Here is a 144,179-nt window from a genome sequence, read left to right as displayed (position 1 = left end):
TTGAATATGCCTATTAAAAATGCTTATTAAAATAAATTTGTCAAGAAACTGAGTTTAGAATGGACCAGAGGCCAGGTAGCCAAGCTGCAGGTGAGACTCTGAAGTTAAGAAGACTGTTAATGCAGGAAGCGATTGTACGATTGTGTAAGTCAGCTTTTTGCAAGCAAGGGCCTGACCCAGACTACAGAGAAACACAGTCTTGATACAAACTAAGTGGGAGGCAGTATTATTATCTCTTAAATCACAGGCTCTGCCTGTCAGTCTGCATTTCCGTTATCTAGACTGTTGCAGCTGAATTTACAGTATTAGCTTTTCTCCAAGCAAAATACAGCCCTTGAGTACAGACAACCACAAAGTGATCAAATTAAAATCAGAGCTACTGCAACCATGCCACAATTGACTTGGTATGAGAGACCATTTCCAATGACGACTCTGTTCTCTATCAAAATGACAGAGATGCTTTTCTGCTTTCATGTTTGAGAAATGCCAGGAAAGAAATCATTCAGTAAACATGACGTAGGAGGTGTTGTACAAAGCTGTACAAATGTCCCCTAGTATTATCAGCTTTCCAAAATTAAAGAACCCCAAGACACACTGTGACCCACTTTGAAAAACCAAAGCGAAGAAGCCCCACCTTCCAACTAGGCTATGTCAAGTACAACAGCTGTAAAACAGACTGACTGGAGGAGATGATTAGAAAAGTAATAGAATACATTTGAATATAATAAAAAGAAGGTAATTTAATAAATACAAATAATATAATACAAAAGATAAGATAAAGTGGAAATCAGCATGCCAATATCACACAGGGCTTTATTGAGCTTGTTTTCTTGCTAGTAGCTGTGTGATCTCAGGATCACATCATCTCATCCAGGTGCTACAGTAGCTCAGACAGCCTTCTCTTCCCATTCCTAAATGGATAATCCCTTTATTATCTCCCCAACATTGTCTCAAAGATGAAAACAATTTCAGCATACAGCCTTTTATCTTTTTCAGACGTACCTTCTTGAATGCTAGGAAGGGGGCCACTTCATTCACCACTGAAGTGTTTCCTGTCTTATATCCACATTTTAGGTTTGTGTTACCTGCAAACTCTGGTACACAGATGACATCTGGTACCTCCAGCAACCTTCTTTACTGTATCTCTTGCAGTAAATGCCCAGCCATCTACATTGGGGAAACAGGAAGGAGACTCTGAGACCGCTTCAGAGAACATGTTAGGGCTGTGAAGATGAAAGATTTCTCCAAGACATAGTTTCTCAATTCATCTCAGACGGCCATGTTCGCACTGATCTCTCCATCTCTGTTCTCAAACTAGGGTTTCTTAACTCCTCTAGCAGAAAGACATTAGAATCTAAAATTATCCTGAAACTTGGTTCACACCTTCCTCCTTCTCTCAACGACAGACTTGTTTTCTTTTAATTCTCTCTGTTCATTTGTAGGTTTCGTTTCCCACCTCCCCTCACCTCTTTCGACCCCGCACCACTCGATTGGCCACTCTGCCTCTCCCCTGCTCCCGCCTCCTCCTCTCTCCTGGCTTGTGTTTTCCCAGGCTACATTATCTTTGCTGACTGTCCTATCTTTCTTACACCAAAGAAGACTCCGCAGCGGAAACTTTGTGTTTTCTTTCTTCTCTTTTCGGCATGGAATAAACCTTTACTCGTTCCTTTGCAGCCTACACTTGCTAACACAGCTGCCCACCTGAACTACTCTGGTACACTCTGTACTTGCCTCAGTTGCAAATTGTTTTAATCTCTTCCTCTTGTATGTCTTAAAATTTCCTTTGCAGCATCAACAGCATGGACTCATCTTCCAATTTTGACTCTGTTTGAGAATTTGACTCGTTTCCTAACTGTACCCCAATCCACATGGTTAATATAATTTAGGAAATGGATGCCCTGTGGTTTTCAATCACAGAAATCACCCAATTTGAGCATTTACCCCCTATGTATACTGTTTCCTGTTTACAAGCTAATCCAAAAACATAAATTCCTAGAGTGCGTTTTTAGTCATAGTGCGTTTTTAGTCAGAAGTAAATAGAAGTTGAAATGCTAGTGCGGTAACTATCAGTTTCACAAGCAGCACCCAAATTTAAACATTTACAAAGATTGTGCAATTTTGGAAAATAAACATTTTATATTTTTATAGTCTCACTGCTATTTCCCTACATAGCTCGTTGAAACTTACATCCCTTGGTTTTTTTCTTCGTGGACGAATCCTGCTTACATACAATCCCATACTACATTGTACATAACTGGACTGTTTTTCCTCTTCAAAATAAAAGAACTATAGTACTATAGTTCTTCAACTGCAAGCAAAGTAGATTTTTTTAACTCGTATAATGTCACATTAAAATGTGTAATACAGGTAACCGCCCTCCCCCCATGAAGAATGGTTTAACCCAGCGGGTTGAGGTGTTGCGATTGGCTGATTCATGAATCGCCTAACGGTCGCGTCAGGAAACTGACTTCGGGCGCGGATTCGAGGTCTACGCTTAAGGATGGTGAAAATTTGCACTTGTTTCCTGGATTGAAGAAGGGTGAAGAAGCAGAAGAAAGTCGAGCTGGATTTGTGATTTTGATGAGGCTGACCAGAAGAAGGAGTGTTTTGTTGGGTGGCATGAACCGGGGAAAAAGAAACAAGAGGAAGAATGATCCTTGTATAAAGCTACAACTCTGGAAGTGTCAGGTAAGAAATGAGCCATGAAGTAAATAATTACAATTTATATGAAATATTCATGACCGATTGATTGTTAATAAAAATTATTTACTTGTTTCAAGATAGAACGGCTGAAAGTGCCATGGTAAATGTGCAAGGTTAAAACACAATTGAGTCTGGGGGCAGCAGTAGATTAGGGGCAGAGTGGTGGCTCTGTGGCTAAGGATCTGTGCCTGTGGCTGAAAGGTTGCTGGTTCAAATCCTGTGGCTGGCAGGAGAATCCTACTCTGTTGGGCCCCTGAGCAAGGTTCTTAACCCCAACTGCTCTAGGGGTGCTGTACAATGGCTGACCCCAGGCTCTCTCCCTGTCTGTGTGTCTCATGGAGAGCAAGCTAGGGTATGCAAAAAGGCAAATTACTAATGCAAGAAATTTATAGGGTTAATAAAGTGATGTTATTATTATGTTTCGATCGAATATTTTATTCTTAACAATTTCCAGTTACGGGTGGATCCCATTTTAATTCGTTCAGTTGTGGTATTAAATCAGTTTCCCAGACAAGGAGAAAGAACTCAGGCGTCTGGTGGTAAAGATGAGCAACACGGAGCTGGAGCTCCCCTCTGGGACCAAAAGGAAAGACAAGCTGGTGAAGTGGATTGATTCCAGTGCGGAAGACTCTAACAACGAGCCCTCTTCCAGAGCCGAACAGGTAAAATTATGTTTTGAAATAAGCACCTAAGGTGGAGCACAGTTGCAGTGAGCAATAAATGTAATTGTGCGTCATTTAGCTCATCTTGTTAACATATTTAATGTTAACATATTTAATGACACCTGAAGAAGGCTCCACGGCCGAAACGTTGTTTTCTTTCCTTTTTTTCAGCATGGAATAAACCTATTAATGGAGTTTTTAATGAAAGTTCGGGAGGAATGAAGGCAGCCGCGCTCATTCGACATAGCTGCTGCAATTCTCACTTATTCTGACGTAAGCAACCGGTCTCCATAAATATCAAACGTCACTCTCTCCTCCTCCTCGTTCGTTTTCTGCATGGTTTGTCTTCGCCTAGCTCGAATCCGTGCTCCCTTCTCATGGATCTACAAATCCGCTGCTCCGACGAAGACCTTTTTGCAGCGCAGGAGACTCCCCACCCTTCTCGTCCAGTCCACCCCCCACAGCTCCCCTCACCTCCGTCTCATCGCCTCCTTCAGCCGCCGTGCCACATCAGCGCCGCTCATCTCCCAGCCAGTCCTCACAAGATCCAACTCCTCGCCGAAGACTGCGTTCCGCCGTCGTAGTCCCTCTCTCATTACAAACCCAGCCTCCCCGTTCCTCCACGGCAAAATCTCCAAATAACCCCCGCTTCTCTCGAGGATGTCCCTGCCGCCGCGCTTCACGCACATCGGTTCCCCCTTCTCCTGGATCATCCCTCGCGACTTCCAACCGGACCGTAGCAAGCCTCCAGAGGATACTTCGAAAACATGGCGTCCATTTTAAAAGAAAAGCTTCCAAAAAAAAAAAAGCTTGTTTTCCCTGTACTTAACCGCAGTCTACACAAGGAAACATCAACTCCCCAGCTTCCCCCGGCGCCCTCTGATGACATCACCCGCCCTGCCGCCACTCATCCCAACGTGAGGACCCCGAGGCCGCCCGCGCCTCTGCCTGTCGCATCTTCCGTCTTGTCTTGTCTCGTCTTGTCTTGTCCTGATATGTCCGTGTCTGTCTCTTCCCCCAAGCAATCCATCCCTCTGCTGAACAACTGCACCCAGCCTCCTGCCCTAATCTCCTTGCTGCTGAGTCTAAGGCCCCAGGCTCACGCCCCCCCCTTCTCCGCTTAATCTAATTTCTGCACTCTCCTCTGTCTCTACCTCCGGCGTCCAACACGGCTCAAGCTCCGCCAGCTTGGTGCCTTCGGCCCCGGTTTCTTTTCTTTCGGCCCCTGCTGCTGTCTCCACGGCCCGAAGGCCAGCTAGTAAACGACCCCCAGCTCAGCCAGCAGGCGGCCTTACCCTCCCCCACCCCCTGGCGTCCAAGACGACTCAGCAGCCTCCTCAGTCCTTAACGCAGCCTTCGCCCCTGCTTCATTTCCTCAACAGTCTTCGGCTTCCATATCCCAAGCCACCGAGCTTCAGGCCCCAGATCCGTCAAACCCCTCCTACCACAATCTGCTTTCCGCTCTTCCTCCCTCCTCATCTTCTCCCTTCCCCGGTGTCCAACACGGCATCCGTCATCCCATGCCTTCGGCCCTGGATTCCAATCTCCCCTTTACTAAGGACTTTCCTCTCCGAACAGCCGTTCCTCTCCCAGCTCCTCCTAACGCACTAAAGTTTAGTCCTCCTCCCATTCCCTTTTCACTCCGGCAGCAAATTCTGAGGCGGACGTCAATCTAGCTCACCTTCTCTCTTCCTCCACTTGCAACTCCGATTCTAGAACAGTCGACCGCGGCTCGATTTCCGTTACTCTCAAATCTTCTGACCCTCACTCTGCTTCAGTGCTTCGAATTTTCGACTTCTGCTTGGCTTTCAGCATTTTCCACGACATCACGTGCTCCGCCTTTCCCCAACGTCGTCAGGAACTCGACGATTACACGCACAGCATCCCCGATCTATCTGTCCTCTTCAAGGGCTCCCTGTTCTACGATTACCATAAGCAGTTCTTGGCCGAGGCCGCTGCCCGCCTACTCCAATGGAACCAGCACACCTACTGGGGAGCCCTCGACATTGAGCTTTACTGCCGCACTTTCACCGGTGTCCAAGCTCTTTCCTGCGACTTCTGTTCCTCTTGGACACATTCATCAAATCTTTGCCCAGATACCGTCCGCAAGCCCAACCCTGACTCCGCCCCTTCTCCCCCACAGCATCTATTCTCCCGCCAGGTCTTCTTCAAACCTTCCCGGTCCAAAGATGTTCGCGGTCGCCCCATCGTGATGATCAGAGGCCAACAAATTTCCAACATCTTCAATTCCTCTACACGTACCTCCCCCCTTCGTCGCTTCCTTCACATTTCCAGCTTCTGCGGCGAAGCTAATGCTCGCTCTGCCTGCCCCCGCCGGCCCTTCCATGCTCGCTCCACCTTCAGCGTTCCCAAAAGACTACTGGCTTTTCCGTCTACCCCAATCGATATCCCCGCTCTTGCTTTCGGCCTGCTCCATCACCCCGACCCCTCTTCCACCCACATCTTACTCGATGGCCTTTCCTTCGGATTCTCACCAGGCCCGTGCACACTTCCTTCTTCCTTCGTCTTTGCAAAAATTTGCAATCTGCCACCGCCGATCCCCACTCCGTTGATTCCTTGCTAGCATCCAAAGTCGAGAACGGTTTCACGATCGGCCCACTTGACTCTTCCCCATTCCCTGCATACCACATCGATCCCATTGGTATAGCGGTCCGTCCGGGCTCGCCAAGGCCAACATCTCCAGTGCCGTTAAAGTTATGCCTCCCGACCCAGACCTCTGGCACCTCTTCGGAGTTCATTGGCGGTTCATTCTTCGCAGTCCGCCTTACCTTCAGACGTAGGAGTAGCCCAAAACATTTTCGGTACCTTAGCTGAAGCTCTCGGCTGGATCCCCTCGAATAACTATGAGCTTCCTTTTCTCGTCCACCTTCTCAACAATTTCCTTACCATAGACTTTCCTCACACCCCACCTGCAAGAGCCTCCACCACACTTCTTTCCGGTTTTAGGAAACTAGGGGTACCCCTTGCCATGGAGAAAACAACTGGCCCCTCTCATAATCCAATTCCTCGGGATCACCCTCAATTCCATCAATTTCTCCGCTTCCCTGCCTCGCGACAAAATCGACAAGATCCAGATGTATATCTCTATCTATTCTTCCGCCAAATTTCGCACAAAGAGGGAACTTCTCTCTCCGCTCGGCCACCTCAATTACGCCATGCGTATCATTTCTCAAGGACGGTCTACCTTCTCGACCTCGCCTCTTCCGTGCCCTCTCTTTACCACCACGTAAGCCCTTCAGCCAACTGCAAATCCGAGCTCAGGCTTTGGCAGCTTCTCTTGGCCAACTTGAATGGCATCTCTTTCCTTCGATGACCTCCTCTCTGACACTGAGGATATCCAGCTTTTCACAGACGCAGCCCCCTCAGTCGGTTTCGGAGGCTATTACAAAGGCCAATGGTTTGCGGCCCCTTGGCCTCCTGATTTCTCTCCAATCCCTCTCGCCAACCAGTCATCTGCCTTGTTAGAAATATTTCCAATTGTCGTTGCTGCTTCTCTTTGGGGCCACAATTGGAAACAAAAACCGTCCTCATCCATTCGGCCATCCATGCAGTAGTTCATATAATCAACAAAGGAAGGTCTTCATCCCAATCCATCATGAAATTCCTCTGCCGCCTTAAACGGATTTCTCTCACACATCAATTCATCCGCGTAGCTGCTCACATTCCAGGCCACCTTAATGAGATAGCTGACTCTCTCTCTCGCTTTCAATTCAGGAACTTGGCACCAGATGCAAGACTGAACCCATGCACAGTACCTCCCTATTCGGAACTCACGTTCCTCTGAATCATCCTTTCCATCGCTATCTCCAGCTGGCCCAGCAAACTATCCTCTTAGGGATCGCCCCTCGAACTCTCAATTCTTACTGCACTGCCTGGAAGGGCTTCCAATCCTTCCACCTCTCCGCGAACAAGATTCCGTTCTTTTGACATTCTCACCGTATCATCCTTCGTTTGCTATCGTAGAAACTCACTCAAGGTACGAGCATCCACCGCCAAAGTATACCTGTGCGGCATCCACTCCTTTTCGGCACGATCTGTCCATCCCTTATCCACCCTCAAATTACTCTCCTTAAAGGCTTTCAGTGGCTTGAAAAAACCACTTCCGAATCTACGCGCACCACTTACCTCAGACATCCTTGAATCCCGCATCTACGTCGTCAGGTCAGGTTACCACTCGCCCCGGGTCGACCGCCCTCTTGAATCTTTATTCTCGTTAGCCTTCTTTATCTTCCTAAGGTGCTCCGAAATTACCGCTAATTCCACATCCTTCGATCCTTCTTCTCAACCCTGCTTATCCAACATCTCCATCTTATCTTCCGAGACACTGACCTTCTATCTCGAGAAAAGCAAAACCAACCAACTCGGATCCGCCACTCTCTTCTATTATTTCAAACTCTGTTCCTACATAAGCCCTTTCGAGCCTCTATCCCATTACGCACATTTTCGCACCGCCGCCGGAGCTTCGCCTACTGTCCTTCTGTTCGCAAACGAGACGGGCCGTATCACGATACCCTCCTAAACAATTCTCCGGATCAGGGGCCGCATCCTCCGCCGCTCGCTAAGGCATACCCGAGTATCTCATCAAGCAACTCGGCCGTCGATCCTCTGAGGCTTACCATGCATACATTAAAACTAACCCCGGTATCCTCAAGCAGGCACTTTCTCTCCTCAGCTGAATTGGCCCAATAATCTTTTGTTTTTGTTTTTTCTGCACTGGTGACTGGGGGTCCCGCTTGGTTCTTTTGGGGGGTCCTATCCTCCCCGTCCGACGGCCGGGAGGTTGGCCCTCAGCCAAGCGGGTTACGCCAAATCTCCACATCACAATAAATGATTCTAATTTCTCCCAAGCTTTCGGCTGCTGTCATTCCTCGTGAACTTGTTCCTTTGCAGCCTACGCATGCTGACGCAGCTACCCACCTGAAATATTTCATGTTATCACAGAAACTATCTATTTATCTTGAGTTTTGTCTGAGTTTATCTTCTTCGAGTTCTATTGCACTATTATTACGAAACCTTATTTTGTAACTTTAATTTTGTGATTTTGAATGTTAAATATAAGTGGTTACAATATTTGCTTTACGTGAAAAATCAGTTCATTGACCAGAAACTGCTGTATTAGCAGGATCGGGGTCACGTCTAGATTTTCAGTTCCAATTCCTCTTTTCGTCATACATTTATAAGGTTCTTAACTGAAATTATAAGTTACTGTTAGGGAAAATAGTTGTGAAAAAATGACCCAAACTATAGATGTACTATACCCAAACTACAGTCTACAGTTAGTTAAATCCTGAGAGAGGGTTAATTTTTTTTCTTTTTTATGGAGGCAGGCAGAAGAGGATAAGAGAAAAGTGGCAGAACTTGAATGCCACTGTTGGTAAGAAAATACTTTAATCATTTTAATTCATATTACATAATGCTAGCCATCCAAAGGATTCCAAAGCACTTCACAGTTTGTGGAATGACTAGCAGTTTAGTAATTAGAAGTTTACTCCCCACTTTATTTTAACAGATGAAGAGGAATTTGGGAAAACTACATGTGGAAAAATCAATGAGCTTCATTACCATTTGAAGACAGAAGAGGAAACCAAACCTAAAGCTGAAGGAAATGATGTGCTTTAATTCAGAGCACCAGAATCCTAACCAGGCACTCTGGATTTGTTTTGCTTTGATTTTGCAATAGTTTTGATATTAATTTTTCATTGGTAGTTTATGCAAATTACTTTGATTTTTCAGAAAAGTTTCAGATTAGGCAAGGTAGGTATATAGTAGGTATAATGAGTCATTATAACACTTAAAGGTCTGCCAAATTCTAATATTCTAGTTTACTCTAGGGAGTGTCTCCCAATTACTAGACTAACTGAAACATAAGGGAGTGTGTTAAAACTACCTATTATGACATCCCTTTTTTTTCAAAAAGTCCAGTACTTTAACTTTTTATTTACATACAGATAAGCATGGCTTTGACCTGGTAGTTATAATAATCAATTTTCTTTTCAGTAACAAATCACAACTATATACACATTACATTTTGACTTAGGCTAGTTTCAGGGTCAAAACAGTTATAATTGTTTTTTAGCAGGTCTCCATCAGTCTTTTTGGTGGTTTTATCACTCTTGATGACCTTCTGAGAACCTCACTTGATTCTCTGGCTGTTTGTGGCATTCTACATGTTGAATTGGTTGTTTTCTGTGTTTCAGTGCTTTCTTTTGAATCTTCTAATTGGGACATTTTGTCTAGGAGGAGATCTCATCGATTACTTCTAAGCACTGCACCATCTTTTGTTGCTTGGTTGTACATGTTGCTTAACTGTTCCTTGAATATTCCATGTTTTTGTTGGAATTTCCTTCTTCTCCTATTTCCAGTTCTGGAAGAATCCTGGCTCCTCTGTCATAATACATTTTTTGTTTCCTTTCCTGTTTCTCTCTCTTTCTTTGTACTTCTTCTCCCTTTCCAGACCTCAGCAGGTCTTCCTTCATCGGTAGGCGAGATCTGAATCATCTTCCCATGAGCAGCTGTGCTGGGGAAGCTCCATGTTCACGTGGTGTACTACGATACACTAGAAGGCTCGAATAGAAATCACCTCCACTTTCTCTGGATTTTCATGAGATGTTTAATTGTCTGAATTGACCTTTCTACAAGTCCATTAGATTGAGGAAAGTTTGCACTGGACATGATGTGTACAAAGTCCCATACTCTTGCAAAGATTTTGAACTGCAGACTTGTGAACTGTGGTCCCTTGTCGCTAAAAACCTCACTTGGCCCTCCATGTCTGGAAAAAATAGCTTTCAGGAGTTTTATTACTGCTTCACTGTTTGTACTATTCAGTACACATAGCTCAGGATATGCTGAAAAATAATCAGTAACTATCAAAAATTATTTTCCATGACAAGTAAAGAAATCTACACCTACTTTTTCATATGGCCTGCCTGGTACAGGATGTGGTTTCAATGGTTCTGCAGCATTACAAGGTTTATATTTCAAGCGTAGTGTACATCTTTCTGCTTCATTAGTTATATCTTGATTAATCGTGGGCCAATACATGACCTCACATGCTCTTTTCTTGCACCTTTCAATTAAATTCATGAATTTTCTATAGCCTCTGCTTCCTTAATGACAATCGTATCCCAATTTTGCTACCTTTATTTATGATTCCATCCACAACTGTAAGTTCTGCCCGACAGCTCTAGTACTCACTCATCTGTGGGTGGCAGTCATGCTTGTTTTCTGGCCATCCTTGAAGGGTTACTTCTTTCAGCCTTTTCGGAGCTCCGTCTTCTCCTGTTTCTTTCCGGATAAGCTATGTTTTGCCATCTGACACTGGCATTGCTGTTACAAGCAGCCAGCAGCCATATCACCCTGCAACTCACAACTGGCAACCCACTGAAGCTCAGCAGGTGTGAGCCTGGTCAATACCTGGATGAGAGACCTCCTGGGAAAAACTAAGGTTGCTGCTGGAAGAAGGTGGGGCCAGTAGGGGGCGCTCACCCTGTGGTCTGTGTGGGTCCTAATGCCCCAGTATAGTGACGAGGACACTATACTGTAAACAGGCGCCGTCCTTCAGATGAGACGTAAAACCGAGGTCCTGACTCTCTGTGGTCATTAAAAATCCCAGGGTGTTTCTCTAAAAGAGTAGGGGTGTAACCCCGGCGTCCTGGCCAAATTTCCCATTGGCCCTTACCAATCATAGCCTCCTAATAATCCTCATCTATGAATTGGCTTCATTACTCTGCTCTCCTCCCCACTGATAGCTGATGTGTGGTGAGCGTTCTGGCGCACTATGGCTGCCGTTGCATCATCCAGGTGGATGCTGCACATTGGTGGTGGTGGAGGGGATCCCCATTACCTGTAAAGCGCTTTGAGTGGAGTGTCCAGAAAAGTGCTATATAAGTGTAAGCGATTATTATTATTATAATTATTACAATCATGTCCACATATGCTTCTGCTGCCTCTGAGATCTTCTCTCGCTGTCTATATTTTTGATCTACTGCCCTTGACAGTGCGTCGGCCATCAATCAAGGGTTTTTGGTCTGTTTCAACCATCACAGCTTGTCCCGACACAAACTGATGAAACCCTTCACAAGCGAAAACGATGCTCAAGACCTCCTTCTCTATTTGCGCATAGCTTGTCTCTGCTCCAGTAAGAGATCTAGATGCATATGCTACTGGCTGCCATGTTTCTTCATGGTTTTGTAATAGCACAGCTCCTAATCCATATTGTGAGGCACCTGATGAAATCTTGATTGGTTTATGGGGATCGTAGAACTTTAACACCTGATCTTTGATTAGCATTTGCTTGACCTCATTCCATGCTCTCTCTTGCTCAGGGTTCCAACTCCATTCAACATTTTTTTCAGTCAGTTGTCTAAGAGGTGCTAATATTTCTGATAGATTAGGAACAAATTTGGCAAGATAATTAACCATGCCCATGAATCTCTGTACATCTTTCTTTCACTGTAGCCTTGGTATATTTTCATATATATGGTATATTTTTCGATACTTTTGTTTTATCTGGACAAACTCCTTCTCTGCTCAGAATATCAGAATTCATATCACATATGAATGTCAGTTCCTTTACTCCTATCATACAGTTTTCTTTAACTTCAAATTTGCTGCTCTTGTAGCATCCAGAACTTTTTTTCAGCCTTTCATCATGCTCTTTTTTTGAAGTTCCCCACACAATGATGGATGTGTCAACTCCATCCAGATGTTCAAAAATCATATGTATTTTTTTGTGGTAGACCTCTGGGGCTGATGCTATTCCAAAAGGCAATCTCAGGAATCAATATCTGCCAAAAGGGGTATTAATTGTGCACAACTTGGAACTAGGTTCATCTAATTGTAGTTGCTAAAAGCTAGAAGATGCATCCAATGTACAGAAATATTTTGCATTTGCAAACTGTGCCATACTTTCTTCTCTTGATGGCAGTTTAAAATGTTCCCTCTTAATGGCTCGATTCAGGTCTCTGGGATTTAAACAGATTCTTAATTTACCATTCTTCTTTTCTACGATAACCAGAGAGCTCAGTTGGTTCCTCAACTGTCCTTGATCACAGTCATGCTTTCCATTCTGTCCAGTTCCTCTTTCAGTTCGTCCTTTAGGGCGAAAGGAACCTTTCTTGTTTGGGTGGATGACAGGAGTTACATTTTTGTGTATGCTTATCTTGTGCTCTCCGGGAAGACAAACGAGTCCTTTAAATAGCTCACTATATTCTTGCAGCTGAGATTCGTACTCTGCATTGCTCTCTACATTAATAGTAAGCACTCTCTCAATCAAGTTCATTTTCTCACATGCAGGCAAACCTAAATTGCCTGTACATCTTTTGGCATAACTACTGTACAAATGATAGTGGGTATTTTTTGGTTTTGTACAGAACACTAGCTATGCATTGCCCTTTTACAGGTATTTCCACTCCTGAATATCTGATGACTTTTACTTTTGCCTCATGTAGACTTGGTCTGGGCTGCAGTTTTCCAAATTCCTTTTCCGGCATGATGTTCACTTGTGCTCCCGTATCTAGTTTCAATAAAATTACTGTATTGTTCACTTGGACCGGGAGTATCCACTGTTTCTTTCTACCTTTCACTTCAGTCAATGTACTCAGTTTCCTCTACTACAGTAGGCTCCTGCCTTAGTTTTTCTTGCGATTTACAGCAGCGTGCAAAACGGTTGTTCTTTCCACATTTCTTACAAATTTTTCCATATGCTGGACATCGCCTAGGAGCGTGCTGTGATCCACAACGTCCACACGCATGCTTTGTGCTATGCGTTTGTTTTTTTATTTCCGTTTTTATTTTTCTCAGTAAATGCATACATTTTGTTCTTCTCTTTTTTGTTCACCACGTGTACAGAGTTTTCTTTGGTGCACATCTCTTCTACTTGCGCCTTTATCGTTTCGGCTGCCTCGCGTATTCTTACTGCTTTTCCCCAAATCCAGATCCTGCTCCCTTAGCAACCTTTCCCCGAGTGCGTTATCTGGTATACCGCAGACGATCCTATCCTTTATTACTGATTCTGTTAACTCTCTAAATTCACATGTTTTACTCCGTGTTCGTAACTTAGTTAGATATTGATCAACCGTTCCTGTACACAAGTGAAGGATCTGTGTCTTTCATAAGTCACATTTCATTTCGGAATGCAGTATCTTTCAAATTTATCCAGTATAACATCTAACTTCTTGTGTTCTCCGGGTTCAAACTGAAAGTTATAAATTTCCAGCGATTCCTCTCCAATTATATGAAATAAAACGGATGCTTTCGTTTTAGTACTTTTTTTTTCATCCGCACCAATTGCAGATAAATAAATATACTTCGAGTCGCTGTTTAAATCGCATCCAGTTTTCAGCAAGATTACCTGAGACTGCAGACTGGGGAGTGTCTGTAACCTCTCCATTTTCACCGGCGTTTTCTTTTTTCTTGTTTTTTTATTGCAATTATTTCCTTGACCCTTGTTTACTAAAAACTGCACCGCTTCTGACACCATGTAGTGTTTTTTGTTCTTTTATATATAACTTAAACACAGTAGAACATAACACAAGGAAATGCGTTTTAACTTAACTTTTACTAAAACCAATATAATAAATCCGCTTACAGGTCAGCCAAATTCTAACATTCTAGCTAACTCTAGGGAGTGTCTCACAATTACTACACTAACTGAAATATAAGGGAGTGTGTTAAAACTACCAATCATGACAGTATGTGACTTTTTAATAAGGTTAAACCCATTGATTTTTCTAGTTTTTGCCATTTACATTAATAGATGTACAGCTTTGGGTAGGAGGAAGTACATTGATGATTATATTTCTGAATTAAAAACTTTGTTTTGTGTAAGTATGGACGATCCAGACTGGCAAGTAATGGAGTGCTCCAATTGTATACCAAAGGAATTAATCAATTAATCAAAGTTTATTTATCAAATGCACAACAATACAGCATACAGCAGTGGTTGCTGGCAATGAAATGTCTTTTCAACAAGCTCACCGAGGGGAGGGGGTTGGTAAAAATCACAAAATTAAGGTTTCAAAAAATAAGGTTACATAACAATAGATAATAATGTAATAGAAATTTAATAAAATAAACACAGACAAAACTTCATATAAATAGAGCTACTATTTGTCCGTGGTGTATGCAATATATTATGTCCAAAGATGTGCACAGTACAGTGAAAACAGTATGTCCATGTAGCCATTACAGGTGATTTGCTAAAGGAGCTGCAGGTTGGCTGTTTAGCAATCTTATTGCCTGGAGGTAGAAACTGTTCTGTAGTCTGTTAGACTTTGACCAAATGCTTCGGTACAGTTTACCAGATGGTAGGAGAGAAAACAGTTTGTGACTGGGATGACTAGGGTCCTTGAGAATGGACCTGGCCTTCTTAAGACATCTAACTGAGTAGATATCCTGGATGTTTGGTAGCTCACAGCCGGTAATGAGCTGCACTGACTTCATCACCCTCTGTAGTACTTTGCGATCCCGGGCGGAGCAGCTCCCACACCAGGCAGTGATGCAACCAGTCAGGATACTCTCAATAGTGCACCTGTGGAAGTTGGCCTAGATATGTGATGTAGTGCTAAACGTCTTTAGCCTGCAGAGAAAGAATAGGCACTTTTTTGACCATGATGTTGGTGTGGTGAGACCAGGTTAGGTTCTCTGTGATGTTAACTCCCAGGAACTTAAAACTGCTGATCCTCTCCACTGCAGTCCCATTGATATAGGTGTGTGATCTCCTCCCTGGTGTTTCCTATAGTCCACAATTATCTCCTTAGTCTTACTGATGTTCAGAGAGAGGTTCTCCATGCTGCCAGGGTTTCAACCTCCTCCCTGTACGCAGACTCTTCACCATCTGTGATCAGGCCGATGACTGTTGTATTGTCCGCAAACTTAATGATGGAGTTTGAGTTATGCCTGGCGACACAATAATGAGTAAATAATGAGTAGAGGACAGGGCTAAGCACACAGCCTTGGGGGGCTCCAGTATTTAGAGTCAGGGTAGAGAATATGTTGGTGCCCACCCTCACCACCATCAAGAGGTCCAGGATCCAGTTACAAATGGAGGTGTTCAGTCCCAGGTCCTGGAGCCTGATGACAAGCTTTGAGGGCACTATGCTATTGAATGCTGAGCTGTAATCAACAAACAGCATTCTCACATATGTTCCTTTCTTATCCAGGTGTGAGGGCAGTAGAAATAGCATCTTCCATTGACCTGTTCTGGCAATACACAAATTGCAGTGGGTTTGGGGTGTCAGGCAGTGAGGAGTTGATGTATGCTTTGACAAGTTGCTCAAAGCACTTTATAGTAATAGAATAGAAATAATTTTGGTCTTGATATGATACAGAATATCATGAATGTGAATTAAAGTTTCATACAATATTTAAAGAAAAGTCTGTAGTGATTTCAATAGAAAACTATACACACAGTCAGCATTGGTTGATCTCAATGAACACATTCATTTGAAGCCAAAATATGTGCTCTCCTGTAGTTCCTGTTGGTAGCAGCTTAGAGAACAGAAAGCCCTCATGGGACATGCCCTCAAACTCAATTCAAACAAACGTGCAAATCTACAACATTTATAGACTCATCCAATTACAGTGAAAAGCATCTGCTCATCTTAACGCACCCTATCAGCATACTTTTGATATAATCCACCATATCAATAATTCTATGAGTGACTGTCTTTCAGACGGCAGCTTTTTCCTCCATACATAATACATGTATGCTCTTTTGCCAATGGCAGAGAAAGCTCACAAGTAGTGTGGGGCTTACCGCTTTAGCAATCCACAAGCTTGAATTTCTCCCCGTTTCCATTTCAGGAGTTTGTCTCGGAAGTTAAAAAGACTATATCATGCACATGGGAGTGGAACAGAGACACTCGGTGTGTTTTCCCCCCCTCTAGCCTAGAACAGTTCTTAAATATTTTTCTGTTATCTATCACACTCTCCTGTTGTACCTTTCTTTTTAAGTTTTTGATTTCTCAAAGCTCAACATCATAACAGTGTCCTAGGAATGTGAAAATTGTGCAACATTTAATTTCTTCCAAATGGCTTACTGGGACACCATGTGCTCAAATTAACACACAAGAATAACTTTGCCCACAAGGTTTATTGACACACAGAACCCATAACTTAGTGCATTATTTGAATGGAAAAGGCACTTGACTGAATGTGAACTAGAGACAGTGAATGGTAAGGAAATGTAACACCTGCTCCAACTACTAACCGGCACTCCAGATTACAATACAGGCACTTTTAAAGCAGTCTCTCCCCCCATTTAAAAAAAAAAAAAGCTCAGGTCATTCAATTTTGCCTTGCAAAACTCTTCCATCATAGCAGTTTTTTTTGTAGGGAGATGCCAATTCACTCCAGTTCATCATGGTGTTGGGTAGCTTCCTTATTCACCTGCCAATAAGAAAACCCATTTGAGAAGGCACAGCAAGAACCAAATAGCAGAAATGGAGGTTGGGGAGCAAGCACATGAGATACAGCTCAGCCTGTAATGGTCCTCAATTCACATGGAACCAAAGTGAATCCAAGGAAGGGACACTGCTGTTTCAGCCCATTACCAATTGCCTGTGGAGGGAGAAGTCTAGGACATGTTTATTAATCTGTTGGCCAAGATTGTCCACGTCAGCCCCAAACTAGAGTCTTGACCAGAGATTAAAAATACAAGTCATCCAGATACTGGAATATCTGACTAATTACAAAGAAACCTAAAATACAAGTTTGTAAAAACTACTTAAAAGGTAGTCTTGGAATGCGAGGTTGGAATTGTCCAGCCAGGAAATTCTATAGTGCCTTTTATACATTTGAGATGCCACATTCATGAGTTCTGCATCTTTCAGATCACTCTTGAATCATCTGAAGTCATGCCTAGAACTCCACACCATTGGGGTCTCAAGGAGTTAAGAGGATTAAGAACTCAATTTTATACGATTAAGCCACAAGCAGAACATTGCTTGCTCTTCAAGAAGGATAAAAAGCATATTATACAGCCATATCATTAATGGATTCTTAAACAAGTAGCTCATTTTATCACTTGTACATACATGAGCTTCTTTGGTTTCAATGGTCTTTATCACAGCCTTCTTGGAAAAGGAGGCAGTCTTGGACCTGGATTCATGGCTGGTTTCTAGGAAAGAAGTTGAAGAACCTAGTTAACAGAAGTCAAGGATAAATGTTGGCTAGAATCCAAAATCTGCTTGGTCCATTCCACTTGCGGCTTCAAGCGATTCTTGACACTGTCCGGTGTGGCTTTAACCTCTACTTGCTTCTTTGCAGGCATGGCCCAGTCTCATTGAGGACTCCAGTGTGAGAGAGGAAACCCATATTTGCCATGGCAGCCAACCACACCCATCATACTACACTGTTACCATGGAAACTGGCATCTACCAGCTTTTTACATCCAAGCCTGCATCAGGCATTTTAGACTTGGTCAAGGCTCTTGTACAAAGTTGGTAATCAAATCTGCTTTAAGTGTTGCATGGAACCCCCTCAAGATTGCAATTTGTCTTATCTGCTATATTGGGAACCCCAGCAAGCTCAATTATCACACCTCCACTTGGACCTTGGCTTCCATCCTCCCTGCTCGACCCTCACTCATTTCTCACAGACTTTGGACTGTTTTGGGTTCCTAATTCCCTAGCTTGCTACAGCACCCTGTCTGCTGGCACATTTGAAACAGCAGCTGTCCCATTTTGCCTCCTCCTCCAGTGTGGGTTTCTTACATCTCAGATCTGCTTCTGCTGCTTGAAGTGCACCAAATGACTGAGCAAGAATCCCGCTCATTTTTACCAACAAAATTGCAGAACTTTTCCTTAACTTCTTTGCCTGCATAATTTACATCTCACAAGTCCTGGGTCCTCATGTTTTTGGAGCTATAGCTTGTATTTTCCCTTATCTGCCAACCAGAGGTCAATGAAAAACCATTTATCTAGTATTTTGACATGGGCACTAGGCTAGCTTACGGCTCACTATAAAATTCCCCACAAGAGGGCCCGACGCGACACTAATGTTAACAGCAATGCCAACGCCACAGCCTCTTTTAAAAAGCTTGCCAACTTTTGAACAAAATGACATGATACAGCCATGATCATTTTGGGTCGGTTAATTCCATGACTTGTCCAACAGTTAATGGAAATCCTGGAAAACTATAAAATATCCATGACTGTAGGAACCCCGAGATGGAAATGAAGGTTTGTTTCACATGGGGAAACAAATCAATTCAGTGTTTCTCCTCCCCCCCACCAACCATGATAAAGAGATCCAAGTTCTTTAAACTATCAGCACCTTGCAAAACAGGCTTGATAGTCACCATAATTGTGCTCCACAATGAAAGAACCACCAACATACCAATTTGAGGGACAATGGCACACTTCTAAAAACACTTAAGCATTGTTGAGGATCCGATTGATGGCAGATACTACCAGAATGACTGCATTCATGTTTTGGTCTTCTGCAGAGTTCAGATGCATCTTTGTTCAGCTTTCATATTCATGAAAATTGTGCATTCCCCACTTGTACATCAATGAACTCGCCTCCCTACATCTTTGAACACGGGCCCCCCCCAACATTTATCACAAAAATAAATGCCTTACCTCTTAGATTTAGAGACGAAAACATAGGGCCTGGGGTGGCGATTCTACAAGGAGGAAAGTTTCATGATTAAATGCAAGAAAGTTGTCATGTTGTGTGGCTATGCCAAACCCAGTTACCCATTCCAGCAACAGGGGTTCACAACTAAAACATTTTACCAGTTTTCTTCCCAGAAGTCTAGGCCTTGGTTCCAGGATGTAAACTGGGTAAAGCTTTCAAAAGGGGCTAAAAATCTTTCCTTATTGTTCCACATGTGAACTGTGATCTACTCAAGCTGCTTATCCTGACCCTCTGACAAAGGATCATTTCTGGTGAATCATAGGGACCAAGGCTGAACTAATTCCTAGATGGCATGCCAGGATATTGCATTGCTAGTTTAGAGACTTAACCATAATAAGCATGTTGAGAGGTACGATGACCTAATAAGTTTCCCTTTTAGTACCCCATTTGAGGTCAAACAACCAGAGCAGCACCCTGGAGTATACAACAGCCACTGTATGCAATCTCCCATTTTGTGCGAAAAATCCTGGAAACTCAAGTGTTGGCCACAGACCAGTAACTATTTGTGCCTTCATAAAACTTTACACGATTTTAAAATATTGTAGTTTTGCTTTACCATAATCAAAACCTAGTTTTTGCTATATTATCATTCAGTGTGAAATATGCATGACAAAAATGGATTTGTACAAAAAGCATCCCTCAAGATGTCATGAAAAGGACTAAAAAGGGAGAAGGCTGTGCTCACCGGCTCTCCTCTCCCTCCAGAAGCTTTCTGTAGGTAGCTATCTCCATGTCCAGAGCCATCTTTACATTAAGCAGATCCTGGTAGTCACGCAGGTGATGGGCCATCTCATCTTTCATGTTGCGGATGTCAACCTCCAAGTGGGCAATGGTGTCCTGGGATCTGGACGATTCCAGGGCAAAGTTTTCCTCCACCTCGTGCATCTGGCGTTCCAGAGACTCATTCTGGAAATGAATTTCATAGACCTTTTTACTACATGCCAGAAACCTTGCAGCATTTTCATAATCTGTTCACCAAACGTCAGGGTAAACTACATGTACTTCCAATTTAAGACATTCCCCACACTGAAAAATGAAGGAATACAGTATGTACAAGATCTTAATCCCTTGTTTGGCCTACAAGTGGATACTGCAGGTACATCAGGAAAGCATTCACATGAATAGGGACCTACACCTGGTAAAATAGAATATTTTCAAAGTTAACTCCAGTATTCAGAGTACTGGAGCAATAGTATGGTTGCCAAGTAGAAAATGACAATGGGTGCAAGGGTTTGAGAACTTTTCTGGACAAAAAGAACCCCAAAGGGCAGTTTCAGAGGCCCTTGTAAAATAGACCTTTTAAGGCAACATTTGCAAGCATCCCACTAGTACTGGAGCCATTGAAGTTGCTTACAGTTCCCTTGAGTGCATGCACTTCACAGGTGAGAGCTTGCACCTGTCGGCGATACTCAGTGGACTCCTGTTTGGCCTGGAGAAGGGCTTCATTATGACGGGCAGCAGCCTCCGTAAGGTCTGCAAACTGCAAGAAATTCATTAGTTGAATGAGACTGTTGACTAAAAAACTAAACATTGTGGTATTGGATCCTGAGCCAAGACATAAGACCAATTGGCTATCTACTTCCTCATTCTTTGCATTTGTAAGTTACCTAAAGTCATACTTTTAAGATGGGGAAAAACCAGATAAGAATTAGGATTTAACTAGTACAAGTGCATTACATAGAACTGAAAAGGTGCCTCATAACATTAAGCAATAGAAAATGAGTTAATCCACATAAGTATGCTATAGGTGACTGTGATATACTGTAGTTGAAGTCCCAAATCCTGGGATAAGCTCACTTCTCAGCTTTTAGCCACAGGGTGGCTAGCTGGCTACAGTCTGAGAATCCTCCTGTGGAAGGAAGGGAGACCAACCTTGGACTTGTACCATTCTTCAACTTCAGCAATGTTCTTTGATGCTAGAGATTCATACTGTGTGCGTACATCACGGAGAGCTACTGTGAGGCCTGGTTTGACCACATCCATGTCAATCTGGACATGCTGATGCCGAATCTGGGCTTGAAGCTCAGCTATTTCCTGTGAAAAGGATTATAATTCAGCTACACTCACCAGAGGGCTACTCCACATGCAAGATTCAGATCATTTCCCAACCCAGGTGTGCAAGTCACCTACTAAGTCACAGATCAAGTCATTAGGAGGAGGGTAAAAACTAGCTTTCAGTTTACTGGGAATAATGGAAGAGTAGTCATAGTGCTTATTAAAGCAGTTAATAAATTGTAGCTTCCTCCTTCCCCAAAATAGTGGAGGGCATTATTCCCTTAAACAGTTCTTTGCAACATCAATACATAACTGGATCAAACGGTTTCCCTCTCCCAACACCTTAAATCAAAAGTTAACAGGAACTCACTTCATCATGGAGTTTCTTCAAAAAGACGATTTCCTCCTGCAGGGACTCCACCTTACGCTCCAGATCCAGACGGGCCAGAGATGCATGGTCAACATCCTAATTAGATTAGATTTCATAAGGATTACTTGCCTCAGATTTCTGTTAATCCAATGATGAGCATGCAGCATTACAAGCACAAACCATCAGTATTTGTATTTCTTCACAAGACACTACCAAATAGGAGTGGTACCATTTTAAAATCTTAAAGAAGTCCAAAACTAGTAATACTGCCCTGTAGTGTTAATCACTAGATGAATCTCAGATTTAAGATGCTAGTGCCACATTACATTATTGAAGCTGTATTTAAGAGTATTGTTCATGCTTGAAATGCGTTTATTGGCATTGGTGCAAGCATGCGAGGTGTAGTTAATGTATCCAATAGGTTTTTCATTTGTAGGATTTAACCATTTTGCTAGTTGAATGTGCACAGCACATGGCTCCCTGCCCGTGCTAGCAGTCCTGCTCTCAACAGGTAGGCTGTCTAAAGAACTGCATGTCAGCTACATCTACAACCCTGATACATGATGCAACTGGACTTGATGGGACTCTAAAACCAGAACTGCTTCAGTCCTGAACCAGAGGGATTCACCCTTATAACAGATTAAGGTCTTTAGCCTCCTTGCTTTGCACAGAAGAGCTTGGTTCAAAGACGTCCCCCCCCCCCCCCCCCAAAGTCCCTTAACACCTATGACCTGCTGTGCAGATCTATTTAACTATTCCAGTTGAGTGATCTAGAGGAACTTGCTTTACTACAAACAGAAGCACTGGACACCAGCATGAAACTGGGAACTTGCCCATCTTGAGGTGCAGACAGGATGACAAGTGCAGCACTTCATGACTAGTCATTTCAACTCTAATCATGAGGATTCAAAGTGGAAGTTACTAGTTAACCTCACCGGCACAATGCCATAATGTGAACAAGACTTCATGCACTAGATCACATGGCACTGCCCCTACATTTCTGCAGGTTACAAGGGACGTTAAGACACTCCAAACGTTAACATTTTGACAGACTAACATGGGTTTTTATGAAAGTATTAATACCAGAGGCAATTTGCTTGACCTTATACCATATGGTCAAATTCCACAGGACCACTGCAGTTGTCAAAAATGTGCATTTTTAACCTGGCAGTTTAGATTCTATGGACTTGGTCTAGATCTGCACTTACATAACTGCTAAACGGACCAGTTGATCAGATGACGCTAGTATCTGGGATATACTGTTGCGACAATCGTTCTCATGCAGACTACAACATCAACTGGGAGCTACGGCTGTAGATTAAAGCGTTACTGTTTTCAAAAGATGAAGAAGTTCCATCTTTGAAGACGGAATCGCGTTGCAATCACGGACACGACAAACGAGAGCTGTGGCGGCGGCGATATAACGCTGGTGGATCACCGATAAGATGCTCTTTTTGGCTACAGCAGACGTGCAGCAAGCTATTGAACCCAACTGCACTACTGCTGGCGAAGATCGCATACCTGTCTGAAACTCTGCAGGTTGTTCTCGGCTTCCTCTCGAAGACGCATTTCATCCTGGATTCTGAAAGAGAGGAAAGCTCTTACGTCAGGGAAGTACTGTAGGAGCATTAAAACTCGTTGGCGCCTTCGATTGAGAAGGAAAGATCGCAAGAACCCACGAGCAAATAGCAACCTGGGTTACTCAGGAGTTTCAGTCGCTTTCTTTCGGCGACAACGGATGCAACTATAAAACCCCTAAATTTTTGGAACTCCTGCATCTTATGGGCATTTGATGCATCAGGAGTTAACTGCAGCGAAAGTCAATACAGCACTTGCCTCCCGGTTTATGCATCGTGCGCTGCAAAACCAGAAGTGAGCGACTATGAGCCCCTCTGCTTTGAGACTCGCCATTTTAAAGTTCTAGGATTAAGTGCCGATTTCGTATGCAATTAACTCCAGCGAAGAACGTGATTTAACAGATCGGAAATACTGAAAACCGCTTAGTTTAAGATTTCACTTAAATACCCAATACCTTAGTTATCTTCGCAATACAAACTGGATGGAATGATAGGACACAATGTAGAGATATCGCCAAATATCGTATACTGTGGGCTTATTACTAGTTTTAAACGGTTTGATTAGATCACTTCAGTCCTCACTGTGGCGTCAATCGGGGTTACTTACTTCTCCCTGAGCCTCTGGAGATCATCATCTAGGTTATCACGCATGACCTCCACCCTGGCTTTGTCGGTGGTGAGCTGGTCCACTTGTCCACGAAGCTCTCTCATCTCCTCTTTATAGAGGTCTCCAACGCGGGAGACGCCCTTGCCTTGCAACTGCTCCAGCTCCGCTAGCAGGATCTTGTTTTGCTGCTCCAGAGAGCACACCTTCTCGATATAACTGACGAACCTGTCGTTAAGGTGCTGCATCTCCGCCTTCTCGTTGGATTTATTGGCTTTAAAATCGGATATAACGGCGTCGGACAAGGCGAAGTCTGAGGTTTCCGTGGACAGCCTGGGCATCGGAGCGCTGCACCGGAGCCTACTGGTGTTGGTCGCATAGATAGCCGGGGGAGCGGACATGCTGTAGGATACCCTGGATCGAATCGGACTGGAATACCGGCGGCTTGAGTAAGAAGTGCTAGGGGTGATAGATCTCTCTCCACCAAACATCCTTTTGTAGGAAGACTGCCTTGTAGTTACACTGGACATTTTGTGATCCTCCTCGTTGTTGTATGCTATTTTCTTCTAGGATGTCAGCAAGTTCACCGAGCTGTTCAAACACACCACACTCCAGCAGATTAGGTCCAGTAAAGTCCAGGAGCCCTGCCCTCCTGTTTTTATAGTCCGTTCATTATGCAAATCAGATAACGGCACCTGGGGTTGATTGACGCCCCGGGGAACCAGTTAAAGAGCTGAAAGAGGAGACCAGAGGTTTGGACACATACTACTACTAATGTAGTTCAGGTGGGTAGCTGCGTCAGCATGCGTTTTCTGCAAAGGAACAAGTGATAGGTTTATTCCATGCTGAAAAGAGAAGAGAAAAAACACAAGCTGCTCACACAGCCGAAACGTTGTGTTTTCTCTCCTCTCTTTTCAGCACGGAATAAGCCTGTTACTTGTTCTTTTACCGTTAATGTATACGAGCTCTGAGAGTGTTAACCCACTTCAGAAATACGTCGTGGAGTTTTCTGGGTGGAAAATACAACTAGTTGAGTAAACGGAGAACGAATATCGTAAATGGGTTATTGACTTTAACATCACTGTCGAACCCTTTCTAAGTTTTTGATTTTCTCCAAACTGAGGTCTAGGGTGAATTTCATTTTTGACATTCACATAAAAACGAGAAATAACCTCATGAACCTTTTAGCCGCAGAACGAAACATATCAGTGGTTTCTTTTCCCTTACTTATAAGTCACATTTGTTGAATGCATTTTCAACTTGCTTTAGATATATACCGGCACTGTACATTCATAGCGCACATTATAATTTTAGTAAGGCTGTCATCAGTAGATATGATAAAGAAAGTACGACGGTCTGTTTAAGCAAAACCGCAATATTTTACAGCAAGATAATAAAAATGTTTAAAATAGTTAAAATGTTTATTCTTCAAATAGATATACAGTAAATATGTACAGAGTACAGACTACTTCATTCCTTATACACTCCTTCGCTACACGAGCAGAATTGGGTCCAACATTTCTGGTTGAAGGCGAGAACATGCGATACCAGCACTAAATTCCCTGGAGTTTTGCTGCCCAAGTACAGATAAAAAGTCCGAAGTGCTCGTAACAGGACACAAAGAAGTTGTTTAGGTACTTTCCTGCTGTATTTGAATAGCATGGCGACTAAAATTGCTAAGTATATGTGACAATATAGTCATCTAACAAAGATTAAATATAGTATATATACCCTCGTTTTAGTGATTACTCATAAGTGCTTTAACGTGGAATTATTATTGTTATTGTAACGGATTCGGGTTCTAGGGCTTGTGCCCTCGCCGCTCCCGCCCCAGTTCGTCTATGGGAACAATACCATGAAGTTCTTTAGTTTCTGGTTAAAACTGTGGTAGGGAAAAGCACCTAACAGTGCGTTTCGAGCAGGACAGTTCACTTCTGCACAACATGGTTTGCAGTTCAATGTACTGCAGAGGCATTTGATATTTAAAGTGCCCACAAAAAAAAAGCGTGTGGCGCTGTTTCAAATGCATCAGCGTTTTGCTGCTGAGGAAAACAAATAGGTGTCAATGAGAAATTGACAATGTTTCTAATACTACGGAGCTAGACACACTTATAGGAAAATGGGAGTATCTAAAATGTAAAATAAGAGAATTCTCCATAAAATATACCAAATAATTAGCTAAAATAAGACGGGAAAATATATGGCTACATCTATGAAATATCTTGTGAATTTTATTTTCAATGCCAAGTTAACAATATATTTAATTTATATTTTAAAATATACAAAAATGACGATATACACATATTTTAAAATATATTTACTCATATTGTAATATGTATTCTAAAATATATGTTACAGTATATTTTAAATATATTGTAATATATATTCTAAAATATATCTTGCCATATATTATACGTAGTATTTTCAAATATATTTTGGAACATATATTGCAATATACTAAAGTAGCAATCATTTACATATTTTAAAATATATCTTGGTATACTTCAGGATATTGTTAATATATTTATCCTTAAAGTATATGATAAAATATTTTATATGTTATATGATTTAATAATATTAATAATTGCTTACACTTATATAGTTCTTTTCTGGGCACTCCACTCAAAGAGCTTTACAGGTAATGGGGATCCCCTCCACCACCACCAGTGTGCAGCCCCACCTGGATGATGCGGCGGCAGCCATAGTGCGCCAGAACGCTCCCCACACACCAGCTCTCAGTGGGGAGGAGAACAGAGTGAAGGATCCAGTTCATAGATGAGGATAATTAGGAGCTCACAATTGGTAAAGGTCAAGAGGAAATTCAATGCCAGGGTTACACCCCTACTCTTTTCAATGCAATTTATTTTTATATAGCACCTTTCACAACAGGGTTGCCACAAGGCGCTTAACAAGGCAAGTAACCATACATGTTGTGAATACAGAACAGAAAAGAGAAAAAGACAATGGAGGAGAGGAACCAAAAACTCCTTAGTAAGGAGAAAAAAATCCCTCTAGGGGTCCAAGGTCAACTGGCTGCCCAACCCCTTTGGGTGTGCTAACATTATGTAATTAAAAAAAGGAAATAAATGAATGAGGGTGATTCATCCATCCATCCATCACGTCTTCTGTATATCAGTACTCCATGCAGATCTCTGTAGACCAGCAAAATCCTCCTAAATTATAGCTACAGTAGATCCATGATGTCCCTCTTCGATCCATGGCGGTGATGTAGCATCCAACTCAGATGGTGCCCAGCCAGGGTGCCATCCGGACATGTGGGGAGGAGAATAGAACAGTTTGGTCAGAACAGTTGTGTCTACCTGGTGGCCAACATAGAGACACAGAATGGCATGTACAGCAGCGCCAGCAGCCATGGTTACAGCAGGCTGTAATGTAAGTGTCACGATTGTAGTCCCTTCCCCTTAACGACAGCACAGCTTCCTACAGCACAGGAAAGGAAGAGCATGTGAAGGCCCCATTACTCCTGCTCGTGTCTGGCATGGCGCAGTGCTCCTCACAGTTGAGACACACTCCCGGACAACCATTAGTGCAAGGCATCAGATCCTCCACTCTGGGCAGCACAGTGTGGAGGATCTATGTGTCACGATTGAGTTGATTTTGTGCACCTGCACCCTGTTCCAGCCTCCTATTCAGCCCACCTTAAAAGCCAGACGCTCACTCTGTTCCGGGCTCTGCGTTGGTTTCTGTACCAGGCGAGTCCGGGACCTGTAGCGTCTGGTCCCGTTCCCCCCTTTTTCCCCCTGACCCTCCACCGGATCCCGCTCCGGTTTTTAATCCCGTTTGTCTTCGTCTCTGATGGACCACCCGGCTCTGGACATTTGCCATGTCTTGGATTTCCCTTTGGACTCCCTTTTGGACAGTGTGCCTTGGATTCACCCCCCAGAACACCTGCGCACCTTGGATACACCCCCTGTTTTCATTCCCAACTCCTGCGTGCTTTTTTCCCCCGTGTTTTCCTCACTCTACCCCGGGTTGTGTCGTCTGCATAGGGTCCGGAAAGAACGCCTCCGTTACAGTAAGGTGTAAGTAGGCTAGGCTGAAGTCATAGGTCTTCAGACTGGATTCGAATACTGAGATTGACTCAGCATTCTGAATATGGGGTGGGAGACTGTTCCCTAAGCTAGGGGCCCTGTAACTAAAGGCTTTACCACCAATAGTTTTTTTTTATTTAATGCGTAGAATATGAAGAAGACCTGCATCCTGTAATCTAAGCAGGCGACTTGGATGGTATACATTAATAAGTTCCATTAGATCAGTGGTTCTCAAACTATGGTACTGAGCACCTCCAGGTGGTACGCCATATGACCCTGGAACTTTGTTGTGTGCACTAAAAAATTGGGAGAGGTTTTCATATTTTCTATTTTAATAAAATTAGTTTGTGTCGAATATGCAGCCTATGTACTACGATACAGCGCGCACTAATACTTGAGTGGACACAAGAGCTACTATGTAATTCTATACCACTCTATAGGAATGCGTGCTATGAAGTAAGTGACCAATTGTATTTAAAAAAGGTTATCTCCAGCAAATAGGGAGGTAGGGGAATGTGCATGATTTTGGAACAATGCCAATGTTGTAAGCACAGGAAAGCATAGAACTGCGTACTACGAACGCTGGCAATCTTGTGAGCACAGGAAAGCATAATAGATAACAGTTCTAGGTTAATTAGAAAAAAATACCCTGAGGGTCTCTGTGTTTCGCAAAAAAAAACTTCTTTTAACTTCTGAGACGGACTCCTGAAACGGAAACGGGGAAAAACTCAAGCTTGTGGATTGATAAAGCAGGTAACTTTGTTTACCATTGGCAAAAGAGCCGACGCGTATGTGTGGAGACAAAGCTGCTGAACAGCTTGACCTGCTGCCCCCTCTGAAAGACACAGTCACTCATAGAATTATTGATATGGCGTATGATATCAAAAGTACGCTGATAGAGCGCGTTAAGATGAGCAGATGCTTTTCACTGCAATTAGATGAGTCTGTAGATGTCTTTGATTTTGCCAATTTGCTCGTTTAGGTTAGATGCGAGTTTGAGGGCATGTCCCATGAGGGCTTACTGTTCTGTAAGCAGCTACTGTACCAACAGGAACTACAGGAGAGCACATAATTCAGCTTCTGAATGAATTTATCGAAGAGAATGGCATCGACTGGATAAAACGCGTCAGAGTTTGTACAGACGGTGCTAGAGAGATGACAAGCCGACACAGCGGTGTAGTTGCACGAATTAGAGAGGTTGCTGCAGATATGAAGTGGACGCACTGCAGCTGTTAGACTCTGTTGTGAATTGTATCAAGGCTTGACCAATGTATTCACATCTGCTTTGCTCGACTAAACAGGCTCTCCTCTCTCACTGAAATGGTGCTTTTTTATTGTTTATTTTTAATTGTTGTTGTTCCTGTTGTTATTCTGTAAAGCACTTTGAGAAGCCACCTTTAAAGGTGCAATATCAAATAAAACTTATTATTATAATATTTATTATATGTGTGTGCGCACTTGCATGCTCGCATTAGTCATTGAGATTTTCTGGTATTCCTACGAGAAGATGACTTGTAGGTGGTACTTGGATGGTTTGGTTTGATCAGGGGTGGTACTTGGTCCAAAACGTTTGAGAACCACTGCATTAGATAGACAGGTGTCTGATCTCTGAGAGCCTTGTAAGTAGAAGGATTTTGAAGTCCGTCCTGTACCTGACAGGAAGCCAATGAAGAGAGGTAAGTATTGGGGTTATATGGTCGTAGTGTATGCTCCTAGTAACAATTCTAGCTGCTGCATTCTGAATTCGCTGTAAGGTGTTGGTGGTGAAAGAGGGGTGGGTGCTCCCTGATAGTAGGGCATTGCAGTAGTCTAACGTGCTGTATACAAGAGCATGTATTAATTTCTCTGTGTCTTGAATGGAGAGAAACTGCCTCAGTTTTGCAATATGTCTTAATTGTAGGAAGCATGTTTTCGATACTGTTTTAACATGAGAGTTAAATGAGAGTCTTGTGTCTAATATGATGCCTAGGTTACATACTGTCTTTGAGGCAAATTTTTAAATCCTCTGAGTTAAGTACTGAAGTTATAGTAGTCCTATCAGTATTGTTGCCTCCAAACAACAGAACCTCAGTTTTATCAGAGCTGAGTAACAAAACATTTTCACACATCCAAGTCTTTACATAATTAATGCAATTAACTAAAATGATAATAGACGAGTTGTCATTTGGTGTAAACGAAATGTATATTTTAGTGTCATCAGCATTGGAATGAAAGTTAATATTATGTTTTTGTATTTTCCTACATAGTAGCAGCATGTAGAGAGAGAACAATATTGGTTCCAGCACTGATCCCTGTGGTACCCCAAACTGAACTGGTGACATTGACGAAGCAGTACAATTATTAGATTTTTTAACATAATGAAAACGATTAGTTAAATATGAAGTACTGTAAACCACTGAAGGACGGTTCCAGATAAGCCAACCTCAAACTCAAGCCTCTGTAACAAAACAGAGTGGTCAACCGTGTCAAAGGCAGCACTATGATCTAGAAGCACAAGCACTGTTGCATTCCCCATGTCAGCAGTTAACAGAATATAATTTACGACACTTGTTGATGAAGTTTCAGTGCTGTGGCCTGGGTGGCAACCAGACTGGAGTTTCTCAAGTATATTATTTGAGTCCAGATACGACTGAAGTTGGGCCACAACTATTCTCTCAAGAATTTTAGATAGAATTGGGACATTTGAGATAGGCCTTGTGCATCCAAATTTGGCTTTTTATGGAGCGGTCTAACAACCGCTATTTAAATTGATCAGGTACAATGTCTGATGCAAGGGTCATATTCATCATACTAATTATAGGTCCTGCTAGTACTTCCAGGGAATCTGTGATGAGCCAAGTGGGGATGGGATCTAGCTGACAGGTGGTTGACTTTATCTTAATAATTAATTTCTTGAGTTCTTGATCATTAACTAATTGAAAAACACTAAAGAGGTGCGCATATTGTTTCTGTACCAGACTTCTTTGCTGCTTATTTGATTGAATTTGAAGACTGATGGTGTTAATTTTATCATTAAGAAATTTCATGAAATCGTCACTACTGAAGTTAGATGGTGCTATAGAATCGGTCTTATTTGTAAGATTAGTTATTGTCTTAAATAGGTAGCGAGGGTTATTTTTATTGCTTTCAATAAGTTCAGAGTACTAAGCTGAACGAGCTCTATATAGGGCTTTCTTATATTGTTGCAGGCTATCAGTCCATGCCGACTTGAATACTTGCAAAAAAGTAAACCTCCATTTGTGCTCTAGTTTGCGGCACTCCTGTTTAAGGGATCGTGTGTGATCATTATACCATGGAGAGCATCTAGCGGTTTTGACTACCTTAGTCTTTAACGGGGCAATTTCATCAAGGGCCTGTCTGACCACTGTGTTATAGTTATGTGTGGTTTTGTGAACATTATTACTGGAGATGAAGTTAGCATTGTTCATTGTGTTCATAAATTTAATGACGTACCCCCGTTGATGTGTTGTGTTGTAGTATTCTTCTCCATGGCAGCTATCAAGGGTAGTCGAATCTCAAAAGTAATTAAAGAGTGGTCAGAAAAAGTTATTGATGGGATGGACTAGTACATGATGAATATCAGCTCTATGAATGATAATTAAGTCTAGTGTATGATTGTATACAGTACGTGTGTTAGTCCTGTCATATGCTGACTACAACCTACAGTGTCAAAGAGAGACAAGAAATGTTTACTGAAGGTGTCTTGTCTGTATGTTCATATGTCCATTTTTGAAAAATTGCCCTGGGATTTTTAATTACCAGAGAGAGTCAGGGCCTTGGTTTTAGGACTCATCTGAAGGACAGTGCCTTTTTCACAGTATTAGGACCCACACAGACTACAGGGTGAGCGTTCCCTGCTGGCCCCATTAACACCTCTTCCAGCAGCAATCTCAGTTTTCCCAGGAGGTCTCCCATTCAGACACTGACCAGGCTGACACCTGCTGAACTTCAATGGATTGCCAGTTGGGAGTTACCTGGTGATACAGCTTCTTCATTTCATATCACCAGAATGGTAAAACATGGTGTTTGCAGTACATAGGCTATATATGGAAGATTTTAAGGTATATTTGCTCAGTGTCTTAAAACTGCAGCTTACAACAGTCCATTCTTGCATTCCTTGCTAAGTAGTAGTCCAAATTGTATAGCCTTGTGTTTTGTGTTGGTGAATCTGTTCTCTTGCCTTCAGGTTTATGGCAGTCTGTGCAACTCTTCTCTCTCCTTGAGAGAGCGTCTCACAGTTCTTGTAGCTTCTGTGGAGCCACAGGGAATAACAAATCCCCCAGTAATCAGAGATGGAGGCATGTAGGCTTGTGCAGGAATTTAACCTGAAGGGTGCTGCACCCTTGGCCCACCACGCTCACGCACCTCCCCAAGAAGGCTGTTACCAGCTCCGTTGGTACATAAGGGTTGTACATGTGCATCGTGATGGTCCTCTGGTTCGTTTTCCTCATCGGGTCAGGCCTGAAACCTGAGAAACCAGGTTTGTTACTCATTCCTCTGCATCTCTTTGTTGCCTTGTGGTAGCAGGCGTCCGAGGCCATGCAGACCTCCATGTGTTTTTCTGCTGAGTTCTCCTGGCTGCAGACAAAGACCCCGGCTGCGAGCTGCAGTAGTCCACACAGGAAGGTCATGAAAAAGGAATTTCAAGGCTGGAACTGAATAGAGCAGTTGGGACTGTCTTCCCTATCTCCTATACCAACCTTATTACACAGTCAAATTCATATTCATTTATTATTTGAATTAATCAATCAACCAGTTTGTCCTAAAGTGCTGCAACTGGAATGCATTGGAATGGACATGATTTCCTAACCCTGCCCTGAATATTTATTTCTAACCTTGCATTGAAGGAGTCTTATGAAGGACAATTAAAACATTTTTATGCTCTTTCATATGTTCTAAGAAACATATACTGTGATTTCTATGAACACTGTTTCCTAATCCATTCTAATTGTGGTATTCTGCTCCCTCCTGCCTTAAGAAAAAAACAATATGAGAAAGAGTCCTTTAATATCTACATGTGATCATGGAATATCATCTTCATCAATTAAATTTCCCAAGAGATCATTTTCCACAATATAGTTGTTGTTTTTTCATCCTCCATGTAGTTGAATTTGCTCAGCTGTTAAAGTACTTTTTAGGATTGTATAAACTGTAAACTGTAGTAGATTCTGTACCTTCATCTTAAATCCTCTCACTTTTAATACTCAACAGTTTTTGACAGAACCTTCATGAGAATGGTCAGCATGCTCTCTAGGATAAGAGCCAATCCATTGTTTTTTTTCTCAGCCATGCCACTAACAGCAAAGTCACTAACTCACTGCTTGTTTTTAAAGTTGATGGTCCCCAAAACAACAATCGTCTACACTACTGTTAATTCGTAAAGCTGTATTTAGTTGACAGATCAATTGGCAGGAAAGGCTTCCTAAGATCTCTCCCACCTTTAACTAATTACAAATTACTTACTGGAATTGGATCTTAGGGGCATCAGTCAACTTCCCGTCATGGTCATATAACCCTTTTCTCAGGAAAAACGTCAGTTCGCAACACAGCAAATGAAGTTTTAGTTTTAACCACATTAGTGGGATACCCAAGGCAGTATCTGGGTTTACAATTTGTCACAGTAATAGAATGCCCATGTATCTGTTAATCTTGTTCAAAAGATGAATGCTCAGACTGAAGATCCCAAGGTTATGAAATCACATATAATCCATGCAAAAACTGAACAGAAACTCAAATGTTGATTACATAACTCTTCCGACACACAAAATCAACATTTGCTGGAACTATGCAAATATGTTTATCATCTTAACACCACATTTTCCCTTAATGCATTTCTTTAAGGAAAGCAAAGTGCTCTCATGCGGCTTGGGGATCAATGATGCACAGTAGTCAAGTTATCCTTCCACAGATTCATGTCAGGACTTTAAATAGGGCAGGCTGGAGGTTTCACCATCACTCCATAGCAGCCTTGACCTTGTAATGTCAAAAGGGATTTTTTTTGTCCTTCATTTAAATCAGAAGATCCTCACAGTTAGGATTACTTTGATTCATTCTTGAAAAGTTCCCCAGTCCCTGCTGAAAAGCAGAACTATAATCACAAAGCTGCCACTACCCTGCATGACTGCAGGAATACTGTGAACTAATGCTGGATTTGTAACCCTGCCTTTAAAGGCTTCAGTTTGGTCTTTTGACTACATCAGATAGAGATCCTCATCTTAACAAGTTTAACCTTTTTAAACAGCATAACCTAAACTGTGACAGGGTGCTTTCAACCTATTAATAGTTTAAGCTCTTTAAAATGGTTAGACACCCTTCTTTGTTCTGTAGAGATGTATACACCCATCATGGTTAAATGATGCCTGAAACACCTTGACAGACTATCGCAAGTCACTTTCTTGACAGAGGCTCTAGGCCATTCAACTAAATAGATGGCTACTTAAGGCAACTGCACCAAAGTGAAACTAGATTTGGAAGAGGAAAGGGCTTGAGATTGTAACTTTCTATTTAGATTTGATTTCACCAAGGTCATCATAACGGAGTGTCCTAGGAATGTGAAAGTTGTGCAACATTTATAATTTCTTCCAAATGGCTTACTGGGGTGCCATGTGCTCAAATTAACACACAAGAATAACTTTGCCCACAAGGTTTATTGACATACAGAACCCATAACTTAGTGCATTAATTTGAATGGAAAAGGCACTTGACTGAATGTGAACTAGAGACAGTGAAGGGTAAGGAAATCTAACACCTGCTCCAACTAACTGGCACTCCAGATTACAATACAGGCACTTTTAAAGCAGTCACGCCCCCCACCATTTCAAAAAAGCTCAGGTCATTCAATTTTGCCTTGCAAAACTCTTCCATCATAGCAGTTTTTTTTGTAGGGAGATGCCAATTCACTCCAGTTCATCATGGTGTTGGGTAGCTTCCTTATTCACCTGCCAAGAAGAAAACCCATTTGAGAAGGCACAGCAAGAACCAAACAGCAGAATTGGAGGTTGGGGAGCAGGCACACAAGATACAGGCTGAGCTGTAATGGTCGTCAATTCACATGGAACCAAAGTGAATCCAAGGAAGGGACACTGCTGTTTCAGCCAAATACTAATTGCCTGTGGAGGGAAGAAAAGTCTAGGACATGTTTATTAATCTGTTGGCCAGGATGGCCAAGACTCTAGTTTGGGACAAATGGGCAAGAGATTAAGGATATAATAGCAGTCATCTAGACACTGGAATTATGGACTAATATTACAAAGAAACCTAAACACAAAGTTCATAAAAACTGCTAAAAAGGTAGTCACAGAATGTGAGGTTGGAATTGTCCAGATGCAAAATTAGATGGTTTTTCAAATTGTTGATTTTTATACACTTGAGACATTCCACATTAGGGAGTTTTGCATTTTTCAGATCATTCTGGATTATTTGAAGTCATGTCTAGAATTCCACACCATTGCATGTGGTCTCGGGGAGTTTAGAAAGGATTAAAAAAAAAAACTCACATTTTATTGGATTGAGCCAAAACCAGAACATGGCTTGCCCTTCAAGAAGAATAAAAAGCATACAGCTACAGTATATCAACGGATTCTTAAACAAATTGCTTATTTAAAATCACTCATACATACATGGGCATCTTTGGTTTTAATGGTCTCCATCACAGTCTCCTTGGAAAAGGAATCAGTCTTGGACCTCGATTCATGACTGGTTTCTAGGAAAGAAAATGGAGTTAACTTTTGTTGGCTAGAATCTAAAACTCTGCTTGGTCCATTCCACTTGCGGCTTCAAGCGATTCTTGACACTGGTCAGTGTGGCTTTAACCTCTACTTGCTTCTTTGCAGGCATGGTCCAGCCTGAGAGAGCAAACCAATATTGGCTGCCATGGCCAACCACACCCATCACGCCATGCTGGTTACCATGGAAACTAGGGGACCACAAAAAGCTGGCAGATGCCAGTTTTTATCCCTGCACCAGGCATTTTAGACTTAGTGCGCTCAGATAAGACTCAAGGCTCTTGTAAAAGGTTTGTGATCACATTGGTGCTAAGTTTACAATTCCCCCATGTTACTTGTTCTCTACAATGTCAGGAACCCCAGCAAACTCAATCATCACATCTCCACTTGGACCTCAGCTTCCATCCTCCCTGCTCGACTCTCACTCATTTCTCAGACTTTGGACTGTTTTGGGTCCCCAATTCCCTAGCTTGCTACAGCACCCCATCTGCTGGCACACTTGAAACAGCAGCTGTCCTGTTTTGCCTCCTCCTCCAGTGTGGGTTCTTACATCCTGGATCTGCTGCTACTGCTGCTTGAGGTGAACCGAATGAGTCCCACTCATTTTTACCAACAAAATTCCAAAACTTTCTCCAAATGTATACACATCCTGGGTCTTCATCTATTTGGAATCAGCTTGTGTCCCCCCCGCCCATCTGCTGACCAGGTCACTGAAAACACATTCACCCGGCATTGACATGGGCACTAGGCTAGCTACAGCTCACCATAAAAATCCCCACAAGAGGGTCCAATGTGACACTATGATGTTTTATGTTAGCAATGACAACACCACAGCCACTTTTAAGAAGCTTGCCAACTTATGAACAAAACTACATGATGCAGCCATGAACATTTTGGGTCAATAAAAATAAATCCCATGAATTGTCCAAAACTTAATGGATATTTTATCCTTTTCTCCTGACAGTGGGAATCCTCAGTGAGGGAAATGAAGGTTTGTTTTGCATGGAAAAAGCACTGAATGTATGATTTTAGCCCCATCATGAAGAGATCCAAGTTGTTTAAACTATCAGCACCTTGCAAAACTGGCTTGATTAGTCTTGCAGAGCAACAACCAAACAGCAGAAATGGAGGCTGGGGAGCGGGCACACAAGATATAGGCTGAGCTGTAATGGTCCTCAATTCACATGGAGCCAAAGTGAACCCAAATAAGGGACACTGCTGTTTCAGCCAATTACTAATTGGGGTGGGGAGGAAAGAGTCTGACATGTTTTTAGTCTGGACAATGGAAACAGGTGGTTAATGGCACACTTCTAAGAACAATCATTAAGGGTTATTGAGCATCTGATTGATGACAGATACTACCAGAATGAATGCATTCAAGTTTTGATCTTCCCCAGAGTTCAGAAGACTTTGTTCCTTTCATATTCATGAAAATAGTGCACTCCCCACTTGGACATCACCAGTGAACCTCCCCCACCAACATTTTTATTACAAAAATAAATGCATTACCTCTTAGATTGAGTGAGGCAAACATAGGACCTGGGGTGGTGATTCTACAAGGAGGAGGAGAAAGTTTCATGATTAAATGCAAGGTTGGGTTTGGCATAGCTACACATGACAGTTACCCATTCCAGCAACACACAACTAAATGACAACATTAAGAGAATTTTACCAACTCATTTTCTTCCCAGAAGTCTAGGCCTTGGTTCCAGGATGTAAACTGGGTAAAGCTTCCAAAAGGGGCTAAAATCTTTCCTTATTGTTCCACATGTGAACTGTGATCTGCTCAAGCTGCTTATCCTGACCCTCTGACAAAGGATCATTTCTGGTGAATCATAGGGACCAAGGCTGAACTACTTCCTAGATGGCATGCCAGGATATTGCATTGCTAGTTTAGAGACTTAACCATAATAAGCATGTTGAGAGGTATTAAGTCCTAGTAAATTTCCTTTTTAGTACCTCATTTGAGGTCAAACCAGAGCAGCACCCTGGAGTATACAACTGCTATACAGTCCATTTTGTCCAAAAATCCTAAAAACTCAAGTGTTGGCCACAGACCAGTAACTATTTGTGCCTTTATGAAACTTCACATGATTTTAAAATTTTAACGCATTGTATTTTTGCGCCACTATAATCAGCAATAGTTTACAGTATGATAAAAATGGATTGTACAAAAAGCCCCACAAGACCTCATGAAAAGGACTAAAAGGCTGTGCTCACCGGCTCTCCTCTCCCTCCAGAAGCTTTCTGTAGGTAGCTATCTCCATGTCCAGAGCCATCTTTACATTAAGCAGATCCTGGTAGTCACGCAGGTGATGGGCCATCTCATCTTTCATGTTGCGGATGTCAACCTCCAAGTGGGCAATGGTGTCCTGGGATCTGGACGATTCCAGGGCAAAGTTTTCCTCCACCTCGTGCATCTGGCGTTCCAGAGACTCATTCTGGAAATGAATTTCATAGACCTTTTTACTACATGCCAGAAACCTTGCAGCATTTTCATAATCTGTTCACCAAACGTCAGGGTAAACTACATGTACTTCCAATTTAAGACATTCCCCACACTGAAAAATGAAGGAATACAGTATGTACAAGATCTTAATCCCTTGTTTGGCCTACAAGTGGATACTGCAGGTACATCAGGAAAGCATTCACATGAATAGGGACCTACACCTGGTAAAATAGAATATTTTCAAAGTTAACTCCAGTATTCAGAGTACTGGAGCAATAGTATGGTTGCCAAGTAGAAAATGACAATGGGTGCAAGGGTTTGAGAACTTTTCTGGACAAAAAGAACCCCAAAGGGCAGTTTCAGAGGCCCTTGTAAAATAGACCTTTTAAGGCAACATTTGCAAGCATCCCACTAGTACTGGAGCCATTGAAGTTGCTTACAGTTCCCTTGAGTGCATGCACTTCACAGGTGAGAGCTTGCACCTGTCGGCGATACTCGGTGGACTCCTGTTTGGCCTGGAGAAGGGCTTCATTATGACAGGCAGCAGCCTCCGTAAGGTCTGCAAACTGCAAGAAATTCATTAGTTTAATTACTGTTGATCAAAATAAACTGAACAATGTGGTATTGGATCATGAGCAAAGACCCAAGAGACCATTTGGCAATTTATAAGTTACCTAAAGTCACCTTTAAGATGGGGAAAAAGGTGCTACAAATGAGGATTTGACTGGTACTAGTACATCATGTAGAACCGAAAAGGTGCCTCATAACATCAAGCAATAGAAAATGAGTTAATCCACATAAGAAGTATGCTATAGATGAAGTCCCAAGTCCTCAGATATCCTCACTTTTCAGCTTTAAGCCACAGGGTGGCTAGCTGGCTACAGTCCGAGAATCCTCATGTGCAGGGAAGGGAGACCAACCTTGGACTTGTACCATTCTTCAACGCCAGCAATGTTCTTTGATGCTAGAGATTCATACTGTGTGCGTACATCACGGAGAGCTGCTGTGAGGTCTGGTTTGACCACATCCATGTCAATACGGGCATGCTGATGCTGAATCTGGGCTTGCAGCTCAGCCATTTCCTGTGAAAAGGATTATAACTCAGCTACACTCACCAGAGGGCTACTCCGCATGCAAGATTCAGATCATTTCCAAACCAAGGTATGCAAGTCACCTACATGGTCATTGATCTGTGCATTCACAAGTCATTAGGAGGAGGGGTAAAAGCCAGCTTTCAGTTTACTGGGAATAATGGAAGAGTAGCTATAGTGCTTATTAAGGCAGTTAATAAATTGTAGCTTTCCCCCCGCCTCAAAATAGTGGGGGGGCATTAATCTAGCTTTATAACCTTAAACAGTTCTTTGCCACATCAATACATAACTGGATCAAACGGTTTCCCTCTCCCAACACCTTAAATCAAAAGTTAACAGGAACTCACTTCATCATGGAGTTTCTTCAAAAAGACGATTTCCTCCTGCAGGGACTCCACCTTACGCTCCAGATCCAGACGGGCCAGAGATGCATGGTCAACATCCTAATTAGATTAGATTTCATAAGGATTACTTGCCTCAGATTTCTGTTAATCCAATGATGAGCATGCAGCATTACAAGCACAAACCATCAGTATTTGTATTTCTTCACAAGACACTACCAAATAGGAGTGGTACCATTTTAAAATCTTAAAGAAGTCCAAAACTAGTAATACTGCCCTGTAGTGTTAATCACTAGATGAATCTCAGATTTAAGATGCTAGTGCCACATTACATTATTGAAGCTGTATTTAAGAGTATTGTTCATGCTTGAAATGCGTTTATTGGCATTGGTGCAAGCATGTGAGGTGTAGTTAATGTATCCAATAGGTTTCTCATTTGTAGGATTTAACCATTTTGCTAGTTGAATGTGCACAGCACATGGCTCCCTGCCCATGCCAGCAGTCCTGCTCTCAACAGGTAGACTGTCTAAAGAACTGCATGTCAGCTACATCTACAACCCCGATACGCGATGCAACTGGACTTGATGGGACTCTAAACCCAGAGCTGCTTCAGTCCTGAACCAGAGAGATTCACCCTTATAACAGATTAGGCTCTTTAGCCTCCTTGCTTTGCACAGAAGAGCTTGGTTCAAAGACGTTCCCCACCCCCAAAGTCCCTTAACACCTATGACCTGCTGTGCAGATCTATTTAACTATTCCAGTTGAGTGATCTAGAGGAACTTGCTTTACTACAAACAGAAGCACTGGACACCAGCATGAAACTGGGAACTCGCCCATCTTGAGGTGCAGACAGGATGAAGATAAAGACAGCACTTCTTCATGATTATTTGTTTCAACCCTAATCATGAGAAGGGTCAAACTGGGAAGTATCAGTTAACCTTCTCCCTGGCACAACACCATAAGTAATCTAGTGCATGAAGTCGTACAACCTGCAGAATTGTAGGGACAGTGCCAAGGGACTAAGACACTCTGCAAAACCCAATAGCAGACATCAACATGGATTTTTATGAAAAAGTTATAGTACCATATGGCTAAATCTTACACAGGACAACTGCAGTTGCCCAAAATGTGCCCTTTTACCTGGCAGTTTACATTCTCTGGTGTTAGTCTGGACGTGCACTTACATGTAACAGCTAAACGGACCAGTTGATCAGATAGTGCTAGTAGCTGGAATACACTGTTGCGACAATAGCTCCCATGCAGACTGCAAAATCAGTTCTACAAGTCCATGTTTGAAGAACGATGTCCTGCAGATGCATTTGATATTAAAAGTATCCATTATTTAAAAAAAACTTAGAAATAAGGCACCCAGCAACCATTTCAAAATGCAACTACTAGAAGAAACAGGAAGCTGCAGCTTTAGATTAAAGCGTTACTGTTTTCAAAAGATGAAAAAGTTCCATCTTTGAAGACGGAATCGCGTTGCAATCACGGACACGACAAACGAGAGCTGTGGCGGCGGTGATATAACGCTGGTACTGTAGATCGTCGATAAGATGCTCTTTTTGGCTACAGCAGACGTGCAGTAAGTTATTGAACCCAACTGCACTACTGCTGGCGAAGATCGCATACCTGTCTGAAACTCTGCAGGTTGTTCTCGGCTTCCTCTCGAAGACGCATTTCATCCTGGATTCTGAAAGAGGAAAGCTCTTACGTCAGGGAAGTAGGAGCATTAAAACTCGCTGGCGCCTTCGATTGAGAAGGAAAGATCGCAAGAACCCACGAGCAAATAGCAACCTGGGTTACTCAGGAGTTTCAGTCGCTTTCTTTCGGCGACAACGGATGCAACTATAAAACCTAAATTTTTGGAACTCCTGCATCTTATGGGCATTTGATGCATCAGGAGTTAACTGCAGCGAAAGTCAATACAGCACTTGCTTCCCGGTTTATGCATCGTGCGCTGCAAAACCAGAAGTGAGCGACTATGAGCCCCTCTGCTTTGAGACTCGCCATTTTAAAGTCCCGGGATTAAGTGCCGATTTAGTATGCAATTAACTCCAGTGAAGAACGAATCTTTAAACTAAGCGGTTTTCATTATTTCCGAAGTATTAAGTCCACTTAAATATCCAATACCTTAGTTATCTTCGTAATAGAAACCGGATGGAATGATAGGACACAATGTAGAGATATCGCCAAATATCGTATACTGTGGGCTTATTACTAGTTTTAAACGGTTTGATAAGATCACTTCAGTCCTCACTGTGGCGTCAATCGGGGTTACTTACTTCTCCCTGAGCCTCTGGAGATCATCATCTAGGTTATCACGCATGACCTCCACCCTGGCTTTGTCGGTAGTGAGCTGGTCCACTTGTCCACGAAGCTCTCTCATCTCCTCTTTATAGAGGTCTCCAACGCGGGAGATGCCCTTGCCTTGCAACTGCTCCAGCTCCACTAGCAGGATCTTGTTTTGCTGCTCCAGAGAGCACACCTTCTCGATATAACTGACGAACCTGTCGTTAAGGTGCTGCATCTCCGCCTTCTCGTTGGATTTATTGGCTTTAAAATCGGTTATAACGGCGTCGGACAAGGCGAAGTCTGAGGTTTCCGTGGACAGCCTGGGCATCGGAGCGCTGCACCGGAGCCTACTGGTGTTGGTCGCATAGATGGCCGGGGGAGCGGACATGCTGTAGGATACCCTGGATCGAATCGGACTGGAGTACCGGCGGCTTGAGTAATAAGTACTAGGAGCGGTAGATCTCTCTCCACCAAACATCCTTTTGTAGGAAGACTGCCTTGTAGTTACAGTGGACATTTTGTGATCCTCCTCCTTGCTTTTGCTTTAAACTCTTTTCTTTTAGGACGTCAGCAAGTTTACCGTGCCGTTCAAACACACCACACTCCAGCAGATCAGGTCCAGTTAAGTCTAGTAGCCCTGCCCTCCTGTTTTTATAGCCGTTTATTATGCAAATCAGATAACGGCACCTGGGGTTGATTGACGTCCCGGGGAACCAGTTAAAGAGCTGAAAGAGGAGACTAGAGATACTACTAATGTAGTTCAGGTGGGTAGCTTCGTCATAATGCGTTTTCTGCAAAGGAACAAGTGATAGGTTTATTCCATGCTGAAAAGAGAAGAAAGAAACGTTGTGTTTTCTCTCTTCTCTTTTCAGCATGGAATAAACCTATTACTTGTAACTTTACTGTTAATGTATACGAGCATAGCTCGTCGCTCTGAGAGTGTTAACCCACTTCAGAAATACGTCGTGGAGTTTTCTGGGTGGAAAATACAACTAGTTTAGTAAACGGAGAACGAATAGCGTAAATGGGTTATTGACTTTAACTTCAATGTCGAACCCTTTCAGCGTTGTTGATTTTCTCCAAACTGAGGTCAAGGGTGAATTTCGTTTTGGACATTCACATAAAAACGAGAAATAACCTCATGAACCTTTTAATCGCAGATCGAAACACATCAGTGGTTTCCTTTCCCTTACTTATAAGTCACATTTGTTGAATCCATTTTCAACTTGATTTAGTTTTTGGGCGATGTATTTTACAAGGCCTTAGTATGCACATCGGCTTCTTTCCTGAAACAGAACTGAGAAAGTGCACAAAAGGATTGACGAGAATTGGAAGGAAAACTTCATTACTTATTAATAACCTGCATGATTAATATAAGTAATAAAAGCACAATAATACAAACCATAAACCATCATAATCAAACCTCGGGATGGTTATACCGTTTCTAGCTAGAATATTGTAACGCATACGGCCGTCAGTGGTGTGTAAGAGCCGGCTTACCAGAGCGGTGGCGTCACCGCCCTTCCCTGTAATAGCAGGACTACCGCCACTTAGCTCAACAAGCTGGGTCCCTGTTGAGTGACGCTGGAGTTCTGGGTTCGAGCCCCCGATGGAGCAGGGCCGATCTGATGCGGCGCCCACCTGAACCCCTGTTGCGTTACAATATGAACAGGAAGGCAAACATACTGATACTGTATGCTAAAGAAAGTATGAAGGTCTGTTTAAACAAAAACCGTAATAATGTATAGCAAGATAATAAAAATGTTTAAAATAGTTAAAAATGTTTATCCTTCAAATAGATATACAGTAAATATGTACAGAGTACAGACTACTTCATTCCTTATACACTCATCCTTCGCTATACGAGCAGAACTGGGTCCAACATTTCTGGTTGAAGGCGAGAACCTGCGATACCAGCACTAAATTCCCTGGAGTTTTGCTGCCCAAGTACAGATAAAAGTCCGAAGTGCTCGTAACAGGACACAAAGAAGTTGTTTAGGTACTTTCCTGCTGTATTTGAATAGCATGGCGACTTAAATTGCTAAGTATATGTGACAGTATAGTCATCTAACAAAGATTAAATATACTATGTATTGCTTGTTTTAGTGATTACTCATAAGTGCTTTAACGTGGAATTATTATTGTTATTGTAACGGATTCGGGTTCTAGGGCTTGTGCCCTCGCCGCTCCCGCCCCAGTTCGTCTATGGGAACAATACCATGAAGTTCTTTAGTTTCTGGTTAAAACTGTGGTAGGGAAAAGCGCCTAACAGTGCGTTTCGAGCAGGACAGTTCACTTCTGCACAGCATGGTTTACTCAACGGAGCCTATAAAGGGTGTGGCGCTGTTTCAAATGTATCAGCGTTTTGCTGCGGAGGAAAACAAATAGGTGTCAATCACTAATTAATAATAATAATAATTGCTTACACTTATATAGCGCTTTTCTGGACACTCCACTCAAAGCACTTCACAGGTAATGGGGATCCCCTCCACCACCACCAGTGTGCAGCCCCACCTGGATGATGCGACGGCAGCCATAGTGCGCCAGAACGCTCCCCACACACCAGCTCTCAGTGGGGAGGAGAACAGAGTAATGAAGCCAATTCATAGATTGGGATTATTAGGAGGCCATGATTGGTAAGGGCCATTGGGAATTTTAATGACCACAGAGAGTCAGGACCTCGGTTTTACGTCGCATCCGAAGGACGGCGCCTGTTTACAGTATAGTGTCCTCGTCACTATACTGGGGCATTAGGACCCACACAGACTGCAGGGTGAGCGCCCCCTGCTGGCCCCACTAACACCTCTTCCAGCAGCAACCTTGTTTTTCCCAGGAGGTCTCCCATCCAGGTACTGACCAGGCTCACACCTGCTTAGCTAATTGACAATGTTTATAATACTACGGAGCTAGATGGAAAATAGAAAATAGAAAATAGATAGGAAAATGGGAATATCTAAAATGTAAAATAAGGGAATTCTCCATAAAATATACCAAATAATTAGCTAAAATAAGACTGGGAAAAATAAGTCCTAATTACGGACATTAATACATACTGTACTGAACCGTATTTAAATAAAGTTGAAAAGTCAAATCTAAGTAAATGTCTCAATGAGTTGGCTGATATTTATATTAGAAAAGCAAGAGGGGTCTATGTGAGATCAAGAGCGAATTGGATTGAGGAAGGGGAGAAAAACAATTTCTTCAAATTAGAAAGCGACTGACAGAGTAAAAACAGTCTAAAAGAATTGTTCATAGATGGAGAAACTGTATCTGACCACAGACAAATTTCTATGGAAGAATATAAATTCTCTTCAGAATGATAAAAATCAGAGTTCTACAAAAAATTATCTGTGCTCTTTTTTAACAAAATTGAGACCGAAAATAACCTCAGAATTCAGAGCTATGTGTAATTCAGAATTAACAATTGCAGAAGTTGGTCTGGCATTTAAGAAGCCAGCTAAGAGCAAGGCTTCAGGCACAGATGGATTAACTGAAGAATTTATCAATTCTTTTGGAAAGACTTTTTATATCAAACCTTTATGGAGTGCTTATCCAATGCGTTGTTTACTTCTATGAGTCAAGCAGTAATTACATGAATCCCCAAAACAGGTAAAAATCCCTAAAACAGGTGAAAAAAGTGGTGGCTCTGTGCCTCAGGATCTGTGCCTTTGGCTGGAAGGTTGCCAGTTCAAGTCCCATGGCTGACAGAGGAATCCTACTCTGGTCCCTGAGCAAGGCCCTTAACCCCAAGTGCTCCAGGGGTGCTGTACAATCTCTGACCCCAAGCTTCTCTCCCTGTGTTTGTGTCTCAAGGAGAGCAAGTTGGGGCATGATTTTCTCACATTTATGCAAACAGATTAAAAAATGGCTTATCGCAAGTAATTAGTGAGACACAGTCAGGATATTTAAAAGGAAGGAATAGCCACAATAAAATACGTTTAGTATTGGATTTGTTAGATTATCGAAGTTTAATATTTGATGATGGTTTGATATTATTTTTAGACTTCTACAAGGCTTTTGACAGACTGGAACCTTCATTCATTGCTCAAACCTTACAAAATGTTGGTTTTGGCTCTAAATTAATTACAATAATTACGCTACTATATAATAACATTAACAGTTCGGTATCTCTTATTAATGGAACTTCACCATGCTTCCTCATCGATTGGGGAGTTAGGCAAGGTTGCCCCATTTCTCCATTATTATTTCTACAGTAGCGTGAAGCTAGTGACATTAAGCAACGTGAATGATGCGGAAGTGTACTGTATATAAAATTTCAATAAAAATAAAAGTCCTTCAACTGCCACAATAGCGTAGGAGGAGCATAGCAACTTTAAGCAAAGTGACAAGCAGCTGAAACACCTGCTTTGTTATTTGTTTGTGGTTACTTGAAATTCCTTGAACATTCTGCCAAATTTTTTTTAGCTTACTTTTTGAATTGTAAATCGCTTCCACTGATCCCCATGTTTGACAAATCTAAGATTATTACACGGTTTTATTAATTTTGCATCATGTTTCTTCCATTTATACTCTTTTTAATGGAGATGTTTTTTTTCTATTCAGTGAGAAAGGTTTTGAGATGCAAACGTTTAAAGGAGCCTTATCTGATATTTGTAATTACATCAAATCTTTTATTACATTTTAATACAATCATTTTTTTAGACTATAACCAGGGACAAAAACATTTTTTTTGCACCATCATGAGTGGCGAAACATACAATGTTAAGATGCTCAACCAATAGCAAATCAACCTTCTTCATTCAGTTTTAAGTCTTCATTAATATTGTTAGTCTGCAGTGCAGAATTGGATGGGAAAAATTTGTGCCTCTCCAACGGTGGATAGAATATAGCGCTCAGACCAACAGCTAATAGAAAATCACCTTGTTTTTGTCAGATAAGTGTCTTTGTCAAAGCTGCTGGGGTTTATAAAGCACCTCCTGTTCCCAGACTGGGACTGTGCAGTGATGGACAGGGAATGGTGTCACTCCTGTCCCGACCAAACAAAATTTGTGCCTCTCCAAAAGTAGTTCAGATCTATTCTACAGACCCACAGCTAATAGTAAATCACCATGGTTTTGTCAGATAAGTGTCTTCCTAATGTTGCTGGGGTTTATAGAGCACCCCCTGTTCCCATACTGGGACTGTGCAGTCATAGACAGGCAAAAGTGAAAACAACAGCCGTCATCCCAACCAAACTAATGCTGATACTGAATATCATAGTATATTATAAAATGTGATGTTATTCTCACGGCACTAAAATCCGAGGGCACTTTCCAGGGTCCAGACATTTGACTAAGTGGCAGAATCATTGATGCAGAAGAACTTTAGTACTGCACTCTGTCTTTGCTAGTCAGTCCTTAGGAAATTATATCTTTCCAGAATGTGATTTGTTACCACATCTTCCTAAGTTCCAAAAAAAACTGGTGGAAATGTGAGAGAGTACTAATTCTTGTGAACGTAAATTCTTCACAATGGATTCGTGTAGTTCTAGGAAAAAAAAAACACATAGAAATTTACAAAGTATCAAGCACTGCAGTAAATATTAGGATAATGGATTCTGCAGTTGCAATGGAGTTGCAAGTATTGGCCACCGTTTAGAAAAATTAATTAAATGAGTACACATGTATTTAATAGTTAATAAAAAAAACCTGAAATCAGTTTCTGTATACAACATGAAGACAAATGCAGGCATTTCCCCAGACAGACTGACGGGAGTATCTGTGGACTGTACAGTATGTCTTCCTGTATGCAAAGAATATTTTATTTTGGGTAAAACACCTTGTGTGTGATTCATTGACCATGCGACAGATTTTGACCTATGAGCTGGCCACCAGTGTTGCTCTGAATATTTAGATCTTGTTTGTGTTCTTAGTGTTCCCCTATGTGTTCCTTTAAATTGTATACCACACATTTCATGTTCTCTATATGCATTACTAGAAAATTGCCTCATCTAAACATTGTCTTTGGCTCTCCTAGGAATCAGAGATGAACAAGACACGTCAATGTTAGGTAACCCTTGAAGAGGAGGAGGTAGCTGCCAGCCGTGGATTCCCAGAGGTTTCCTTGCAGTTAAATGAGGTTTTTCCTCCCCCTTTTGCTGTGCATCATTTTTGATGTGTCCAAATAAATGTGTCCAAATGATAATAGGCCAGATAGCTAAAGCAGCAGTTGAATGCTGTCTGAGTAGTTCTACAGTCGAAATAATAAAAGCTGATCTGATTTCAGAGAAAATGGCGTTGTCTGTTGTGTTTTGATACAGAACACCTGCAAAGTATCTTTACTTCCCAGTCTATCGGAACAGCTTGGGGGGAATGAATTATCAACTGGTACTTGGGCAACATGTGAGCCATTATTTCCACATTACCCGATTCGAAGGTCTATTCATTTATGTGGCTCAATATATTCTATCAAATGTAATTAAGCAGAATACCTCCTTTGATGATGTGTCTTACTTTTACATCACAAACAGTTATCCCATAAATAGCAAGGAGAAATGTGTGAAATTGACACTTTACTGCAAACCAGCAAGGATGATCCACCAGTGAAGTTTTAACAATTCCCACACTGCAAAAATGTCCCCTTAGAGAATAATCGAGTATGAGCTGCCAAAAGGAAGTGTTCCTATAAACCCTAGCAACAGTGGCAAGGACACTTATCTGACAAAACCATGGTTATGTACTATTAAGTGAGGTTCTGTAGAATAGATCTGAGCTGCTTTTGGAGAGGCACAAAATTTTTGCTTGGTCAGGAATGAGACTTTTTTATGTCCAGCAGTGCATGGCACTGTGTCAATTTGCAATTAGGAAGTGATATAAAAACAATAAAAAGATTACAAGAAAGCAAAAAAATGAATGAAGAACGGCAATTTCCTATTAGCTGTGGGTCTCTTTATCATATTCCACCCAGTTTTGAGGATGTACAAATTGTTGTTGTGCTCAGTAGCTCAGTAGTAGCTCAGATGTATTCTACAGACCCTCAGCTAATAGAAAATCCCCATGGTTTTGTCAGATAAATGTCTTTGCCAATGTTGCTGGGGTTTATAAGAACACTTCCTGTTCCTAGCCTGGAACTGTCCAGTGATGGAAAAAGTTAAAACAACAACCGTGATCCCAACCAAACTAATGCTGACACTGAAGATCATAGTATTGCGACCAAAACCATAGCTGTGACACGGAGTAAACGTACAATAAAAAAAAGATTCTTCGGCAGAGTGGATGACTGGCAATGTTCTGAAAAATATTACACAGAATGACACAGATATTGAATCTGTAGGGTATTTATGTTGCTCAGAAAAATGTGATGTTAAAATCACGGCATTAAAAACTGGGTTCAGTTTTATGAACAAATGTGAAGGATCAGCAGTATAATACATCATAAGTCATCTGTAAGCAAAAAGAGTAAAATTGATGTCTCACATGTCAGCATTGGTGCTCAAATGGCGCTGGATTATCTCATTTTTGGGGCTGATTTTGGTAAGACAGACAATAAACAGATGGTTTCCAAGGACAGGGAGGTCGAGCTAAATGGCGACAGAAGTGGAAGGTAGTATTGCATGTAGTGCATCACCCAAGGAAATTGTTCCTCATGTCATTCCCCCCGAAGGTTAAATGCACAGTATGGATGCCTGCAGAAGTGATGTCACTGGTATGAATCTAGTTAATTATTCTTCCCATAATCTCAATAATTTTAATCATCATGTAATAAAAGCAGGAGTTATTGGAGTTTAATAACTTGGATTTGCTTCGCTGTCCTTTTAATGCATGGGTTTTTCATTAACAAGTTTTCTTAAGGGCTAACAATCAGTCTTGAGTAACTTGAGGTTTTACTAGTAAGGTATGAGGACCTTCTTCAGGCAAATTCTTTGACTCTTTTGAAATCCAAACTCAAAACTCGTCTTTTTACTGAGACCCATATCGGATTGCCCTACATTCCATCTGTATAAACCCATATGCTGCTCTATATTTTGTATTGTACTGTACTTTTTTTTAAACTTTACTACTACACCATCCTTGTGTTTGGAAAGTAGTTTTAAAAATAAAATATTAACATGGCCTGAATCTTTTTACAATGTTCCTCTTGTCCTTGCAGTTTTCTCAATGGATTTTATAAGCCATTTGAAATCAATTCTTTCTTGCAATTCAGTCAAATTTAGGGAATTTAACAATGTCTTTTGATTCCTACAATTTTACTACTTTTAAACTCTCTCATTCCTTCATAGTGTGCTTTCTTGAAATGACTCTACATGTTGTTTCAACAAATGCTTTAAAACAAACTATTGATTTTGGGCACTGTGATATTGGAAAGCATTCAGCGGCTCTGGAGATGGTTTAAAGAGGAGAACAAGCCCATCTGAAAGAATTCCATAGAATTTCAAGAAACTACGTCTCTTCGGTTTTGAACAGGAGTTCCAATGTAATCACACGCCAATAGATTACTTCGAGAATATAAATGAAATTAGGAAGAGAAGCTGAAACAGTGCTGCAGACTGAAAATGAGTTAATACTTTACATAAACCACTAAGTCATGTTATCCAAACCAGTATCCTAAGATCACGAAAAAGAATTGCATGTGATTCTTGAATCAACTGTTCTTTAAAAAACAACAATGCTCTTCCTGTGATCATGGCGATCCCCTGAAAGCCCTTAATAGCCAGAGCAAGAACGTTATACTTACTTCAGTGCTGCTCTGTACTAATCCTGCACACTATCCTGTGAATCAGCTGTTCCGCAGGTGTGAAATGTCACTGGAGAAATGATTAAATTAGCATCTGTCCCCCCTAAAATCATCATGAAGGAGACCTGGCCGTTCACCATCCTCACTTCACAAACCATCTGCGATTGAGGCCAGGAAAAAAGCACAATGATGGACAAAACCTCTGGATTTCTTTCTGTCAGCAGCACGTCTTCTCTTTTTGCATTGCAGGTCAGGGGGCAAAATCTACTCCCTGGCCTTACGGCGCCCGAGTCCCTGCTTTTGTCCCAGTGCGCGCGAGAAAAAAACATTCACACAAAGAGATTTACAATGCCTTTATTTTACATCAAAACGCTTCTCGTGAATCTCTCATTGCGGCACAAGCCAGAGTGTATTTACACAGTGATAATTCGACAGCAGCCACTGCTCAGAGAAGCAGATCGCACTTATCTGCAGCAGATCACAGGCACCTGATAAGCAACCGCGAGTGTCACCTGAAGCATATTGCTCTGAAACTGATGCAGGAGACTGCAAAGACACAATGAACTGATGGCAGGACTGCTTCCTCGGGTTATGAGCCACGTCTGTTACTACTTGTCAAGGGTCCCCGGGAGAGGGTTGCCTATCCTGGCCTTGGAAAACCACAGGGTTTTCTGGTTCTTGTGTCATTTAAGTTCGATTTAAAGCAATTGAGCTCGTAGTGCTGACCAACCTGTATGCTCACTTACTGGGCTTTGAGCTCCAGATAACACCTGCAGGATGGTGGCTTGCGAGCAGGTCACAGTTATTGGACCCAAATGCTGCTGAAAAGTAACCACAATCAATCACTTAAAGTAACAACACCTTTGATGCACATTAACATTCTAGTGTAACTGAAGGTCCATAGTTTTAAAATTAAAATGCCTGCTGCCCTTTCATGAAACAAACTCCTGAAATGATGGCTACAGTGTGTTCTGCAGCATAGGATGATACAGTTGGTTCAGGTAAGAAACTATATCTTGTAGGCATATAAAGCAGGAAAATGTACTGACCAAAGTGAATCACAGTGGCTCGAAATTGATTACATCTAAAACCATGTACGCCAAGTAGATCTTTAACTCCCTTTGTAGAATTTTAACCCAAATATGAATTTGACACAGAAGGGAACTGAGACATGTAAAGGTCCAGGTGGCATTTAAACACGGAAACAGTTCTGTAGCGATTAAAACGAGAAGGGAGCAGAAGGACTGAGAAACAGCTGAGACAAAATGGCTGAAAAAAGCTTCGGGCAATTCCACTGTGACTGAAGTTGCACATGGTCAACCACCCCAGGCAAAGGAGTCTCAGACAGCTGTAAAAGTAAAATGGGTTACTTTCAGAAATTCACCAGTAGAAGAAAATGTTTTATTACAATTCATCCAATAGCTATCAAATAGACTGCATTGGTGTGGGTTATTGGATACAGCATCAGCTACCAGGGAGCTACCGCATTTGAGAAACTGCTGCTGGGAAATGAAATGAAAGTCTGAAATGTCCACATTGCTTTTCTCAGCGGAGGTTCTTTGGAATCACCACTTAACTTTAAGCATGCAACCTACCCAGAGAAAATTCTGTATGGAGCAGAACCTTCCAAATAGCATGCCCTTAATGTTGCATTTCATCAGCCCCAATGAATCAGCTCGAATACTGTTATATAGCCTGGTCATCGTGTACTGTGAAGGCATGTCTGTGAGGCATCTGCAGTGACTGGAGATCCTCTTGAGGGGAATATTGTGGGCTTCTGCTTTTTTGTTATTTCATTGATGAAAAACACTGGAAAAAATAAACTAATTTTTCAAATAACCAGGTTCAAGTAATTGCGAAGCACCTTAAGTTCACTACACCAAGTGGCTTGATTGAAGTGTCAGACCAGTTTTGCGCCGTCAAGTCAACAGAAGAGAAAGAAATCGGAAACAAATCTGAACGGAGACCTACAAACCACCAGAGTTTAAACTGAAGATTAATAAATAATTCAAGTTACAGTATTTAGAGAAAATAATTACTTAAAATGTACAAATACATCACTCTGGAAACCCAAGACAGACCCCACCCAAAACAAACAAAAACAAAACATATAGTACATGTCAGTTAAAAAATGCAGCTCCCTGACCCATAGCATCACAAACTAATGTCTCATCTCGGCACTTCTCCACAGTCAGAAACGACAGGAGGGCGAGTGTGGCCGGCAGCACTAACACTCCCACACCACCAGGGGGCCTCACCTCTTTATTTCTTCCTTGCAATTCAGCTCAACTGCTTTGGCAAATGAATCCTTAGCTGTCCTAATTTAACATTCTTTAACTAGGGTTTGTTCTCTGTCCTTTAGAAACAGCAAGACATCCAGAGAAGAATGCTCAGTCCTTCCATTCTCAGCTTGCTTAATAACAGCTACTGATTGTTTTAATGATCCACTGATCTAACTAGTGATTTACTAACTAGATCTTGTTTCAATTCTGGAGCTGAGATTGTTCCTACAAAAACAGGTTGTACTGTAAGTTGAAAATGGCATCTTCGCAGGGCCAGAAAACAATTTAAATGCTCAAGTTACAATTAGTGCTACCAGTGAGGAAATGCAAGTCCAGCCAAGTGGAGAACTGGAGCCATGAGGACCATGACTGTTTCTGAGATGATGCGTGTTGAGACTTGATCATGCAAATTCGTCAGGGACAAGGTCAGATTCCAATTAGAGCAATTAAGAGCTGAGGACCAGGACTGGGCACCTCTGTTCTGACATGTTCTTCCGCAGTTTTTACCAAAATATGCTCATTTTAAATCGGGATTCGTTTTCATTGAAGACCATCACACACAAGGATTCCTCATCAGAATGGAGCAGAGGATGTTAGACCTCTTGGCCCAGTAGTAAACCCAACAAGCAGAGCTCTATGTAGCTTTCTGTAATGCACCAAGACTGCTTCATGGCTGGCTTGCTGGGTTCATCGGGGGTGAGGAGTGACAGTCAGATGACTCAGCTTCCCCATTTCCAAACACAATACGAGTCACGTCTGAGACTTCTGACAGCCCTGGTCTCACTTATCTCCACCCATCTGAATATTTTACAATGTCAGCTGATGCTCACGACATCACATTCAAATCCTTGATTTCTGCTCGACCTTTTCAGAAATGCATTCTTTTTGCTATCGTCTCGAAAGCGCTCTCTTAACACGGTTTGATAAGAGATGGCCTCCACCTCAGAGCAGAGCGCTCTGCTAGTGAAACATACCCTGTTTACCCTGCAAGGAAGGTGAACTTGAGGTGGTGGATCTAAGAATATCTTCCCCAGCCGTGCTGCTCACGATTACCTGCAGAAACGGGAATTCTTGAAACTCTGTTTAACGAGATGTCGTCTCCCGTTTCGGAATTAACTTTGGATTTTCTTTCCACCCCTTAAATCAAAAACAAACACAGGACCTACCTACAATATAGCTGGAACCCCAATTCCACCTCTTAAATAAAATAAATAAAATCAAGTGACAGCGAAGTCCCTTATTTACAGCCATCCCGCTCTGCAGAGCTCACACTCACGACAGAAGAACCATAACACCAGACATGATGGATAAAAACAAAATACTGGGCTGTTTCTTTAGGGAAGGTCCCTCAGACTCCCGTTTCTGCGATTTTAAGGAACCGCCAATCCCACGGGGCTCCTCTACAAGCGAACCGTGTTGATTCGCAGGGGCTGGACGTTTTTGCCATTTGCGTGGCTCTGCCCGGGGCTGAAGTAGGGATAGAGCTTGCCGGGGAATTTCTCCCGGAAGGTGTAGAGCCAGGACATGTCATCGGCGTTGTAGAAGACCAGGAGGCCCTTGGGATAGTCCAGGTAGACGCCCACCTTCTCCAGCTTGCTCTTGACGTTGAGGCGGGTCCAGGGCTCGGTGCAGGCGCTGTACTGGTTGCCGTCGTGCATGACGATGCAGTAGAAGCCACGGCTGGGCTGGATCTGGATGCTGCCCTTGCGGCTGACAGCCTCGTGGGCCACGCCGATCATCCACTGCGTCTTCTCCGACACCATCACCTCCCAGTAGTGCACGCCGGCGCCGAAGCCCTCCGCCCCCAGCACGGACACCTCCACATCGAAGCGCCGTGGCGAGTCCTGCAGGGGCTGGGGGTGCAGGTTGCCGTACGCCACGATGGTGCAGTCGTCGGACAGGATGAGGCGCTGGTGGGCGGTGATGGGGTCGAGGGTCAGGGCCGCAGGCACTGTGGGGGGGGAGAGAGAAGAAGCAAACTGACTTCTGGTCTGGCTGTATTGAACGTTACAGGATGTTTTAGCACTGCCCTTTTCAGAATAAATAAATAACCCTTATACTTATGGAGTGCTTTTCTGGACACTCCACTCAAAGCGCTTTACAGGTAATGTGCAGCCCCACCTGGATGATGTGATGGCAGCCAGAGTGCGTCAATACACTCCCCACACACCAGCTCTCAGTGGGGAGGAGAAAGTGATGAAGCCAGTTCAGAGATGGGGATTATTAGGAGGTCATGATTGGTAAAGGCCAGTCTCATCTGAAAGATGCTGTCTTTTTTACAGTATGGTGCCCCCATCGTTAAACTGGGGCATTAGGACCCACACAGTCCACACGGTGAGCGGCCCCTTCTGGCCCCACTAACACCTCTTCCAGTAGCAACTTTAGATTTCCCAGGAGTCTCCCATCCAGGTACTGACCAGGCTCACACCTGCTGAGCTTTAGTGGGCTGTTAGCTGTGAACTGCAGATTGATATACCTCCTGTCTAGATACCAGAAGTAAATCCTTTCCATGTTCCACCACCACCAAATATCCTGATTATGTTTCCACTGTCCCTTTATAGATAAATCACTATATTAATTAATAGGGATTTAATTTACTAAATCATATTAAAATACTCTTGCAAATCTATGAAGACTCAGGGCAAAACAAGTCTCTGTTTCTCTCGTAAGACAGTCCTTGATCTTTAAGCTGAGCAGAACCACGATGGGGAGAGAATCTTTGAGCTCGATGAACATGCAGGTATGGAGCTCCTGACTCCTGCAGTAAGTGGACGCTTGTCTCTGGACAGACCTTGGCACCTGTTGAAGCACAACGGGTAGCTTGTTGTGCTATGCCAAATGATTTACACTTCACTGACGGTGTAGTCTGTGCATTTTTTGTGCTCAAGTCTGAAGAGAAACAATGGTCTGTTCAGAAATCCATAAGCCATTTCTGATATGTGGACAGGCTTTCTCTAGTCATCTTGTGATGAGCTCATGCCTGTCCCTACAATACTCTCTTGCCCTTATTTACATAAATCAATAAAAAAAACCTTTGAATACCCTTACGTCTCTTGGCCCTAAAGCTCTTTTTGACCAATTAAGCCAAATGCCAATACGCTCGGTGAATCCAGAGCTCACACTGTTCCCTTCACAATAAAACTGAAACGCAGTACTGTACCGAGATATGCTTGTGCAAGATTCTGACAATGTCCACGCTGCAATATTGGGACCACTTCCAGACAGCACTGAGAAAGATTAGTGCAATGTCAAGACAACATCCAGCCATTGGTTTAATATTATGGCCATGTCTGGAGGACATTTATGAAGGCTTGCTCTAGAAGCAAAACACTACTAATACTCGGAGAGGGCCTGTCATAAAAACAGCAACAATAAGCAAAAATAAAGGAACCAAATTAGAAAAGAAAAATATAAATGTGCTGGACTGTGGCTGTCAGGTGTGCCTGTCAATGCACAAGCCACTGTTGCTGAAGTTGCTGACAACATGCTTTTGCCAAATGCCAGGAAAGCACAAATCCCTAATCTGTCAGAAACCACCCGGTCTGACAGAACAGAGGGACCCACTCACTCGCTGAACCGCGCAGCCGAAGTGCTCTTTACATATCTGCAAGAGCACAAGAGGTTCTGCGGCAGCTGATTCGACAAAAACATCAGAGAAGACGAGAGACATGCCAGGCGGCTAGGACCCTGCAGGGCTGACGGGAGTGGAGCTGAATGACAAGCTGTCAGGAAGGGCTGCACAGCCCTGGCCCTCTCTTGAAATCTTTCCAAAACACTCCCAAGACACAGCTAGGTAAAAAAAACGAATAAGTCAAAGGATCAAAGTCTTCCAGTGTCTTTAAATTCAAGATCAAAGGATCAGTTTCTCAGCAAAATACATCAGGATCCATGGCTGAAATATAAAGTTCAAAACCTGAGCTGGGGTTACAGGCTTTAAAATTACAGGTCTCACAGCTGTTGATTATAGGTTTGAAAGGCTGTTATTACAGAAGCTTTAACAGCACAATTGCCTCAGCTCCCCAGCGACTTCTGACATGTCCACAAGCCTGTGATGACATCAGTGACAGACACACCTGCCCTCCAGTCAGCACTGAACCACCTGCCTCGTTGTGAAGCTTGAAATGTGTCAAAAGTGACACATGGCCTGAGTGTGTGGGTTAGAGGAGCGTAGCTTGTCTGTGCTTCCTTATTCCCCCTTTGTGGGGATAGAGGGGAGTTGCAATGAGCTGGGACAGAGAAAAGTTGTGAATTAAAAATCACATTGCTGGGTTTCCCAAGCCCATTAACCTGCTCTGATCTCCACAGTCCAGATATTGCTGATTCTAGGCTTAGACAAACACGTCTGTAGTTAGATGGACTGCAGGCAGCATCCTTGACTTGAATTGCACCTGCAATCTCCAGAAACCTTCAAGCTTCCAGTGCTGTCAGTGAGAAGTACATTTTCTTCACTTGCTGCTCACTCATGAGGCACTGTGGGGCCTGCAGGGCTTCAGACTACTAATGGATCTGGCAGGAAGTTGTGTTGAGAGAACTGCCTGCAAAGGTCCTTGTTTGTACTGTGTAGCACATGGGGATTTAACAGTAAGCTGATTAAGAGCTGCCAAATCCAAATCAGGTGGATAATTAATAGCAAAGTACATTTTTAAAGAAGCCTGGACACACTAGAACAGTAGTTTTAAGGATGCCAGAGAGGCATGTACAGTAACAATGTGCCCATCTGGACTCTCTGATTTGCATTAGTCTAAACCTGCAGGGGGAGGCAACACAAATGAGAGTCAGTCAGTGCTTCCTTTGTCAAAAGAAAACAAATCTATCCATTTTCTATCCACTGCATACAATTCAGCTTTGTGGGGGACCAGGGAGCAAGGCAAGGTACACCGTGGACAGAACCCCAGTACATCACAGGGCAGACGGACACACAGACACACACACTCACACCAGGGCCAGATTTCTCAGAAGCTAATTAACGTAACAGCATGGCTTCAGACTGTGGGAGGACACTAGAGCACCCAGAGGAAACCCATGACAGCACAGGGAGAATAAACAAAGCGCACGCAGACAGCACCCCAGGTCTGGAATAAAACCCAGGGCCACAGCGAGGTGAGGCAGCAATGCTTACCACTGCACCACAGTAGCGCCCAAGAAGAATACATCACCAGAACCAAAATAAAAGAAGATTTTTATTAAAGCATTTATTTTTTACCAGTCAAGCCTTATTTTTATTTTAAATAGACTATAAAGCCTTGTTTAAAGGAGTGTAAAAGGACTTCTAGGCTACAGACTCTCAACAATATACCAGGGGTGGCCAGTCCTGGTTCTGGTGAGAGCCACTGTCCACAGGATCTTAAACGATACCTCACATCAGCCATTTGCAAAGGCTCTTGATATTTGATCACTTTAGTAAATTAAATGGACCTGTTCCAGGTGCTTCAAAATGTATAATTCAACGGTGGCCTTTATACTCTGGTCTCCACTGCAATATACTTTCACTGGCTCACTGGATTCCATTCCTGTGGTTTGATAAAGACCAGATTTGTATAGCAAGTCAATGGAAAATGAGAAATACAATGACTTGGTTAAGCTAAGTCATAAATATTTAAATCTAAAAAATTGTCATGTACAGCATTTCTAGAACTACACTTTGAAAGTAACTGTGAAGGATCTATCAGGTGCTCAGGTAATACAGAAACGTTACGTAAACAGAAAGCAGAATGACAAATAAGCTTTAAAAAAAGAGAAGAAACTTTAAAACTTTTTTCAATTGCCGACATGACAGAATGTAGAGATGGATTTGTATTGATCTGGACATTTGGAATGAAGTCAAGGGAGACTAAGCAACTTTCTGTTATTTTTATTGGAATAACGCAAATTGTGAATTGATTGGATTAGTGAAGTGTCTTTTTGCAGCATTATTTTTAATCATCACCTCTCACAGGAAATTACTGTGGGAGATTAGTCACTTTCCCAGAGTCTGCAGTATGTCACTCATGCAAGCCTTAACATCAAATGACATCATATTAGGACCACTGTGGCGTATAAAAATGTATTAAGACGCAAATATAAGCCAAACATTTACCACGTGCATTAGTCATTTCTGTACACTCAACTGACATGAAACTAATTCCAAACTACAGTCTAACATTCTGTGGGATCATTACGGTCTCAAAACGTGTCATTTCAGCCTCTCAAGCTCTTCCCAAATCAAAAAATATTGTGGACTAAAACAGTGGCACCATTGGTGATTTACGATTCCACCTGTTCTGTGAGGATGACTGGCACCATTTTAGAAAGTCCAACGCATCAAGCCATCTCATTTCCTGTTGCGCAGGTTTGCCTACTCTGCAACTGCCAGGTGTTTTGTCACCTTAGCTCTACGACTCAAACCAGGAAGAGTGAACCGGCCTCAAGCTCCACTATGACTTTACTCCAAGCACTATAAGCCCGCAGCAGGGCTCGGGAGTCACTGGTCGAGGGCACACTGGCTGACAGTCCTCTATTGCTAGAGGAATCTTTAACTGAACTTCAGTCTAAATTGGAAAACTTGGGGGTGATATTCAATGCAGGCTTGACATTCAGCCCACACGTGCAACATATCGTCAAAACATCTTTCTTTCACCTCAGAAATATCGCTAGACTAAATTCGATGTTATCACTAACCGTTGCTGAAAATCTGATCAACACATTTGTGTTCTCTTGAGTTAACTACAGTAACGCTCTACTTGCTGGGGTTTCTAAATCTGCATTGAACAAACTCCTGTATGTCAGCAGCCAGAATCCTGACCAGGGGTAGTGCAAGTGATCACATTACTCCTGTCCTGGAGTACTTGCACTGGCTAAGGTTTCATATCAAGTTCAAAATCTTCATGCTCACCTACAAGGCACTGCGTGGCTCAGCACCTCAGTACCTGTCTGAGCTACAATCATCCTACTCCCCACCTCGCAAACTTCGCTCTTCTAATTCTGGTCTCCTATCTGTCCTCCAAGCCCGTCTACACTCTAGGGGTGACAGGGCCTCTCCTGTTATGATCCAAAGCTCTGGAACTCGATCCCCAAGGATATCAGAGAGTCACCTTCTCTTAACTCCTTCAAATCCAGACTCAAAACCTTTTTCATTAGAAGGGCCTTTACTTAACTGGTTCTGTTCTTTAATCCTGTGCTCCTACTGTATTCAGTACACCCATGCATTGTCTCCTCATTATGTATTCTCACCGTGCATATCTTGTGTATTTTTTTTCTTGTTGTCGTTTTGTAAAGTGCTTTGAGAAGCCACCTTTAAAGGCACAGTGTAAAATAAAAAAACTTCTGAAATAATTAAAGGCAAACTGCAACACTTTTCATATTTTAGGGCTAGAAAGAATCAGCATTGATGAGTGCGTTTCAAACCCTAATAAAAGTAAAATGCACACATCAACTTGGAAAATCTCCAAATTACATCACAAAATAGACTAAATTTCCAAGTATGCACAGCTCCATGTTCTGCCATTCAGAATGAGGCAACAAAATTACTGGTGACATATGCAGGCCTATGACATTGTCAACAAGCAGTCTTGTGAATACATCTCTTTTAATCTAATAGAAATATTGCTCTCAATTTTTGTTGAAAAATACTACTTTAAACTCTGCATTCAGATCACCTTGGAGCATTTCTACAGTGAAGTGTGTCCGCTGCACAACCTGCACTTATTCGCTCATACATTACATTAGTCATTACAGTAACTAGTGAGCAGGAAGGGCTGCATCATGTCACAATCTGTGGGAACTCGAATGCGAGTTTGCGACAACATGGCGACTTACAGGACTCTCACAGTGTTCACGATTTTGTGCTTAATTTGAAATTCGTAAACTTTTTCTACAACATCAATTAATTTATTTTGTTACGGAGATTTCATAACCGGTCTGAGAAATTGGGACTGCAACACCCCTTTAAACAAATCTAACACCCAGTGACACTGGTTTGCTTCTATATGCACAGTAAATCTGAATTTTAAATGCAATTGGATGTTTTTCCAAATTTGCACACAACTGTATTAATACAGGCCCTCATGTTTTCACATATAAACTACTTGCCACATATTACAATAAAAGTAGTAGCAGTTTGCATTTATTTCCTGTTTTATGCTTTATAACGTGAGCAGGAAGATTTAAAGGTTTTGGAACAGCTTGCTGGATCAGGAAGCCCAGGTGCAGGTGTTGTCACGAGCTCTCTGGAAACAGGTCTGCAGAAAAAACCTACACATACTGCTGAACCATCCCAACAAACAGGCAAGCACACAGTCCTTACATGAATGTAATAAAGTAGAAGTTTGCCCTGTAGTTTGAAAGGATCAAAGCTGACAGGATAACAAAACAAGCCTGAGAATATTTTGCTCAGTGGTAGTTCTTGGAGACCAGGAGAGTTTGCTTTGCTGACTTTTTAAAACACACTTGTAATACAAATGGAGTGATTTTGAAGTGAGCAACGTCATTTAAGTTTTAAAGAGCACTGAATGAGAACTGCGACTTTGGCATACATCTGTTGTAAAAATGCATGCCATCATCTTCCTATACGAGTGCCTTGTCTGCAGTTTAGTAAAAATTGGCAGGGGACATATCAGTAATGTCACTAAAAAAATAAAATCAGCATTTCCAATTCTGAATCTGAATGAAATAAGCAGAAACAGATTTTTCCATTTCCCACAGGCAGGCTTTCAACCATAGTCTTGCTGTAAGTGCTGATATGGACGCATCTTACAAAATTTGACAGAATACCGGGAGAGAACAGTTTCCTGCCATTTGTTTGTTGCTGTTCAGGTTTCTGCACTTGGCCAATGAGAAATACTGTTCCTTCTGGGAAGGAGATTTGCCAGTTCTTGGGCTCTCAGACATTACTTAATCATTGTGCAGCAGTATCCACTGTCACAGGGAGAACACGGCTGAAGACACTGGCCACCCGACACACCACAAGCTCCTCAGTTCCCCACAGGAGGGCAAGACCTGACTCCAGGAGCAATTACTGCCGTAACCACAAGCTTGTAAGCCCCTAGCCAGTCACTGGAGTGACAGCCAACTGAGATACCCAGGCAGACTAATGGTTACCAACACAGATGGCCTCGTTAATTGTGCAGCTTCTGATGCTGTGAGCCTAGGTCACAACCTGCAACCTGAATGATCTCCGTTAGTGGCTGTGCCAAACTCAACTCCAGGGAGGGCTATCTCAAACCGGACAGGAGAATACCTGGTGAAACGTCCTGGTAGAGAGATTTCCAGATGGTATACTGCAGGGGTCCCATGTACTTGGATGTTGGGAAATCTTCATAGGAAAGGTTGGTTTCATGGATCTTCCCCTTAATTCTGGTTAAAACAAACAAAATTGGGAATTAATTTTGCAAACTGCAAAATGCAAACTCTTGACTATACTTCGGAAGTGCTCACTTTCTTTCTTCAGTGCCTACAGAAAGTCTACACCCCCTCTCAAAATTTTCATATTTTGGTGCCTTACAGCCTGTAATCAAAATGCATTAAAATAGTTTTAACAATCTACATATCCTACCCCACATCTTCTATGTGGAAAAAAAAATATTACATACATTTCAAATTAATTTAAACCAAAAGCTGAATTAGCTTGGTTGGATAAACATTCACTTCCCTTCTTAACAGCACAGGAACCTTAACCAATCGGCATTTGAAAATAACACACTACGCAACCCAAGAGCTTTCGGAAGACCTCAAGGGACAGAGCTGTGGAAAAGCACAGACCAACCGATGAGTATGAGATCTCGCGGCAGGGTCAAGGGTATTTTTAAGAAGTGAAAGGTGTATGGTACCTCCAAGATCAGGCCATCCATTAAAACTGGATGATAAAGAGGCAATTCCAACAGACTCGCGCATGTAATTTCAGTTTGGCATTTTTAATATATATAAATAGATATTTTTTTCAAAAAACATTTTTGTCCATTAAAAGTGTGGAGTATGGTGTGTAGATAACAGGAAAATCCTCATTGAAACAAATGAACAAACAATTTTCGCAGTTTAATCAGAAAGAATTTCTATTTTTATTTGCATTTCTTGAGGTTAACTAGCAAAATGAACATAATGCATAACTAGTTCAGCTGAGCACCTGAAGAAGGCTCCACGGCCGAAACGTTCTGTTTTCTTTTTTCTTTTTTTCAGCATGGAATAAACTTATAATGCATAACTATTTAACTAAACACATATTTACTTTTTCTTCCATTGGCATAAGGAAGGTCATTTTTAACTGTCTATTTGCAAGACTCAGGTTGTCCTCTTCTCTATGTCTGTGGGATCACAAGTCATCTGATGTCCACCCAGGTCCTGGTGTTCGGGCCCAAGGGTACCTCTGCTTGTTTAACCTAATTTGAGAAAGTTGAATGGTGTCCTGATTGGTCCCTCTGTGACATCTGTTTTGACTGCCTGGATCCTCCCTAAGCCAGTTTTACTTATGGATTAGAGATGGCATGTAAGTAATTCTAAATATAGAGAGAATATAATAATTAATAATTGCTTACACTTATATAGCGCTTTTCGGGACACTCCACTCAAAGCACTTTACAGGTAATGGGGATCCCCTCCACCACCACCAATCTGCAGCCCCACCTGGATGATGCAACGGCAGCCAATGCTCACCACACATCAGCTCTCGGTGGGGAGGAGAGCAGAGTAATGAAGCCAATTCATAGATGGGGATTATTAGGAGGCCATGATTGGTAAGGGCCATTGGGATTCTTAATGACCACAGAGAGTCAGGACCTCGGTTTTATGTTTCATCCGAAGGACAGTGCCCGTTTACAGTATAGTGCCCCCTGCTGGCCTCCCTAACACCTCTTCCAGCAGCAACCTTAGTTTTTCCCAGGTGGTCTCCCATCCAGGTACTGACCAGGCTCAGACCTGCTTAGCTTCAGTGGGCTGCCAGCTGTGAGTTGCAGAGTGATGTGGCTGCTAGCTGACACCAGATATAGAGAGCCCTCAGGGACCTGCAGTGGTCCCGAGGCCCTCAGTGATCCCATACCTTTCAGAGGTCAGCGCCACGCCCTCCAAGAAGCCGTGGCGGTCAGTCTCGCTCAGCCGCTCCTGCAGGATCTGGATCCCCTCCTTGACGTCGCGCAGCTGCTGGCTGTAGCGCTGGATCTTCTGCTCGATGTCGGACAGCGTGCGGGCGGTGTCCTGCTCCAGCTCCTCCAGCATGGCCTTCTGCCGCTCCCTCAGGAAGCGGTGCAGCCGCTCGAAGGCCTCGCCGATCGTCGCTCGCAGGCCCTTCGCCGACGACTGCGTGGGCACACACACCGAAAACAGAGCTGCTGTGAGCTGGAGGTGCACGGGGAGCAGTATAACAACCGCCCTCGTCACCGCAGGGTGGGCAAACGATCCAAGGGCCCTTTTCAGAGGACATGCACATCGCCCACATCCCTGTGCATGAGGAAGTGAGCTAAACAACGCAGAACAATGAAATTCCTCATTAGATCAGAATTTTAGATTTCTTAGCAGCGGGTCTTGTTAGAGATAGATAAGACTTTATTGGTCAGCACCCCTAGGAACATCAGGACCACCTCCGACCACCTCCTAAAACTCCCAAATTCAGATGGCACCTACTAATCACAGTCCTCTGCCTGTGAACTGTTCTCACCTGGCCTGCACTAACTTACAATACCAAGACTGGAGAACTACAAGCACCTGTCAGTGCTCCTACAGCAGTTTGCCTCTAGGCTCGCAGACTCATGCTTTCACTGCACTGGGCTCTAATCCTGCTTCCTATCTGCTGTGGTCGACTTGATTGCACCTCCACAGCTTCTTTGGCTTCTCTTTCTCCCATGTAATCAGCTTTCACGTGTAGATAGAGCACTACCATGAGAATGATCTCCATCTTCACTCACCATCATAAACTGAAAACCGACAGCCTGGCGGGAGAACACGTGCCTTTGGAAACTGTAGATAAGGTAATGTTTTCTTCAGTGTTCATATAAAAGTCCTCACAAAAGTCTAAAGCAGGGAAAAGGTCTCAATGTCAGCTTCCGAAGGCCTCTGCATCTTCCAGTTTTTATTCCAACTGAACTTGCAGTTCCACGATTGGTTTAAATAATTTACTGCATACAAATACTCCTAACAAAGTCTGACAGAGATAGTTGCACCTCAGGGTAGGTGAATTGTGAGTAATCCGGCATAAAATACCTTAAAAGGGATTTTATGTACCATATGTCCAACTAGGAAAATCATTGGGTTGTTTAATTGACAGCTCAGGTTAACAAAAAACAGAAGATACTGAAAGCCCTCCAGAAATTGAGTCAGAGAGCCTTGTAAAGAAATACAAGCCAGAAAATAAGAAAACCGAGAGCCGGGTGATGTCAGGTGAGTGTGAGAAGAACGCTGCAGGTGTCACTGAAGAGCATGGTAGAATCTCCTCTTTTGTACATTGGAGAAAAGGACAACAAAAGCAGATGAAACAGGAGATTTAAGTTTTAAGCAAAAAAAAAAGTAGCTAAAAGGAAAACACTTCAAAAAAGAGATCCAAACAATCTGATAATGATGAGAGGAAGAGACTTAATGCTTAAGGTGATGGAGGAAACAGAGAATAGAAAGAACTTGGAAAAAAAATCAAAGCCCGCTGGTGTAGCTGCCTTAAACACAGAGACAGCGGATGTCAAGTTAAAGGGTGGCTATGAACAGACGGAAAATGTGCATTAAGAAGGTGTTGGATGAAAACCAGAGAAAATGGGAGCAAAAGCAGAAGGTTTAATGGAAGGAAGAGAGAAAGAAAATACTGCTTGGGAACAGTTCCAGGTGCAGACGTGACGAAACGCAGCCGACATAAAAGAACTCAATTATGGAACAGAAAAAAATCACAGATAATGTAGCTGCATTTATGAAAATGTCAAAGAAATGAATGGAAATCTTCATTCCTTTCCCCAAGAAACCAGCCACAGCTGACTAAAGCAAATATGGAAAATAAGTCACCTAAATAATTCTGCTAAGAGCATTCCATGATGTGAAAAAGATAAAAGATTTAGAGCAAAAACTGCAGGAAAATGTAGGTCTGCAGAAGGGAAGGGAAAAGCTCACACAACAAACTTGAAAAGATCTGTGACTTTGAAAAAGCTTTTGAGTTGGACAAGGCATGGACAAATGGGGACGTGCATCTTGTGCAAAATGCAAAAGTGTTAAACCCACTACAAATTCTGTCCTAGGATCAAGAAGCTGCACTTCGACTTGTGATATCCAGGTACTGATTAAAAGCTCTGTCCAGACAGGGACGCTTACTCTTCTCTGAACTTTTTTGGGTTGCATAAGAAGATGATTAAGAGAGGGACAGACAGGAATGAAGCCCACAGCAGCCAAGCTGCTACAAAATACGGTATTGCAAATTGTTAGAATCTTCTTGGATGAACAGAGGCAGTGGTACAAGTTAGCTGGGACAAAAGCTGTTGAAAGAGCCATTCGAAACTACAGAGTGCCAACCACCCTCTCAGAGCCTTCACATAGTTGTTCTGAACCCTGGATATAACATTTGCTGACCAGGATATGTCCAGCAGCAGCCTCGAGCCTCAGATCCTTTGATTGAAAGGCGCTATGTATGAATACAATTGATTGATTGATGGTTGGCTGAGTGCAGCAGGGGCTAGGTGGGATTCACAGGAGCCAGGTATAAATTACTCATCTCTCAGCAGTGACTCTGGTGGCCCTTTGGGCAGAGAAAGGTTGTAGTTCTCTTAGCTAGAAGAGCAGCAGGCCTGCCCTGGACCTGGGGACAGTGGGGGTTTTGCAGCATGTGGGAGCATGCATGATCTTCACTCCTCCAGTGATGGCATTGGGCACAGCAGTGAGGTGGAGGCAATGACAATGACAATGAGGCAATGACAAAGGGAGACCTGCAGACTGGGGGGTTAAAAATAAACTTACGAATTGAAAAAAATTGTGCTAATACATCAATAAATATTAGCAATCAATAAATGTAAATGTATCCTTACAGCTTTAGGTGACCAGGAAGTGTCTCTTAGAGTTTAGATAAGGCTTGTGACATCTGGTCACACTTCTAGCTTCAAAGCACAGGGGATGTTTGTTGAGGTGTGATAAAAAGCAATTGCAATGTTTACCTTGGTATTTCTAGGTAAGTAAGTTGTGGGTTAATGAGTGTCATTGAGCAGCAGAGATCACATTAAGACAGAGGAGAGACCACCAGAGCCTGGAGGAGTTGGGACTTGAAGCTTGCGCCAGGCGAGAGCCCCAACTTCATGATCATCCGAACAAATCCTGACTGAAGCCAAGTATCTGAACCTTGTTAGAGAGAGTATGCAATTCTGTGTTTTTAGGGAACTTGTGTTTCCTTGAGAGAAAAATACCTTGGCTAGAGGAGTCTTTCCTGCTTGTAGGTGCATTTTTATGGATAGGGAGATAGGCTCCCATTTATTTTGTGGCATCCGGGGTGTTTGTAAATACTGTACATAAAGTAAATTGTGTGTTGTATGTTTTGTTGTATGCAGTGTAGCGTTTGTCTTGTCATTAACATAAAAGTGTGCCTGCATTATTAGAGCAAAGATTTCATGTGCCACTAATGATACCAACCACTCGGGTATATTCTGGAGAAAGTTGGGGGTTAGTAAAATTTATTTTACTTAATGACTAAACTGTTCAGTGAATTCCTGATTTTTCACCCTTTTCAAAACCCCCTATTTGTAACAAAAAATTTGTATAAAAAAGTACCGCAAATTTCAAATCCACAGCAAGTGCAAGACGCAGGCTGAATGGGATTAGAATGAGCAGAGAAAAAGATCTGGTCACCTCAGCGTTTTCATTACTGATCAGGCAGTAACATGGAGGCAAGAAACTGGTATTGTTGTCATTTGTCCTTAAGCTATGAAGTCTAGATGACCACAGAGAACTTGATACCACTGAGAAACCCGAGTTTATTGTTACAAAGACATTCAGTGCAGCGATATTCATTTCATTCATTTCAGGGCTGACAAGCACCGACGTGATAAAAGGATTTAGCTAGCCCTTTCAGTTAATCAGATACTTTGGTACTTGCAATTTAAAGTATTAAAAAGGTTAAATCCTATGCCATGCGCCTTCTATATAACAGAATAACACACAGGCCAAATAGCTGAAAGTGAAGAGAATTATTTTTCTCTCAGTATACGTATAACACTGGTATCAAAACAGCCTGAATAGGTAAAGATTTACAAAGCACTTTCCTTAAGATCTCCTGTTTCTGTAAATGTGTTAAAAGCAAAGGTTCACTTTGAATGGAGAGGCCATGAATGTGCTTCTCCAAAGGCAGCGTGTAAATACTGGTCACCTCTAAATGATTCAGAATGACATCTCATTTTCCAGCTGTCCTAAGGTGATTCTGTGATTGTGTCTCGCAGCTCAATCTAGTCACATGAGTGTTTTCATTCCAGCATTTAGTATTTAAGCAAGTTTCTTTATGCTGCTGAAAAATACAAACCAGAGACCTATCTGCACGCCAACCTGCATAAATTGAATTTACATTTATGCTAGACAGAAGGGATGACTAGATTAATACTGTGCAGCAAATACCCAAAAGGGAACTGCAGTTCTTTTTCCCAAAGGCACATATCTTCCTTCAGAGTGGTCTACTCTAATGTCAAGCTTCAGAAATTTAAAGTCACTAATCACACTTGTAATGCCAAGCAGCAGAAACATACAGTAATTCTGTGTCTTGGCTTGATCGCTGCCAGTTACTCACTAGTAGGAAAAGGAGCTAAGTGATCACAAGTATTTGGTACATCATTTTGCAAAACAGGCATTTCAGAGAAAGTAAATAGGCTACAAAGCAGTTTGCTGCTGACTTGTGTATACTGTAATGTCAGGGCTCTTGTGCCGATTTAACACTCTACAGCCTAGTAATGTCTCCCCTTAAGGTGGTGTGATGAGACTAAGAACTCCACTCCTCTCCACAGGGTTGAGAAATAGCTTGTTCCAGCAGCAGATGGCAGGCGTGCTAATCTGCTTGCTTGATTTAACACAGCTGTGTGGGCCCCTTTAATCAAGATGCATCCTTTATTTCATGAAAGGCATCTTCACATAACGGCAGCGCAGCCAGTACCAGCCCTGACTCATCTTCGGTGCGAAATGTTGTCCAACATGTCAAATGCTGAAATGAGGTGTCAGTACTGTCTGGAAGTGGTCTATCTCGGTGACATCTGAGCTGCAGATTGCGACGAAGAGCCCCAGGAAGCAATGTAAACACGAGCTGTGTGGCCAGAGCAATTGGATTAGTGACGGGTCTAATCCAACAGTAAGTCACAGCCAATATCTGGTGAGATTTCTTGAGCTCAGAAACCTTTTAGCCCCACTACAAAAAATAGCTGCTTCAGAGAAATTCCCCCAAATGATTCTCTACCAATTAAGTTGCTGAGGCGAATGTGAAAAGTTTTGATTCCCACCTTCCACGATATTCTAAAGCTAATGATAACTTTCTAAAAAAGTAATCAAACCCCAGTTGTGTTTCAGAGTTCACAGAATGATGCACAACCTGTACGCTTGAAAGTTATCGATGTGTATTCCACAAACAGTTCCAGAATGCATTCCCAGAACAATTATTTTAATTCATTAAAATGTACAGGCAGTGGACAGGAAAATGAGGGATATCAAGTGTAAGGACATGGAAAGCAAAGGGTTTCCACACAGGTGTGGTCCATGCATTAATTCAGCAAATAACATCGCAGCTTGCTTAGGGACAGCTACAACGATGCTAGACAGACATGGGCGCCTAGCACATGACTGCCAGAGGAGACCCCAGTGAGTCGGAAAGAGGGGGATTTGACGGGACGGGTTTGGTGGAAGCTTCAGTGAGTGTATCAACTCAACCTGCTGATGTTTCATGAGCAATGGTGCCTGAGCAGATGTCAGCACAGGGCAGAGAGTCGTCATCATTCTACAACCAGAAGGACTGGAAACCACCTCAGAGGGTTTGGTTCTAGCAGGGAGGGGTTCTGTGGTGTGTAATGATGTGGGGCGCACTTTCCTGACATGGGTTGGGTACACTCATTCTCTTTTGAAGCAAGGTCAATGCTAATTGCTGCTTTATGGTTCTGCGTGGTCGTCTTCACCCCATGTTGCAGCATTTCATTCCTGCTGAGAAGGGTGTCATCTTCCAGGATGGCAGTGCCTGAGCATGACAGTGATGTTATCCATATGTCATGGCCTTCTCCATCACCAGATCTCAACCCAATTTAGAATTCACGGAATATCTTGAAATTAGATTTCCATCTCTATTAACCAGGCATGAGATGATTGACTTTCTCATTAAAGAATGGTACTGTACCCTTCACCTTTCTGTAGATTCCAGACCCTGGTTGACTCTATTCCACAAACATACAGTGCAACCCATGTTGTTGCCCAACGATCTATTAAGTCCTTTTACACTGGTGCTTCCATTTCTTGTCCACTACTTGTAGGTAAGCATCACTGTAAAACCACATATATTATTTTCTACAACTTAAGGATTGCTTGTATTTCAATTTACACACCCCTTTATTATCACTATTCAAAACGTACACAGCTGTGGGCAGGCTTAGACACCAACAAGGCAAAGGCACTTGACATTTGCAAGACTAAAAAAAATCTGTAGCCTTGGCAACAGATAATGCAATAAAGAGATTTAATGTCCAATCACATGCTTACTCTTGCCAATGGGAGTTTTAAATAAATATGTAAGAATTAAATCAATTAGCTCTAATAATAACATTGGAAATGTAATTGCTTTAGGAAAGAAATTGTTTACAATATTTCACATCATTGCCATCAGCTTCCTCTGCCAAAAAATCCCTATGGCATGCACAATGCATTATAGTTTTCTTAATCATAAAGCGGAGGTTATCTATTAATGTTTAAAATCCCTAATCTAATTTCTGCTGTAATAAAGATATGGACTTTGTACAAACTATTGCCTCCCAGCTCTGCATGCTTTAAAAAATGAGACTAATGGCATCTGTCTTCATTGCTTTCAACAGTGCACAGAACCAGTAGGCTACTATGAAAAATGTGCTGGGTTGGCATTAAAAGGGTGGAGGAGGTTTATTAGAGAGACTGAGAGAAGTTTTAAACACTTCATTTGAGTGTTTAAATGAAGCACTGTCTTCCCCACCAGAGATCCTGGTAGATTTTGTTCCTTGGTAGCCATGCAACACTGATTCTGATTCTTTACTCAACTACTTATTATTAAATATCTGAACAAATGACTAATCTACAGGATTTTGTTCTAGTTCTATTCTAGTTTTGTACTCATCCCGATTTGGATTACAATCCCTCCCCCAAAAAACTGGATATGAGTGCGTGCAGCATATCCGCATTTCCTTGATCATCAGTCTTTGCCTCCCTAAGAATCAACCCATCTCAGACCAGGCAGGGCAGAGAGAAAACGCTGTCTCACTGACGGCAGACAGGACCTTTCAGGCCTCAGAACTTTGTTTTAATTTAGCCCCACCTCCCAGAAAAAAAATCCTATCACTTTTCCTCTGAGTGCAAATTCCTGAAGAACACAAAAAAATGTAAAGCAAAAATATGAAAATAAAACTCTTTGGGGTAAATTGTAACAGCTCGAAATGCTGCTTGCTTTTTGGCCATTAAAAAATACAGAAAAATTAGAGACAATGAACTAAGCCATATTTAAATTTCTTTCAAATTGGTGTATATATTGACAGAATATGGGGTCTTTTTTAAGTTTCAAAATGACAGATTAATACACTGAAGTGACTTTGTTACACAGGTGTCAAACTCTCTCTTTAGCAAGAAAGTTGAGTGGGCACTAAGGTGATCAACTAATTTAAGCTACTGAATCGCAGTGTTTGTGGAAGGGAACCACTAAAATGGATACCATGGGCCTGTCAGAGGATCACCTTAGGTGGACCTGCCAGCTGTGGGGCTAAGTCTTCTAGCAACAAATTGAGGATCTGTGTCCCAGTAAGTGCAGCACAACACACTTATGAGTGCCTTCACAAGACCGGCTGATGGGAAAAACCTAACGTGAAGTTCTGGACAGAAGTGCCTAGACGAGACACAACTGTACTTGTAGTAATTAACTGCTGATAAGGACTTGACTGGCCGCCCTTCCTCCAGACTGGTGATAATTCCAGCAGGACAGTGCATGTCCTCATGCTGCTCACAGAACAACACCTTTCTAGCATGATGGGAGTGCGACAGGGAGGGCTGGGAATCCCCAACTCTCCAGGCTTGAGCCCCTCTCAACATATACAGTTGTATGCAAAAGTTTGGGCACCCCTGGCCAAATTACGTTTTGTGGATTTTCTAAGTGAAAAGAAGTTAACAAAACCTCTGCAGTGAACAAACAAAGCTGACATATTTTGGCAAATTTTAATTTAATTATTAATTATTTAACTATTAATTTTAATAATTGCAGTTACTATTTATTTGCTGAATTTAACAGATTAAAAAAATAAAACAGTAAATGTGGCATGCGCAAAAGTCAGTCAGTACTTAGCATTACCCCCTTTGGCAGAAATCACAGCCTCCAAATTTTTCTTGTAGACAGCTAACAGTCTTTCTATTCTTGCTTTAGGAATTTTTTCTCCTAGTTCAGAAATATTCTTAGGCCATCTTGCATGCACTGCATGTTTGAGATCTACTCATAGATTTTCAATAATATTCAAGTCTGTGGACTGTGAAGGTCATTCCAAACCTTAATCTTTTGTTTCTTGAAGTAGTTCATGGCTGATTTTGAGGTATGTTTTGGATCATTGTCTTGTTGTAATATCTAACCTCTTTTCAGCTTCAGTTTCGTCACTGATTCTGGGACATTAGTTTCTATGATTTGTTGATGCTTAGTAGAATTCATTCTTCTCTCTACCTGCACAATATTTCCTGTGCCACTGGCTGCCACACAACACCAAAGCATAATAGATCCACCCCCATGCTTAACAGCTGGCAAGGTGTTCTTTTCTTCAAACGCTTCTCCTTTTTTTCTCCAAACGTACCTTTGGTGACTGTAGCCAAAGAGTTCAATTTTTACTTCATCAGACCAGCGCACTTGGTTCCAAAATGCCTCTGGCTTATCTAAGTGTTTTGTTGCATACTTCAGATGTTGACTTTTGTGATGAGATTGCAGGTAAGGTTTCCTTCTGATGACTCTTCCATGCAGATCATGTTTGTGCAAGCAATGCTGCACCATGGACCGGTGCATCACTACTCCCGTGCCAGCTAAACCTTCCTGCAGGTCCTTTGCAGTGATATGAGGGTTTTGCTTTGCTTTCCTGACCAGTCTATGAGCAGTTCTATCGGAGATTATTCTAGGTCTTCCAGATCTTGTCTTGACTTCAACAGTTCCCCTTAACTTCCATTTCTTAATCACATTTCGGACAGTGGAAATTGCAAGCAGGAAGCATTTAGTTTATAGCCTTCCCCTGATTTCTAAGAGTCAATTATCTTTATTTTCCGATCCTCAGTTAGCTGCTTAGAGGAGCCCATGGTTGTTGAGTGTAAGCACAACACCCTGAGAGGTTCGAAGAGTCAGAGAATTTATTAAGCTCTGGAATTGTCATCATTTGACTTTGATTAAGGCCTAATGAGTCAATTACGTTCTGAGACCTTACAAAAAAATAACACAAGTGGATCATAGCCAGCAGCCATATCACTCTGCAACTCACAACTGGCAACCCACTGAAGCTCAGCAGGTGTGAGCCTGGTCAATACCTGGATGGGAGACCTCCTGGGAAAAACTAAGGTTGCTGCTGGAAGAGGTGTTAGTGGGGCCAGCAGGGGGCACTCACCCTGCGGTCCATGTGGGTCCTAATGCCCCAGTATAGTGACGGGGACACTGTACTGTAAACAGGAGCCGTCCGTCGGATGAGACGTAAAACTGAGGTCCTGACTCTCTGTGGTCATTAAAAATCCCAGGGCGTTTCTCAAAAAGAGTAGGGGTGTAACCACGGTGTCCTGGCCAAATTTTCCATTGGCCCTTACCAATCATGTCCTCCTAATAATCCCCATCTCTCAACTGGCATCATTACTCTGCTCTCCTCCCCACTGATGGCTAATGTGTGGTGAGTGTTCTGGCACACTATGGCTGCCGTCGCATCATCCAGGTGGATGCTGCACACTGGTGGTGGTGGAGGGGATCCCCATTACCTGTAAAGCGCTTTGAGTGGAGTGTCCAGAAAAGTGCTATATAAGTGTAAGCAATTATTATTATCATCATCTGGAAGAGTGTGCAAACTTTTGCACATGCCACATTTACTGTTTTGTTTTTCCATCTGTTAAATTTAGCAAATAAATAGTAACTGTGCATTAATATTTGCAGAAGCATGTCAACTTTAAGTTTATTCACTGCAGAGGTTGTGTTAACCTCTTTACACTTTGCTTAAGTTTATTCACTGCAGAGGTTGTGTTAACCTCTTTACACTTAGAAAATCAACATAACGTGTAATTTGGCCAGGGGTGCCCAAACGTTTGCATAAAACTGTATGGGAAGAGCTGGGATACCATGTGGCATCTAGGGCTCTGAGACCAGTGCACAGGCACATGGCTTGTCCAAGCACCTCCTGCTAGAGGAATAAAACAGCACCCTGCATCCTGGTGCAAATCAAGCATCACAGGTGTAAAATCTCTACTGCTTCCAACAGTGGCCACCAACAGTACAATCCGTGAGAAACACTAATCGGAACAATGAATTTATGTCACACCTGTTTAATAAAATGTCAAAGCAACAGTAACCAAAAAAGGCTCATTCTTCTTTTGATAACTTTATTAAAATTGTTGCACTTACAAGTAATATGATGCTCCGCAAATATATATACACATATTATAAGGGACTGTAATGTGAGGGGGACTCTGTATAATGGGTTTAAGCTGAGTCAAAAACAATAGGTTTGGCCTCAGGGAAGTAAGAAAGTGCCTGAAGAAACAACCATTAGAAACTAAAAGAAGAAACCTTGGTCCTGTGATCTTGTTCTAGGCCAGCGGTAAAGCTATTTGAGTTTTATTAATACTTGACATCGAAGTCTGAAAGCTCATGCTGCAGGGAAGAAGCAAGGGAAAAACGCCTCAGCACACACACAACGTGGGATAAATAGTTAAACTGGTGTGCAGGAGGGCCCTATAGTGGGATAAATGGTTTATCTGGTGAGCTGGCAGGCGGTCCTTTCAAATGATAAATGACACCTTTTGCAGACGCCCACAGTGTTGGAAAATACGTGTTTCTTAATCTTTCAAAGTCAGCGAAGGGGGGAGAAAACTGCAGAGGCTGTTGTATTGGCTCACTCCCCTGTTTTCCCCTGATTAAAACAAGGTGTCAAGATTAAAGAGCTGTTCAATAAACCAATTTGTTGGCAGGAACTGTTGTCGATCAGGGAAATCCCTCCATGGCCGGAGAAGCCTTGTTTATTCTGCCTTTCCACTTTCAGTGATGAACTCCTCAAGTTTGTTAACTTGTTTATATCTGCAGTTGCAGCAACATTATACTGGCAGTGAGAATCTGGGTGTAATCTGACTTTCCTTTTCTTAAAACAGATTTGACTTTGACCTTTGAGAGAGATGAAAGGTTGTGAATTAGGATTGTTTATGACAGAGTACATCATGCTTTCCTGTGTGTTCAATTATAACCACGACCACATCTGAACTGTTTAAGGAGTTTTAAGACTTCTTATGTGACCCTAATGAAAGATCTAGGCAAAGCCAGTTTGAACTAAAGCACATTATAAGGATGATCATTTTATTCATTTGTGTACTGTAATCCCCACAGGCTACATTGACCAACTACAGATATACACAGTACCATACACACATTAAGCAAACCTGAAATTTGAGTAATTGGAGCCCTGCTATTTTCCTTAACAGCTAATTCATAAACATCTTGAGAGGAAATCTGTTTTAGGCTACATATACCAAACTACACCCCAATCTGCCAAGTACATAAAAAAAACAAACATCTGAATGTTTTTCCAAATCCAACATGGAAAATAAAAATGTGACCAGTAGACTAATTTTGAGCAAGTCTATGATAGGACACCAAATAACACAAGAGTCCATAAATGCTCACTTCTGAACTTTGATTAGTTTCAAAGCGAAAGATATCTGAAAACTCAGACACTACTGAGTCCTCTCTTAGGAGAGTCACACTGCATGACCTGATTATACGGCCGATCAGCTTCATTTCCAGTTACTGCAGATCCAACTCTGGAACTACATGAAGATCAAGCCAAACTTTCAGTTAGATGTACATTATCTACACCTTCAATTTCACTTGATTCATGGCAATCATAATATTTAAAGGTAGAAAGTCATCGTAATGTTGACAGACAAACAACCTGTTTTAAGTATACCAGGTTTTGCTTTGGCCACATGATTTCAGAGAAACCATTCAAGTGTTTTTGTGTAAAATCCAAGATGGTAGCCTAGCCTATTTGCCAAATTTTTGCCCCTGGGGTTTGGATGTCATTAGGATTTGTTGCTTGGCTCCTTAATCATCAAATTCAGTTGACTGAGTTTTTTAGACAGCTAATTCGTCCAGGGACCTCTATCCATACACTTTGTCCAATTCAGGGTCACGGGGTGGCTGCAGCCAAACCCGACAAGCAACTGGTGCAAGGCGGGGTACACCCTGGCCAGGACGCCAGTCCATCACAAAGCAGACAGAGACGCAAACACTCACACACTCATACCAGGACCAATTTTCTGCACTATCTTTGGATTGGGGGAGGAAACCCATGTGAACACAGGGAGAACATACAAACTCCACATAGACAGCACCCCAGTCCGGAAGTGAACCCAGGGCCCCAGCACTGCGGGCAGCCATGCCAACCACTACACCACCATGCCTCCTTCCAAAGAGCTCATTCAGCCTTATCTTGAAAGAACCCAGGGGACCAGCTTCAAGAGCATGGCCGCACAGCTTGTTACAGACTCCCAACACACTAAGTTCAGCTCTGTACCTAAACATATCAAAATGCTGTGGGGTAAGTCCAAGTCATGGATATAAACTTAAATACCTGAAGCCAAACCTTTAGGGCTTGTTGTTTATGCATTGATGATACAAGTGTAGGAAAGACTTGTGCAATGTGCAGTCACAGTCACAGTTTGAGTAAATGTTGGTTCCAAAATCATGAAACACAAAATGTAAATTTTACAGAATTACAGTTTTTGGTTTATATTTAAATTGATACTTTAAATTTGTGGTGAATATAAAATCAAAAGAAGAGAAGGTCCAGTCCTTACATGGTTTATAATATTTTGGTTTTCCTTCAATGTCTAATCTTAAGCTTCATTACTTGTATTTTGGACAAGAATGGAAAATGCCTGTTTTTTTAAAAAAAAACCCTTCACCACTTGACGGTTGAAGAGCAGCTTTAACACCTGCACCTCGAACCCTCACGCACTGGCTCCCCCTTCTATGAGCTAGTGAAGTGACAGGACAGGGGTTCCTTACCTTGGTCTCGGTGAGCTGTCTCTGGAGAAGCTTCAGGGCCTCTGTGTGTCCAACCTCACTGTCCTGAAGAGCGACCAGCTGCTCCTTCATCTCCCTCTGCAAAGAAAACAACCAGCACTTGTTCATTTACACCCTTCACGTTGTTAATAACCCTTCTCAAGCTCTGAATACAAGGACACAAGAGGATGCCACGCGACCTATTTAATGCCTTTGGTAGCTAAGCAATCCAAGAATTCAGCTGTTTCTTGGAAGAGATGCTGTTGGCTGTGACAAACAAGATGTGGTTGATCCCACAAATTCTACAGCCCTATGTTTAAAAATGGATCTTGTTTCCTCAGTTGTACATGGGTTCCCCTTTATTCTCTACTTGCACCCTCTTGCTGGCTTGCATAACAGCCTGCTGCTAATTGAAATGGATCCAAAAAGGTTTATCCTTTCCTTCAGAGGACATCTGCATTAATGAAGACGAAATAAGCACAGAGATCACTGTCCAGGCAACCGTTTGAGCTCCCAACCCAAAACTAAGTCAGGAGTCGGAGTGGTGGCTCTGTGGCTAAGGATCGGCGCCTGGGGCTGGTTTGTATCCCGCGGCCGGCAGAGGAATCCTACTCCGTTGGGCCCCTGAGCAAGGCCCTTAACCCCCACTGCTCCAGGGGCGCTGTACAATGGCTGACCCTGCGCTCCGACTCCAAGCTTCTCTCTCCCTGTCTGTGTGTCTCATGGAGAGCAAGTTGGGGTATGCGAAAAAACAAATTCCTACTACAAGAAATTGTAAATGGCCAATAAAGTGATCTTATCTCATCTCTCTCTTGTTTAGTGACAAGGGTGTCTGATTGGCCAAAACAAAAGACCAGGTCAGCAGAAACCACACTACGCTGCATTCCAAATGTGACCAAAGATCATTACTGGCGGCCATGAAAACGAACGAGGGCTGTGGAGATTTGTAGAGAATCTGGAGCTGATAATTCAAAGAATCAATATTTGTCATCTCCCAATGGATTAAAAATAGACTAATTTATTTGCATGCTTATATTTCCCACACAGAAACATACATTTAATAAGAAAATATCATATCAGATCTACTACTTTCTGATATGTACTGTATCATGCAATTTAACACTGTGCACATGAAGCAATAGAAGTTGGAGACTTGCAAGAAATAATAAGTCCTTTAATGTAAGAGCAAAACTTGCAAATAAAAAAAACACTTAGCCCTTCTAGCTGGTTGTTAGTAGCTTATTGATAAAATCAACTCATAGTTATTATTCCATTTTGAACCTGGATTAAACTACTTGGCTAACTTTATCAATACCTCGATAAAACAGTAGGTACTTTTAAATTAAAAATTCTGTGTGCTACCTAAACTTATAGATTGGTATTCAGGTCCATGTGAATAAATCATGTTTTTTTCTCAAGATTCCATCGATAACTCCCAAGGAAATATCCAAGTTCAATTTTGTTTAAAAGCATTTCCCTAAGTGAAGCAGTCAAATATTTAAGCCTGCAACATGCTAAAAGCTTTCCCTTTTCTTTTTTATTAAAAATCCTAGGTTTCTCCTGGCACACTGCTCTTGCAAGCCCACCCCTGAGTGTCATGTGTCATATTTTCACATGCCCACCCGCAAAGCAACAGAAGGATCCTGGGTGTTGATCTTGGGTCAGACCGCTGTGGGCATCATATAAACTCTCCAGACACCGAAATAAATTATTGTGCATTTTACACAAAGCTGTCTGAGGATTCAGTATCACCTGTTTTTCATCCATAAAAGGGCTACAGACAAGAATGTACAGAGTAGAATGGTGATGCCTCAGGTGAGACAGATGAAGTTACACTTAAGACTAAGCTGATACAGTTAGGACTTATATAAAAATTACTGATGGTTGCTTTGTCAGTGGCATGTGAAATCATGTGTTTGATATGGGTCTCTGGCCAAACAGGAACAACCAGTAGACAAAGATTTACACTGTTACAAAAAATAAAGATATATGTACATACAGTAAGCCCTCTAAACCATGCTACCCAGAATGGAGGAATAACTACACTATCCAAATTAGAAAGTCCAGTCAGACATGCTCCTCCAACACAAACTTTCATTGTCTGGCAAGCAAGCTCTGCGGAGCCTTACAGGCGAGTTGGTGTCCATTGGAGGAGTGGCAATCTCTTGCTGATGTCACTGCAACTACGTAGGGGGCTCAGCAGGCTGTTTGCCAGAAAGCTGAGAAGACCCTACCTGGCTGATCCCATCCCTTTCCCAGATGGTGCACCACCACTTGGGGAATCCTGGTCACAATAAAACCATTCATTACATGACTGGACAGTTAGTACCTAATGGATAAGTGAAAAGTCCCAACATTTACGTCACAGAATTGTTTTTGTAGCTACTGGGGAAAGTTAGTCCAAGTTAGCTAATAACACAAGCTTTGCTCAAACTGTTTGGCCAGCTTTTGTTAAATCACAATGAGCCTAATGGAAAAAGCACTCAATTAACTATTGAGTTATTGATTAACGTGATAAATTATTGATTAACACATCAATATAACAAAACCCCCAATTCTTCATTTACCATTTAGATGAAAGCAAAGGTAATACTATCTTCTGTCTGAACACAAGATATGTAAATGATGCACTCCCATGTTAAGTTACAACACAAGAGTAAACCACAAAACACAATCTGTTAGTACTGAATTAACTAAATTTGTGCACTTGCATGGATTCTATCTATATGAACTTGAACACGGGTAAAAGCCTCACACATAGCTTCAGCTTGTCCCAGGCAACTTTGTGATATCGTCCTACTGCACTAATGAAAAGCTACAAGCTACTGCACTGCCGAGCTCTGTAGCTCTTATGTTTATGGATGGACCATATATCAAATGCTAAGGTGCCAGGAATATGAGCAATCTGTACTTACATCCTTTCCACCCCTGCAAGACAGAGATAAAACTCAATGCAGAGAGATGACTCAGAAAAGTAGGAAGACCTATGATTCATCACAGTGTGCGCACTGGATTTCCTCAGAGAGTTGCTCCTAAACTCCTTGCTGGACAGTCTCAATTTCTGTCCTCTACAGTATGTCACTAATTGCAGAAATTGAGAAACTATATTTACTTTCTTGCATGTGACCACAGAAAAATTTTCCAAGTGTTCAAAAGGGGCACCATTAATCAGCCGCCAGAAATCTGACCTGTTTAATAGTAATGTATTGGAGTAACTTACTGTTAAGCAACAAACGTTATACCAGTATCACTAGAGAGTGAAACAGCCTTTGCATGAGAAATGATTTTCACTCTATGAGACTCAGTGACTGTGCTATACACAGTATACAGCTAATTCATGCTAAGAACTACAGTATCATTAGATTACAGAGTTGTGCCACTGGATGGTTTCTAAAGACGTCAGCCATATATATGGCGCCCCTGGAGCAGTTGGGGGTTAAGGGCCTTGCTCAAGATCCGAACGGAGTAGGATTCCTCTGCCAGCTACGGGATACAAACCGGCAACCTTCCAGCCACAGGCGCAGATCCTTAAGCCACAGAGCCACTGCACCACCCAATTTACATTACCAGCCAGGTATTTTAACCCCTTTAACAACCTTCTTGTCAAAAGCCATGCTTTGATTATTCAGAGTTAGTCGATTATTCACTTAAATGGAATGATACGGTTCAGCTCAGTGAGACGCTGCTGTAATGATTTACTACGGAGCAATGCCCAGAGGCAGGCTTTCTTAATTTCCCCACTGTGCGCTTGTGCTCTGCATAAAGACGAGACAAAGATACAGTCGGAAGACGAACCCCTGGCTCGTATGCCGGAGCTTATCCTGGATGTATCACAAAAAACTGTTTCTTAACCTGAGCTCAATTAAAGGCCTTGCTAATCCAGGTGGAGCAGTGACTTTCTCAGTCAAGACCAGCTCATCACTAGAATGTTTTCTAAAGCACTGTGTTCCCTTCTGTGTAGTATGTTGTTGTTGCACATCCTGGCAGCTCCAGTGAGATTCAAAGCAAACAGCTGTTGTATAATAAAACAGCAAAAAAAAATTCAGTCTCTGAATACATAACAGCTAAAGGAAGAAAAACAGCTAGACAGGCCAGCTTTAGACAGTTCTGCAAAAAATGTTGTCTTTCCTGTGATTGATGGAGGTCCGTTTGCCTGGAGGCAATTTCCCACCGTTCTCTGTGGCAAGCATCTCCTCTCTAGGGTAAGAGAAACTTTTCCAGTCATTCATATATTTACTAAGTGAGGAAGTGACAGCTTACACTGAAGAGACGGGAGAAAAATCAGTCCTGAAGGGACAACCCTGCCCCCAGAATACTGTAAAGCCTGCAAGTAGCGTCCAGTTCAAGCTCTGCTATGTTTCTTAATACGTAAACGGATTCTAGGACTTCGAATGCTTGACCTGTCTCATGAAGTCCTCAGATGGACCAGAGATCAAAACAGTGCGGTCCTCGAATTAGTTGATTATTTTCAGAGGCCTCCCACTCCTGTTAAATCACTACTGTTCTTTTCAGTACTGTCTGTCCCCAGACGTGACCGAGTCTCTCCAGTGAATCCTGCAAGTCTTATCCTCCCACAACCGATTCTAACAAACGAAAAACAGCTATTTCAAAGGAAATAGAGATCTGGAATAATATGCTTCACATCAGTACATTACTTTTAATAACCACTTCCCCAGGGTCACAGGGGAAGCCAGAGCCTATCCTGGGAAGCCTTGGGCACAAGGAAATCTCACCTTATTTGCATCAAGTTTAGGGTGATTAAAAAAATTAAGTAATGAACAGAAAATTCTGAAAGTGCAGTTGAAACTCGCGATTCCGTTAATTAACCAATGTGCTTTTTGTATGTGAATAACAGCAACCGTCAATAGAAACAGTATGCATTCTTGATTGTAGACTTCAAATCTCAGGCATAGGGTTTAGGATGCTTCAGAGCTTTGTTAATAAGAAAACAACAGGGTTTCCTCACAGCTGAATCACTGGGTCCCAGACAAATACTATGTCCCTGCATCAATTGGCATTAAAAAAAAAACTTATAGCCTCAATAAGCGCAAAATAATAAATAGCTCCTCAGAAGCAAAAAGCACATAATGATGGTTTGATGCCACAGAAAACAGCAAACAGCAACATTTTTCAACGCGTAGCTCCATCTTTGATGAATTCTATACAATCAAACAACAACTACAAACTACAATCAAACTAGTTTTTGTGGTCAAATAAAGTCTCATTCAGTTTCATATTTTTTAGTTGCAAGAATAAGGTAACTAGTTAGCTGTCAAGCTGCACTTTAGTCCAGTAATCTAGCGGTTAGGAAGCTGGTGATGGGAGGGGTAGAGGTTACTAGCTGGCCTGAGCTTTTTCCTGCAGGAAACCCTGATATGTACATGTAGTAAGCACTCTACAGGAACAAGTATGGGTTTATTCCATGCTGAAAAGAGATGAAAAGAAAATGTTTCAGCTGTGGAGCCTTCTTCTGGTGTGAAGAAGGGTATGGCACCTGAAGAAGGCTCCATAGCCGAAACGTTGCTTCTTTTCAGCATGGAATAAACCTCTACTTGTTCCTTTGCATCCTACGCATGCAGCAGCCATATCACCCTGCAACTCACAACTGGCAGCCCACTGAAGCTAAGCAGGTGTGAGCCTGGTCAGTACCTGGATGGGAGACCTCCTGGGAAAAACTAAGGTTGCTGCTGGAAGCGGTGTTAGTGGGGCATTAGGACCCTCACCCTACGGTCTATGTGTGTCCTAATGCCCCAGTATAGTGATGGGGACACTATACTGTAAACAGGCGCCGTCCTTCGGATGAGACGTAAAACCAAGGTCCTGACTCTCTGTGGTCATTAAAAATCCCAGGGCGTATCTCGTAAAGAGTAGGGGTGTAACCCCGGCGTCCTGGCCAAAAATTTCCCATTGGCCCTTATCAATCATGACCTCCTAATAATCCCCATCTATGAATTGGCTTCATTACTCTGCTCTCCTCCCCACTAATAGCTGATGTGTGATGAGCGTTCTGGCGCACTATGGCTGCCGTCGCATCATCCAGGTGGGGCTGCACATTGGTGGTGGTGGAGGGGAGTCCCCATTACCTGTAAAGCGCTTTGAGTGGAGTGTCCAGAAAAGCGCTATATAAGTATAAGCAATTATGATGATGATTATTATTATTACCTACTTGAACTGATTCACTCCACAGAAACTATTTCCACGAAAGGCTCACTGCTCAGATGGGTCATCTTGGCCAACAGTCTTATATTGATCTGTTCACATACCAATAACCAGAGAAACTGAGAGATTAAGATCACTCTTCAGGGTTTTTTTTTTGCATCCTTAGAAGCAGATTTAGTTTGAAGGGGGAGTGGGCATGTAGTGTTCTCTTGGTATTGAAGTGAGCCATTTCCATAGTTTAGATCTGATCACAAAACCATCATGCTGTTACAGTACCATGACTTGTCGAGCCACTGACAAAACTCTCAGACGACAGAGCTGAAGAACGACTGCAGGGGTGAAGAGTGGAACCACAGTACTTAAACTCCCTAAGTAATCCATTAGTGGGATCAGCACTCAGCACAGTGAGTGTGATTTTTTTCCCCAGTTCAAAAACAAGATACTGCAAAGAGAACTTGAACTCTAAAAAAAATGTCCTGCATGTTCTCACTATGCTCCAATTCCTAACCCCTCCTGCAATTTCAAGGCTAGCACTTTCCTGACGGAGGGGAAACGGTCTGTGCTCTTTCTCCAGCTCTGCCAGAGGAAGCTGACAATGTGACCAACTGGAGCAGATGCTCTGAGGGGCGGAGGCAGGAGGCACCAGGACCGCTCACGGCCTCTTGCTCTTTGAACCTTGTGTGCCCTCAGTCTTCAGTCCATCACTGTAGTGTCACCCTTCAGAATTTACTGGAGAATCTAGGACTATCATCGAGCCAGAAACCAGCAAAGGCCGATTTTACTCTGAGCAAAGGACTGCTGGGGGGGATTGAAGGGGAAACAATACTCAGCATTACTTCCACAAGTGGCTTCTTGCATTAAAAAAAAAGGCTCATTAGCTTTCTAATAGCTTTGTTCAGAAAAGAATTGTGTGACTAAGTTTGCTAGGAGTAAATGATTTGGTTAGAAAATGACTTGAATGAAGTAATTAACACCTTCCAAACAAAAAGAGGTGTTTTTTCTGAGGGGTTTTATATTGAAAACCGAGTGAAGCAAATCCAGAGATGAAAATTCTCCCAGAACTGCATTTATAAAGAAGGCTTGTGTTCTAAACCCCACACCTGTGCTTTCATTCTATTTATTGTTAGAATGGTTGTGATAGTGTTAGATGAAAGTTCCCAGAGACTGTGAGGCCTAGTCTATTCTAGTCTAGTCTATTCTATTCGTTCGGTCAGGGAATAGAAATCACCTTAACTGTAACTCAGAGTGTATTTGAGTCTATGGTTATTCATCTGCAACTAATACCCTAAGGAAGAAAATATAGCATGTAGGATGTAATATTGCATTTTAACTTGTGCCAGATGGTTTATGCCATGGGATAGCTTAATTTCTTACACCTATTAACAAGGATCAGCTGCTGCAGTCAGAAAAACATCAAGTTTGGTAAATGTTGTGGCAACTGGGGCATTATTCACCACACACCTGATGCTGTATAGCAGGAAAAAAGGCTTAAAAGGTTAACAGCTGATTTGCATGTCCTCCTAATTACATTAATATTTAGTGGTCTGTGAGAAGTCTGACTAGATTACAGGGACGGGCTGATGTAAAAGAACTGCAGATCAGAGGTTCTAGGAAGCTCATGCCTTGCAGCCTGGATTATCTGTCTCTTAATAGGATTTTCCGGACATAACAGATCCCAGCTGCTGTCTCTACTACCAACCCTTCAACACCTTGGTTTGGTGTTCACAGTCCAGCCTGCAGCTCACACTGGAACATGCAAAGGTGGTCAGAGGAGCAGTTTATTCTCTTAATCCAAAAATACCTCTGTGACAAACTAAACTTAATTTGCACAGACAGTTTCTGAATCTATTCATCACACAGAAGCCTCTACAGCAGCCTGACATTGTTCCCAGGACATGTTTCCTTTCAAGCATCAAAATCGATTCCTGACCATGGTCTTGCCCCACTGTGGAATAACAATGGCTTTAATAGAAATCATGTTTAAAAATGTGATTCTCCTGCAACTCATCCTCTATCAGCCAAAACTTGCTCCAGCCTATTGTCGCACCCGAAGGACAAGTTTTTAGTGTTCAAGAAAATTCAATCCAACACTGAAGAGAAATGAAACCTTGCATGAGTTACTGATCATTACCATACGATTCAGAAATTCCACAGGACGCATGCGGAATAGTAACTAATAACTCCCCTCATAAAAGGAGAAAAGGATTCTGTCATACAAGTTGGATTTAAAGATTACAGGAGGAATCCAACCTACAGTATAGTCAAAGCTCTACTCATTAAAAACCAATACATAAAGTAGGATTAATTTCTAACTAGTAATGCTGAAAATGCAATATAAGTGGATAGAGACTTTAAAAACAGAATCAGACAATGATGCAAATTAACACATATATCCCTAAATAAGAGTGGCACAGTGGTTTGCATGAGGTCCTTCTGACCATTCACAGTGTTGGCAGAGGAATCCTACTCTGTTGGGCCCCTGAGCAAGGCCCTTAACCCCTGCTGCTCCAGGGGTGCCTGGAAATGGCTGACCCTGCGCTCTGACACCATCTGTGTGTCTGTGTGTCTCATGGAGAGCAAGCTGGGGTATGCAAAAAGAAATTCCTAATGCATCATCCAGGTTGATGCTGCACATTTGTGGTGGTGGAGGGGAGTCCCCATTACCTATAAAGTGTTTTGAGTGGAGTGTCCAGAAAAGCGCTATATAAGTGTAAGCAATTATTATTATTATTATTATTATTATTATTATTAAGAAAGTGTATAGGGCTAACAAAGTGATATTATCTTATCTTGTTTTTGCATTACCCTGGCACATGGCAGCACAGTGATCCATCCCCCATTGAATGCCATGTGGTTCTGGAGAGGAAGACAGATTCTGTTACAAACATAGGGCTGTAGCTATGAAGGAGATCTTGGAAAGGATGGATCCAAATTAATAGCAAAGTTGTAAAGCCAATGCTGTCTTTAAAGGGGAACTGCAGTGCTAATTTCTCAGACCGGTTGTTAAATCTCAGTAACAAAATAAATTGATAGTAGAGAAAACTTTCACAAATTTCAAATTAAGCACCTAATCGTGAACTTTGTGAAAGTACTGTAAGTCGCCATGTTGTCACAAACCCACTGCCCTGCCACGGGCGAGTGTGAGAATTCCCACAAATTGTAACATGAAGCAGCCCTTCCTGCTCACTAGTCACTGTGATGACTGATGTAATGTGATATATGAGCGATTAAATACAGGCTGGGCAGCAGAGATTTCACCGCAGAAATGTTCCAACCTGCACGCAGAGTTTACAAGTAGTATTAGTTGGCAAAACCATCCTAAAGCCCAGAGCAATATTTCCATCAGATTAAAAGAGATGTATTCACGAACCTGCTTGTTTACAGTGTAACAGCACCACTTCACATCACTGGTGGTTTTGAGGCTTTGTTCTGAATCGCAGAACATGGCGCTGCGCATACCTGGAACTGTTGTCTATTTTGTGATGTAAACTGGAGGTTTTACAAATTACTTTGTACATTTTATTTTTATTGTGTTTTGAAATGCACTCATCAATGCAAAAAAAAAAAACAACAGCATTGTAGTTCCCCTTTAACAAGCAAACAATGCAAAAATGCCAGGACATGAGTCACATGTTTCAATATCTTTTGAACATGAACACCTGAGACCAGTATATGCTGTAGCCTATGAGAAAACCTGCAAAGAAGCATCAGCCTAGTCTACCGACAAAGAGATACACAGCATCTGGTATATGACACAAGTGAACACAAAGGAAGACTATTTAAATAGTCTCTTTATAGATGATGTCCCAAGTTCACAAAGTACTTTCAGGCTTCAGTCTACAAAGTGCTCCTTGCACTCCTTGCAAGGATAGCTGGCTTCACCTACTTAGCCATTTAGAGGGGGAAAAAGCATTGCAGGGCTGATGTAATTTCCTTTTATTAAACAAAATGCTTTATGCTCCAAGCCAGAGGGAAAAGGCTGTCAACATAATTGGCTTAACATTCGGTGCACGGCATTAATAATAACATGATCTGTCAAAAGAAATAATTCCACTTTAGTCTCAATTAGTCATTAAGCAAGTCAGCATTTCACATCCTTGAGTTTACACAGCCGGTCAAATACATTATGCAATAAGAATTCAAGTATGAATTCGCCAGTTAGACTTGGAGATTCTCATTTTAATACATGCAAAACCGTTAAGGATGAAATGTGTTCAATCTCATTCTTCATTACATTTAGTGCAACTCCCGCTCTTCAAATGCAGTTTATGTATTTTAGAATGAATGCATTTAGCAACAGCCAGTCACCACCTCTTGTCTTGAGAGACCAGGTTCCTCACATAGTGGTGTGTCTGTTTCTCTAGGAAATTCAGCTAAGAACCACTATATACCAGTCCTGTGGGCTCTGGCACAGCACACTCATTTTGATCCAGTGGATTTAGGTAAAATATTGTAGGAAAGGGACAGGTGGCATTTCTTCAGGGCATGATGGCTATATCATCAGCAAATTCAGAATTTAGTTTTTAAATTAAGCTATTCTTTTGCAAATCAATCTCACAAGTACTTTTTAGAGGATCTGCGCCTAGATTAGGGTGATCTTCAAGATTCCCTGCGCAAAACCTAAAACCAAGGTACTTTCCGATACATAAAACTTGAGAAGGTTTTACATTGCTGTGGATTACAAGAGTCTGATAAATGATGATTCAGAAAAACGACTGTGGGGAAACTGGTCAGAATGGCTGAAATGTAAAGCACACAGATCCTGTAATCTGAAACTGAACAACTTGGCTTTTTAAAGTTGTGCCTTCACATTCAACAAGACTCCCTGGGGCAAGCACGCTATTCCTTCAGGTATTTTCTGACTGGTTTGGAATTTTACAGTTCATGTTATACAGGCCAGCACACTGTGGAAGAGAATGGAGCAGGCTGTATTTCTGACACACTCAATCTGATTGCGCCAGCTCAAAAGAGATTCAATTACAGACTCGCCGGAAAGTGATCCAGACCTGCACCACGCACAGAAGGAACGATGCCCACATGTGAAGCACATATGAAGCACTGATTCGGATGTTCTTAATTTGCTATGCAAAAGGAAGTGACATGGAGGGACACTGGGATAAAGCCAGTAATGGCTATCCAACCAGATGAAGGACAAGACAAGTCCCCATTCACCTCAACAGCAAGCACACGCAGCAAAAAAAAGTAATTCAGGTAAATCTCTTCTATCGCAGAAAAATCTGAAAGGTTTTATAGTTATACTGTATATCAGATATGATTAGATTTCAAAGACCTTGCAGCTTACCTTAAATGGCTGCTTGCTGCCTGCAGGTATAAACAATTCTTTAAAGTTTCTATTGTTTTTGACACAAAGCGAATGCTGACAACAGAAAGGCTGTGTTTATTTTCCGAGGGCTTTAGAGATAAGCATTGCAAGATTCGATCGTCTTGGTCAGATCTGGGGCAAATCAGCAGCGACTGACATTACTCACAGTCAACAACTCAATGTGATGAAGTTTCCAACTGCTGTTCAGCTGGAAGGCTCAAATGGAAGCATTAGGAGGAAATCATCCTGCAGCCATTTGAGAGCTCAAGATCCTGAGCTGCATGCTATATCAGGCACCAAAGATATATCCTGGAGCTTTAAGGAGAGAATAGGCGGTCAGATCATTACAATTAAAATTAAATAGCTGGCACTGGGATGAGTTCAGATTCACTCCTGAGAAAAAGTGCTGGCTGTCAAGGTTTGAGCTCTGAAAGTCAATATGAGGGCAGCGTGATGGACTGACAGTTGGCACCATAGCCTCACAGCTCCTAGATCTCAAGTTAATTTCTAGAATGGGACCCTTCTGTGTGAAGCTTGCATGTTCATCTCTAGTTTGCCTGTGCCTTTCCAGGTGCCCCAGTTTCCTCCTACCTTCCAAAGACATTGGCTAGGTTTGATTAGCTTTTCTAAACTGACAGACTGGCAGCTTGTCATGCAACACCCGTCATGTGCCTTCAGCCTCATGTCCGAACTGGGATAGGCTCCAGCCTGCTGTGACCTTCAGAAGCTTTTCCGATAATGACTGGAACCATGGATGTCAAGATGGTGAGAGGTCCAAAGCCAAAAAACCTCAACTGCCTGGAAGGTTTGACAAAATACGCAATAACACTGTCAAGGGCAGGTCTTATCGTCTGTCAAGCATGTGCTAAGCAACCACTGTAGGAATCTGTAGGAAATCGGTAATTATAAGAGCCCCCACAGCTGTATCTTGTTAGATTACAAACTGCTACAAACAGCTAGGGAGTCAGTTGTAGCTTGGTTCAGACCAGAAAAAGAATAAGTAGCTCCTGTGTTATGTGTAGGGCTTATATGTAGTCCACCTGGCACATGCAGGCAAGACAGAAGAACTGGCCAAGCAGAGCGAGCTGGGTGCTGGTGTGAGTGTTCGGTCTGCCGAGCTCAGATTGATGCACTGCAGCGAGCGTGGACGCTCTGAAGATGAGGGAGTGCAGCAGCAGCGCCTATGGAGCTGCCAGTGTCTGCACAGTGAAAGAGCAGACTCCGTGCTATAAACATGCTGATCTATATGCCTGAGCCAGCAAACACTAATGACAAGTCAGGCAGAGCTGCGGCTGCTGTGGTGGCTTGGTGTGTGAAAGATGGCAGGCGAGGCAGACTGTGTCCTTCTGTGAGGCGTTACATGCGTGTTGCCCCACAAGGGGACTGTTAGGAACAACGATTCCAGAGGGAACCGAGAACAAGCGTGATTGTCAAATGTTGTTGAGTTACCTCAGAAGGGGCTGCGTTACAGCAGCAATTCCGGAGGGAATTGGGAACTAGCCATTTGTAAATATTTGTAAACATTTGCGTTTATGAGTTCACCTGGAGGAACATGACCTCGGAGGAAGCCATAGAAAGACTTAGGTGTGTGTGTGAATAAAATGTGATGACAGCAAGGGTGATGCGTCCTGAGAGCAGGACTCAGGCCCTTTAAGAGCAAACAAGCTTGAACGAAGTGAACCTGAGAAAACGCCGCATGTCAATAGTGCCCCCGATGAGGGGGTGTTTTGAGAGCACCACTTGTGCACGTAAAAGGGTGAAAATCTAGTAAAAAGTTTCCCCAACAAGTTTGTCAATAGTCACTATGTAGTTTCGCAAGAGTTAAACAATTTCACTAACTTCATGTTAACTCTAAAAAGACCTAATTGCTTGTAACGTGCTGAAGAGAGTGGTGAGTAAAACAACTGGGTCTTTCAAACTGCACTTATCACTGGAATTGTTGTGCGGGAGTTCCAGTACATTGCGGTGTGTGCGTCGGTGCAGTGATACAATGTCACATTTGAAGGAATATTATTCCTCGGAGAAGATCCTAAAAGTGTGGACTCAACCTGAAGATGTGCTAATGTCATCTTCTAGCAGCACAGCTTTAACAATGAGTCTTGCTAAATATATTTTGATGGCCGACTGTCTAAAACAGTTTTATCGTGTTGATTCTTCAAATATAAATGCCGGAATTAATTACAAAGAGATGACATGACTGGTTGGTTGATGTAATAATCCAGCTTTTAAAAGCACTAAACACCCCTTTACCATGTTCATGACCAAACACCATAGGACACATTTGGTAACATTTACACGACAGATGTATGAAAATGGGCAGCACATTGGCACAGTGGGTAGCACTGCTTCTTTGCAGAGCTGGGGCTCTATCTGTGTGGAGTTTGTATGTTCCTGCTGTGCTCATGTGGGCTTTCCCCAGGTGCTTCAGTCTCCTAATACAGTCCAAAGAAACATACTGATAAAAAAAATTGGTGTCTGGTGTGAGTGTGTATATCTGCCCTGTGATGGACTGGTGTCCTGTCCAGAGTGGTTCCTGCCTTGTGCCCGTTGCTTGCTGGGAAACGCACAGGCTCCCTTACAAATACATTCTCATATTCCAACTGTTCCTAAATATGAGTGCTAGTGTCAACACATTCTAAATGTCCTAACGGTGCTAAATCTTAACACATCCTAATGAACCTAACTGTGGTCTGATTTTGTGAAAGAAAACTGTGAAAGCAAAGTATACTGACTATAGAAAGAAACGTGCCGCTCTGTGGTTTAACACAACTAAATCCCCCGATTAGTGAGAGATCAGGAGATAGCTAATGGTCAATTTCACCTGTTAACTTCAAATCCAAACAGAAAAACACAAGTGGATCCAGCCCTTAGCAGTGGGGCCAAACCCTTGTCAAGGTTTTGTGTTGACCACCCTGATGCACATCACTTGTCCTAGACGTTGCATAAAACTGACCAAATGAGAAGTGCCCTGCGTGATTCTCTGGGCAGGAGGGTCTAGTCGCTGCAGAGCTCCACCTGCCTGACTGCAGGGCGCATCATCGATCAAGTCCTTGCTGCCCTTCCTGCAGGCTCATCCAGATGCAAGAACAAACCAGCAGGACAGTGCATGTCCTCAGACTACCTGCACTAAAACTCCTTCCCCTCCAGAAGAGACCATGTCAGTTATGCTGTGGATATCCTGCTTTTTAGGCTGGGAGCCAATGGATAACCAGGCTCAGAGACCAGTCAACAGGCACACGCTTTCCAGGCATTAGAACAGAAAAGGGAGAAAATCCCTCAACATCCCTACAACCTTGCAAAAGCACACCTCAATGAATGTCATGCATGCTATTAGACATTCGCAGTGGACCCCCGTTCGTCATCCTCAGTGATGACAACTGCTGACGACTAATCAGCATAATGAATTTACATGTTCCAAAAACGCCAAAGCGTCCGACACAATTCGCCTCATAACTTTGTGAAACACTCATTGTGTGATGGGTTTCTTCTGATGCTCAGTGCATGTTGATTGAAAATGCATGGGATGAACCGGGAGTGTGGCTAACGAGCTACTTTAAGATACTGTGGAAGGAATTCATCAGGTGGATGAATCCGGTGAGAGGCGCGCAGTATGGGCTATAATAAAGGAAGATGAATTCCGAAGGTAGGCGAGTCTGAAAAGTGCTGTTCCCTACGGTTTAACAGATCAATTACCGCCAATGTCAGGCGAGAGAGAGCACTTTATCAGACATGCAAAAGTGACAAAGACCAGCTAGAACAAAAAGTCACATAATGAATTGCATTAGTCAATGTAGCTGCTGTGGGTTATAGAAATGCTGAAAAAAAATTCAGTATGGGGGTGTAAATAACATTATATATTTCTACCGGGACCAAAACAGGCAAGGAAATCCTTAAGGAAGAATAAACTACTAGATGAGAATCAAATAACTGAACCGCATGTAAAGAAAATAGGATTTTTCTTGTATTTAATGAACACTTTACATGCACATAATAAGGAAGACAGATGCCCTGGAATATTTGTTTTTGCTATATTAGAATTGCAGACTATGAGCTCTTAAAAGTAAATAACCCACATGGGATATATTCAATAAAACATAAGGAAATGAAAAATATTATTAACAAGCCCCTCTGAAAACCAATTTGTAATTGAACACTAAAAGATATGGAGCCACGACTAAAACAAGGGCTGAACAGAACACTCCAGTTATACAGTAAAGTGTTAGAGGTGCTGATATTAAACTGAGATATTATCTATGTAGTGACACTATTACAGGAGATGGCCTGGGGTAATGTTTAATCAAGCTGTTTGACATCTCTAAAGCACGACTTCAGATAGAAGCAGAGCGCAGGACATGATATTTTTAGGTTTTGCAGACAGCTTTTGACAAAATACCACCATCAACATCTGCTATCAGTACTCAATGGGGACGAGAAGGAAGAGATCTATACGGATAAAGAACATGTTAAAAAATAGCAAGCAGGGAACACCTGCGCTGGCAGAGATTGTGGAGTGGGGTGAGGTAATCAGGCAAGTTCCTCAGGGATCGGTGTTTGGATAGCTGCTCTTTTTAATTGAATTGACCTAGACTCAGGCATTATAAACAATCCTGGCAAACATGCAGAGAATATGAAATTAGAGAAGGTTAGCAAACACTCATACTTACTGCAGGGGAAATTAAGATTCTCAGAAATAGAGGCATGATGGACTGAATGGCCATCTGGTATCTCTTAGGCACCTAATACTGTATGTCTTGATTTAAACTGAGCAGCTTATATAGTGCTGCTGATAGCCATTTCATCGCACATTTAATTTGTATTCCACAAGCCACCCAACATTATATTATGTAAAGGGGATATTAACACGCGATAATTAAACAATCAATAAATACATCTACTATAAGCAATACCTACGGTACTGGTACAATGTGTTTTTCAGAAATATTATCTGTATAGTTCATACTCCTGTGGCTCTGCTTTTGAAAAGAATGGCAGTACTTGATGTTTGCCAGCGACATCGCGGTTCCTGTAGGTGTGCAGAGATCAAACAGCCCACCGCAAGACTGATTCACCAGCTTCATCCTTAAGAACAGGCCTATAATAAGCTTTCAGATCAATAAGCTACGAGCTGTAAATTGAGCAAGATCAGTAGCCACATGGCTTTCTTTCCTTCAAAACCGATGTCCTTTTATACTCCTTATGACAGCTCATGCAAGTTACCTTTTCTTTTTGTTCATATATCATGTCGTGAAACAGTGAAAGAACTCCAACTGCAATTATCAGAGATTCACTCCTCAGATTCTACATTTATTACACGGAACGGTGATATTTCCAATTTCCAGGTCTAGAAGAAGGCCTCACATTTGTTGCTGACATCAGAACTAGTATTCTTTATCCACCCACCCATTTTCTCACTGCTTTATCCATTTCAGGGCCACAGGGGAGCTGGACACCAATCCATAGCTGAGCACTCGCAGACACAGACAGACACGCACACTCTCCCACCAGGGACAGTTTTCCCAGAACCCAATTAACCTTCCAGCAAGTTTTTGGACTGTGGGAGGAAACCGGAGCTCCTGGAGGAAACCGATGTGAACTAGAGGAGAACATGCAAACTCCACACAGACAGCACCCCAGGTCAGGAATTGAACCCCGGGCCCCAGCAGTGTGAGGTAGCAATAATAACCACTCTGCCACCTTGCTGCCCCAGTATCATCTATTTTATAAACAATTAACATGTGAAGTATTCTATGACAGTAGAGAACAACCCTAAACAGACCCTTCAGTTTTTAATGACACCTTTTCTGGTTTCTTCTCCACAGAGAAGCTGCAAATCTTCAGCTACAGCCTGACAGGGTACTGTGCTACTTAAAAGTTACCGAGTCACAATGACAGGTCAGTGTTTGTTGTGTTTCTGGGGACGGGCACGTTTTCGTTTTGTGTGCAAGTGCACATCGACAAAGTTGGTTGCTGTTCTACTAACAGTCATAGATCTATTGCTTTAAGAGACGTTGAACTCCGAGAGCATCTCACACTTACAAGGTTCCCGGGAAAATAATGAAGAACAGAAAAAAAGCTTTTTTGAGAAGATGGGCTTTTTTCAATTCGATTAATCTATGTACCTGGAGGACCCTAAGTGTTTGAGAAAAACACAAGAACAGAGAGAACAGCTTCTCGTCCGAGTTCTTTCATGTTTTATCTGCATTCATTTTCACAATTTTTTTCACAGAAATAATTAGAAGAGTACACACTTTGGGATTTCATCTTCCTGTGAAGCAATGGCAACAAGAAAGGATTTGATTCATAGTCCTTTTTAAGTGCTCCAACGAACTGAAAAACCTTACTAATGGAGGATTAGCTAGAACAGACCACAGATGGCAGTGTGCGCACTGCAGTTGTTCAAAATGAAAACAGGCGCCTCTGCAGGGAGGTTTAACTCGCTAGTGCTCAGAATTAAACCCTGCTGCCTCACATTCACTGCTCCCACAGTTTCGAGGGAGTCACAGGCCACACTGGACCTGAACACAAAGCCATGTGCAAACAGAGCCCTTTCAGAATTCTGACTCCTGCCTTAAAGATCATGTCACAGTGCGTGGTGCAGGTATAGGTCACTGGCATGACTCGGTTTCAATCCCATCATTCCATGAGGCTCCAACGTCCCTCCCAACGTCTCGTTACACTGTCCAACAGTACAACTTGTCTGTTATTGGCTCCACAACACAGCCTGAATCTATTAATTATTGAAGATTTTTAACTGCTGATTCTCAGAGACATGGGTTCAGGAATTATTATGGATTACCAGGCCACATTTAACACTAATGATCTACTAAACTATGCTATTTTTGATAAAACATAACTCTTGTTAATCTGTGAGACCAAGGGTTGAGCTTGCAAAAAAAGCCACTGCCATCAAAATCGCAGTATCTCCAAATCTGGGGGTCTGCTCAGAGCCCAAACTTGACAATATATATCTCTGGATCTCACAAACTGTAGTTTTAAATGATTTCTTTCTACAAAAGCTTAAAAGAAATAAAAACAGTGGATAGGACTTTAACAATCTGAGACACTGCAGTGTATCAAGGGGCCTAATCTGTCAGAATGATGATCCACATACAGAAGAATGCACTTTGGGACAGATTCGGCAACAAAGCAACATCACATCCTGATGCCCCACTTTTGAGCAGAATTATATCTCTACTCATGTCCTCATTACTTATCTGAGACCTGGTTTCTGCGAGACATTATACTTAGACAGCTCTTGAAAGCTTCTTACAATAAACTTTCTTACTCTTCTGTGAGATAATTCCAGAACATCACATTTGTGATGAAACTGTGACCAAAAAGCGTACAAAATGTTCTAAATAAGGCCTTACCATTGCATTGTGTATTCTTAATACAATTTCTGACTGCATTCCCCTCCTCAGGATAATGAAAATGGTTCTTAACAACCACTCTTTTTCAGCCACTGAATTTAAGAAGTGTTCTATTAAGAGTCCTAAACTAAGGATTGAAAAATAACATACAAGAGTGAGAAATTGATTAATTCTAGCAACATGGGGGGGTGATTCAAGGTGTCTGTGGCAGATTCACGTCACATGTGGTCCATGTGCGTCTGCGCACTGGCTGTAGCGCCTGGTTTTTGACAGCACGCGTACCCCCGGGGGTCACAGTGGGTGATTCAGTGTGAAATTTAAATAATAAATCCTGCAAAGTAATTTAGCAAGCAGAGTTACATTTGGAGAGGTTACAGAAGAGAATGAAAGGACAAGAATCTTCTTCAGGAAATCCTTGAGCAAACACTGCAGCCCAGCCAAGAAATACAGTAATGCTGAGGTTTTGCTTGTTGTGTGGTTAACCAGGCAATCCTCAGATTAACCTTTAATCATTAATCTCATTAAGACTCCATTTACTTACATAGTTTTGCAGTTGATACAGAATCTCATCATTGTATGCAAACATTTGCTAAAATATTAATATTAAGTGGCTGGAACAGACTGTCTCAATAAAAGACTGTCTCTCAAAAAAGACAAATTCCTAATACAAGAAATTGGGCCAATAAAGTGATCTTATCTGATCTTATCAATAGCAGACAACAGGCAATTGACTTCAAAGTTTGCCTCTTGCTCCTCATCACCTTCACTGGCCAGAACTATCCGCAGATCTCCGCCACAATGGAATGGGATGGAACCGGTAGGACATGCAGTTCAGACACACACCAATCCCCTTCTCCACTGACAAGTGAAGCCTTACAGAACACCTGCCTCTGCAACCTGCTCTTGTGAGTCCTGGCACGACACTGTTGAGGGAAGAGAATCCCTTGTGCTTTGGCCAGTAAGCGCACAAAGAACACAACCACAAACCCAGAAGGATTATCTGGCCTCCTACGACACTTTCATGCTCTGGAATTAGACTGGATGATATCAGCATTCTGCATGAGCACCTACATCAGGCCCTGCAGGACGCACGAGACCACTCTGCCCGAGCCTGCAGTATCTGCTCGGTTCTGTGCTCTGTGGAGTGTCCCCCTGTCCCCGCGCAGCACAGTGGGGTCCGTACCTTCTGACACGCAATGCACTCCACATGCCGGGCACAACATTACCTCCCAGTAAGATTCCAACAGGGAGTTTAAAAAAAAACAACAAAATAAAACTCAGAGTCATCACTAAATTGAGTCCCCCTCTCCCGCCTACACACCAGATTGTTATTAAGACTTTTGCTACCATCAGCGTAACAAACAGCGTTTACAACTCAATGAGTGCCCCCGTGCTCTGACAGGGGCTCTCTGCCACCCGCAGAGGGGCTGGAACTCCCCCTATTACTGCGCAGGCCGAGGGGTGAAAATGAAAGGCCAGAGCCCAGGGTGTGCAGCAGTAGAGGCTTCGAATTGAGGAAGTATTCGCCCCCTGCCGCACACAAGAGACACTTGCTGTGCCCGTGCTGTAAAGGATTGAACTCCGCGGTGTCTACAGCTGCAGCCAGGAGAGACAAATCACTGCTTCTGCTGTCACAGCTTTGTCATAGTGCAGTTCTTTCAACCACATTATACTGTTGTTCTTTAGGCAAACAATTCTGTGGTGCTCTTCTACTGAAATTCTGCCCGTTTTGTATACGGACATGACAGTTCATCTTCAGAGATCTTCATTTTGTTGCACAGAAGGCTGCATTCAGCTTTGTGGATGTGTAGAAAGGAAGGAATGATGTTAATGATGAGGGACAGCTGGCCGTGCGACTACTGGGATGGATTAGCTACAACAATACCTCATATTGGCTGTTAATGCATAGCTTATCTTGTGTGGTTGTGGTCAATGTGTCAGGATCTTGGATGCCACAGGGAAAAGCAAAAACATTTTCCAAGGCCACCTTTAGGTACTATAAATGACTGAAGCAACAAGGCCATACTGAAAGAGCTGACTGCGTCACTGGTATTAACCAGGCCCCACAGTATCAACTGTAGGTCAGAGTCAGATTTAATCTTGGGGCCTGTGCAGAGCCAAAGGAAACTGAAGGAGCACTCTGCAAATTAAGCGTTTTTTCCCCATCAGAAGGGAAGATGTGAACTTTGTGGAGTCTGATCTCACCAGATCTCGGAAGCTAAACAAGGTTGGGCCTTGATAGAAGAAAATCCAGGTTGCTGCTCTAGGTGGCACCCTTCTCTGGACCAGAATTTCCAAATCAATGGCCCACTATGGCGATAGGGGACACTGTGCTGTAGGAGGTGTAGTCCTTTAAATAAGCCATTAAACCAAGGTCCCGACTACTTGATCATAAAAGATCCAAGGGCACTATTCTTACGTTAATCCCAGTGACTAGATGCCACTGGCCTATTTCGAATGGTGAAACAATTTCTTCACTAGCTCACTGACACACATCAAAGAAAACGGTTATTGATTCGACTCTGGAATTGTCCTCACCTGACTTGATTTAAGGTCTAAGCAATGAGTCCATCAAGGTTCGAGACCTTGAAGGAAAGGGATAGGGCATATTGGAGTTCTTAGCTTGTTGTAGGCAGAGAAACTGCCTGAGGAGTAAGAGAAGCTGTCAGATAAGATTTGCGGAGCTGAAATTGCGCCGGACGTAAAAATACTGTTCATGGACTAGTGGGGAGTGGATATCTGGAGCTGTAAATAAGTGTTCTTTGTTCTACAATATCTTTGCTTAATGTCTTATTGCACAAATATATTAACTACTCCCTTGGAATGGTATCACTTCCCAGGAAACGCTTCCTCCTATGTGCTTGTTTTTGTGTAACCGCTTGACTATATAAATGTCCCAGCTTGCACTTTGAACTGACTAGGGCTGCTGTGGCCGATTCCTGTATGCATACGTAATAAACTCACTGCACCTCTCTCATAGTGAACCTGACTAAGAATTCCTTTTCCACAGCCTTAAAAAAAAAAAGAACCAAACTTTTTTCACATGCCATCAACAATGTTTTTTTTCTGTTAAATTCAGCAAATAAATGGTAATCATGCATTAAAATGTACAGAAATATATCATGTTAAGTTTGGACCCTGCAGAGGGGTTGTTAACTTCTTTTCACCCAGAGGACACAAACCTATGGGGATGTACACTTACAGTAAAACAGATTATTAGGCACATTTTTTCCACAGATGGTTGTGGGAGTCTGGAACAAGCTAACCTGCCATGTTAGCTTCTGAATATGATACTACAGGGTCATTAAAGAAATGTGTAGATGAGATCATTGGATTAATTAGCTGCTAAGAAAAAATAGCTTTAAGGATTAAATTGTCCTTCATTATGTATGTACAGTATAGCTGACCTGCTGTGTGAAAGCAGGCTCACATGTATGGACAGCCCATGATAGATGGATGATTTCAGTGCACTAGCCTGATGAAGACATTAACAATAAAGCAATGTTATTAATGAGCACTCTCGACAAAAAAAAAACAAAGCGATAGCCAAGTTGATCGAGCAGAGGATTATAATGATAGCACTTAAAATCCATGGTTCCAAGCCGGATCAAGAGATTAGTGCGCTCTGTGGTGTAATGGATAGAGCACATTGGACGTTTAGTAAAATGCCAGACTTTAGGAGTCATTCAAACGTTGTAGCTTCAAATGGGTAGCTTTAAAATGGTAGTCTGGAACAAACTACCTAGCCATGTTGTTGAGGTTGACAGATTGGCTTCCTTCAAGAAGTGATGGGTTGAGATCCTTGGATTAATTAGCTACAAACTACCAAACAGGCTAGAAGACCAAATATTTTTACATTCCTAATTGCATACAAGAAGTCCAGAGAAGTAAAAATTAATTTAACAAAACAAAAACCTCAAAACAACTATATATGAACAGCAGATGGGAAAAGGCAAGTCCTAAGCATGGTTTAAAGCACAGCCATGAGGAGGTACGTTCACACTGTGTGGTGCATAGTCTTTGTGAGAGTGAAATGGTCTCTCTGATCGCAGAATTAAGAGATGGAATGTGCTCATGCAATAAGTCCTTAAAATAACTAGGAGATAAGTCATTCAATACCTGTTAATTTTGCAAAAAAGCCTTATAAACTCACTTATACATTTGGCAGGGACTCAAAGCAATTTACATTGAAATTTGATGAATTTTCATATTGAAACAGAGCAGTTTTTAGTGAGCACACAAGCTGCAGGTTTCTGGACACACTGAAGCCTATTTGATACCTTTGTAGATACTCCAGTAAACAAGGCATCATGGGAGTCTATTCTTGATTAAATAAATGCACGCATCAATATTCCAGCATCAGATACGCAGTGCAAGTGTCTTAACCCAACAACATCAAGAAAGTGGAAAAACAGATATTCTTGCAACGTTCCTAACATACTCTTCAAATGATGCAAGCGATCACTGTTCGAGAAAAAGCCTCTTTAATTAGTTGTCTCACGTACTGTATAAGTTAATTAAATCCGTGAGGTAATAGATCTGGAAGCCCTACTGCTGGGTGAAAGGCAGCCTTTAATGCATCTTTCAAGAGCTAAACAGCAGTGAGAAATGCATTATAATACCCCATTGTTTCCAGAGGTTCAATTTGTTGTGCATATGAAATCAAACCACTGTCAGTGACAATCCTGGAAAACTGTCAAAAGAAGCTTTACTGGTCATTAATATGCAACACATGACACTAAAGGATCATACACTAGTGGCAAACACCAGTGGAAATTTGTATAAAACAGAAAACCAATTTCTGACTTAGATTCAGAATAATCTGTTCATTCTCCTATATTGTTTTGATTTAATAACACCGCTAATAACTAAAAGACACTCGCACTATACAGTACATTAGATGGCATTTTCTGTAATATTACCTGTCCAGTACTGTTTTGGCTATCTTTTCTGTTCATGGCAAGTATCCAGACAGCAGGTAGTAGCTCAGTCAACACCACATGACAATGGACATTTTGTGAGCTGTTCAGATATCACTTTCTCAGAGATGGTTTGCAATGTTAAAAAAATAACCATAAAGTTTATGTCTGCATTTTGGCCCATTTTAAATCATGCAAAAAATACTTCTTCATAAGGTGGCTAGAATTTAGTATATGCACCAGTGTTTAGCTAACTTCTGAGTACAACTTGTTTCTAGTTAGTAGTGAATAGTTTGTTTTTATCACAGCGTACTTCATGGTACATGCAGACTAATTAGTACCACTTCTGTTCATATAATTCAGTTCCTCACCTCTAATCTACATCAGCCATATGTCTGATAACATGCACATATAACTGCATAATTTGCTCCTGATTTTGTGCAAAGCAATTGCAAAACATCAAGTCTTATATTTGTATCCAATTCAATAATATTTTATTCTTTTGTAATTTCTAGATTATTTATTTCATGTTTATTGATGGCAGCAATCCAAATGCTCTCTACACCCCGTACTGTCGCTGCAATATTTTATAGCCCACCTATTTATATATGTAGTTCTGTATAAATAAAAGTAGGTATTAACATGTTTTAAGTACAACCATAAAGAACTCACATTTATATAAATTAACATCAACCTAAAGAGTCTGAAAATACACATTTCACGGTCATCTGTCAGTAAGTGTCAACTGAAAAGGACTTATTCAACTCAAACACACGGAGTGAAAGCATTCAACCTTTGTAGACCTCGGCAAATATCTAATAATAATGCATCTAATAGACTAATATCTAACAGAAAAACAATTGTTAAAAGACTGCCTTCTATTAACTAGACATAAGTCTGTCTGACAAAGGGCTTCAGAACACATTTTAACAACCATTTTAATACCATGAGTAGCCCATACATTTAATGAAAACATTATTTTTACAACAGTGTTCATCAGACCAAGTACAGTATACTGTAAAAGACTCTATGACTAACAAATGATTGCAAAAAAATAGAATCAGGGTGCTGATGTTGAAAAATTTGAATTAACATGGTGCATAAAACAGCAGACGCATGCATGTGACTAACATGACATGAAACATCTGTAAGAGGGAACAGAATACAGAAATTCATCTAATAATATAAGTGACCGAACACCAACATGGGTGGAGATGTATTCAAATAATGACAAGGACCTGAGTAACTGCATTGATTATCGCAGCTTTAATATACCTTCAACACGATGATGATATGATGTGAATGATAGATGGAGTCAGACCAGCACCAGACCTGCAGTGTTTAGATTTAATCAAGACTAGGGATTCCCAATCCTCACACCTACTGGTTTCTGTTCAACACGTACTCTCAATCAAATAACATTTAACAGCCCTCATGACTGGTTTAATCCGAGCTCTGTTTTCAGTTCCTTCACATGTATGAGGTCACCTTTTATTAAGTATTGCATTGCTTAAGCAACTTGAAATCTCCAATCTTTAAAAAAAAACACAGGTTCAATTTTTAATTAATTTAAGTACTAATTAAAGATTAACTTAAGAGCTCAGCTGCAATGAAAACCAGAAGACCTGGGGATCCCCAGGAGTAGGATTGGGAACCCCTAAACTAGGCCAATGAGTCAGCATCAACTGGAAAGAAAGTAAACTCAGTTGGAAATGCATAATTTGTGTGTGAACTTGTCATATGGAGTGGAACCTAATTACTGTTGCAAATTACATTCATTCAAGTGAGAGAGAACTTGCTCGACACTACCAGTCTCTGAAACTACAATCACACCCTGTCGGGAAAACATAAAGGCACAGACTCACACAGGACTCAGACCTGGAATCTGTAACCTGCGTTTCAGAATGTAACACTCTGTGCCGTTGCACCTGCTTTGTCTCATGGGAGGCTACTGCATCACCATGCTGTGTCTTTTATGTGCAATTACTGTCAGTACAAAGAGGCTTGTGTTAGGAAAAAAATACGCCTTCTGTAAAGACTGCAAAAAGAAACTTATTCTTCTTATTCATATGAAAAAAGAAATCCTTCAAGGAGATACTGGAAAAAAAAGCCTTTGCTTAAAGGCCTGTTTTTAGCTCAATTGTGGATTTTCGGAAGCAGAAGCTCAGTGTTACTGAATTAAACTTCATTTGCTCCATCCAGTCCTGAGGTTAGTTCCAGGTCCTGCAGCCCTTAGTGTAAAGAGTGCCTCCTATTCTAGGTTTAAAATGCACTTCCACGTACAGTAGTTTCTGTCTGAGCTGTCTTGCTTATGTTCCACTGGTCTGAAGAAGTCTACTTTGACCATGCATTTGAGGACTGAATACCTTAAATTACACAAACTAGATTTTGGTTTTGGATGATTTTATAATCTTCATTTTTCTAACTAGGAAAGAGTTGCAAGAAGAGAGCACTGCACTGAGAGCAGTGGACTCTTCTCTTATAATAGCAGTTCACGCTGCATAATAGAGATAACCAGACGGCATGCTTTGTGCAGAAGAATTAGAGACGCCACGTATTCTCGACACAATCTGTTAAACATGTCTACAGCAGAGAGAGGTTGAGAACATACCTACCTGAAGAAAATAAATTAAGATGCTTTTAGTCATACATTTATCCACCCATACATTTTCTAACTGCTTTATCCAATACAGGTTTAGAGGGGAAATGGAGCCTATACCAGCAAGCAACAGGAGCAAGGTAGGAACCACCCTGGGCAGAGCACTAGTCCATTGCAGGGCACAGACGGACACAGATTCACACTCGCACCAGGACCAGTTTTCCCCAGCCTCCCATTACGCACGTGAAATGTAGGAGCAAACCAGAGCACCCGGAGGAATACCATGTAAATGGGAAGAGAACATGCAAACTCCATGCAGATAGCACTTCAGGAATTGAACCCAGTGACTCAAGTGTGCATGCAGCCATTCTACTAGTGAACCTGAGTCTTGTTTACTGGTGCAACAGCAGCGGCCCACCAGGGATTGGAGCCACAACTTTCCTGTTCAGGCCAGAGCCCTAACAATCCTTCCACACTGCCGTTGAGCACAAATAAACAAAGAGGTTTGCAAATATTTCCCTAATCAAAAGCACATCAGAGTAACTTTGTATCACACTGTGCTACAGTGTTTGAGCACATTTCTAACAACCCCCTATTGTCTCTGTAGGTTTTCTTTGTTGTGCTTATGAAACGAAAATTCTGCAGATGAAAATAATACTGGTGATTTAAATATTACATTAGCAATTTACATAAAAACAATCAGAAGATAATGTACAATTAGGTCAACTGAAGATTTAGGCACTACATAAAATACTAAACGTCATACTTCAAGGGCACCAGAAATTGAGTACATACAGATTCAATACAGAAAGATGCCAAGATTTGAACCTACCAAATATTAGCACTAAAGCAAAAGAAGCTTCTTTTATAGCTTTGAATTTAATGCAGGGTGCCTTTGTAATAAATGTTAATGACTAATCAGTAGTAAATTGCCCTTTTCTGCTAAGTTTAAGTATGTGTCGAATCAAAGCATTTGGAAAAATGCACACGGTATTGTAAAGGAAATTTAATTTCATTGTGCTTTTATCTTAAAGATTACAAGGAACAGAAAAGATCTATTGCGATTGTCAAGTTTTTTCAGAAAGACGAGACAAAAGAAGATTAATAAAAGAGGCACATTTAATGGAAAGATCACAACTAATTACAGACTTACATGCTGCTGCGCAGTAGGAATTATAAGCGATTATGGAGCAGTCTAGCCTTCGATTCAAAAAATGTTTGGTAATCTGAATTAATTCCCCTGTAATCAGGAGTGACTGATTAGGCTGAAGTCTCAGGATTAAACAGTGACCCGTGCCTTTGCAGCTGTAGTGTATTCTTTAAACAACATAACAGATTGCACAAAATGCAGTCCTTTATCAATACCTTCCAAACCACTTAAACGCACAATGTTATTAGTGCAAGAAAATGTTGGAAGAACAGAGGGTTTTGCATCTATTTGGGAAGAGGAGAGAGAGTTCATCTACAGCTCACCAACTCACCCAAACCCCCAGGTTCTCCTGTAACAGCTCTTCTGTATTGGAGACACAAGGTACCCGACTGCATCAGCTTCTGCTCGATAGCGTGAGGTGAGAAATGATCACCTTGCTGGCTCAACACCAGGTCCAGCTGCTTGTGTAATCAGCTCATCGGCACAAAACGTGGATTTCTCAGTGAGGTGGGATGATGGGGAACCGCCATTTAGGATGCATCGGATTTGTGCGGCACTTTCCATCTGCACACAGCAGGAGACCCACTCCACCCTCCGCTGAACTGCAGGACTCACCTGGGAGATGATGCACCGGGGCCATTTAGCTCCAGCAACCCCCATCACTGCTGGAAGAGGTGTTAGTGGGGCCAGCAGGGGGTGCTCACCCTGCGGTCTTTGTGGGTCCTAATGCCCCAGTATAGTGACGGGGACACTATACTGTAAACAGGCGCTGTCCTTCGGATGAGACGTAAAACCGAGGTCCCGACTCTCTGTGGTCATTAAAAATCCCAGGGCGTTTCTCGAAAAAGAGTAGGGGTATAACCCCAGCGTCCTGGCCAAATTTCCCATTGGCCCTTACCAATAATCCCCATCTATGAATTGGCTTCATTACTCTGCTCTCCTCCCCACTGATAGCTGATGTGTGGTGAGCGTTCTGGTGCACTATGGCTGCCGTTGCATCATCCAAGTGGGGCTGCACATTGGTGGTAGTGGAGGGGATCCCCATTACCTGTAAAGCGCTCTGAGTGGGTGTCCAGAAAAGCGCAATATAAGTGTAAGCAATTATTATTATTTAAATCACACAGCAGATCAGGAGGGGAAGAGAAAAATAACTTGAGGGAGGCTAGATTTTGAAAGCCCAGAGCGGAATTTAGCCAGCCCACGGGGGTTAGCACCCTTGCTATTGATTAATTGGTATTTTTAATAACCAACCAAGTAATCAGGACTTTAATTTAGCTCCTCACCTAAAGAATGGCCTCTCCCACAGTACAGAGTCCTCAGTTACCATACTGATACTGGAATTGACTTGGAAATTCTAGCCTAGATGGTTTAGCAAGTGATGTAGGTGGCGCTCTTCCAGGACCGTTAGCCCATGGCGGAGCTTTAAAAGGATACTGCCTCTTTAAAGGGCACAAATTCTCCCTGTGCAGTTTAGACATAGAAACTGCCCGTGGCAACATTCTTCAAGACTGAGTTCATTTTCCACAACAGGTTTTTAATACCAAGATAAAGATAGGCTTACAGAAAAAAAAAAATTCTCCATCACGCAAAATAAAACGTGTCACCAATCAGCAAACACTACTGCAGCTTCATTCCACTGGAGAAAGTAAAAGGCCTGCCATGTATACATTCTTGTTCGGCGTATATGAAATTTCACAACAGACAATCTGAGGTCTCTGCTTTTTATATTGAAGATAAATGCTACAACTCTTAGTAGGCTTCTGGTAGTACTGTCAGTCATTTTAAACATTAATACAATTTAAAGGTAATTTTACAATTTTTGTTTTCTCTGTGGTCAAACGCAGGGTCTGTCAAATGAAAAACGCATTCAAGTACAGCAGTTTTGCTGGAATAGTAGTGTGGAATCACATTCAGCTAGGACCAATGCCGCAGACAGACTAAGTATGAGCTCTCTTTTCAAATGTGTGAGTAAACAAGCCCAAGAACTGGTTCTGAACAGATTTCATACTTTATATAGTAGACCAATTATTTAATGTAAAAGAAGGGCACTTAATCGATGAGCTTTAGGTGATGTACTGTACCCAAAACACCACATGGCCCAAAGAATCAAATACAGGGTAACATCCCTTAGATCTCACTCATCTCCACTTCTCTTCAGGTCTGCAAGAGACGGACACACTTTACAAACTACAACTACATTACATAGGTCCTTTTAAATCCCTTCACAGGTTGCAATGCTGGGAGTGTAGCTAGGAAGACGCACTGAACGGCATGAACACTCAATGTCTGGTAAAGAAATATGGTTTTCTTAATAGTTCATTCCCATCAATCACCGTGGCGTTCTGGACCAACGAGCAAGCAGCATTTTGCCTCTGGCCTTTCCAGCTCGTATATCCTTAATCAGAATGAGGCCACACAAAAAATAATGAGGCCTAAGACAGATGCAAAATGTTTTAAGTTGCTTTAACTAAAGAATCTTCTGAACCTCTATCTGCAGATGTAAAACCAGAGCTTCACATTAGAAAATCCTCCCAGAAAAAGACTAGATTACTACCGAAGCAAGAAACGTGAATGCTTACATAATCTGATTCTCAAGTAAATAAGACTCTCTAATGACTAATCTGAGAAGATTCTCAGTTGCATAAACATTAGAGAATAATTTAATTGACATCTACATGTTCGAATGTGTCACAAGAAACTGCTCTTACCATTAGGTCTACAAACTGAACTACACTGCTTCTCCGCAGGATCGTCAAGATGGATGTGAAAGCGACTCCTGGCCAGTATCTTTTACAATCCTGTGATTCAGGCTTAGGCTGCGTTTTCTCATTTTTCTATTATTTTTAAGATGGATTCAAGAAAATCAAGAACAACGTGTGAACCACATTTAAGAATAACTTGCAGTAGTAGTCTACAACCTGTTGAAGTGCTCCAGTGTTCTTGTGCTACTCGTGCAAAGCTCCTAACATTGTGCTTTTAGCGGTTAGCGAATTCACTTCTTTCTTGCACTTACGGATACCGTCCTCAGCTTGCTCCTCTATTCTTCTCTCTTCCATTGCGTCAGGGATCATTCCCTGCCTGGCATCTTAAAACACACCCAGCGCGCCCACTTCATCTCAGACAGAGAAACCTCAGGACAGGCAGGACGTGGGACAGGAAGATTGTTTCAGGTTTTTTTTCAGTATTTGGCTCCCATCTCGCACTCTTAGACATGCAGACGTCCTCTAATCCTTCATGGGTGTGGGTCTCAGAGCTGGGACCCTTCATGCTAAAAGCACTGATCCCCGTTGTCTGCAGCACTAGAGCTCTTTTCTCCACTCTATGGAATATTTATTGACTCCTCCTGGGCTGTTACCTGCTCCAGCCAGAGATGTACTTTGTCTTCCATTAAAACGTCTTTGCAGCCAGTGATAACAGGCTTCCCAAGCCCTAGATTGTTCTGAAAGAGATGCCAGAGGCTGCCGAAACATATTGTCACAGCAGAAGGAGAAGAAACTTGCAAAAGGAGATAATTATAGAGCAGAAACAGGTTTTGAAGTAAAAAGATTGTCCTGCTCATTTTCTCTTCCTGCGCTTAAACGGATGGTTCAGTAGCATGGCCTACAAAATGACATCTTTTTTTTGTATTTTCCCCACTCAACACCATTACCATTAAATGAATCCTCACTTTTACAACTGAACCCTTTTATTTACAACCTCTTAGATGAAATAACAAATATCGCTGTAATGCTGACAGGGCATAAGGAGGAGATGGGGATGTTAATTACTGTGCTAGGAGAATCTTGCCCTCTTGCTATCCAGTCAAGAGATCTGAGGGTAGAACTACGTGATCGAGTAATATTTTGCATTCAACACTTTTCTGAGTTGCAACCCAGTCAAGCAAAAGACTGTCTGGCTAAAAAACTCCCACCTGAATTCATAAAGAACAGCAGGACCTTGGTAGGAGACTTAGAAGCTGTCATCAGAACATGCCTCTGGTTTTACAGCACTTCAGTATTGCTTCTATTTGCCCTTAAGAAAACAACTGGGAAAGAGGGAGCACGTTCAGAAAGCATCTCTCTCAAACAAACAAAAAACTTATTTGATGCCAAAACTTACTAGCTTGGTAGTAAGCAGGGCACTTACATTTACACTATAGCTTCAACAGAGGCACTCCAAAAAGCATGCAAGTACAATCAAAGAGCGCACACCCTTGACCGCGATGTCAGATAAGGTTTCATTCACTACAAAGCCAAAGTTGCAGAAGTAGTAAACTGCCTGAAATCCCCCCAGTCAAGAATCAAGATCAAGCAGTCAAGAGGAATAAAGAATGACTAACTCCTAAATGATCTGATGTAGAACAGGAAAGCAATGTAGGACAGCATCATTATCCAGCATTTATCTAGTTTTTCATTCTGACAGATCGCAAAGCAGGACTCTCTTCTCTTCACTCCCCAGTGAATTACAGCTTCATCTAACCGAGTTGGGGTGAATTCCTAATGGAACTGGGATTGACTGGTTAATTCCAGTTCAGTTGCGGAACTGGGATTGATTTCTTATGGGTAAGACTAGAATTGGAACTAACCACATTTAATGTAGGTCAGATTGACCCCAATTCTACAGTCTGGGCAACACGTCTCAAGCACTCTGAATGATCAGATGTGAAAGTGGTTGTGGCAGGCCAGCAGTATTTAGGGTAGCAATTTCAGCAGACCTGCCACTAGAGGTTGTTAAGGCCTCAACTGTTTGCGATTTGGTTCACATAAAATTGTATAAATTGATTAGTTAATTGGCGAAAATTTGAGGGCCTTTTACATGGCTTAATTTAGAGTACGAAGGAACAAATAAATGTTTACTCCGTGCTGAAAAGAGAATTTTCTGCTGTGGAGCCCTTTTCAAGAGTTTCTTTCTTCTCTTCTCGGCATGGAATAAACTTGTTCATTTGCAGGATATGGATGCTGATGCAGCTACCCACTTCTGTCTGTGACCAGGGCTGCCCAACAGGGGGCGCACATCCAGACTAGCACTGCCAGGGTTAGGGATGGGATTAGGGGGCCGGGGTTCTCTTGAGAAAAGGGTGACACCTGCAGCATCTGTCAGGCTGCCAGCAGTGTCACAGAGACGCCCTCCTGTAGGGCAGTGTGAGGCTGGCAGTGCGTCATAAGGAACGGACCGCTGAGCTCTTCACAGCATGTCTGCCAAGCCTTGCTCACCTAGAGCCTAGGAGTGAGAAAGAACAGGCAATTCCCAAAAGGGACAGAATGAAATATCATAGTATAATGAAAAATTCAAACTGCACAAAAACAGTGGCACAACACAATTTTCACTGGAAGGCTGTTCTTGACTGCATTAAGCCATTAATCACTCTACACTGTTCCTTGATCTCTGATGCCGGTTTATAATTTAATCCAGTTCAGAATTCTGAAGAATTCATATAATCATTAACAAGGCATGTTGTTTGAACATACTCAGACCCAGATGCTTTGGTCACAGATCTAGTAGGTCTTTTAACATTTAGTCACTTTTTACAGCCGGCATTTATTGGATCAGCGATCAGTAAATCAATAATGAGGCAGAAAGTCATCTGGGGTTGAAATAGCTGGAAGTTATATTGACAGCGCATTTCATTTCGAGAATGTACAGCTCATGTCCTCACAGAACAGCGGGATCTGTACAGCTGTGTGTGGCACCAGGACTTGAAGGAAAGCTGCCAATATCAATGGTTCATTACGGCTTCAGACGTATTGGGCACTCATTCCTTTAAAAAAAAAAAGGAATCAAGGTGAAAACTGACCAGCCAGGTTCCGTACACTCTTCTGTGATGATCTCATTTGAATTTGAAAAGTCTGACCAGATAATTACTCACACGTTTAAAGGTATTTTTGTCACATCACACCTTTTGTCAAATAAAACAGCACAAAGTGAAGCAAATAGTTCAGTTGCGGCCTTGCAGAAATTCTTGAGCAGTTTCCAGCTCTTAAAAACGACTAATGAATAATAATTACCCTGGGCTCCTAAGGATGTTAGCCCAAGAAAACATCACTATTAAACTGAGACCCTTTCCCTTGATTAGGGCAATAACTTCAAAGTGTTCATGTTCTCTGTGCCATGGCCTCAAGTCATTAGAACAGCTGAAAAAAGGTTCTCTACTCATAAGAATAAAATACACCCAAGATGTTAATAGCATAGCGCCCCTTGAAAAAAAAACAGCATTTTTCCCCAAATCTTGCTAAATCCTTTTAAAAGAAAAATTTTTAAAAGGAGCTGGTAAATTTAAATTTCGCTCACTGGCATAAAAGTATCACATCAAAACATCTGTTCAAATGTTACCTTTACAGTTGTTGGAGGTAAAAGTAAAAATACAAGTAGACATTTTTCAACCTTTAATGTGTAGGGATGCAAGGAGTCGCAGCGCAGCTCCGTGAAGGTTTGAGATGAATTTTAATTTGTGATGAAAAACGGCCATTTCTGGACAGCACTGGGAGAAGAGACACACAAGGTGTATCTGAGTTCCAGCAGTGTTATAGAGAGTCCAGCTGTGGTCACTCTATGCTATTACCATGAATGGGTGTTTATGAGTGACCATTACCAACCGGATTGGAATCATAGAAAACACTTCAACTTATGGCAAAGTGGCTCCTCCTGACAATCTTATCCCTGCCTTGCAGTTACTCCAGGTGTCATGTATAGCCGTTATTCCTGACTTGTCACATACAGCAGGAGCCTGCTCAAAACACACTCAAGCCAGGTCAGGAGTGATGATCCCCTGGCCAGAGTCAGATTTCTACAACTGCTTAAAGGAAAATATATAGAATGGGCAATCTTTAGTTAAAGTTTTTGCACGTTTTTTGGAGTACCAGATTTACAGTTTGACAATAATTAGAGAAACAGAAAGGGGAAAATATAGCTCTAAGAGTTCTTTGTATGGCTCCTTTTAACTATCAAACTAAGAAAGTGATTATGTTTAGGCTTCTCTCCAGACCACTTTATGCAGTGTCTGGTGTGCATCAGCTCAGAGCTTTACCGATTGCTAAGCCCTTAGCCCTTAACTACTTCTATTGTGCTCCGTTTCAAGTGCAGCTGGGGAGTCTGGGAATTGTAGTTCTCCATAAACTGCAATATATACGATTTAAAAAGCTGAATCTGCAGTACACCAGTATGCAATGCTTATAACAGGCTCTGTATCCTTATAGACAAAGGCCTCTTAAACCTTTGAATGGATTTTCCTTTTCAAACACTTTTGCTTTCAAATACTGTCTACGTATTTTACTGGAAGCAATTTAGAAACAGACGTTCATGTTAAAATAAAGGTGAAGGTTCCTGTCCTTCTCTGATGTAACAAAGCTCACAAAGAATTCTACAGGACATCAATAATCCTCCAACCGCGCAGAGTGTACTCTAGGACTGCGCTTTTAATAAGTAACTAACAGCAGCAGTCACTTGGAAAGACGGGAAGTATCAAGTTCTGTTCAATCCAGCACCTCTGCTCTGGCCAAGGAGTTTCCCCCGAGTGCACAACAGCTACAGTAGACAAACATCTATACCAAACAAGCACAGTGGAAAGCCAATACACTCACTGTCACGACCACACCTTGCAGAGTAAATCTGAGCTCCTTCCATCAGGTCATTGATTAAAGATTCAGTAGAAGTAGGTTATCATTTATTCACGTGGCTATTAACCTGATCAAACTGGACAGGCAAGTGACTATTAAATTTATTTTCAACATGTGTCTTACGTACATATTTCACTGATGATCAGACTTCCTTTGTTATCTATTATGAAGATTTAAAGATCCTGACTTGTTTTTTAATCATATGCATGTGTATTTTAAGTTGTTAACAGATTCACGTTGTGCTTAATGTATAAAGTATTGTGCTACATATTGTACCTACTTGCAAAGCAAATGGCCCAGCTGGAACAAAGAAAGTAAAGTGGATTCCCTGTTTGTAACCCTGGAGACTCTCGGAACACCCCCTTGGAGAAGAGCACAACGTCCCATCAGCCAAGCTTAGAGAGGGGGCTTAGCAGACAAAACCTCCCCCAATATAAATCAATACATACACTTAGAATATTAATTCAGACCTTGACATTCTCAGCAATGCAAACCAAAGGATAGAGAACTGAGCTCTAATATGTCAAAAATTACAATTTGAGAAAATAACTAGCTGAAAAACTCTTCTAATGTCTAGAAGATTTTCTGTGCTAATCTCCACCCCTCCTCCTATGCACCCTCTGGCTACATGTCATTTTTTTCCATCTGAAAACTGGGAAACACTGTGATTTTCTTTATTAAATTAGATCTACAGCTTGGAGCTCCATATGGGGAAAACAAAAGGAAATGATTGTCTGGTTGCTTGGGTAAGTACTACCAAGCCTTCACTAGACCATGCTTAAGCAGTGATCTACTGTCTCTCGCTACACTGGTGACTGAATCGACCACCAGGAAGGCCGAGTCTCCTGCAGCTCCTCACTCTTACCCAGCCTGTCAGTTTCAGCATCTCCCATCTGGCAATAAACCTATTAAAGTGACGGCCAGTTGTTTCAGGAACAGTTTTGTTCCAAAAGCCTCACCAGTTTCATCCTGCAAGACTTGTAAATCTGTCTGCGATAACCTGTAAGCATGCGTGTGGACTTACTGCACTGAACCCTTCATTCACCAGTGCAATACGAAACTGAACGGCAGTCTGCAGTTCATTTCTCGTAAGATGTGTCAAATCAAGGTTCGGAATATGTGGATCTGTGGAAAGAAATGGGATGTACACAGATTAAATAAATGACGCCATATTGACGACTGCGTGCCACTGGATGAAGTCGGCTTGCTGGGATAGGTGCCGGCTCCCCCAATACTCTGAATCGGATGAAGTGATTAGGAAATGGATAGATGAACAAATGAAGTTAAAGCAAATTAAAGATCTGTTTAATGCCTTCTTAACAAAAGACATTCTTTGATAATAACAGCCATCATCTCACATCTCACAGAGATAATATGAGCAACTGCATCTTCAGTGCATGCTGTTGCATACTGTAAGATCCAGAGGTTTTATGAAGGTATGTTCTAGTTTTGCCAGAAGCATTCTTACAGAAGACTACTTAAAAAGCCTTCAAGTACAACCAGCCAAAGTGGAAATGGACTTTGAAATGGAAGACTCCGGCACATCAGTTGAGCCCTGGAGTGTGTGCGCCTCGGACTGTTCCCTCTGTACTCTGTGTGAGGCATATGCTCAGCAGGCATGAAAAAGAATTCCTGAGCATCCATAAAACAGATCTTGCAGCACAGTAACACCATGGTGAAGTAGAAACAGATAACTCTCTTTTGTGTAGTATTTTCTACTTCTCTGGATTTTTTGCACTGTAATATCTGAACAATACAGAATTCTTCCGAAGTGAAAATGGCAGCAAGTGGAGGTATGCACAGTGCCAGCAGACACTAGCTCTGCAAGCGCTCCTCAGCTGTATGAGCAACCCCACCCCTGAGCTCCCGAGGCTGTGCTGGAACAAGCTGGACAAGCCTGTGAGACATACAGTTTCAGTGTCAAGTTTGGAAAAGTACACAGAGAAAAAAGTGTGTTATCTGGAATACAGTGAAGACAATTTGAGAGACGGGGAAAGAGAAAAGAAAAACGAGAGAGTGAAAAAGCAGGGATGACAAAAAGAGCCAAACAAAAGAAAGCAAGTAAGAAATGGCAGGAGAGAAAAGAGAACAGCTGACCCTGGGTGAGCCCAATGCTATTTGGTTATATTGTTGATGCTGACTTGCGATCAGAGTTCTAACTGGTTTATCTGTTCACAAAAGGACCTCTGGGTGAAAGTCATCGCACATCTGAGATTACAATCCTCTTGATTGTAGCACTTAGGAAAAACACAGAACTGCATCAGAGCAACAACACACTGCAGCTGGAGCTACAGACCAGGAGATGATCGTAAAACAAAGAGAAAGCTTTTAGGAAGATTAGATCCTTAGGCTTTTTTCTTTTCTTGATATTTCAGTCAATCAAGAACCATTCATTGTGACTTCTGATGGTAGCAAAGGCTCTTAAAACCACTTCGGAATATGTTGCTTTTGGAGACGACGATCTTCATCCACAAAGGCTTTTCAGGCAAAAAAAGCCAACTCCGAGAGAGGCACACTAAACAGACAAACCATGGCGGAGATCTGAGGTCAAGCCTGACCCGCTTCTACTGTGAACTGAGGTTTCCACTGGAAAATGTCCTGAAGCCATCACTTTCTGTCAGTTTGTCCTACTGTCTTTTCAAACAGCTACACAACCTGACCTTAAGACAGACTGCAGGGGGCGGCTAGTCAATTGCCTACCTCAAACGACCCTATTTCTGGCAGCTATATGACAGTGCAAATAACAATCAAGTCCTGACCTCATTGCCTGGGCTCCGAGTTCACTCTCCACAGTAAATCACAAGTGCTTCTTTTTCACCAGCACCACGCTTGGAGAGCTGGAAAGGCTGGACAAGTCCCTTAAGCAGCACTAATGCGCTGCGACAGCTGAGCCGAGCAGCAGGTAGCTCGAGCAAATGTCATTCGCACTGCGAGGCTTGAGCGCATGGTGGGAGAGGATGGCGGAAACGCGAAGATTTATTGCACGACTGGGGAAAAAAAAACGGAAACAGATTGGAATCACAAAGATCAGGCTGGGAGGCCCAGCCCTTGATGAGCTCTCAGTGAAATGCTCCTCTTCAATCCAACAACAGTGCGAAGTTGGGTAATTCCACCATAACTGATTCTGCACTCTGAGCAAAGAAGTGTGCAATGTGAATTTTAATTTTCACGCTTTGTCTTGTGCATGAAACGTGTTGACAGAAAACTATTCATCTCACAGCATCAATCACCACATTACTGCCCAGCTACACTTTCTGCAGTTCGACTAGCGGCAGCACCCTTTCTTAAAGTAAATGTTCAAGGGTAAGAGAAGCTCTAGTTTCTGGCTTTTAGGCACAACACTTAATAGATTTTCATATTCTTAATTTCTATTTTGGATTGCATTAAAAACAAGTTTTGGGAATTAGTTTATATACAAATCCATAATAAAATGAATTGTAACCCGAACATAAACTGCAAGACTGATCAGTTGATTAAAACTACTATGCAAAGTATCTTGTACAAGCGTCACCAATTCTCAGTATTGCCTCTGTATCCAACCCGAACAACTCGTTTGGTGTTACTTTTATGGGCCAAAGTCCCAGCTTACCGACATCACAATTATTTGAGTCACCCAGAATTTCTTTTTGAATTGCAAACTTTCTGAAATATATTATAGTCACTGATGTACAATACAAGTTAAAAAGTGACTGGTGAGGAAAAGCAGCTTAGTTTTCTTGGCCAAAACTAAATTTCTTGGAATTCTTCCAAAAACCACAAATAACTTTAAAATAAAGAAATGTGCTCTCAGTTGTCATCTTTAGTAAAAATCAAAAGTCAACATCTCTGGCATTCATGGTGTCTGTTTGTTGTGGTTTGGAAAGATGGATAACTTGGTCAGAAGAATTTCATGTTGTCTGGGAGCCATTAGACTGTGAAACGATTCATCTTCCACGACAGTACACAAGTTGTAAGTGAAACTTCCTCTTCACACTGATTTGTGAAGCTTGAAAAACACATCAGCTGAAAATGAGGGTGAAAAAAGCTCACCGTTTAGTGGGGTATATCAAGCCATATTAAAACTGAATTGGTACCCCACTGTAGCACAACGAAGGCAGCTGTCCCAGCCCATGACCTACCATACAGACCAGTGAGAAAAAAAAGTTCACTAGCTCAGGCTTCGATACCCCAGATTTGCATTTTTCAACTAGACTCTTACCTCTTCTTGCAAATACTCTTTACGAACTGTGCCCACTGTTCCCTTTGGGATCTGAAAAATACTTTCATGCAAGACTATTCACATCACCCGTCGTGTGAGTTTGGCACCCTGGTTCTGTTGCAATACTTTCAACACCCCGCCGCTGTTTTTCCTAATGCTATACACTTTACCTTTGGGGAACGGAAAACGGCACACAGACTGGATAAATCACGAGGAATTTTGAGTGGGGAGCGGCGTCAGCCACGAAGAAACAAGCAAAGGTTAATTCCGCACTGAAAATTGGAAAGAAGAAACTGCTCTGGCAGTTGAGCTCTCACACCTGCAGTGGGCTTAACAGACGAAATATTGTTTCTCCTTTCTGCTTTTCAGCGTTGAACTGCCCTTTACTTGCTCCTAAATAAGCAGATAGTCTTTTTGAGGTTTCCCTGGCTGCGGCTCGCGTTCATACCGAGAGACCAGTACCGATATCCGGAGACACTGCCCAGAGCCCAGCCGCCTCTCGTCCTGTCCTGCAGCCATCTGATTCCCTGCTTCACTTCTCCGGAAGGTTCTGTGTGAAACGGTGGCGTATAACCCAGAGGGGCTGCCCTCTCCCCCAGTTCCTGTCAGCCCCATGCTAGGCGGGTCCGCACCGTCTTTCGAAGTCACGGACCGCTGGTCTGCCCGTAACCCAGCCCACTGTCACCAGTACCAGGCTCCCAGCTGGCACCCTATCGTGTGACTCCCCAGGACTGTATTGCCCGCGGGCAAGTGGGGAGCATCTGAGCAATCTGATGGGAGGCGGAGGAGAAGGGATGAGGGATCCCTCATATTTTTATCCGACACTTCGGATTTCTTGTCACCTCGAACTTTCAGCTAGCCCAGGGGTGTCCAACCCCAGTGTGTCTGCGGGTTCTCAATCCAACGCAGCTCATACGACAAACCAGCTGCTTAGTGGCTGAACTGGACCTATTAATCAGCTTCGCCCAGCTCTTCAGATGCTGCAGTGTGCAGACACACTGGCCCTGCAGGACCAGGACTGATCCCCCTCCCAAACCAGCCATTAAAACTTTAGCCAGGGTGTTAAAGTCCTTAGTACATAGTTTTTTAAAAAAAGCTATATTTCTATTTATTTTCATGAACAATCAAAAAAACTAATTGAAAATTGGAAAAAAAAACATCAGTGTAAACAATCACAACAAATGAAACATTTGTGGGGAAACTCGATTCCTTTTATTTGCCATCAAAACCTTTTTAAATGAAATCGGACTTGTCAAAATTGCATGCAAGCAAAAGAGCAACATTCTAATAATGGGTAAATTTAAGAGCAATTAAAAGATCTCATGCTGGAAATCCCCCCGTTCCAGTCAGTGTGTGTAACTGCAGTTGCACTGATGGGGATTATTTAAATGGCATGCAGTCATCATGGCTGCTAATTAAAACAGGGACAGAAAAAAACAAAAAGCAAGCAATGAGATCCCAGGTTATTTTGCTTTTAAAACCAAAGACAAACACTATTGCTCAAGAACGGAAGGAAGGTGCCAGAACCAACTAAAAGGTTAATGCTGTCCAGCTCTTTATTTTAAATTGAATTCTTTGCTGGGGTGCAGCAGCAGCCTGCAATTGCCAACTCTGAGCTAATCCCTGCACCGTGAGCTCCTGCTGTGAATTCCGAAAACGCGACTGAAAGAAACTGCGGCCTTCATTTCGGCAGCAAGCACGTGCACAGAGACGCAACAGATAACGAAAAATTACAGATCACAGAATGAGCGCAAAAGGCAATATAAGAGATAATACTGGATCTATTTTTTTTATTTGTACTCAAACTCTTCGCAAAAACCCTGCAATCAGTTAGGCAGTTCACGTCAAGAGTGTATTCACATGCTCCCGAGAGAGAGAGACAAGAACCTTCTGTGTTTTGTAGCCGCAGAATAGGAGCAAAGCCACTCAGGAGGTACAGCCTCCCCCAGGCCAGATGGACAGGAGCTACCCATGGTTACTTTTCAGGTTAGAACTTTTCCTTCGGTGTTGGACGCATCGCTGCATTTTAAATCCGCTCTCGTTCATAACACAAAAATAAGTTTTACAGTATCGCAGCTCCAGTATGACCAAACTGCCACTACATCCAGAAGGATCACAATCCCTTGCAGTCTTGAGATATGGGCAACACTGACCACGGCCGTACCAACAAAATCATTTTGATTTATGCAGGAAATTATATTCCCCAGTCGGCCACAACTGCATATCATACGGTTTTGCATAATTTCAAATTCCCTCCGTTAAAGACTCTTGGGAGACTGGAATGCATAAGCCTTTTGGGAATAAAAAAAAAGCACAGCTATTGAAAAAGCAATTGTTCTTTCAGGAAAATATTGTACACGCCACAAATGGTCACTGATGCCAGGGAGTCATTCGCCAGTCGCATTGTGTACAAATATGGCCCTGAAATGCCTTCACTGGAATCTCTGAAAAGCAAGCGTGTTACTGCTTCTCCGAATATGTACTGTAATTCAGCTTCAATGAAATGCCACAATCATCAGAACCACAGCTCCGGAGGTCTGGCACACTGCTGCAGGGCTTAGAATGGAGACACTGCACAGGCTATCTCCCAGTGATCCAGACAAGGAAAAAAAAACTGGCTAGAGAAGAAGGGCCTAATTTACTACTGTAACAATGGAAAGATAAGATTGGCTGGAAAGTTCTGGCAAACCGAACGGAGCTCCAGCCATTTGAATGATTGTATCTTTAAAGCTACAGATGACAGGAGCTCAATCCAATGACTATATATACAAACAAAGCAAACTGTTGTGTCTGTGGGAAATCCTTGTGAACAAGACTGTTGATCCCTTATTAAGGTACTGAACCTGCTTGGCACAGGAGCTTCATATCTGTCGTTTCTTCTCTTCACGTTTTTTCCAAAGCACGTCAGGGGATATTGCCACAACTGCTGCTGGATATCAGGAGCAAAGGCTAACGCTCCACATCCAGCGTCTGTCCTTGCTTAAAGAGCCAGGAAATAAAGTGCAGGAAACGTGCACCACAGGTCACTCCAGACTCAGTGTTTCTTTGCACTGAACACGTCCTGATGGTTATTAATGAATGAAGCCCAGGGCACCTGCAACAGCGCTGCAGGGGTGTCCCCTCGGGGACTGTGGTCAAAGCCCCGAAATGAGGCACTAGACACAAGAGCAGCACCTGTGCTTGGAGGCCCTGCAGGAGCTCTGAGGGTGAGCAGGCAGCCAGTAGCCGCAAGGACATCTTCCACAGCAGGGAGACGAGTCCACGTTGTGAGGTTAGGATTTTTCAGGGGGTTCAAGATGGCTGGAGCACCAGGAGGTGAAGTCTAAAGCTGTGTTTATTACAAGCCTGTTACTTGCTCTTTCAAGTGTTCGACACCCAGTTAACTCACCCATGAAGCTCTTTGGCCTTCTTGGTGTTTTTCACTATTTAACGCATACTCTAAGCTCTAATCACAGCAGTTTGAACCCGATCAATATAGAGTGCTGATGTCAAATATGAAAGTGACAGAGAAGGTCAATTCCACCGCAGTCGCTGTACTTAACTGTGAATGGCAAAACTGCTATTTTAAAGGCTGAACAAGCATGAAGAGAATTAAGCAATTTCATTTTGGATTTGTGTTGTCTTCTGAAACATAAATGCGACAGTTCTGTACTTGTAAATTTTAAGCATTGTTTTAATATTAAGTGCAGTAACTAAACTGGTTACTTGACATGCGCGCTGTCAATACGAAGCAGAGCGGTGGCTCTGTGGCTAAGGATCTGCGCCTGTGGCTGGAAGGTTGCCGGTTCAAATCCCATGGCCAGCAGAGGAATCCTACTCCGTTGGGCTCCTGAGCAAGGCCCAACAGTTCCAGGGGCGCTGTACAATGGCTGACCCTGCGCTCTGCCTCTCTCTCTCTGTGTCTGTGTCTCGCATGGAGAGCAAGCTAGGGTATGCAAAAAGACAAATTCCTAATGCAAGAAATTGTATAGGGCTAATAAAGTGATCTTATCTTATACAGAACTAACTCCCTTCACTGAGAACCTGAATCCACAAGAGCCTTCATCCGATCCCTGCTTGCTCCTAGAACTGTCCGTGTGACTACAGGAGTGATTCGATTGCTGTGATCCCTCCCTATCCTCATATCAAATCTCTCAAGTTCATAGTTATCAGCTCTGCTGAGCTCCTCTACATTTAAATCCTTCAAGAGGCCTTAAAGTCTAAAAACGATGTACAATGTACTTGCATCTTCACACAGCTCCTGCTGTTGTTAAAAAGCTGTGAAGATTTCCCAATTTTGCATTCCACAATGTGTGCTTCTGTTAAGAGTCAATCGCTAATTTGTTTAATCAGTTAAGCAGTAAACGGTTTCCCCGCAAAATGTGGAAAATCCCTTGAGACAATGCACAAACATAGAGCATCTGGTTGGAGTTCTCTGCACGGAACAGTTTGATTTGCTCTTTCACAGTGCGCCAGTGGAGGTTAAGAAATGTGCAACAACTGTACAGACAGATACCTCCTTAGCAATAAAAGAATACAACTTAAATAATCTGACTTGCTGTCCTGTACAACTGATCAGATGGAGAGTGTCATCTTGCTTTTACACGTACTACTCTTGGAGAGGCATGTTAACACCTTACAGCACTGTTTCCCAGTCTTAGACTAAAGCTGTTCCTTCCAGTTTTCAATCCAGCTGAACTTTGCTGATCTGGCTCATCAGACCCTTAAATCAAACTGTGCTTCTGATTTCACAACGGTTTCAGTTCTTAAATAGCAGGACCAGGCTAGAGGGTAGCATGCAGCCTGTGCCAGCTGTGCCAGCTCTCCTCTCACTGAGGTCCATTGTTTTGGGCCAGTCTGGCACTGTGAATGCCTTTTACAGCAGTGCTGGACAGCATCACTCCCACCTGCGTCTCCACATCTACAATTAGAGCTGTTTAAAATGTTATAGGGGACAAACAATTTAACACCTAATTAAAGCAGAGTTCAGTCTGCTACATTTCTTTCAAACGATACAAAACAGGCAGCAGGCTGTGGCATTAAGTCCAGAGTGCAGAAAACCGTTAATCACCTAACACCCCTGTGTCTGCTGTCTGCTATCATACACTCCCACAATGAACAGGAGTCCATCTAGTAACGTTTCAGGCAACAACTGAATAAGTGATTTTCTGAAATTCAGAAACTGGAACCAGGGTCATACTAATTTCAAATGCCATTCAACATTTTAAGAGCTGAAGGCTACAGCTAAAAATATGCCCTAAGTGGACAACTGAATTCAATCTGCCTGTGTTGATCTCAGCTGAGGCAAAAAACCCAGAAGAGACAGACTGGGACTGGACACCACTGCCCTACAGTCAACATTGACTTTGAACTTTGCAGTATTTTACTGCATTGATCCTTAAATAACCCAGATGTGGATCACCGCTAATTTATAATTAATCAAACAGATTTGCAAAGCAATGGAAGGGAGGGGCCAAAGCCGACTATCTTTGCCTAACAGTAACGACCAGCCACCTAAAGAATCCTTTGGCAGAATGTGGAACGTTATTTGATGGATGAATAGTTATCTGATACTCAAGTAAAAAGGGAGCCAGTGAATTTATGCCAAGATGCAAGTTTCTTTACTTGCACAAAATCAAGCATACACAGCTTCCAGAAACACACATAAGTCCTTCAACGCCAAACCCATGTTCTAACTCAAAGACTGAACTGACCAATACAGAAAACAAGTCTGACAGATTAAAAAAGGAACACTGTTGAAACTAGTATCTGAAAGAGCTCTGTTCTAAGGGGTTTAGAAGTAAAAAGAAACAAACGATGGTGAGGGATTGTGAGGGTTCTGCATTTTCCAATTGCTTTATCCAGTGCAGAGTCACAGGGGTGTCGAAGTCTATCCCACACACCCGCGGGCGGGTGGGGATTAAAAAAAAACAAATTTAGATCAGGTCTGGCGAGTGCGGGTTCGTTTCTCACAACCGCGGGCGGGTGCGGGTCAAAAAAAGCAGACCTGCGCATCAATAATGCCTACTCATTCCTGACTCTCTGTGGTCATTTAAAATCCCAGGATGTTTCTCGAAAAGAGTAGGGGTGTAACACCGGTGTCCTGGCTAAATTTCCCATTGGCCCTTACCAATCATGGCCTCCTAATAATCCCCATCTATGAACTGGCTTCATTACTTTGCTCTCCTCCCCACTGAGAGCTGGTGTGTGGGGAGTGTACTGGCGCACTATGATTGCCATCGCATCATCCAGGTGGGGCTGCACACTGGTAGTGGTGGAGGGGATCCTCATTACCTGTAAAGCCCTTTGAGTGGAGTATCCAGAAAAGCGCTATATAAGTGTAAGCAATTATTAATTATTATTAAAATAACCTCAGCCCGACCCTATCCAATTCAGCCAGAGCCTGCCCTGGACAGCACTGGGCGCAAAGCAGGGGGAACCCTGGACAGTAGTATAATCACAGGGCACACACACGCTCCCACCAGGGCTAGCTTTCCCAGAAGCCAATTAACCTACATGCAAACTCCACGCAGACAGCACCCCAAGAACTGAACCCAAGGCCCCAGCACTGCCAGACAGCAACCACTGTGCTGCCATGTTGCCCATATTTATTACCGAGAGGCTAAACTCTGAAGGACATCGGCAATTCTGCACAGCTGCATGGGTTTTGTAAATTTGATAGTGCCACTGCAGTTTTTCCACAGAAAAGTAACAAGAAATATTGTACGTAGGAAGGAAAATGGGTCAAAATGAGTTAAAGGGTTTAAAAATAAAACGTTTTTGTTCATAATGCATAACTCAGAAAGCAAATAAGGTACACAATTTGCGCGTTTGCAGTAACAAGCTTTAACTAGATGCTCTAATGCATAATCACAGCAGCAAAGGACTGATGGTGAATCCAGATACAGGTATGTATATGATATGTCGAGCATGCCTGATAGTTTGTAAAGACTAAAGGAAAAATGAGCCTCTTGGGCGCAGACTACAAGACTGATGGCGGAACAGAGAGAGACCAGCGCTCTCTGCTCTCTCCGTAACGACACCCTGAGAGATGGAGACGAGCCCAGTTTACAGATTCTGCAGGATAACAAATGCGCAGAGGGAAGAGAAACGATGAAAACAAATGCAGAGAGTGAAAAATGAAGCACCACGCCGTCGCCCGAGAGTGCTGTACTGAGCAATGAGGAGAGGAGACTGTCCGTCACTCTCTTCGCCAAGGAGCACTGAGCGCAGTGCGGCAGCGACAGTCTCATCAGCGAAAGAGCAGCACTCGCAAGCCCTCTCCTGTATTAATGACCAGCTTCACCCGCAGATCTGCGATGAGCTCTCCCTCAACAAGTGAACTGCAACAGGGACAAACACGGCCTCACAAGCATCCAGATGTCTGAATATTTACCGCTTTGCAATAAACACAAAAAAGTGCTGGTGGCTTTTAATTCTGTGGGCTAGATGGAGAGCCGGGGTCTAGCCTTTGAGAAACGGAGAATTTAATCACTCCGCCTGCCAGTGCGCCGTGTGGACCCAAGCGGTCTGAAGTGCTGGTGAACTGGACTCTCTGACACGGGCAGGAGCCCCGTGAGCTCTGCCGAGCTTTCAGAAAGAGAGGCACGTCACCCCCAGTGTACCCACTGCTTCCTGGGACAGGCTCCAGGCCAGCATGACCCTGACTGGAATGAGGATTGATTGATTGAAAGAAAAAGAAGGCAAGCTGTGGGGTTGGGCTGAGGCTGCTGTGGAGGAAGTGCAGGTTATTGGAAGTGACGTGGTGATGAGGTGTTGTAATAAACTCCCGCTGAGCACTGTGCTGGTGTGGTGGAGGCTGCACTCAGAGAAGGAGACAGGGAAGGGTGCACCCAGTCCGATTCAGAAAGTTGCCTAAAATCTCACTTCTTATAGACCATTATTGCTACTACCACTTCTTCCTGTGGCTGTCACACCTTCATCCAAGGTGATTGTAAAATGCTTGCAGTAAACACCACTTCACATATAGAGAAAAACAGGAAAAAAAACAACTGTCAATACTCAAGAAATTGCAGACAATTAACTCTGGCTCACATATTCACACATTCAATTAAAAGAAATCCAAAATCAATTGTTTTTACTGCTTCTTCTTATCTTGACTAAATCTGGAATGCCGTTTCACTGCGTTTCCGATTTCCACACAGCAGATCAATGGCGTTTCACCGTTTATCATCTGCTCAGCTACGTCTCACCTTTCATTCATTACTGAACTGAGCCTCCCCTGGGATATTTATCACTGTGTTCCTATCATTTCTCAACCCCCCCCCCCAAAGCCTAGAAATGGCCTCTCTGGACATTGTTCTTTTCAAAACAAAACGGCAATTTACAAAGCCTACACTAACATCTCCAAAGTCTGAGGAGGGCTCTGAATAGCTTAGCTAATAAAAGTAAGAACTGGGGACGCAGGCTGCCCAGATGTCGCTAATTCAAGGCTAGACTGCATTAGTAACAGACTCTGACCTGGTTTTCATCCAGTGGTGAACTTTTAATTGAGCACTACTGGTTTAGGCTGGGTAGATTCAGTAAGAGCTTCCTGAGCTTTCTACAGAAGAGCGAGTGCCGAGACAGGCTGGGCGGACACTACTCCTCCTGAGCTTTCTACAGAAGAGTGAGGGCCGAGACAGGCTGGGCGGACACTACTCCTCCTGAGCTAGAAGAGTGAGGGCCGAGACAGGCTGGGCGGACACTACTCCTCCTGAGCTAGAAGAGTGAGGGCCGAGACAGGCTGGGCGGACACTACTCCTCCTGAGCTAGAAGAGTGAGGGCCGAGACAGGCTGGGCGGACACTACTCCTCCTGAGCTTTCTACAGAAGAGTGAGGGCCGAGACAGGCTGGGCGGACACTACTCCTCCTGAGCTTTCTACAGAAGAGTGAGGGCCGAGACAGGCTGGGCGGACACTACTCCTCCTGAGGTTTCTACATGTGAGTGAGGGCCGAGACAGGCTGGGCGGACACTACTCCTCCTGAGCTTTCTACAGAAGAGTGAGGGCCGAGACAGGCTGGGCGGACCCTACTCCTCCTGAGCTAGAAGAGTGAGGGCCGACACAGGCTGGGCGGACCCTACTCCTCCTGAGCTTTCTACAGAAGAGTGAGGGCCGACACAGGCTGGGCGGACACTACTCCTCCTGAGCTTTCTACAGAAGAGTGAGGGCCGAGACAGGCTGGGCGGACACTACTCCTCCTGAGCTTTCTACAGAAGAGTGAGGGCCGACACAGGCTGGGCGGACACTACTCCTCCTGAGCTTTCTACAGAAGAGTGAGGGCCGAGACAGGCTGGGCGGACACTACTCTTCCTGAGGTTTCTACATGAGAGTGAGGGCCGAGACAGGCTGGGCGGACACTACTCCTCCTGAGCTTTCTACAGAAGAGTGAGGGCCGAGACAGGCTGGGCGGACACTACTCCTCCTGAGCTTTCTACAGAAGAGTGAGGGCCGAGACAGGCTGGGCGGACCCTACTCCTCCTGAGCTAGAAGAGTGAGGGCCGAGACAGGCTGGGCGGACACTACTCCTCCTGAGCTAGAAGAGTGAGGGCCGAGACAGGCTGGGCGGACACTACTCCTCCTGAGCTAGAAGAGTGAGGGCCGAGACAGGCTGGGCGGAAACTACTCCTCCAACCAGTGCTGACTCAGCTGCTGGACACGAAGCAGATGCACTGTGTCCAGTGAGGAATGTGTGGATGTCTGAAATACAAGCTGAAGGTGCTGTTCTCACTCGCTGATGACCCAGCTTTTTTATCCATTTTGGACTGTGAGGATTTAAAGCTTCTGGCTTATTTTTTTAATCTTATGCGTGCATGGTTTTTCATTTGTTAATGGATTGATGTTAACTTAAATCTGCTTTGTATTGTGTGTCTCTTTACCAGGGCAGCGCTGAGGCTCTGGATTCAATTCTTGGGATGGAGTCTGTATGTTCTCCCTGTGTTCGACTGGATTTTCTCCCATAGTCTAAAGACATAATTGGCTTGGGTTAATTGGCTTCTAGGAAAATTGGCCCTGTTGTGACAATGTGCTTGTCTGTGTTTGAGTCTGTGTGTGCCCTGAAACAGACTGGTATCCCATTCAGGGCGTACCCTGCCTTGTGCCTGTTGCTTGCTGGGGCAGGCTCTGGCACCTCCTGTACTGGAAGAAGAGGTCAGAAAATGGATGGACGAATTAGAAAACTTGGGGACATCCCTTATACCGAATGGTATAATAAAGCTTTATTTCATTTCAACCTGATCAGGGGTAGCTGTAAAAATTCAAGGACATGTAAAGCTGCAATTAAACTAGTACTGATCTGCTTGCAACGCTGAAAAATTCTTGCTGCATATTTCGAAATGAACGCAATCTGCATGTAAGCACAGGCAAATTATTTTTCAAGGCACAATCTTATTAACGCTGCAATCTGCAAACACAATTCTTCTAAATTACTGGAGGTGCTACTGGCACACTTGTTCAAAGATGTTTCTATTAGACTCAAGCCCAAAATTGCTGTTTCTTTAATTTGTCTTAATTGCATTTGTATTTTTTATTGGTTATTATCAATGCAATTTACACAAACACTGGATTCACAAAGTTATGTCCTGAGTAGAAGGAAAGTCATACTAAATGCAAAAAAATAAAAATAAAAACACGACATGACTGCATACATAAAAGTTATTGCCAAAGTCTTGTGCTGGCATATTGGACTCTGGGAAGCAGCAGGATTCGGGATTATTGTCACAATCTGGTTCTTCACCTCCTTCTGCAACAGTTTCAAACTGCTGACTGCAGGTTCTCCAGAACCAGCATTTCCACCGACGTCAAGCATCACAGTTGAATAGGTGGAGATTTTCCCAAAATAAAACACTTATTTGCCATAAACTTTTCTTTTTTTAAATTGTACAATCTTAGCATGCCCAAAGGGGCTGGGCAGCCAGTTGATCTTGAGTTTTTTTTCTCCTTACTAAGGAGTTTTTGGTTCCTCTCCTCCGCTGTCTTCTAGTCTTTTCTATTCTGTATTCTTAACATGTATGGTCACTTGCATTGTTAATCACCTTGGGGCAACCTTGTTGTGAAAGGTGCTATATAAAAATAAATTTAATTGAATAAAACCTCACGTAGTTACTTCTTTCTGATAATCAGGACCTCATTTGCCATATTTAATGATTCACATGGAGGTTACTCTCCAGAAACTCTCCCAGTGAGACCACAGCTACCCCCTGAATGAAACTAGTATTGAAAAGGTTTGGCTCAGATTGAACTTGTTAGCACTATTACAAGATAAGTCAAACAAAATGAAAAGCAACATCTTTAAACCTTCGTGACAGCAAGATGAGATTTCCTACATTTTTTTAACAATCTACTGTGTGACTTTTTCAAGCGACATTGGCAAACTTCTCGCGTCTACATCCTCAAATTCAATGCTGTGTAGCCCTGTGGTGTTTCATTCTGTACCAGCGACCCCCACTACACCACAGATCAGGTGGGGTAGAGATTTATAATTTACAGGGACCTTTAGGAAGACCAGGGTCTTCTATCCATCCATTTTCTAATTGTTTTATCCAATTCAGGGTTGCTGAAGAATTAAGATTTAATCTGGCAAGCAACAGGCACAAGGCAGGGTACACCCTGGGTGAGATGCCAGTCCATCGCAGGGCACAGACACAGAACATGCGAACTTTAGTGCTCCAGCACAGAGAAACAGCAACACTAACCACTGCACCACCAATGCTGGCCCTCACAGGATCTTTCATAACCAAGCACAGGAAACTGTGGTCCCCAAGGAGGTTACTGGTCCAAGAGTAACACACACAGGAGGTCTCTCGTCTCGGTACTGAGCAGGACCAGCTTGGCTGAGCTTCTGAGAACCGATAAGCTCAGGCTACAAAGTGAAAAGAGGTTTTTAGGTAACAACGCTAGAACACAAGGGAAACTGAAGCACAATGAAATGAAAGGTTAAAATGTTGTAAATTACTAGTTGACTTAAAGAATCAGTCACAGAATTAAGAGCTAAGCTTGTAAAACACTTGACAGAGGTCTCACAGACTAGGGCAGGAAAGCCAATGTCTATCTCTCTCACAATTGATTAGGCAGTCTCTGTATTTTTTTTTTATAGGCAGCATTCCTTATAATCATTTCCTGCTGGATCCACTTCAGAGAGCCCTATTTGCATTCAGGGAGCAGGAATTCTCAGCAGTTCTCCCTTATAGGCGTAATGGTAATAGGCACTCGAATCCTGCTTTATTTTATAAAGCATGCTCTCATAGAAAATAAAAGCTTCGTGTGGGCTTCAGCATTTAACATCAAATCACACTGGTGATCCTGTGGGTAAAAAAAAACTTTGTTGTGGGAAAAGAACAACATTTCTGTAAAACCAATTTTAAAACTCCACTTCTGTAAAGAAGAAAGAGGTCAACGGTGCCAAATCCCATCATCCAAGATGCAATTAAACGGAAATTGACACAACTATCACAATTTAGACAATATCACACCATGTTACCGAAAGGACACAAAGCCAGTGCCCCTGCAGGACCACAACACAGCAGGTTTTACAGTGAGCTCAATTACACAATAATGAGCACAGAATAACACAGAGAAGACAGTAGGACCCTGGAGGACTGGAAACGCTCTATAAAATGTCAACGTACTCGAGTGAGAAGTTGTTCAATCTTCTGCAGTCATGGATCTGATCACACTGCAATAGTCCAGTAACATGTTTCTGGGCCAGATCAAGATCGAGTCCTCAATGCTGCACAACATTTTCACAGCTCACACCTGCCCACAGGCATCGGCTGCAGGATCTGGCAGCAGTGGAGAGCCAGAGCAGAAATCTTTAGACTAATGGCCCACAAAGGATTAAATGACGAGGCTGCATTTAGCAGTTTGATTGGGGATTAAATGCAAAGGCGATGTTGATGAGCTCCACGGTCCAGTTAATGTGCGTTCAAGCCCGGGTTGTGTAGCGAGTGGACTGAGACGAGGAATCCAGGAGTGACAGGGCAGGAGTGGCTCTTACTACTGTCAGTAGGAGGGTTGGGACAAGAGGACCAGGGTTTTACTGCCTTCTGGGTGAAACAGCGCCCCCCTTTGACTGCATGGGTACCTACAGGCAGCAATCACGACTCCAAATTGAGCAGGCACATGATTAAAAATAACTGGCAATTCTCTACATTTCCAAAAAGTGAAATGTCTGGAAAGAAGAATAAAGGAGGGGGGATTCACTGAGCACAAACAGACAGCGCAACTGATCGTGACCTATAAACCCGAAAACCAATTTTGACATTTAAAAATCTCGAAAAAGAGTAGGGTGTTACACCCGGTGTCCTGGACAAATTTCCCTCTGGCCTTTACCAGTCATGGACTCCTAATAATCCCCATATCTGAACTGGCTTCATTACTCTGCTCTCCTCCCCACTGAGAGTTGGTGTGTGGGGAGCGTACTGGTGCACTCTGGCTGCCGTCACATCATCCAGGTATAGCTGCACACTGGTGGTGCTGGAAGGGAGTCTCCATTACCTGTAAAGCGCTTGAGTGGAGTGTCCAGAAGTGTGAGGAATTATTAAAGACAGCCGCATTCACCAGCTGTTCAAAGATACGTTACAAGTACCAAAACTAAGCAGCCTTTTGCTTCATGTTTTTGGAAAAGAACACCGACGAGAAATTTCTAACCACAAAATTCAGATGACACAGGGAAAAATAAACCCTGACAGAGACAGTCGGTGTTTTCAGTCTTGGCGTCTCGGGAGGCGCAGTAGGACAAGCTCTGGCACTGCTGACAGCTCCAGGGGAGGTTCTTCAGAACTTAGTATTTGTGTCCTGAACAGGTCCTGCAGCTCAATTCCAAGGAAAGGGCGGAAAGGAAGGCTAATGTCAGACAGGAGGTTAAGAGTTACTAAGAGCCAGAACATTTCCCAGATAAAGGGTATTGGCCTCCCCGGGCCTTAGTGACGGCACAAAATGCAGAGAGAACATAAGTGTTTGAAAGTAGGCTCGGGAGGCACTGAAAAAGGTCAGGAGACATTATTGCTCATGGCCAACGCAAGCCATAATTCTCCTCTGTGCACTCTTAAGAGCTACACAGGCATTTCGGTGTCTTTTTTTTAACAAAATCAAACAGAACAATAATGTTAGCGAGAGATGGCGGCTCTCACAAACTACAAGGCTTTAAATCGATCACAGTAGTTTGAGAAAAGCTGCACCCGTGCTCTCCGAGCCTCACAGAGGAGCAGGCCTGCCGTCTAACGTCCTCAGCAAAATCATCTCCGAAATGGAGATGTTTGTGATTACGGAGGTTCACACATCACGCTGTCTAGCCTCTCACTTACAAAACGTTTTCCAGATCATTTTGTCTCATGGAGTGAAGCACTTCCGTTAACAAGAAAATGCTCTCTCCCAGAACACTTTACCATGAGTTTCTATAATTGCTGCAGCTTATCACATCGCCCTTTGGTTTACTGGTGATTCAAAATTGACAGGCTCACACATCAGGGAAGCAGATATTTGATCCATGTCATAGTTTTACTCATTGCAGGGACTGCGCTGGTAAAGATAGACTGAAACTATTTTATGCCTGCATGTCTTTGTGAAAATGCAGTAACAAAAAGGTGTTGGTTTATACGCAGAGCCAGCAGCAGAGGAGCGATTATTTATGCCATTAAGAAAGTACTTGAATCAGCCTCCGCAGGTGTATTTGCAGGGAGATGGTACCAAATACAAACAATCACAGAAGGACCAGTCAGTATCTACACTTGCCAGATGAAAAAAGGGACCGATACAGAGTGCCATTGATTGATTTGGAAAAACTATTAGGGCAAAATGAAAGCTCTTATCGATCTTTGAAGGTTTGACCGGAAACAAATTTGAAACTCACAATTCATTCATCTGAACACATTTATTTGACTTTAAATGAAAGCCAAACCCCATTACCTTGCCCAGCTTTGAATAGTGAGAAAGACAGCAGTGAGGCATGACGTTATACCAGGCAAGCGCGATCTGTGCCAAGGATCTCCAGATTTACAAAACTTTCAACTTTTTCTCTTCCCAATAAAAACCATTTCAAAACCCCTGCATCTACCATTTAAATGTCAACTCAGGCAAGTTTATTTTGCATCTGGTCAACCTTTATCCGATCATCTTCAGCAATTAGGAATTCTACACTGGCAAAAAAGCAGGGAAATCGCCACCCCTGCCCCCAGGGTAACAGCTCCATTTCCATTCTTTGACAGAAATCAAACAAAACCAAACCAAAGAGGCTGGCGACGTTTAGGGAAGGATCTCACTTGTGAGACCAGTTTTGGAGGCCAGGAAAGAAAGTCAATACATCCTTAATGAAACTCCTGTTGTCAAATTCTCCTCCCTTCCTGCCAGTTCCAGTCAGGAATCCGTACCCACTGCTGAATAATGATGTGCCGGTGCTCTCCGGAGACACAGAATACTGTGTGCTTTCCGTTCTGCTAAAGGGGCTTTCTGAAGATAAACACTGCTGCATTCACAGTTGAGAGCTGTGCACAGTCTCCTCAGGGGGGGTTCCTTTAGAAAGTGGCTTCCGTGCTGGAGAGCCTTGCCAATCGAGCGCAAGCACTCAGGACACCCTGCGTCGCCGCGATGAGCGCCCCTCATCTCATTCAGACACCCCGCCGGCCGGCGCGGGTCTGAAATGACCAGCCAGGTAGAACTCGAGGCTGCCTGAAGAAATCCAGCGTTTAGGAAGTCAGGAGCAAGCCAGCGTCGAGCCCCTGGGGATCTCACGATGAAATACGGCACAAATGCAGCATCTTGTACTAATTAAGCCTACGGCGAGATTACAGAGGCTCCAGCACACACGGTGATTGGCGTGCTTTTAAGCCTCGCATTTCAGGCTCTCGTTCTGATCGCTGTTCAAAGCGCGAGAAGCCCTGACCTTCACACCCAGCTCCGCCGGCGAAAGGGAAGTCTGAAGTTTTCAAGCACGGCATTTTCAAAAGATTCGGAAAAAGGCAAATGACTCATCACACACATGGCCGAGTATCCTGGCGTTCCGAGACGAGGGCAGAACGGCCATGCGGCAGGGGAAGCTACAAAAAAAAAAGTCGAAGCAGCAATCCCCTGCACTGGATCTGGAGAGACAAAGCGCCTCACTTTCACACCCAACAGCTCCGATGTACAACGCTTCTACTAAAAGCAGCTCTCGCATGCGTGTCGTGGCAAAATCCCTCTCAGACAAATCTGCAAGAGTGCACAGCGGTAATGTCAATCAGTCCTCATAAAGACACACTAATAGAGGAGCGCAGGAGAGCACAGCCCCAGAGATGTGTCACTGTCACTAGAACGCCTTCAAACACAAGCCACAGAATCAAACCAGCAGCAAACACAGGACAGCGTCTCGGCACAGGAATTTAAACTTACAAAATCCTGGGGAAGAGCCTAACAGGTTTCCCTCACTCCTGGTCCTAGAGACCCACAGATACGCTGGTCATCGTTGAAGCTGAGCTCTTCACTGCCACAAATCCTCAACTGGACCAACAATTTCCTTGGTCGGAGCCTTGGAAGCTTTTGTTTTCTACTCAAAGGTCGGAGGTTTCAAGTTACTTATGAAACACAACAGTTAGAAGGCAAACTCCCACGTTAAGAAACTTATCGAGTTAAAATTAAACCGATAATGAGGCGCGTCAAGGGTTCAACTACTTAATCGCGTGGTCAGGTGGAACAAAGAGCAGCTAGAGTGGGGGTCCCCATGAGCACGATTAGGAACCCCTGACAGGGTGATGTGCACTCATAACACTTTTCAAAGTGCCACTGTGGGAAATACAGAGACACCCTGGAGACCCAGAGAGACACTTCTGATCTCCCTTTTCTCCCGAGTCAGAGCAAGAACTGGGTGATGAAGTATCGGACGCATCTCCACTAACACAATGAGCCCTGGCACTGAGACCAGCTTAGATCTTTTAAAAAAACATAAGCGTCTTTCTTGTCAGCAGTATTATAGAAGAGCATATCTGAAAGCCTTTCATTCACAGTTACCTACTGTAAGATTTGTACTTTGTTTCCTACTTAGAACTTAAACTTCATATTACCCACACACACTTCTTTAGAAACAATTTATCACACATTACCTGAAATTCAACATTTTTTTCTTCTTTTCACCACTGACCTAGATACCACAAACAGGTGTTTCACTGTTAATAGGGATACCATTAAGGTTTTCCTTAAGCTATTTTCAGACAGATGTTTTTGGGAAAAAGTTTGTGGTCTCTTTCAAGTTGCGTACAGCTGTTCATGAGACATCACGGCAGATTGCTGTTCAGCGAGCGGTTTCCAGGACCTGCACCAATGCTTCGTTAAAGCCTCGCTTTTTTTTGTCCCATCCAGATCCTAACATGCATGCAAATCCAAGTGAGAGCTTGCGCCCGGCTCTTTCACAACAAGTAGCAAATGAGCACTTGGCATCCTGAGAACTTAAACAATTTCAGCCTCGACTTACATGAATCCTGATACGAGATGAGATCGCTTTATTGGCCCTATACAATTTCTTGCATTAGGAATTGGTCTTTTTCACATACCCCAACTTGCTCTCCATGAGACACACAGACAGGGAGAGAGACGCTTGGGGTCAGAGCGCAGGATCAGCCATTTATACGGCGCCCCTGGAGCAGTTGGGGTTAAGGACCTTGCTCAGGGGCCCAAAAGAGTAGGATTCCTCTGCTGGCCACGGGATACGAAACGGCAACCTTCCAGCCACAAGCGCAGATCCTTAGCCACAGAGCTACCACACCGCCCCGCCAAATTCAACTGATATGAATTCAGTTTTAACTTTCTCACATCTGTGAGCAAAACAGACCTATGAAGTCTTGGGGTGGCTCTCCTTCGTTAAAGCCCTGTCATGCAGAGGACAGCAGCTCTAGCCTGGGCTGGGCTGTTGTCACAATTCCCCAGAGTTGTGTAGGCAAGAGCCTCCAGCGTTAGGACTGGAGATAGGTGGGATATTGCCAGCTTCCTATATAACAGTACCCCCCAGAATCTGTGATGCACTCAGGGGCTCAGCAGCATCCACTAAAGACTGCTGTTCCCGTTGGGGCACTGTGGCGTTGGCTGTGCATTTCAGATCGCGACGGGTTGAGATCGTGGGCATGTCTGAGCAGAGGCATTCTCCTCTCATTTGCCCCTGTCTATAGTTTAGAGGTTGCAAGAGCCAAAGCTGGTATAAATGGAGCTGATTTACAAAATGAGTAAATTTTGTAAATTTTCAAATAGTCATTTCAAATATAGGGAGGGCGAAACGATGAGCTAAAGGCACAAAGCACAGAATCTAAGGTTCCGGAGAAGCAGACCTCACCACAACTGAAGCGCTGTGCTAACTGGGCAGTTCACTCTCTCTGCAATCCTCCTGCTGCCCTGATCCCTGGGGCAGAGAGAAGGAGAGACACTTCTCTTTCAGCTCACGGAACAGTATGAAAATGCCATTGAAATCAGGCAATGTTATATTTGAAGTTGTGCAGTGCATGGTAAGACCCTCGTTAAAAATACCGTGTACAGTTTTGGCCAACTGGAACCCAAAAGCTGCTCTGGAATCAGGGAAGTGCATTTATAACCGAGAACAGAATGCACATCCTTTACACAATGGATGGCGGGAGAGTGGAACGAGATGCCAAGCCGTGTTTTTGGAACTGATACCCTGGCTTCCTTCAAGAAAAGGAAAGAGATTCTTGAATCAATTAGCTGTTACCAACCTACACTGGCCCAATGGCTTCTATTTTTAATCTTTCTTACGCTTCTTGAGAAATACTGATGTCTAGAAAAGGAATCTGATTCACTAGGGGCGACAGATACTAGTTCTACTAGAGTTCTAGGATCTCCTGGCTGCTCTCCCAGGTAAACACTCTCTTCCTTAAATGACGTGTTCGATTAACTGGAAAAATAACCTCACGACAGAAAAGTCACAAAAATGTTTCACAGGTGATCTACACTCAATAAAGCCCGTCTTTCAACTGCCTGCTTTCAAACACTGTGCTGCTTAGTCAATAATTAGCATCAGCAGGTCTTCAGCTGAACTGAAAACGAGGAGGACCAGCAGTGCTCTGAGGAACTGAGTCCTTCACCTTTGTGGCACACTGTGGACCACCTTGTCTTCTCTAGATGGCATTTTCCCTCGTCGCCCCAAAAACCCTGCACACCTCAGCCCAAACCACAGCCAGCAACACTGCACCGCAGCCCGGAGTCGCTGGCCCCTCACACAAGGACGAACGCTGCTGACAAGCACAAGTGGAGATGGCGTCCCTTCCCTTGCCCTCCTAATCAGCACTTGGCTGAGGCACTTGTGGGGCTGCAAGAGGTGTAATACCACTTTGCCACACGACAGCACAGCTGGGAAACAACAAACTAGGTCTCGCGCAGCTGTGCGGCTAACAAGGTCTGCCAGAATTTGTGAATGAGGGACATGTACACCAACCTTTTCACCTCTCTTTTGGTGTCTCCCAACAGAACGCTTTGAGGACAGCTCGGCTCCTCTTGTAACAGGGGGTTCTCAACAGTTATAAAAAACCAGAAACGGTCGTTTTAAAAAGCATTCCACGTTCTAAAAAGGCAGGCTTTCAACACGTAAAACAAACCCTTCCCTGACCTCAACAGTCACCTCAGTGAAGCCATCACGTCTTGTTTCGCGCCGATGGGCGAGTTTGACATCGCAGGTGACAGCGGAAGAGGGCACGTACCTGGATTTCTTCGAACGCCTCGTCGATGGTGGTGACCTGGTGCTGCTCGTGGACGGCTGGCTCGTCGCAGAAGAAGCAGACCAGCGTCTTGTCACTGAGGCAGAAGAGCTTGACCTTCTCGTGGTCCTTGCAGGGGTACGAGTTTCTCTGGGCGTTGAGGATGGCGTCGAGCGGGAAGGCGGAGTACCTCTCCACGATGTTGGAGAGCTTGAGGCTGGGGGACAGGAGCGGGTCGGCGAAGGTGCGGCGGCACTCCGGACAGTCCCGGGCTCCGTGGGGCTCCTGTCTGCTCCAATGCTCCGTGATGCACTTCCTGCAGAAGTAGTGCTCGCACCCGAAGCTGACGGGGTCTTGGTAAATACTCAGGCAGATGGAGCACAGAAGCTCGTCCTTCAGACTGCAAGCCATTTGCAAGCACGTTTTTAAAGATGAGGCATTTACACGAAATCACTCCTCTGTACGGCTGGGCACTGGGTCCGAGGTGCACGGTGCGGAGCCACTAAAACCCCCGGGGAGTGTCGACTAGGGCAACGGAGACGACACAAACGCGACGTGAACGGTTTTTGCGGGCACTTGCCGTCTCAGGTGAAGTAAGTTAGTAAATAAAAACTTCACAAGGGTTAATGAATAAATCCTAAGAAAACGTGAAACAGCACTCCGCGGCGCACACGGTATCGCCCAACCCGGCGCTGTGAACAGACGACAAATCTGCTATCTTGTTTAGACAACAGCAGTTGCACTACCTTTAAACACAAAGAGGAACTCCAGTCAAAGCCTGCTATTTAGATAGACTTCTTCTGAAAGCCCATCTATAAAACGGCACCAAAGCTGTCACGTTGTTTTTTTTTATCGGAGCTGTTTAACAACCCTTTCTTTTATCTTCGCCTAACAATAAAACAATGCCCTTTCCTCGGATTACAAAAAACCCTCACGGCGCTCGGTGTCAGTACGGAAACTTTATGATCGGCTTTAATAATGACGCGGAGTCGCTCGGCTGTGTAAGATCAGCAGCATCCCCGTTCAGAATTACAGTAATTTTCTTTAACTTATCCAGCGGAAGCACCTAATTACCGACTCCCACAGAGGTGCTTTCTCTCTCGCTTCGCTGTTTTTTTTTTTAATCCTCGCCGTGCCCGTATTCCGGTATGTCTCTGCAGACACAAGCTCGGGCTTCTCAGAAACTCTTATGTGTCAGTTACTTCACCTTAAAACCGGCGTCTTTTGCTCCAGATCTCCAATTCAAATCGCTAGATGCAGATGGGCTCCTGCTCGGCTCTCCTGAACACCCACCTCCGCCAGCTATCTGGCGAGCTAACCCGTCTTCCTACACAGACCCCGCAACCGTCCCTCTGCTAAACCTTGGGCTTCGTGCGCCGCTGAACGACTTCACCTCTTCTTCGCCCAAACTTGCTGGATTACCTAGCCGGACACGTTGTCGCTGCCTTAGTTTTTCCGCTTTTTGTGAACTCTGGATTCGCAATAGTTCCCCCCTCCTCTCCGTCCTCCCCGATGTCCCTCCAGCTCCGGAGCCCAGTTCCCAGTGTCTCCCTCTATCCAGGAAGGAGCAGGAGCGGAGCGCTGGGACAAACCACTCCGTCACCTGCGCGCACCATGAGGGGTGGGGGGGGGGGGAATCTGTGGGGTTGCCTCCGAAAAACAACCGAGTGTCGCGGCTACCTTTACACATGGGCGCTGTGATTAGGCAATTTTATTCATTTTTCCGGATTGGTTTGTTTCCAGCGCCCCAGTCGCCGACAGGAGCGAAGTCGTGTGGCGGAGTCCCCCCGCCGCACGGCTGTGGATGCGCGCAGACTTCCTCATTGTTCTGTGCGGAGAGGGTCGGTGCTTCAGCTTATCCCTGTTTAGAACAGCTGATTGGTAAAGGTGACGGCAGTAATTAGTCTCGGCTGTAATGTTATCGCAGCACAGAGCACGTTGTTAATTTTTGCCGATTTCCTAATGATACACGAAGTCTAGTTTTTCGAGCTTGCTTTTCACGGAACAGATCTTTCGGCTTGCACATTTTTCTCCTGGTTAGCAAGCCTAACCTGTACGGGTAAAAGTATGTATTTTGCATTAAAATGAAAAAAGAACAAATGTTGAGTTTTGAAATGTTAACATAGCTATGACACTAGGAAGTGTGAGACACTTGTAGGGTTTTTGGCGCTGCGTGAAAAGATCGCCAGGCAAGAGATGTCTGTGATTCATTTATCCAGTAAATGCGTACTGGCTGGTTATAAACTTGAGGCACACTAATGTTTTGCGCACTATGTCAGAAACTAGCAGAAATTCCTCTTTTGAGAGGTAAGATATTTTACTGTGCAGCCTTATGAAGAGGGTTCATTCTGCATTGTCCATTTAGTTCCTGGGTCTTGATTGTTTTCTGCTGGTGTAAGGTTGGAGGCTTTGCGTTAGCACTGTAGAACCTGAGTAAGTGAGCTCAAAATGTAGAAAAACCTACTATGTCCAGCCCTTTCACACCTCCCCAGTACACACACACACACACACACACACACACACACACACACACACGCTTTTGAGCCACTCCTGCCTCCTGGATTGAGGTATTACTCCACATGGCCGTAGCTCAAACCCTCAGATACATCAGACCCTGCTGTCTGGACCTCATCAGGCACGTCTCCCATTCCCTGCTCACTGCACTGCCGAGACCTGTGCAGTGTCTGACGAAGAGACTTGTGTCTTGGTAGCACCCATCAAATCAAAGTTTATTTATCAAATGCACAGCAATACATCATGCAGCAGTAGTTGCTGGGAGTGAAATGTCTTTTCTGCGAGCTGACAAATCACAAGAATCACAAATCTTGGTGCCACGTTTGCTCTGGCACAGTTGATCAGTTCTCTAATGAACTGGCGCTCCCACTTCTGCAGAAAGAATTCTGCCAGTGCTTAGCTTCTCATCTGGGTGTTTATATTCCCTCTAAAAACAAATATTTTTCCTCTCTGGCATTTTGCGGTTGTATGTCTTCTCTTGTGTAATTGGTCTTGCCTGAATAGCAAAATCAAATGTTACAGCCATCTTCTGTAGATCTTATCTCTTCTTTGACATCATTAGCCTGTTCTTTGTAGTGTCTTTGGAATGAAAATAAGTTGGATCACTGCTTAAGCATCTGACATCTGTGTGAGGAATTAGTGATTTGTGTTATTGATTAGCTGACATTTTTACTATTGATCATAGTGATAGGCTGTACATTTGTGTGAATGCAGTATATTTATTCATGTTTGTTACAGTAACTGTAAAAAATGAAATACCTTTTTCATTTTAATATACTATATAATGTCTTGTAATAGTATTCAGATCCTTGTACAGTTTTCACATTTTGTTGCTTTAAAGCCTGCAGTCATGATGTTTTGAAGTACAAAATAATACTTGCTATATTAACAGCATACTTTTCATGTTAAAAGCAAAAAGAGTAAATATAATTAATGTGAAAGAAAAATGAAAAATTATAATTACAGAAATTCAGACCCTTTGCTGTGGCAAAAGTAATTTAGGTACACAAAATTACTTTAACAAGCCACATACTGTACAGTAGTAATGAGTGGCCTCATTATGCGATACAAGACGTTCATAAGATTAAATATGCTTATTTCAGTAAGGTTCCTCTTTCAGGTACTGTAGTTAATTTTAAGCAAAGATTTTATTATGAAGATCGAGGAACTTTTAAAACAATACAGGCACAGAGTTGTATAAAGACACAGACCAGGAGAAAGATTTAAATACTTTTAAAAAACCTTGATATCTCCTGTAGTATGGTGATGTTGATCATTGTACTTGGATGGGAGACCTCCTGGGGAAAACTAAGGTTGCTGCTGGAAGAGGTGTTAGTGGGGCCAGCAGGGGGCGCTCACCCTGCGGTCCATGTGGGTCCTAATGCCCTAGTATAGTGGCGGGGACACTATACTGTAAACGGGCGCCGTCCTTCGGATGAGACGTAAAACCGAGGTCCTGACTCTCTGTGGTCATTAAAAATCCCAGGGCGTTTTTCGAAAAGAGTAGGGGTGTAACCCCGGCGTCCTGGCCAAATTTCCCATTGGCCCTTACCAATCATGGCCTCCCAATAATCCCCATCTCTGAATTGGCTTCATTACTCTGCTCTCCTCCCCACTGAGAGCTGGTGTGTGGGGAGCGTTCTGGTGCACTATGGCTGCCGTCGCATCATCCAGGTGGGGCTGCACACTGGTGGGGGTGGAGGGGAGTCCCCATTACCTGTAAAGCGCTTTGAGTGGAGTGTCCAGAAAAGCGCTATATAAGTGTAAGCGATTATTATTATTATTATTAAGAATGTGAAAAAGAAAACTATTTAGGGATGCTACCATGAAGCTAACAGTGACTTTGATCAAGTTACCAAGTTCAATGGCTGAAATGGGATAAAATGTCCATGAGTCACCAATACCTCACTCACTCACCAAAGTAAACCGGTATGGAACTAAAAAAATATGTACAGTAGCTCTTGTGGTCCAACAGGACAAAACTGGAACTTTTTGGTTGAAATGCAAAGCTTTACATCTGACTCAAACCCAGTATAGCGCATCTCTCATTCGTACTGTCATGCTTGGTGGTGACAGCGTTATCTTATTTTACTGCTTCTCAAGAGGAGTGTCTGTGAAGCTTGTTAAGACAGCTGGAGACAGAAAAAGAGGAAAGTACTATGAAATCTTAAAAGAAATACCTGCTTTAGAGCTTAAACTCGGACAAAAAAAAATCACTTGTCTGTGACCTAGGTCAGAGTCTACTGGAGTATTAAAAAGTAGTATTAAAATAAGAAAATGAATGTCCTTGAGTGGCCCAGTGAAAGTCCTGACATGAATCCTATTGGGAATCTGTAAAAATACTTTGAAACTGATATCAATAAGCTGTCTCTAAGCGTCTTGACCCACTGTGTCGAGAAGATTGGGCAAAAACTATACCAGGCTACTGTGCAACGTTTAGAGACTTATGCAAATGGACTCTTGTGGCTCTTACTGCTGCCAAAGGTGCTCGCACCTAATATTGAGCTCATGGGTCTGAATACTTATGCAATCAACATGTTTCATTTACTGTAATATATCTATATAGCTTACCTTTAAATACCTTTAGTTTTGAGCATTCAGGTTTTGAAAAAAATATTAATTAAAAAAATGTGCGTGCATGATCTCACTTATTATCTGCCTACTCTCCACCTCGCATTTTGCTTGTCTGACTCTGGTCTCCTGTTTGTCCCCCAAACTTGTCTACATTCTGTGGGTGACAGGGACATCTCTTGTTGCACCCCCAAAGCTCTGGAATTCTATTCCCAAGGAAATCATAGAGTTACCTACCCTGAATGTATTTAAATCTAGACTCCAAAATTTTCTTTTCACAAAGTCTTTTATTTAGTGACTGTCTGCAATCTCTAATGATCGTGCATCTTCTGCTGCACTTCTTACAGCTTATGTTTCTTATATGATCTTATTTTTTACTGTACTTTACTAGCCTTATAACTTTTTTCCCTTTGTTTAAGCCGCTTTTTTCTTTTTAACACATACTGTAAAGCACTTTGAGATGCTAATTTTAAAGCTGGTATATTTTGTGATTTCCACAAAATGGGACATCTTTTGAAAGGGACCATTCTGTGCAACTGTAGTGCTATTTGTTACATTTGTACTTCTGTATAATGTTTTATTTCGGATATGTTTATGCACCATCTATGCAGGAGGACAAATCCTTTTATTTTCTGTGACACAGTCTGTTCACACCATCCTCTGAAATCTGGCTTCCAGCTTAGATTAGTCAGCGGCACTGCATGTCTTAGGTGTTGTTAAAATCAATTTTTTTATTTTCATTCCTAGATTTTTGGATGTATATTAATCATGAAGCAGAAGTGTGCAAACAGGAGCCATGCATCTTTCAGTTTTCTTTTTCATAAAACAGCAGTGTCAGAAAAAGTAGCAACAAGGCTGATTGCCAGTGGATAAAACTGTATTTGAATCTCACTTCTGCAGGCTCCAGCAATCTCTTGTCTGGAAAGTGGCACACCCACAAGATATTCCTGTTTGTTTCTGCTCGTTTGTGCAGAGCCATTGTGTGCAGTCAGAACTGTTTAAACAGGTTCAGCTTGAATGGAAATGACACACTAACCACCTGTGGGCTCTCACTGCAAAAAAAAAAAAACTCTGCTCTGCTTCTGCATGTAAAGAACTGTACGTTTCTAAATCGAGCTAGAGCCGCAGCTAAACAGCTAGATCCGCAGATCAGTGCAGACTTGTGTGTACATTACAGTGCAGCAGCTCTGGTCTTTTTGCTTTATCGCTCTTTTACTTTAAAGAGTCAAAATCACGTTTCTGAGTGAATTGAATTCTCTTTTGGAAGTGGTGCAGCTTGGCCCAGCTCTTTCTGAGAGAACAGCTGCACAATACTACCCTCGCTCAGAACGCCAGGTATAGTTATGTACCTTAATAAATGAAGTTGTGCTCCTCAGGTAGAGCTCAGTAATTCTAATTGAATTTGTATAAAAGACTGAAGAGTATAACTAGAATAACAATCCAATGGTCTGCAGTACTTGTTACGATGAAAGGGACCTCTACAGTCTTGGTCTTGTATGACACAAGGTCATCTATGTGTTATTCTGATCTCTTTTCGTTAACAATCTTTAGTGACTGTTTTAATACATCTACAAAACCTGAAGGACTGAGGATGGGAAACCATTGTTCTAGAAACAGCTCCTGTAGAGACCCGAGTGATAACTAGCTTGAAAGGTGTGGAACACATAATAAAAATAATTGCTTACACTTATATAGTGCTTATCTGGACACTCCTCTCAAAGTGCTTTAAAGGTAATGGGGATCCCCCCCACCACCACCAGTGTGCAGCCCCATCTGGATGATGCGACAGCATCCAATTGTGCCAGTATGTTCACCACACACTTGCTATCAGTGAGGAGGAGAACAGAATGATGAAGCCAGTTCAGAAATGGGGATTATTAGGAGGTCATGATTGGTAAAGGCCAGGGAGGAAATTTGGCCAGGATGCTGGGGTAGTCTTTTCGAGAAACACCCTGGGATTTTAAAAGACAGCACAGAGAGTCACGACTTCAGTTTATGTCTCATCTGAAGGATGGCGCCTTTTTACAGTATAGTGTCCCTGTCACTATACTGGGGCATTTGGACCCACACAGACTGCAGGGTGAGCGCCCCCTACTGGCCCCACTAACACCTCTTCCAGCAGCAACCTTAGTTTTTCCCACGAGGTCTCCTATCCAAGTACTGACCAGGCACTGACATAACCAAAAGGTTACTAAATAGTCCTGATAATAATGGCAGGATGTGCTATTTCTTCACTGGCTTTCACCATGGCATTGAAAGATATAATTAGCGCACCAAAATGAGTAGTGGGAAGTGAATGCCCGATTTCTTCCACTTACAGTTCATGGATTACATAACCTCCACGCCCACAACAGAGTGCACAGACTGCTAGCTAGGCGAGCTAGCAGATAACATTTATTGGGCAAGAATGAAATGCAAATTCTTCTAAATCCAGACATATTTCTGTCCTCAAAAGAAAAACAGTTAACAAGGTTTAAATTGATGGTGAAACTATTCCCAACGTGTCAGTGCTACCTGTCTTTTAAGATGGTACAAGACGTGCAAGACACAGTCCATGTGGGAGGCATCAGACAACAGGTAGAAGACTTAATCCAATCAGGTTTCCTAGGCCTGCGGTGGCTATTTCAGTGTCTTCTCATTTTCCTTCCACCTTTCCTTCATAATTTAGCTTATTCAGCCCTTAATTAAACCACCTGATTGATCTTTATTTTCTGCACCCAGGATTTAGTCTTAGAAATAATCACTTTCAGTAGCGTAATTTCCCAGAAACATAGTGAGAAGAATTCTATTTAAAATTGTTGCTCCCCTACAGCTTTCTAAGCGACTCGTTTATCAATCAGTTACCGATGTGCAGACACAGGTGGAAATGACATTAAGCATTGTTAGTGATTGAATTTACCCTTCGGGCCCATTTCAGGTAAGCTGAAACCCAGCATTTACCATATGTTTGATGTGAACTTCAAATCTTATTCTACTATTTAAGAACTGAAACAGTCTTTAAAATACAAGAGAAAATAAGAGCTTGATGAGCTGAGCTAAGTTCAGCTGTAATGAAAATCAGAAGACAAAAGGTCTACTCCAAGAGCAGGAGAGGAAATCTGTCGTACAGAAGAGTATCTTGCTGGGTAAACAAGGTCTAGTGCTTTCAGTCTGGCTCCTGACTGTATGAAATTGTTCTATCAGCAGCAGAGAAAATGAAAGCACTTGTCAGTGCATACTGTACATCCGAAAGTGTCTGGGAGCTCCAAGTTTCCATAGTCGAGTGCTTACTGATGG

The 144,179-nt window shown here is 42.7% G+C and overlaps 3 protein-coding genes across 3 annotated transcripts; all 3 read right to left on the bottom strand.

The window, feature by feature from the left end:
• Positions 1-16,733: 16,733 nt before the first annotated feature.
• Positions 16,734-24,104, bottom strand: LOC148817407 (vimentin-like). The gene is made up of 9 exons (XM_088938333.1): positions 23,578-24,104; positions 22,915-22,975; positions 21,394-21,489; positions 20,901-21,062; positions 20,383-20,508; positions 19,714-19,934; positions 18,971-19,014; positions 17,423-17,505; positions 16,734-16,775 (listed from the first exon to the last, which is right to left on the bottom strand). Exons 1-9 carry the CDS (start codon positions 24,102-24,104, stop codon positions 16,734-16,736), a joined length of 1,362 nt encoding a protein of 453 aa, XP_088794459.1.
• Positions 24,105-34,522: 10,418 nt separating this feature from the next.
• On the bottom strand, positions 34,523-42,043 carry LOC148817406 (vimentin-like). Its single transcript, XM_088938326.1, has 9 exons — positions 41,517-42,043; positions 40,864-40,924; positions 39,238-39,333; positions 38,720-38,881; positions 38,240-38,365; positions 37,571-37,791; positions 36,860-36,903; positions 35,246-35,328; positions 34,523-34,564 (listed from the first exon to the last, which is right to left on the bottom strand). The coding sequence occupies exons 1-9, from the start codon at positions 42,041-42,043 to the stop codon at positions 34,523-34,525; spliced, it is 1,362 nt and encodes a 453-aa protein (XP_088794452.1).
• Positions 42,044-50,537: 8,494 nt separating this feature from the next.
• trim62.1 (tripartite motif containing 62, tandem duplicate 1) lies at positions 50,538-137,343 on the bottom strand. Its single transcript, XM_088938472.1, has 5 exons — positions 135,822-137,343; positions 76,870-76,965; positions 63,487-63,743; positions 61,696-61,811; positions 50,538-54,432 (listed from the first exon to the last, which is right to left on the bottom strand). The coding sequence occupies exons 1-5, from the start codon at positions 136,227-136,229 to the stop codon at positions 53,882-53,884; spliced, it is 1,428 nt and encodes a 475-aa protein (XP_088794598.1). The 5' UTR covers positions 136,230-137,343; the 3' UTR covers positions 50,538-53,881.
• Between the last annotated feature and the right edge of the window lie 6,836 nt (positions 137,344-144,179).

Source organism: Atractosteus spatula, chromosome 20 (genome assembly GCF_055471065.1).
Source record: "Atractosteus spatula isolate fAtrSpa1 chromosome 20, fAtrSpa1.hap1, whole genome shotgun sequence".
Taxonomy (NCBI): Eukaryota; Metazoa; Chordata; class Actinopteri; order Semionotiformes; family Lepisosteidae; genus Atractosteus; species Atractosteus spatula.
Note: the sequence above shows the minus strand (reverse complement) of the source record. Positions and strands in the feature narration are given on the sequence as shown.

Coding starts and splice junctions, on each gene's coding strand:
- trim62.1 (XM_088938472.1), bottom strand. CDS start 136,229: ATGGCTTGCAGTCTGAAGGACGAGCTTCTGTGCTCCATCTGCCTGAGT. Junction 76,966..135,821: donor AGGCGTTCGAAGAAATCCAG/GTACGTGCCCTC, acceptor TTTTCTTTGCAG/AGGGAGATGAAGGAGCAGCT. Junction 61,812..63,486: donor GTGGCGCTGACCTCTGAAAG/GTATGGGATCAC, acceptor TGTTTTAACCAG/AATTAAGGGGAAGATCCATG.
- LOC148817406 (XM_088938326.1), bottom strand. CDS start 42,043: ATGTCCACTGTAACTACAAGGCAGTCTTCCTACAAAAGGATGTTTGGT. Junction 36,904..37,570: donor CTGGAGGGAGAGGAGAGCCG/GTGAGCACAGCC, acceptor TCCTCCTTGTAG/AATCACCACCCCAGGTCCTA. Junction 35,329..36,859: donor TGCCTCACTCAATCTAAGAG/GTAATGCATTTA, acceptor TTTCTTTCCTAG/AAACCAGTCATGAATCGAGG.
- LOC148817407 (XM_088938333.1), bottom strand. CDS start 24,104: ATGTCCAGTGTAACTACAAGGCAGTCTTCCTACAAAAGGATGTTTGGT. Junction 20,509..20,900: donor AAGAATGGTACAAGTCCAAG/GTTGGTCTCCCT, acceptor AATTTCTTGCAG/TTTGCAGACCTTACGGAGGC. Junction 16,776..17,422: donor TTGAAACCAAAGAAGCTCAT/GTATGTACAAGT, acceptor TCTTATTGGCAG/GTGAATAAGGAAGCTACCCA.